Genomic DNA, 144,179 nt, shown 5'->3' with positions numbered 1-144,179 from the left:
GGAGCTGGAGGAAAATAAGACAATAAGCTTGAACTGATATGGTAATATTAGTATTAAGTAGTATTGTAAAATAAAGCACTATTCGCATACAAATAAAAAAAAAGTAGTGGTTGTATTGCTATGAAGCACAAATATTTACTGCCAGCAGGGAAAATATAAGTAGTTCTTGAAGCTGTGAAATAATTGTCTGTTACATCTATAAACACGCTTCCCCAAAAGGGAATTTTACAAATGTCCACCCCAAAGCCAAACTATGCATATTATTCTAATATGCCCTTTTGTTCTGTGTTTTTTGGTTCTTTCTTTTGCCTTTTTTTTAATTTATTTTAATAATTTGCTACCTGATCACTTTTCTTCCCATTTGTGCTTTGCCATCAGAGTCTTTTCTTTTCCCTCCATTACTCCTTGCAAGACTGTCTTGTTTCCTTCATTTCCTTCAGTTTTGCCTTCATGTTCTTCCACGACATCACTTTCAGACATGGAAGACTTGGCTCTTCAATTTCTCCTCAAACACTGCAGGAAACTTAAAAACACTGTCACTAAGCTACGATCATCATACTGCCACATCATAGAAAGCAGGAATGATTTGGAGGTTAAAACACTCGGAGAGATGCTTTTGATCTACCAATTCAGACATGACCCAAGGAATTGGACAGCTTATGTCCACCTGGCCCCACCTCCCACACTCCCCAGTGGTGATGATTCTCTCATATTTCTTTTCAGGACTGTTCAGACAGTTCAGAACAGATTTTCAGTGTCTAATTTTCAAGTGCCTGTTTCCTTGAATAGCAGGTAGGCTGCTTGTCAAGGAGTGCATCGAGGCTGGACTAGATGACCTTTTAAGGCCTCTTCCAATGCAAACTATTTCATAATACTATGATTCTAAGTGAGGCACTGTTAACGAGAGTCAATTAGTCTATGTACTGGTTGAACTCAATGTACCACAGTATGTCACAGCCAGCAGAAATTGCCAAGATTATAAGTAACAGTTAATATTTGCTACCTTTAGATATTTGAACTCCAGATTGCAGTAAGGTACTTTTCTCCATCTAACATTTTGTACATAGCTAACAGTGGTATTCAATACGTATTTTATCTTATCTCTAAGTAATACATACCTAAGGGTATACATTTTTCTTTCAAGATATTTGCTTTAAATACAACTTGAAGTGATGATACCAATACTGGTATTGATTTCCCAGAAAGGTACCACAATCTGTCATTTTTCAGGTCAACCAAAGAGGCAGCATGTGCAATTCAGCATCCTAGGTTTTCACCAAAGGATGCAGCAGAAAGCCTCCTCTGGTTTTCATGGGCACACACATGCACAGATGCACGACCATGTATAGAGATGCACACATTCACATCCAGAATTATCTGGATTCATTCCCTTAACTGGCCTCATAACTTACCCATATTGCAGTGCCACGCAATATACATCATAAGTCTGTTTATGGGTCCACTCATTTTTTTTTAGAGCACTTACATGGAAGGCACAGATTCTAGAGCAAGTCCTTCTTCAACTTAAATTCATCGCCCTCTAGTTTAAGAATCTTTAAGTGGACTTTGTTTTCTTCTGGTTAAAAATTAAGGGGAAGATGCTGTAATTACTTGCTCATGAGACCAGGTATTAATTAGTCACATTTGTTATGAAAATACAGGAAACAGGTTTAACACTCACACAAGGTGAGTTGATATTTATGTAGTAAATTGCAGATCCGTGTGATAAATTACATTTATCATGCACCTTTGACTGCCTCACCTGTGTTCTGCCTGCTAATCTGTCTCTCTCAGGATTCATTCCTGCACTCTTAACGTCTGGACAGTTCTCAAGTGTCTGCTATTTTTTAGCACCCTGCCACACACACACAAAAAAAGAAAAACCAAACCAAAACAAAAAAAAATAGGAAAGTTTTTTTGTTCACCACAAAAATGCACAAATTCCTCTCCAAATTACACTTCAATAAGGAGGATGATGGGCAATACTCAGTTCTGAAGCAAAGAGATATTTGAGGTTCTCCTTATGCTCAAGAATTCAGGAGCATGTTACTATCAAGGGAAAAGAACTGGTAAGTTTTCTCCATCTGAACTAGCAAATGTTTCCAACTTGGATATGCTGGTATATACTAGACCTCAACACAGTGATTTATAGACAAGTTGCTTAAGATCATTTAGAGGTTCAGTACTGTATCAGTAATCACTCTGAGGCTTATGTAGTTGTCTCATAACAGCAAGTTAATTTAGCTTTAATACAGAAGGAAGTGCAATAACAGTATCAATTAAAATAATCATAAAACCTCATGAACCATTTCTGAAATACATTTTATGTTAAATTTGTAACATAGTTTAACTGCATATGTGTTACGAAGTTTTTATTGGAACTCATTTGGGATGATCTCTATGATAAACTCTGGGAATACACCACAACTCATACATACCATACCATACCGAAATCCAGACTCATGCCACTTGGCTGAAAATGTTGCTTTTATTTAGAGGTGGGGAAAAGTGCATCTATTTTCATCAGCTAAGAATCTACCTCCAAAATATTTAAAACATATCCCCTTTTTTTTTACTTTGCTTTTTTTCCTTCTATTTTATTTTCTAAAAATATTTTAATGTGTATATAGTTGAGAAAGAGATGAAAGGGACACACTAATGAAAGCATTCAGAGTTTGTACTATCTATCTATTGAAATGCAAACTTCCAAAAGGGACTTTGATGAATGGACTGCCAACTGGTTCTATTCTCATATGTTTTAGTAAAATCACAGTTTAACAGAGTTTGTATACTTCATAAAAATTAATTTGGTGATGAATCTTTAATTTCAGTCTTTTACAAATGTATACCTATTTGCTTACCTGTGCACAGACATGGACAGACACAAACACAAATACAGACATCCAGTGTAGAAAAACTGAAACTTAATGATTTAAAACTGGTATTGTTACAACCAACTATACACAGAGTTCTCCAACTGGGAAAATTGGAGAACCGTTTGAGCTGCCTATATTATAGCACATATTTGTTGAGATTTAAATTACCTAGTTCTGTAGATTAGGGTTTAAATTGTAATTAAAATTAATTAATCTTAAATTAATTAAAAATCAAATGAAAATTATTCAATTCACAGTTTTAGCAAGTGTAATCATATGACAAAACTATTCCCAAGAAATATTTTGCTGCAGAGAATGCTCAGTTCACTATGAGCGTTCAGATATTTGTATTGGCTGGATAAGTGTATCAAGTAATATTATGTTGGTTTTGGACTGCATGATTTATTCTTTATTTTTAGCTAATCAGACTACATAAAGTAACTGTAAGATGTAGAAACCAGAACAAAATCCAACACCAGCTTCAAAAAGATACTTGATTATTAAGCAATTTTGCTTATCTTGAGTTTTTCATACTAGTCTTTCTCATTTGGTGAATATTTGCAGAAAGCAAACTTGAGCATTATATCAACATGCTTGAAGTAAATTTATTTACAAATCTGAATGAAGATATGTAGTGTTTGCCTAGAGCTAAAAGTAATAGAGTTACGAACACATCATAAATACCATGCAAAGCTTTGAATTCCGTTGCTGAGACACATTATCAAAGGTCATGCTATCAAGCAATACATAAAACACAACTGTAGGATCATCTCTTATCTAAAAGTTCAGAACAGTGTTAGAAATTACAAATTTTGAAGTGATTCCAACACAAGCATAACCATGCTTTAGAGATTATTTGAGTGCCATCAAATACAATGCTGAAGCAAAATTATTTTTCTGCATTTCTTATATACTTATATAAAGTTTTCATGGTTGCGACAAAATTCATGTTGCAAAATGTGATATGACCTTTATACACACTTCTAAAGGTGGATATACTATATAGTTATACACATGCATGGCAATCTTTCTTCAAACCATTCTTAGTTAACAAGAATTTTGTCACATACATATACTGCACACACATAAACCAATACACTTATGCCCTCAGGAAAGAGGAACATATTTATTTGTTTTCTTTTTAAGGAGCTTTCACATTCTGGAGTTTTTTATGGGCCATTCTAGTATTTTATTTTGAAATAAAGCAAATAGGAAAATACTGCGGGAAACAATAATCATCATTTTAAGACTTTTTTAAGGCTTGACCAGCACATAACAATTGAGAACAAAGGGAAAAACTGCTAGTCTCTCTCAAATATTATCTGAATAAGTGGTTATCACTCTGTTTTAACCATGGAACGTCAGATGCTTCCACATATGTTGGTTAAAATTTTCAAGACCAGAGTGGCCAGACACACATCCATGAGGGTGTTTCGTGTCAGGAAAAACTTAGAAAATATTGCTGGTTTTTTTCTGAGCAAGGCCCTTTAGCCCTCTGTGAGTAGCAGACCTGCAAGAAAGGGAAACTGCTAGACTGTTCTCTAACTGAAGTAAAGGTTCGATTTAGTTGTTTTTTCATTGCCAAGAGAGACCAAAGTATATCAGTTTTCATGTTTTGTAGGAAATGAAAAAGAATAGAACTAGATTACTTTTTTTTTTTTTTTCAGGTCTGGGGTCAACCTCAAACAGCTCTGGGCTCAATCTCCCTGCCTGCCTCACGCTCTCTGAGTAGTGGGAGTTTTCCCCCCATGTATGTAAGGCTGGCTGCCGATGGTACCTCTTTGCATAGCCTTCTTAAAGGTTGAGGAGGTGATATATCAAATTGGCAGGCTTTTGTAGTGCTGGCAAACCACAGCCATAAGGCAGACAAAAAATCTCCAACTGGTGTGTGTAGTGTTAATATCAGGAGTAATTTGTTTTCAGCATTTTTTGCATTGATAAGAGTCAAGAGAAAAAAAGAGGTATGTTTAGCTGTGTGGAAGATAACAAACATGCAGTGCCACATTCCCTCTGTGTGCTCTTTGTTATCAGCAGGACTAGAGGCATTATGTACTGTACAATGAAAGATAACCATAGAGTGAGAGATAGCTGGCTTTGTAGCTCTATTGATTAAATAGGACAGCAGGCTAATCAGTAAAAATGTTACAGGGATGGGAGTCAAGCCACTTGGAAAATGTGAAAGATTAAGGCTACGCTTGAAATGTTAATTTTTTAATAAAATTGTAAGGCAGAAAACTGTTTCCTTATTTATTTATTAAAAGGGGAAAAAAAAAAGAACCAAAAAAACCAACCAAAAAAAAAAAAAACCTACACACAAGGAGGTATCACTCTACTACCAATCTCCAAAGGTAATAGCACTACATTTATCTGAGACAGTTACAAGACAAGACACAATACAGGTTTGAACCCTTCCTAAATAAAATTCACAGGTTTAGAGTTTTGCTATGAACCATGACTGACATGGGGATAACTCATCAAGCAAATGGGTATACCAACTACCTCGAGACTTTGAGAGGGGTTTTTGCATATAGGAATAATTCAAGACTACAGAAACCAGTCATATCAAAAAAAAAACCAAACAAAAAACCCTCTACTAACAACAAAAAGCTTGAAGCAAAGAAAACAACAACAAAAAAAAAAAACCTAAACAAACAAGGAAAAAACCCCAACTCTAAAACATCATTAAGGCTTTTGCGGTTTTTCCAGACTTTTGTTTATTGCTTTGCTCAGCTCCAAGCATTTAGACTAATATTTTTCACAGCATATATCTGTGTCAAGATGAATTTGCTTGCAGGTAACACATTTATATAATTTGTCTTCCAAGCTCTTGCTCAGGCTGGGGCTACAAAGGGACACATCCAGATCGGAATAGGATGAATGTGCTAGGTGTATGGCCGCAGCACATAGCTGCAGAAATTCAGGACAACTCTGCAGGAGCAGCCTAGAATTATGAGGATAGAGAGGTACTGTAAAGTCATTATTTTCCCTTCTGACTTTTGGCTTTGAGGTCTGTGCTGCATCTCCTAAAGGCACAACACAGACTCTCACCTGACGTGCTTAGCATTGGAGTGGAGGATTTCGCTGAAAAAAACTCTTTCCGTGCTACTAATATCGCTGTTCTAATTTTATAAAATCGTCCATGTTCCTTTGGGGCTTCAGTCATAATCCTCTTTGGTGGGGTGTAATCTATTGTATCACTGATCCATCTCTCCCTGCTAGGAGCTTCCCCTGCTACCTGCTGTCTTGCAAGGTAGCAATTTACTGTCGACAATGATACAGCCAGTAGTTGGATATGATGACTCGATATAGCAATTTCAGCTCCTTCTTGCCAATATATGTTGCCAAGGATTCATATGAACGTCTCTCTAGACTTCATATTTGCCCCAAAAATATTGGGAAGGGAAAGGAGAGGGAAAAGGTCACAGAAGGCACAGCACTTGCATTTCTGCATTGGTGAACGTGTTAGTCCCAGCTCTCTGGGATGACACATTTTAGATGCTTATTGTAAGTTAAATACATTGCTTTACCCTGTCTTTATCCATTCCTATACAGAACGATGCCATTTAGAAGCAACTGATACAGCAATTTATACTACGCTTTTGGCAAATTGAACTAATAAACAGTAACAGCTTAACACAGTTTTAACAAATCTGCTCATTCCTCCACAGGCTCACTCCTCCACTCCTGCCTTTGCCAGGCTCCTGGAGCCTACAGCAGCCCCTTGGCAATACACAGCATTTAGACTTCGAGCTGCCCTTGGTCTTAGAGGAACAAAAATACTCCCAGGCAGATTCTGGGTTTAACCTGAACTGGGAAGTGAGTCATGATAAAGTAAAGGTCACACAGACGGATCTGTAGTTGATCCTGCAGCCACTTAAATCAGTGCCTAAACCTTGTTCCTTTAAAAGGAAGCAGGAAGCTTTATTATGCAGTTGCGTGTATAGCGAGAGTGCATTTTATGTTTCTTTACATAGAAGCAGCCCCAAGATCTTTGTCCAAAACACCTCTAATTTGTCAGAGCCAGTAATATTGGGAAGGTTTTAGATGACCCCTGGATCTTTCAGTAAATTATTTTATTACACATTTGCTTGATTTTCATGCATTTTAAAGTGAAAACATAAAATCCAGGGTTTTTTCTCCAGTCCCTATTCATTTACTATTTTATTTAATAGATTAATAATTTAATCTAATTAATAGATTAGCCACTTCATCTTCTTTTTCAGAACTCACTGATTCAAAGGTAATTTTTAAGTAATACAGATATGTATTAAAGAAATCAGTTATACCAGTTGATTCATTGAGATTCTAGTAATGCCTGTATTTAAATTACTGGGTGTTCAAACAGATTCGGTTCCATGAGTATAACATATTATTCCAGTATGCCTTAGTCCCGTTGACCAATCAGTGCCCACTCAATCTGTTCCCATAAACACAGGGCCTGTGGTGAAAGAAGCTTCACTTGTAGTAAGTAGTCAAAGCTGCTAATCATTTTAGTTTAAATGAATACCTTCAACAAAAAACATCTTTACTCAAAGAGTCGGCGGTTTTCTTTACCATGTGCCCGTGTATTGGTTTTCTCATTATGCATAACATCAGAATATCCTAAGGATGACAGACAGCATTATACAATACTTTTCTCATATTAGTATCCCGTGTTTTGCTACGTACAGATGTGTTACAGGTAGCTATTCAAAGCCCTTCTAGAGTATAAAATTAATAAAACAACCTTACAAAAAAGCCTTCTGTGCAGTTCATTTCATATTACTCCCTTTTCATCCCTAACGTCCTGAACACTTGCTTCAGGCATAGGTATTTTCACTCATGGATCTACAAGGTTTTGCACCTATCACTGAGACCGAAAGTCCCACTGTCAGCCAGAAAGCAAGTGACCAACCCGATATCAATTGGCCCATACTCAAATTTAATTAAACTTCTGCCTGCAACTCTAGAGGAAACCAATTTCCCTCATTATTGCTTATGTGGATAATATGTGAAATTAATTCTCCTTCACTAAGTTATCACTGCATTGAGCAGACAAACACAGATATAATGTTATTAAAAGTAATGAAATAGGTTCATCAGCAGTTAACGTTAATGTTTTGTGTCATTGGAATCTTGCGTGCAGTTTAGGACAGAATTATTCAGCTTTGCAGCTACAAGATGCAGAAGGCCAATAGCTCAAGGGTTTGCAAAGGTTTTGGCATAAGGCACTAGTTACACATGGCTTTCTGTAAATGAAAAAGGGAGGCGAAAAAATGGATTCACCTTGCTTTCCCTCTCGTCTTCCACAGAACAGCAAAGAGAGGGACAGAGAAGGAAATAGGGCTTCCTCTCTGCAGGAGATGACGGACTCCTGCAGTAGCCCTGCAGGCCAGTAATACTGTACTGACATTGCCTTTGCTAGTAAGCAGTCACAGGTTTTCACTGAGACTGAAAAGTTTTAAGAGCAAGGTTTGTTAGTAGTGATTTGTCTGAACCTTTCTTTAACAACCGCAACTGTTTTAACAAAGCATGTGCTACCTGCAAGAGTATTTGTCTAATAACCAGCAGTAACAAGTACTATCAAGTAGCTATGCTGTGGTGAATTAGGTATTTATGACTCTAATAAAGCAATGTACTGAAGAGAAGAAGCCTGGTACAACAGCAGGCGTCTTGAGAAGCGGGGACACAGGATGTGATATAGAGGGGTAGGCAGGGGACGGTAAGAGATGAGAAACTGGCTAGTACTGGAGATCCCAAGAAAGTAAATACCTCCCATCAGACTATTAAAGAAATGCAGATATGGAGCTGAACAACATGAGTTTTAGGAGTATCAAAGAACAGGATTTTAACACCCACAGAATACACCATAAGTTCAGATGCACTACCCAGCTACAGATCTAGACAAAGCAAGATATAAAACAGCACATTAGAAAATATATAAAACAGGCTCTAACTAAGCAAAAAAAAAAAAAAAAAAAGAAAGAAAGGAAGGAAAGGAAAGGAAGGAAGGAGCAAAAGCCTTTAATATCAAGACGGTGGTCATCCCAGAACAGGATTCGAGATGCTATTGGCTTGCACCCTGATGTACAAACCCCAGGGTGGTCAGCAAAAGAACTGCAGAAGGTAGCAAATAGCACTGGGAAAGAGGAAAGAGCACGTGTTGTCACAAGACAAGGACTACCCGACAGCACCTGACAGAATGTCTGGATTGTATTTGAACGAATTAAACTCTAATGATTTTGACACGGGGAGTGTAAAAATGAAGGATCACAGGTAATTATCAGAGCTGAACTGTTAAAATCTAATGCTAAATTTAAATCCTTGTAACATGTTTGGTTGGGGTAGAGGCTAAAATATTACAGCAAACAAGATAAGGACCACTAATTTAGTCTTAGAGAGAAAGTCAAAGAGTTCGGCCTGCAGCTACATGATCAACAAAGCTATTCGCAGCTTATGCTATCTACTCTAGAAAGCAGTAAACATTTAGGAGTAGTGCCATGGAGGGAACATATCCTCAAATGCCCAATGCTACGCAGAAACATGACCCCAAGGTGGCTCCCAGGAAGCTTGTGAAGCCAGGCCACCAGTCACGGCCGGGAAAGTCAGCAGATGCAGAGAGTGGCAGGCGTGCTCCAGACCACGCTGCGGGCTGAGACTGGACCAGACCGGCAGGAACTTCAGGTGTGCGAGCGTGTCTGCAGAGTGTGCGTACGGTAACATAGAGATCTTAGGGCAGAATCCAGTAGCCACCTGCTATGCCCATCCCACTCGGTAAATAAATTTTGGATTTTATAAAGTCAGCGAGCGGCGTGGTTCAAGCTTTAAGGCTGATAAGGGAACTTCGCAGTCTGACCATTCACGAAACTCTCTGACACTCACACCCACAAGGCCAAAGACTTGAACTGCTGGAACTGAAGCCGCTCGCAGCGGGCAGCTCCCCTGACCCACGGGTGTCCCACTCGACTCCCCGCACACCCCACACTCACACGCAGCCAGAACAGGTTTCCTTACCGGTTCGACCGCAGGTTCCCCGTAGCAGAGTCGCATACGTCTAGTTCCATAAACCAATTTATTCACGGCGCAGGGACATAAAAACAGGTCGAGCTGAGGATTCCGAAGAGGCCCGTAACAAAGGAACCCCTGGGCTTTTATCCGCTCCCAGTCCAAGGGCGCGCCAGTCCCGGTGTTCCGCCCTTGGTCGGAAGCTCTCCTCCCCTGCCAACAAGGTCGGAACTCCTCCGCCCTGGCTGTGTGTCCCAATGTCCATCCGCCCAGCTGGCGCCACTGGTCTCCATGCCTTTTTTTATTCAAAAAGTTGGCAGTTCAGGGCTCCTGCTGTGTCTCTCAGTGTCCATTCACCTGGCTGGCAATGCCCGCCTTCGTGCCCTTTGTTAACCAAAGGCTTGGCAGTTCACAGCCTCTTCTCTCGGGCTCCCACTCAGAACTCAATCTGCATCTCAATCTGCAGCTTGCAAACCGAGCTACCTGCACCGAATGTATTCCTCAACAAGGCCACCTTCCTTTCTCGATGGCACTGTGTATAGCAATTTTAGCTCTTACTATTGAGGCTTTCCCTGTGCAGTAGTATTTTTTTTATTTTATTTTTCTTTGTTTTTCTGCAATAATCAGATCTGAACTAATAATAATTCTTTGATTGCTATGATAAAATTTTATTCTTCCTAATCATAAATTCAGAATTTACATATGAGATGTGTTTTCATTTGGACCATAATAAAATCTTGAGTACAAAACACTACTCCTGTCTGAGCTTTGATTCTACACACTGACCCAACAGCCACAGGAAAAGATACCAGATTTATGTAAGGTAAAAAACTAAAGAACTTAGCAGCATGTGATTGAATGGAAAAAAATGGCTCAAAGCTGCCCTGTTATTCATCATTTCTTTTTAATGTTTTAGTTACTGTATTTCCTCTTAATAAGACCTCAGGTAAAGGAAGAAAAAGCCCACAAATTCCAATGCAGATTATTTTAATGAGATAAATTTGAAGGACAGCATTTCAAAGAAAGTAACAATTCTGCTGAGATGTGAGAAAGATTTTTTAATCTCACAGGATGAGTTTTTTTCTGATGCAAATAACGCGATAGTCCTTTTTTCTGTCCATGCAATTATATGGTCAGCTGGTGAAGTGTGCTAATACTCTCAGGCCTCTGTTGTGTGCAACTGGCAGATAAATAAATTTATCTGCAAAGACCCTTGTGTAGTGACAGCAAGAGAACTCAACAGTCAAACTTAGAAGCCTAAAAGGTCAGCATGTAAATTCATACTCAGTCCCTCAGCCTTCTTACTTTGATATTTTAACCTGAAGAGTCAAAGGTCATTATAACAGCCTAGACTGGAAGGTTTGAATCCACTTCCAACTGAGGTGCTCCTTTTTGTCTGTAAGGATGTCAGACAGCATCAACTAAGAGGTGCAGAGCACCAAAACTTTGATTTTGATTCATGTACTGAATGGAAATATAGATAGATTTCCCAATGATCTTACTGACTCTAAGATATTAAAATTGTTCTAGACAAAATCTATGGTAATATGAACATGGACATCTCTTCTTAAGATATCTGTAGACAGTATATACATCCATATACCATAATGCATATAAGGTTTCTGATGGATTGTTGGGTTTATTTGCTTTGTTTTGTTTTGTTTTGTTTTGTTTTTTAAACTGGCTATAATAGTAATAATGACTTCAGTGCTGGGCATTTCCTGAGGACTAATGACCGGCTTGGATTAATGACCTGAAATGTAGCCACAGGCCATCAGCTCATCCCAGCCAGCCATTAATCCTGTGGAACTACCAGTACCTTTACTGTTATTGCTTAATTTAGTCTCCCTAATTTTAGTGTAGCTCTAAAAACTCTGCTGCAGCCACTGAGCACCTCTGTATTTTATTACTGCTGCATTTCTACTGCTGAGCATGGGTTGTTTTCCTAGCTGCTGATCAACTCAAAACACTGAATAGACTTTATTAAAAGTTGGTTATCAAGCTGCTGAGCATCTCCAGACATCTAAATATTTTATGTGTGTTTGCTTTGAGTGGCCCTGAGCAATTAATACATTGTTTCATTAGGAGGGTTTTTACTAACAGCTAAGTGAACACTTAATACATTTCACAAGAAGTTTGTATTCCAGCCATTGAGCAGCTTTAAACACTAAATTGGTGTCATACTTTAAAAGAAAAAATCACTCAGTGTATACATTTCTCACAAGTAATTTCCTGTCTCTATCCTTCTAAACATTACTCTCTTATTTTACGAGGGGTCTTTTTCAGCTGATGCATTTCTATTTAGCTTGCTGGACCTCCAGTACTTTTCGTTCAAAAGCTTGGAGCTTCACTTGACTTTTCTTCCTTTCCATCATGTAATACAAAGAAAAGAAAAGAAGACCCGTGGGAGGCAACATGGACCCCAGATTCCTTTTGGCAGCAAATTAAAGGATTAGAAAATATTTGTGTTATTCTGACCAATAATTCAGACTTTAAACTTAAAAATAATCTGTGGTGAATCCCTGCATATACAACCACCGGCAGCATGACAATCAAAATGACAGTGATGTAGTAGGTGCTCTTAATCATAGTTACAGATCTCCAGTCGAGTGCTGTCAACACCAAAATTGGCCAACATCTGCTCCTCGGGCATTTCAGCAGACAGATCTTCACACTGCTCTGTTGAGTTTGTGTGCCATGGGTTTGGTAGTGGGGGGGCTGCAGGGGTGGCTTCAGTGAGGAGCTGCTAGAAGCTTCACCCACGTCCAAAAGAACCAATACCAGCTGGCTCCAAGATGGACTTGCCACTGGCCAAGGCTGAGCCCATCAACAGCGGTGGTAGCATCTCTGGGATAACAGCAATAAGAAGGGAGGAGTTATTGCACAACAGTCAGAGGAGAGAATGATAATATGTGAGAGAAATAACTCTGCAGACACCAAGGTCAGTGGAGAAAGAAGGGGAGAAGGTGCTCCAGGTGCTGGAGCTGAGATTCCCCTGCAAGCCCTGATGAAGACTGTGGTGAGCAGGTTCTCCCCCTGCAGCCCATGGAGATCCACGGTGGGGCAGAGATCCACCTGCAGCCCATGGAGGAGCCCACACTGTAGCAGGTGGATGGCCAAAGGAGGCTGTGACTCTCTGAGAAGCCTGCACTGGAGCAGACTCCTGTCAGGACCTGCAGAACCATGGAAAGAGGAGCCCACTCCTGTCAGCAAGTTTGCTGACAGGACTTGTGACCCCAGGGAGGACCCATAATGGAGCAGCCTGTTCCTGAACGATTGCATTTTGTGGGAAGGACTCACGTTGGAGAACTTGAAAGAGGACTGTCTCCTGTGGAAGGGACCCCACACTGGAGCAGGGAAAGGTGTGAGGAAACCTCCCCCTTCAGAGGAGGGAATGGCAGAGACAAAGTGTGGTGAACTGACTGTAACTCCCATTCCCATTCCCTGTACCCCTCCCCATTTTGCTGGGGGGGAGGAGGTGGAGCAATCAGGAGTGAAGCTGAGCCTGGGAAGAAGACAAAGGTGGGAGAAGGTGTTTTTAAGATTTGGGTTTATTCCCCTTTACTCTACTCTGATTTAAATGGTAATAAAGTAAATTAATTTTGCCCAAGTCACGTCTGTTTTCCCCATTACAGTAACTGCTGAGTGATCTCTCCCTGTCCTTATCTTGACCCACGAGCCTTTTGTTGTGTTTTCTCTCCCGTGTCCAGGTGAGGAAAGGAGTGATAGAGAAGCATTGGTAGACATCTTTTCAGGAAAAAATTACCAAGGAAATTTAAAAAAAAATATTAAGGGGCAGATAATCCTATTAAAAGGAGATTTCCATCTTTCTAAAATAATTTGAAAAACTTGTCCTAAGGCATTGTAGGCATGGATTCAGAAGACTGGAGCATTGATATAACAAAATAAACACCTCTTTTGCAATTATTAGCTAATAAGTAATATTTTTACAACTCTGCCTGATTGCACACTCCATCTTCTAACATATCATGGAAACTCTCTAACCATATCAGTTGGATTAACTGAATTCAAAATAAATGTTATACTAGTACCTTAGAAATTATTGGTCCAAGTTGATGACCATTGTGTAGAAGTGTATCCAATACAAATTTAGACACACTTTGCCAGGATGGACCAGCTGTGTTTTGATTTGTTAAAGTCTCCGCAGGCATTCCTGATATTCAGCAATTCTGTGTTGGTTCTACAGGAAGAGTGGCAAGGCAATTTTTACATTCAAATGGCATTCAGTGCACTGTACTTCAAAACTTGGCAATAAGATATTTGCCTTATAATGTTTGGATTGCTAGTTATACGCCAGCTTAGCTGCAGTATCTGTCTTTGTACTGATACACCTGGGCATGAGTTAAGGAATGAGCTAATATGTGGGGAATAAGTGGAGATTGTGGTATATGAGTGGAGACTATGACTTAGGTAATTCCAGTGCTTTCAGTGCTGTGCATAAAAAAATTGACTTCGGATTCTCTAGTTTGGCATACTGGTAACTCAGACTGATATAATCTGTGTATCTCAGTTTGTATATGGGGGGGGGGGCATGCGTACAATAACAAGCATTAATATTTACTTACTTCCAATCGCTATTACTTTTCTGAAGTTCTGTCAAAATTACCTGGTTCCCTGGAATCAGCTCTGGGACCACAGACTGTTACCTTTCGACCAAATCTATTTTGGGCTGTTCCTCATGGGAGGTTTGTGTCTGGTTCTTTTCCTTCCAGGCACTGAAAACCCATATATTTAAAAGCTTGATCATTATTATTTTTCTTTGGCATGCATATTTTATTTTGCATACACATGTGGTTTTCATGCAGTTAATATTTTAGGTATAGAAAGCCTAAAATAAACACAACAAAAATCAAAATCCAAGTTAAGACCTTTAAAAATAAAAGGTATAATGAAAAGATAAACTGACCCTCAGTTCTGTAAATACAGAAGCATAAGTGTGTTGACTTTGGGTTGGGTTCAGTTCAGAAAGGATGAATGCAATATTTATTTCAGCATGAACTGCAAGCATTGGAGTTACTGCCAGTTATGAGTAAAGTCAGTCCTATGATAATCAAAATCAGAATGGAAGAATATCCTGTCGTAAGAGCAATACATTATTCTTCTATTAAAAAGAAAAATACATTATTCTTGTATTGAAAAGGAAATCTGCCTCTTTTATCTTACTATGATTAATGCTTCTAATTTTTATGTATTTAACTCTTCCAATGTTATAATTCTTGGGCTTTTACAACAAAGACATACCTGTTGTAACAAAATAATAAAAAAAGAATGTATAATTTTACATTCAAAAAGAGCATTGCACTGTTTAAGTTATTTTTTCAGCAGTATCTGATAAACTATCTTTTACTAATACAGTCTTGTGTGTTGGTTTTTAGCAGAAGTTTCTATATTTAGTTCTGAAGTAGGTCAAAAGTCCCTTTGGATGTGTGCATCCTAACAAATCAACAATAAAATTCCCACTGTGTTGCAGTTTCTGGGGAAAGCTATACATTTTACAAGTTCCATGTGTCTGATGGCATTATGTGTACTTAAGAGTATGACAATTGCACTGATAAAATATATAAATAGATCAGATTTGGCTATCTCCTCTAGTAATTAAATTTCATAGGACTGCACTGAATAAAGAACATATACCTCATTTGGCACAACCCAGACAATCAAAGACAAGCTTCTCATCAAAAATCCTTGTTTTAAAAGCAGTCCCAGGCTAAAAACTATTCACCATCAGTACACTGACATCTCTGTATCATTTGTAATATTTGTTATTTAATAAACACTGGGTGGGAGGGTTGTGAGCTTTTAAGAAAAAGGTCATGATCAGAAAGTTCAGATTTGAGTTCCATTTTCTACCTGGATAGTAAATACAGCAAAGATTTTCCCACTGATCTTCAACAAGTTGCTCTACTGCAAACAGTTCTGTTGTATCTAATTTACATGGCCCAAAAGGATATGAAATAGAATGTTTGTGAATATCACCTGAAGTTAAAGATTTCAAACAACCTTTTCTTTCCATATAATATTGTTCTTTCTACAAAGAGATGTTTAACAGACAATATCTCAGTCTTTTCACTTTCTCCCTTCATCAGTATGTTTCTCAAAGCTTTTGTCAGCCTTGCATTTTTTTCTTTTCCATTGTATTTTATAGTTCTCATTTACTTTAGTTCTTTTCTCTTGCTATCTTAAAATTTTTCCATCTAAAAAATCAAATTACACAGTGTCTGCTTCTTAAGACTTTCTAAGATAACAGTGATCTCAGTCAGCCATTCGTTTCTTAAAATCCTAGCTGAACCTTTTGCAAATATATTGCCTCTGGAACACATTTTCCTGTTGGGTTCTGCATAGGCTACTCTTTGTTCAAATTGGACACACGCAAGTCTTGTCTTAGATCACAATTGGAGATTATTCCAGTACTGTCTTCATGTTTTCCCAATACTAAATATAACACTATTACTCCGCAGTTTAATGTGACTGTTGACATCTGTGTTGGAAATATCCCAGAGCAGAAGATAGTTGGAAAGAAGACAACCTTGCAACCAGAAGAAGCACAAGCTCACATAGAAGACACAAGTGATCTCATGTTTTACAAGGTGGTACCAACTCTTAGTTTCGGCTGTGTTGTTTGTAGTACTCAATGGCATGAGTCAGTATAAAATCAATTGAATAGAGACATTCTGTTAGAATTACTTCTCTTAGAGAGAAGAAAATGTTTGATGGCTTTGTAATACCTCTCTGTCAGGCACATCCCAGGGTATTGAAGGTACTCCTAAGACACTGAGGTACCTCCTGTGCTCTATTTAACCTTGGTGTACTAGAGGTGATTGACTGGTTTCATGCCTCCTGTTTCAGAATTGTTGCCATGGTTAGATGCAATCAATCTTTTTTTACTCTTTCAATAGTTCAAGCAAGGCTTGGGAAATACTGGGGTGAAAATTCAGACTTGTTAATGCAAAATGTTTCCCAGGAAACCATGACTCCTTTTCATCTCCTTATCTGGAAAATTCTTTATTCCTTCGGGTACCGGTGTGGCACGTAGTGACTAGTGTGTAGCCTAAAATTCCCAGTTTTGTCAAGGAGGGTGTTACACTTGAGGAGTACCTTGGAAATGGAAGCCGTAATGAGGCAAAATATGCTGAGTCAGAGTGTGGCTTTGAAAACTGTTAAAGTACCATTATTAGTCCCTGAGCCCAGGAAGCTCTCATAAACGTGCAAGCAATCAAGAGTACAACCTGGTAAGCTCTTAGGTGTTAGCAACTGTGCTGTTTGTAATTTGACCATCACTGTCTAAAATCCACCCTGCCACAGTAAAAATTCCTGATCCGAATTCAGAAGTGAAGAAATCCACCAAGTTTTCTTCCTTTGTGGAAACAGTGGGTGAGCATTGCATTCCTTTTAATTCAATGACCCTAAGGTCACCAGTTCATGTACAAAGTAGAAAGACTGTCTGATGATTTAATTTGAGCTTGCCTGCCAGACTGCTCAGGCTAGGTCTCCTAAACAAGGAATCGTACATAGGTCACCCTTCTCCTACCACTTCCAAGGTTTTCAACCATGTTGCAGGCTGAACTCAGTACATTTGTAAACAGTTCCCTCTTCATTTTTATTACATAATTTTTAATTAACAGGTTAAATGCCAGAACACTGCATCACTAGTTATCATCAAATTCTTTTAAATTGAAGAACAGTTATTTTTTCCCTGCTGAAATGTTCTCATTATAAAAACAAGCAAGATGAGAATCCATGAATTTTTTCCCAGAAATCACTTAGGTTGTGATAAGTCCTGTAATTTCCAATACTCTGTGGTTTCCCCACAACCTCTTTTTCTTTTCCACACCTCTACTTAGCAAGTCCTCTCTCTCTCTGGGGATTTAGAAGCATCCCTTGTAACAGACTTCATAAAACTTTCCATGAGGATCACAAGCTAGAGAAGGAATTTGGAGAAAGCATCAGGAATATGGTTGGTATATAGAGGACTAGAATTTTTATGCCTGTTCTTTATAGCAGTTTTTCTAATTTAAATCCAGTTTATTTTTATGGGCATGAGTCCTAGCTGGTAATTAACCAGCATTCAGTCCATAGTAAACACAAAATAACAAGGTCTGGGGTCATGAAATGTAATATCAAAATGTGTAGAATATTAATAATGTTTTATGGAACTCCCTCTCATGATCCTTGTCCCAAGCCACTGGAGAAAACACACTAGAGTAGCATTTTGACATCAAGAGTTAACAGCTGGCCTTTTCTCAGAGAAGCTTTTGGGCTGGTTGTTCTGTGACTGATTTTTCTTTCTCCTCTGTCCCATTCCTTTGTGAGATGAAGGAGAAAGCTGTTTTTAATAATTAAAAATCCAGGCTTAATTTTTTTTTTCTTTAGGAAAGTAAAGGATTGACCATTGAGCACAGCAGTTTATTTACTTCAGTCCTTCCTCTATTGATGCACCTCTTGCTTCCTGACTCATGCCAGAGACTATGGTGCAGAGGGCACCACCAAAACCTCGAATTTCTGCACTCTGATCTACAGAATAGAAAATTCTATCTATAGAATAGAAAATTACTATAATCTGAGATGGGGCTCTAAGTTGCACATCTGGTTTGACTTGCATTTGGAAGAAACAACAGTTCAGCAAAAAAAGAATTAAAGCTCTTATAATTAAACACATCTGTGAAGAGATGTATTGAATAATATGAAAGTGTCAATAATATTGGGCTAAGAGGACTCTCAGGAAATGAGGCAGCTAGTCAAGACAGCCTTGAAGTCTGAAGAAGAAAAATCTGTATGTACGGAACAAAGATTTCTTATATACACTTTAATTGAATCACAGGAGTGAATGTATGTGCCAAATAAAGTGAGAAACCCAGCCTTTGAAGAGTCAATGTAAAGATGCACAAACAATAGCCATCAAAACAAAACAAAATAAAATGTTTCATAAATTGAATACAAAAAGTATGAAGACCAAGAAATTATGTAAGAAAGTGTTGTGCTTAGCTTGTATGCAAATTTCTGCATAAGAAACTTGCATGAGATCCCTTGGAATGTTATTGAGTGGCAGTTAATATAAAAGTGCCAACTTTACCTTTCCTGTAATCACCTTAAGCTTTCTTGTCCTAGGTAATACATTGAGATTCTGCTATAAAGTCAAAACAGAGGTGCCAAAATTCTGTTATGATGGTAGGCCAGGGATACAGGGGAAGATATTAGAATGCATTTACAGAAGTTACTTCTCTTAAAACCGAAAAATGAAGTTTCAGATACTGAACGTGAAAATAACTAAAGGCAAACATCCTATGAAGAGGTACTGAAAAGGTTATGGCCTTTACATCATTACAAACATGTTCTGGCACAAATCCTTTCAAAATATATGTGAGAGAGCAGCTGAAGAAAATGAAACAAACAAGAAGGAGCAAATGTGCAAAGGGCTTTTACCATTGTAATCCCTTGATATTAAGAATTAAAGATCCTTCTATGCAGTTTTCTGGAGAACAATGTGTTTATTCTTTCTGTCCCTCTGTATCAAATGGAAACTTTTAAATTCTGTCTGAAGCTTTTAGCATTTAGGTTTATGTAACCAACCAAAATAACTGACTGAATCACACTTTGTACTGTATTTTCTCATTATGCTTTACCAATACCTCTTTAACAGAATCCCATGAACTTTTTTTGTTTGTTTTATTTTAAATAGCAAGATCCTGGATTAAGTACATCTGCACGTTGACAGAACGATCCAAAACAGAGTATCCATGAAAGTCTGCAAAGTCACAGTTATAGGGTGGTAACCAGATTATGTTTGTATTTGTGGCTTCTCTTTGGTCTCTAATTGGACTCGGATTTGGCTCTCGCTGCTCTCTTTCTCATGAGAATTTAGACATCACAGTTTGATTTGTTCACTATTTGAGTAAAAGAAGGCAGAGTATGGCTGGGAATGATGTTGCAGCAGTGTTGACTGGGATCTCTCAATGCTTTAATGTGATGCCCAGAAGAACTTGCTTCTGGGAACATCAGGCAGAGAAATAAAAACATGAGTGATTAAAGCACATTTCCTCTTTGGAAAGTTACTGTATAAACATGGAAGTGCTTTATCCAACAGATGTGTAAACTTTGTGTCTTTTGAGTCATCATATCTGCTTATCTGAAGAATATGATTTATTATATTTTATTCCCATGAAACATCACAATCTGGGGTATATATACAAAGTTAGAAATAAGTTAATCCTGACTTGCATATGATTAGAATTATTTTTAACTGAGGAATAATTCTGAAATATTCAGTACATACACATATTATATCCTAAGCATGTAAGCAGTCCCAGGGAAATCATTGTATAAGTATACATTAAGCAGTGACTAGGGAAACATTCGAGTATCATAAAAGAGGTCTCTGTTGAAGTAGATAAAGTAATAGCTTTGAATGCAGAACTTTTATTCTTATTGATGTTAGTATTTAAAATAAAAGTCTAACATGAGAAACATTTATACTGAAAGTAGAAAAGGAGACAACTTCTTAAGAAAATAAAATTAATAAATCTGAATAGAAAGAAATAGGAAGACGATAAGTATTGAAATTTGCAATACAATTTTTTAGACTACAAGTACATTTGGAGGTGACCAGATTTCCATCAAGGCTATCCTTCTGTTCACTAACATCAACATTTTTGACCTTCTCACTATTACATGTATTGATGGACCAAGTATTTTACATCCTCCTCACAAAGTACCAAAATTAGAAATGGAGGAGATTGAAAATGGCTAACACACCAAATTGAAAACATTGAATAGGTCAAAGTCATAGACTTTACTACAATCCTTTCTGGAATATATGCAGAGGCAATACAGTCTGTGTTTTATTTTCATGCTAATCATTGTAAAAGTTCTGTAAAATGTCAGTCTATGAACACATTCCTGTGGGGAATTTCGGCTGGACCGAGCCCCTGAGGTGGAGCAAGAGGGCGGCTGAGAATGGAGGCCCTGGTCCTGACAATGTACTGATGCATCCTGAGAGCAGAGGAGCAACAGGAGAGAGCTGTCCCGTGGGAACGGGGAACACTGTCTCATGAGAATGAGGACTTGTTTTGAACAGAGTGACTGAGAAAAATATAAACATCAAAGGAAAACAGGGACAGGTAGAAAGTAGAACTGAGAAGGTCCAACTAAAATCCACTTATTAGCTGTAAGAATTGTAGTTTGTGTGTTTAAATTGACCTATCTGTGTAATATACGTGTACCAAAAGAGCTGTATTTAAGAGGCTGTAAATTGCAGCTCGTGGCTGCTGCTGCTTCCTTATTCTTTTCAATAAACTTTCTTGCTGAATATTACATGTCGTAGTACGTCCCAACAACGACACATTCCCACAGCAAAATCATTTTATGAAGAAAGGAATGAAATAAAAATGCAATCCATACTTACAGAATTTACAGTACACTTAAAATTGAGTAATTTTTTTGTCTATCTGTACACAAAATGACAGGAATGAGCTATATGAACCAAAATAGAATGAAATTTCCCTGTGCAATACCTTCCAAAGAACTGTCAAAGCCTTCGGACAGAAGCCCCTAATTGGGAATACTGAACCCTTGGCTACTCATCCTAATTAAAATTTAATTAGGTAAGTGTAATTAGGTATTAATACCATTCAAAACACTTAGCCTGTTTTCCACAATTGAATCCACAGTTGAGCTCACTATGGCATAAAATTCTGAACTCAGATCTCCTGACACTAATTGCCTCTTCACCCCAATTTAATCTGACATGTAGGCAGAAGCTTAGAGCTACAAGGAATGTTTATGGTGTGAACTATGAAAGAGATCTGGGAAGTAGATCCGTGACCAGTGTGGTAGATATGCAACAAAGGCAATGTAAATACTGGCTGCTACAAGTAGTATATACTTCGTAGAAACAAATCTGGTAATTTCAAGGAGAGATGTAATAACCCATTTAGCCCTTGAGTCTTCCTCTCACATAGTTTTAGTCATCTGAAAGACAGATACATTTTTTAAGGTGGTTTTTTACTTCCCCTGTAGTCAACAAAAAGGGGGAAGAGATTAAACATTCATCTCACACTAGAATAAAATTTAAAACAAATGGAAGGAACTGTTTTCTGTGATTGCTTCTTCCTCACCCTGGACTACCAAGAAGAGTTGGTGAAATGAATTTTGACTCGATGCTGAGCTTCTAAGATCAGTATAGTGAGATGAAACCTACCTCTGATGCAGAAAATGTCTTCGGCTACTACCTCACCATGAGCTTTTCATGTCTAAGGCAATAATTAGAAAATGCTGAACAACCTAAATCAAGCATCATGTGATGTCTGTCATCTCATTAGAGCTTCATATTCCTTCAAGAGACCCTAGAAATCCCATTCCACAACTGCAGAACTACTCCACCCTTCACAGGCCAGTCACATTACTGTCTTGCCTCAGGTGCAGTGTGATATACCTGTAGCAAACCACAGGGCTAAACGAGCACATCAATGTCTGCTTGCAAACATCAGCAGGAAAAATGTTCAAGCCCCTTGGGCTGGCCCAAGCCCACGGCACACCAGGTAAGCAGCTCCAGCTAACCACAAACTGGTGCAGACAGAAGCAACTGCCATGAGCCCAAAAATTCCTTCGGAGCAACCTGCTGCCTTTCCTGTTTTCTTAGTCTGTACAACTGTGAATGTTATGAATGCCTAGAGAATAGCACCTTAGTTATAAACAGCCATTCCAGCTTAATATATGCAAAACTAAGGTGCTAGTGCCATTCAGGCAGGCTACAAAAATTTGCTTGGACAAATGAACTCATCTCCCAGCCAGAACAAATGAAGTCTCTTTTATATTGTGTCATCAGGCTTCTGTGAAGCCTTCAGAGCCTGCTGAATTTATTAGTAGGTGCCAGTTATTAATGTGTGGTTGGCAATGCGGGATCATGGTTTCCTTTTCCTGACTGCAAGTGCTTTTTGCTACCGCTTTATCATCTCACACACTTCAGCCTGCTTCTGTGGACCATTCAGAGGTTTGGCTCTTATTACCAACATTTAAAAGGGATCAGCACCTGCCTACCACAATTGCATCATGATCAGCAATAATAAATTGATTTCTTATGGAAAATGCATATTTAAAAAAAAACAACAAAAAAACAAAAACAAAAAAAAAAAAAAAAACAAAAAAAAAAAAAAACAAAAAAAAAAAAACAAACAAAAAAAAACAGGACAATTCATGCTTGTCTCAGAAAAATCATCTTGCTCAAGATGTTGTAAAATTTCAGTCAATTACAAAATGACCTATTAGAGGAGAGCTGGCAAATGCAAACATGGTTTTGCTTGTGTTTCTGCTTTCATATGAATAATGCACAAAGGTCAAGAGCTACAACTGAAAATGGTTGGGTACCAAGAAAAGATATGGTTTCATAATAACTTTTGAAGAATCAAACAATAAATACATGTATCTTTGTACTTTTTGCCTTCTCCGGGAAGTTGAACAATATATTCACCTTAGCCGACCTCAGTTTTTATCATTCCTGGAGAATACAATCGTATGCAAAAGTGCATTGATATCAAGCATGCTGCTCACTAATTAAATTTAGAAATCATTAGAAATACTTGACATTAAAAGATTTAAATTCATTTTTTGAATCCTAATGAGAGTATTTTTTAATCAGTATTGTGTGTACCTCTCTTGAGGATCTACTCAGGATAGAGAGCATTAAAAAAATAATTGGCTTTAAACCCTGGTAGATTAATGTTTTGTCATGATTTGCACTGTTTTATATTCAGGTCTAAAGTTGTTTTCCCCTCTCTGAATCATGTATTGATGATTCAAATGTAAGGTTCTAACTGTTATAATAATGAGAGTAATTTAAGTAAATCACTTTAATGCCTTTTTTTTTTAAATAACCACTTTATCTCATGCCTAAACACTATTTTAGTTAAAATGACAACATTTTCAAGAAAAACAATATCCTAAAACATATTCTGAAAGAATAGACAAACATGTTCTTCTATGGCCAATGGAAAAGTGGATAAAAATTATGAAAGTCTTTTACACTTTGTAGTGTGGTATTTTAATATTTTCTCTGAATGCAAATCTTTATGTTTTTAAATATCTCAGAAAATCATCACCAAGCAAATTTTAAATTGCCATCAATTTAGCTTTCATTTAAGTAAGAAGTAAATTTAAAAAAAATTATAAAAAATCTTTTGCTAGTTAAAAAAAAAAAAGCCAATTTTCCATCAGTCATACCTAAGAGCCTCTTAGGTCTCCCTCTTTGAAGAAACACATTAAAAAGGGTCAGAGGTTTCACAAATAAATTGGTTGGCAAGCAATATCAGTGGTGCCCTAGACTGACCTGGTATATAATTGTTTGCATATCACTGCAGTAAAAGCAACAACGTGTTTAATCTCTGTGTATTTATTTTGATCTATATATAGACCTTAAAGGTCAATGTGATTTACTCACATTCACTGTTGGTTATTAAAAATGCTGAATAAAGTGATGGAAAGGTGTTAGAAGGCATTTGCAATTAGGAAAGAAAATGACAGTCTGTGTGGAACTGCTTACTCACAATTTTATCACAAGCGTGTTTGTTTTTTTTTCTACTCTATTTTCACAAAGCTTTATAACTCACAGCTTGAGAGGAACATATCAAAGGATTTTTTGCCTTCAATAAATGGGTGGCAGGGCTAATCTTTCCTCCCTGGATCTTACATGATCATGGCTATTGCAAAATTATGGGAATAGAGAACACAAGGAATAAAATATTTTACACTGTCCTGGGCATTTAAATGACATTGTTAAAATTACTAGACTCTTCCCAAAATTGAGGAGGAATATCAGAGTACTCCCTAAACATGAGCCCACTGAAGTCAGTAGAAAAATTTCTTACTCACTTCAAGAGATTTTGATTTTCTTTGTACAGTGAAATTTTTTCTGAGTCTTACAAAACCTAATATTCAATCAGAGAGAAATTGCTCAGCTGTCATATTTAAAGTTGATTTTACTTTACTATTCTGTCTTAGTTATTTTACTCTCTTAGGAATTTCTGAGTGAAATTAGAATAAGAGAAGAAATGAGGAACAGAAAAGTCAGAGCAGAAAGCATGAACAAAACAAGAACATGAAAACAGAAAAAAAAACCCACAGAAAGGAGCCAAAGATAAAGACCAAAGGAGCAAATGAATGTAGGAGTGAAAAAGTCAATAACTATCTGATCCCAGGTTTAGGGGTGAAAACTGGAATCTTTATTGAACACATGAAATGCAATTTAAGGATCTTGGGGGCAGGACATGTTAATGAGGAGGACGGGTTATATTAACCAGGGGAGAGATTATGTTAACTAGGGGATTACACAAGTTTCTGCTACAGTTACACAGGTGATTAACACAAGTGATTAACAAGTGATTAACCAGGATTACGTAGGGGGGAAGAGAACAAAGGGGTTTCAACGTGGTCTGATAACACCATCACAAAGTCTTTCCTGCTGCAGAAGACAGGCCAATCAACATGGTTGAATATCAATAGGTCTTGTCTGGTCCTCAGATGATGGAATTTCTCTCAGCCTCTGTTGTCCACGGCCTGCTACATAATCCCATAAACTCCTTTTCTGCTGATATCCGAATTTCGGATTGCTACATAGGAGGAAGACAAATCTTCAATTCAATCTATCATGTAAGTGAGTCTGTAGCTTTAAACACATGATTAGAGGTACAGAAATCAAAGTATTGTTCAAACCTTTGAACTAGCTACACCCTAACTAATGCATGTTGCTGAACCAGTTCCTCTGAGAGCAACAGGTAAAGGGAAGGACCAACCTGGAAAAACATTTTTCCAGATCAGAAGCTTTGACCAAGTCCAATTGCAGCACCCTATTTGCAGATAAAATTAAATGGAAAAGGTTGCAGCTTTATGAAATTGTTTAATGCCTGATTACAACAAAACAGTGCTTAGAGAATGTGGCGAACATTTCTTTTTCTAAATCCAGAAGCTTCCAAAGAGCAATGGCAATAGTCATTATTTTTAGAGATTAGACCGAATCATTCATATTTGTGTAAGTAATACGTAAGTGGTCAAAAAAAATTTATCCAAATTGTGACAGAACTGAGAACTCTATGAAAACATCATTTTGCTGAGCTTTTTAAAATTTTCTGCCAAGACTACCTAATCAAAGTCTTTCACTTGGAGCTTTGTGATTCAGCATCAAAACCAGTTGATTTACTGAACCAGGTCAGAATGCTTCTGGATGGAAAATTTGGATATGAGATCCCTGTTTTGCAGTTGCTCCACAAACATAACATTTTGCACCCAGAAACTCAGTGTCATACCTCTCAGCACTGATAGGAAGACCTGGAACAACACCCTTATCCCTAGGCTTACATTTTATTTACAGCTAAGCATAGTCAAGGTAGGAGTTATTCTTTATCATTTCCTTGCTAATCTCCTGCATACAAATCCTCTGGTAAACTCCTCAGAAAGTTCCTACTGTCTACCTCCTCAGTATAGCCCCTGGATAGCAAAACACTTAAGTTCAGCTTTAAGCAATACCAGGAGGGCTAAAGTATATGCTAAGATGCTTTGGAGAATCAGGACTTGAAACTGGAGTTTTTCATGCGGTCAAGAGATTTTCTGCCCTTCATCCACATTGTTGAATGCCCAGTTCTGTAAAACAGCTAAGCTGATTTCACCACACAGTCAAGTTGTAATTTTTCTGTTTGATACCTTACAGGGGGAATTCATCTAGCAAGTGTACTTGATCATCTCTCCTGATATACCTCTTATTTGCTAAATACCATGAACTGCCACACAGCCACTCTAAGAAGTTGTATCTCTGCAGGGTGCAACAACATTGTAAAATGCTAGTTGCTGTTTTTCATTTGTTCCTCTAAGGGACAAGCCCCTTTTGGCCACTAGTAAAGCTTTTGAAATTACTTGTTTTGCAGCAGCCCATTTAAACCATGTACCCAGGCCACAGACTTACTACATTCAGATGCAGCCCTCCTAGCTAGAACATAAGCCTCGCAGGGAGCTAGCCAGAAAATTCCTTGCTACCATCAAAGTAAGCAATTCCTGCCTTTCATCATCATTTCCCCGTAGGGAGAAACAGGCGAGACAATTCCAATTCGATGAATGGTTAGGTACCACAGGTCTAATGGCCAGGAGCACACACAGGAGTTATTTAGCTGCAGTCACAGACCTGAAGCAGAGACCAGGCGAGGAATGCAGCAGAAGCACTGCCCTTTGCATGTCACATTTCTGTACTCTGATGCTTCTTTCAGGCCACGTTGTCAAATACACTTAAATGTTAGCAAGTGGATCTTTATATACAAGGAGGATAACTGCTGATTTATCTATGAGCCTCTTGAAAATATTTATTTATTAGCAGGACAATAACTACCTGAGAGCAATTATTCATGAAAATGCATATATGATTTTGACTAAAAAATGTGTTTGCTACATCCACTTTATTTCCTTACTTACCATGCCAACAGGAAATAAATGGACCCAATTAATAATACAAAACTGGAAGTTACACCAAGTCAGTTTTAACCAATTAATATTCATCTTTTTACTTCAGGCATCTTGTAGCAGTTTGAACCCAAACTTTTTTCGGAAAACAAAAAGGACAAATATTTAAAAGCATCTTTTACTAAGACATTCCTTATCCTAAGAAAATACACCTAATATATTTTTAAAAACACACTTTTTCATTTTAAGGGAACTATATAATCCAATTTATGTTCTTATAGCAAAGCTTAATTTGATTGTTTAGATGTGTCTGTGTAACTACATGTTTTCTTTGCTTTGATTTCAGAGTTCTCCCTTTTTGAAATATTAGGTATATAATTACTAAGTGGACATTCCTGTTTACAGAAAAATGCCACTAAACTTCTCCTGTCCATCTTTAAAGTTTTGGCAAAAGTTGATACAACTGTGGTATAAGGTGATTAATGTAAGGCAAATAAAGGAGTATTTAATCAAACCACATAAGAAAGCAAAAGTAAAAAATAATGCAGAAACTGACAAGAAAAGTCTAAACTCCTTTTGCTTTGGCATCAGTGAAAACAGACCACAGAAAAAGGCTAAAAAGTTCATGAACATGCTCCAATTAATCTGTATGCATACTGCAATGCTCTTCAGTTAGGTTCATTTAAATCTGAAATTCCCTTCCCTGTTGATGTCAGCTAGTTAGCCAAGATGGTGCATTACTGTTATGATCACTGCAGCGCATATAATTTAGATTTATCTCTTTAGGGACTCAGCTCCACCCCCTGCTAGCTAATATGCTCACCATGTTTAATGATGCAAAAAATTTCCCTGAGTACAGGTTATTTATCTTTATCAGGGGCTGCCTTTGGCTGGCTGTCAGTTATCAGCCAGAATATTTGTTCCTAAATGGTTTGTACTCATCCATATTCCAGGGCAATTCTGAGGCCCATATTTTCACTGATGTTTGCAATAAAAGTGTTTCAGTTCTTCAGATACACCTTAGTAATACTGATTTATGAGTCTGGACTGGCTATATTTCTGATGCAGTGATATCAACCCTGAAATATCTATAACTGTCATGGAAATGAAATATCTATCCAAAATCTCAGAAACAAAACCCACTTGTAGGGGTCTTGAAGAAATATGAGGAATGAAGATATTTCTTTGAATACATTTTGAGAGGAATGAGTCAGAGGTGTGGTTTTTTAAACTGAAGATCCGTAGGAAAAAAAATAAAATTAAGAACAGACCAATGAAAAGTAGACAGATGAAAGTGGAAAGAAAAGGACCAGTGAGAAGGAGACAAATCTGGACAGAGAGGTAGGGAGGCAATAAAAAAAAAAAAAAGAAAGAAAGAAGAAAGGAAGGAACTTTGACTGCATCAGATGAATGAACACTTTCAGCCTTTGAGATTGAAAATGATAGTTGTAAAAGCAGAAAACTAAAGTTTTTCACTAGAAAGTTCTTGCCTGCACAGCAACATGAACTAGCACCCAGCCTAAAAGTGAGAGGCAGATGTCCCTAGTGGAGAAAGAGTTCAAAACACAGAATGTAGTTTGCAGCACAGACATAAGCATTATGCTACAGATCAAAGAGGAGACCGGAGAGTCTGGCAAGTAAGAAAGACTAAAGATATGAAGTAAGTAAATTTCAATTTTTTATAGTTTTGACTAACACGACAATAAGGGCAGCAACTGCATGTCAGATTTGATGTATGAAGTATAATAGGCTGGATTTGCTTTTCATGGCATGCAAACATCTGTGGCACAGAGATTCCCAAGCTCGCAGCAACCAAGCCTGTTCCAAAACTGGAAGCAAGAAAGCCAGACACACTCTCCCCAGGGTGGCACGCTGAGATAACACAGTTTCACTGCTTCCCAGACCTGAGCTAATGCCTGAGCTATGCTGGAGAGCCACACCAGTTTGTTCAGTGCAAGTTCAGGTGCCGCTAACAAAAGACATACTTCAGAGAGTAAGAAAAGTTGATTCCCCAGTTTAGATCCCTCACCTGTGTCTATAAGGATACAGTAACACCCAGCACTGTTATTCTCATCTTATTATCTATGCATCCACTTGGTAGATAGAGTTATAGAATCATAAAATCATAGAATGGTTTGGATTGGAAGGGACCTTTAAGATCATCTAATTCCAACCCCACTGCCAACCCCTCCAAACTTCCACATAGACCAGGTTGCTCAAAGCGAGTCACACATTTAGAGTTGTCATCCATAAATCAAAAAAATTTGGTGTTGAAGCTGGCACACAAAAGGTTGCCTTGGACTCAGGAATATGTATAAGTGTTGACTGAACAATTTTTTTCTGAAGCATCCATCTAGCAGACAGTTGTTCTCTAGGGCCAGCACATGCATGCTACATCATGCACACAAAGGATTTTTAACCACCCTACAGTCGTTATACTTTGTCTAGGCTTAGTCACATGATGGCCACTCTTCTGGCTGCAGTTCCATCAGCAAAGAAAGCTGTTGTTCAGGAACTCATGGAATATAGCCATTACAGAAGTTACAGCCATTTCAGATTTGCTGGTTGACTTGCTCATGTATTTGTCTCTCTTCCCTCTTATTCTTCACAGTTCTGTGTGGCTCAGTGGCTCAGGCCTATGTTAAGGTACGGATCTGTGTTCAAAACCTTTTCTTTGCCATGCTGAAGTAGGAGGTGCCTGCTTTTTGAGAAGACTATTAACAATAATTCATCTTCACTTAATATACTGCAGTGTTAAACAGGTATGAATGCTGTAAATAAAGTGGATAACCAGAGAGGTTCAACAGAAGAATAAACCCCTTTATTGATTTCTTAAGAGATAAAATGCCTGTCCTATTTTAAGAATACATCAGGTTTGGATAAATTTCCAGAATCTTTATGGTGAAAATGAAAATGTATTTTGTATACATGTAAAAACATTGCAATGGACTTTCTTTGTTTTAAACTACTTGCAACATTGAAGCTGTTGCAGGTTAAATTATAACCATGAAAGAAAAAAAAATACCCCAAACTTGTGTAAGATATAATTAATTTCCTTCAAAAGCCACTTAAGTGTTTTCAGCCTACATCACGTACAAATGTTAGAATCACAACCAGAAAACAGGGTGTAGAATGGAAATACAGCACGCATACTTGAATTCCACTTTTGTTGGTTTAAGATGATATATTTGTTTGATTTCTACCATGACATGCTCTTCCTGTTCTGAAGTTTTCCAGAAGTCTGGATTAATGACAAAATGATCTTCCACAATGATAATAACATATGCTGGCATAGACAGAATGGTGTTACCGTGCCACTGAGATCCTCTGAGAGTGAAAAATAAAGGCACAGCAAAAAAGAACTTCATTTGTGTGTTATTTCCAGTAATACTGATGTAAATATGCAGGGACTTAACTAACTGACCATTTAATGTTAATAGGATGACATTTAATATTCATGTGCTATGATAAGTATTTGAAATACTCTATGTTGCTAGATAAATTCCCTATTAGACTTATCCTTGATAGTGTGCATATTGTTTCTGAATGCACTTTCTGAATTATTTAGAAAAGACATGTTTTTCTACTGAAACATAAAATGAAAATGAACTGCAGATTTTCTACAAGTTCTTATTACCATTAGGTCTAGACCACATTATGACCAAATTATGGTGAAAACCCTTGAATAAAGTAATTTCATAGGAAGCTGTTAACCTCTTAAAGCACCAAGAAATACAGATCAGACTGAAATGAGTTTTAGTTGTATGCTTCTTGATTCAACTATTTAGATAATGTACTTTCATTTAGATCAGCAGCTAAACGTGTGAAGGATAATAGCCTTTCTTGTACAGGTACAATGAGACAGTGCAGTGGTACAGAATAGCAGCAAAGAAGAAGGGAAAAAAGCTGTTCTGATGCCTGAAGTTCTCTTGTGACAGGCACTTTTTGGAAAGAATGTGACTATGGAAGCAACAAGCATTTATGTCAGACACTTTCATACAGCTGGAAAACATGAATCTGCCACCTGATGAAAACTGATTATGGGCCATCAAGCTCAGAAGTGGAAATTCTACTGCTATTGACAGAAAAAAACCACAGTATAGAGGGAGGTATTTATGCATGTGCTCTTTTCTTAAGCAGAAAATAAGCAAATTTCCAAGTTCAAGTTTCTTCCCTCCTCCATCCTATTGTACATAAAATCAGTTCAGAAACTTTAAAGGGAAGACGACACAATGTAATCTTACTTTTCACTCTAAAGTTCTAATATATTTCTAGTATAGCCAAGAGAGACTGTTTTCAGAAAAATTTGGTTCAAACTGGCAACTTATTTTCAGGTGGCAAAATATCTGCTTTAAATACATTAATGTATATAATGATACTGATAATATGATTTTATTTTCTTTGTGTATTTACTTTACAGCTTAAGCACTCATTTTTATACTGCCTTAACTCACTTTGGTTGTATTGCAGTTGACCTCAAAACAAGGTAGAAATACTTCAGGATTTCTTGAGTTTTATCTTTTGTATTGAAATTTGTAGACATGGCATACTACTCCAGAAATATAATTAATCTTAGCCCTGGGACAAATCAAAAAAAAATCCTGGCAAATTTAAAGGGAATTTAAACCTGTGTTTAAATAACTTCATACAGAAGAAAATTGATGAATGGAAGTCCTTAACCTGTGGTGATTTTATCAACTCTCTTACTACGTGACTGTTAGTAGAGCCAGCAAAAATGCAGCATTTCTAATTTTACAAAGGTATTTTGCTATTTCAAAATTTTTTTCACAGAAAGTAAAATGAAAATGGTTATTTTTAGAATTAAATACCAGGCGGACTGCAGTCATTTATTTTCCTTAAAAGGATTTATTATTTTGTTCTGTTACTCATTTTTTTCATCCTATACCAACGGCACTAAATCATTATATATCATTCAAGGCAGGGCACAATGTGATGGACAATGTATTAACTGTGTACCCCTCCTGATTGGCTAGGTTACATGAGATATGTGTGCAAATTTAGTATTCCACATAATGGTCTAAACGTGAGTTATTCACATAAATATTTTCCTTTCTGTAAAGAAAAAGAGCAGTTAACAATGCACAATTGATTTAACCTAATTTATATGCTTATTTACTTAGCAATGTCATAGGTCAAACCCTAGGAATGTCTGTTTCTTTCCACTAACAAGCATGAGCAGCTTTGTACTGCTCTTGGTTTTGTGTCATAGGACACTTCCAATAATTTCTACCTTGAATTTATTTTTTTATTCTGTATTATTAAAGTATTTGCAAAATCATTACAAGAATAGCAACTATGCAAAAATTTCATGTAGCATACCTTTTATTTAGTTATTTGTTTTTCAACAGAAAAATCTAGTGCTCAGCACCTGGAGCAAAAAGAGGAAGAATGGCTTTTGTATACTAAATAAAGGTCTGGCTACTTTCAGTAGCCTGGGAAAATTATTCGAAGGATATTGAGAACACCAATTTTTTTTCATTATTTGTTGCTGTTGCCATCATTATTATAGGAAACCAAGATGAGACCTGAACCCTGCTTGGACTCAGCACTGCAGAATAAAGGGCAGACCAAAAGACAGAGCTGGTAGTGCTGCTGAATAGAGCAGATAGGAAACCCAAATGTTTCAGTCTCTAAGACAGAAGGTACATCTTTTTCTCTTGCATAAAGGATTTGAATGAACTTTTATCTACTGTATTTCATATGTACTTTAGCTGTTGGGGAGGGCTATTATTCTTTTTCTTTCAATGTAGGCATGACCAGAAAAGATAAAAAGGGAAGACACAGGAAAACTCTCTAGTGAATTGGAAAGATATATTGCAAGCTACTATTAACACCGTGCTTTTCTTTTAGGAAGAAAACATTGAGAGAAAAGTCTTTATGAGATTTTTTTGCAAAATACTCTAGCAAGCTATGAGATACAAAATACCATAACAATGTATTAGAGGTGACAATACTGTACAGGAAATTGTCTTGATAGTTTATGTAAAATTGAAACCTCATGCTCTTAGGGATAGAAAACTGATGACAGAATTATTTCTGTGTAGTGATAAATAGAAATATAAGTAAGCCTACCTGGCTGGCATTCCAAGACTGGGAATAGGAAATAAAGGAGGATCTTCACTTACTATATCTGAAATTTTGAAACCACAAACAGGCTATCTATCTATCTTTCTATCTATCTATCTATCTATCTATCTATCTATCTTTCTATCTATCTATCTATCTATCTATCTATCTATCTATCTATCTATCTATCTGTCTATGTCCGAAGATTCATTGCAGGACATGACAAAATAGAGCAGGTGAAAGTGGGTTTTTCTTCTTTTGTTTTACCTTGACTTTTAGCAATTAGGTAATATATTTGCAGAACTATTGTATACAAACTTATACTAAACAATAACTATATAATGGATGGAAAGTGTGCATTTTCATAAAGTGCCCTATTTTTCTAGGATTGCTTGTGTGGATTTCTATATTTGTAATATCCACTGTACTTTACAAACCATAATTTTGGTCTGATTATTTCAGAGGAGTTTCTTTGTCTGAGTTTCTTGCTGCTTTTTACCCACTCCTGCAAAATATTAATTATTCTTAGTTTCCACTGACTTGAGAAACACTAAGAAATTCCCTGTCTTACGGGGGGGGTTTGGTTTCTTTGGTGTCTTCTATTTTGAAAGAATATATTATTTCAGTGCTTTGCAGGATGAAGGATCAAAACCTAAAGCATCTCAGATTCCATACCCAGGGACACATCCATCCAAAAGTGAGATTCATCTCATCGAAAATCTCAATAATTTTTTTGTATTCTGAAATAAAATAAAGAATAAAAACTTATTCACACTCCAGTGGCATACTCGAAGGCAACAAATGGTCTAAACAAGTTTAAGCGTATATGAAAAACCAGTGTCTGATACACATGAACTTTAAATTTCCGTGAGACACTATGGCAGCTCAGCTAGGTAAAGGCTGTTGCTTCCAATCGAAAAAACCTGGACTTTTAATTTTCTTTGAGGAAGATTTCAGTGCAACAATTCTTCTGTTAATTTTTTTAATATAAGTTTTTATTTTCAAATACCACTGATGCTTTAAGAATGGAATCATCCATAAAAGCTATAATCCATACTGGATAGAGACTACAATAATGAGAAAGGAAGTAGAAAGACACACCAAGGGAACAGACACTTCGGGATTTTTCAATATAAAACATAATTCTATTCAAATTCTGTTGAGATAACTGAGAATCTTTCCCATACCCTCAGAGATCTTTGGTTCACACTATATTGATGCTCGCTGTATCATAGTAATCTCTTTTGTTTCCTATTCATTTAGAAGACTTTGTATTACATTAATCCTTCACATACTGCAGATTTTGAGGTCTTCCCTAACTCTAAAATCTGACTTGAAGTATGAGGCTGGATGGCAATAAAGGTGTACTTCTTCTGGATATAAGCAGGAATTTAAGTTCTGCTGGAGTTTTTATCAGGCGTAACTCCAGCCCCTATAACCCTTACACCACTAAAATGCTTCTATGCATGCATAAATAAAAGTTATGCTAAGAAATGCAAGTGTCAGAGATTTATTCATGTTTTGCGTCCCCAAAGTCATACACAAACACTTAACTGTGAATTATGGGTCTTCGCTATACACCAAATAGAAATCTGCCACCAGAGAAGAACAGCAATGACTGATTCCAGGTAAGTGTTTGTCTAAAAGGAAGCAAGACCTATTTGGTACAAATCACTCTGTTTTCCCCTTGTGCTTCTCTCTGTAGCCAAACTACAAAGAAAAAACAGTTTGTAAGTGGCAGCAGAATAAACTCACTGCCTATTTGGCCATACTAGATCCAGGAAGGGAAGGTGTCTTGGGTGTCAGCAGTGGCAGCAGCAGCAGACTTCCCTGGCCTCTGAGCATTGTTTTTGAGACACCACTGTGAAAACCTGGGACTGCTACTGCTTTCTGAAAGGCAAAGAAATGAGGTCTTCTATCCCAGATCTCCAGGTTTGCAAGGCCCTTCTCTTCCTATGCTTCCCACACTGGGAAAAACGTTTCTCTGAGAAGGTCTAGTCTGCTATTTTTAGCAACAATATTTGGATTTTATTTGCACCACTGTGAAACTTTGAAGAAGCTCTGCTGAAGCATATGGTTAGATCTTCCCTCTTCTTCTATGAGCATTAACCATTGCCTGGAAATATCCCTCCAGAAGCCTTGTTAAATGTCTGGCTCCAGGGATGTCGTGGCACTATTAGGTTCCCAGTCACATAACACTTTTTGAAGCATTTATCAGAGATTTAAGGTGCTTCATCACTAAATTTAATTCTCCTAATTCTCTACATTTTATTCTGATCAGTCAAGTGTTTGGAGCAACAGGAGATAGCACATTTTTATTTTAACCTTACGTCTTTTTCTTATACCACAGGAAGCTGACGTTACCTGTAATGTGAAGCTTAGTCCTGCTTAGCCATAACTCTCAAAGAAACTAGTTGGAAATTTAGACTGTTTAAGTCGAAAGGAAGGAAGTATGTTCAGAAGGAAATACATACACACCGTGTGTAATTGGGCCTACTTTCTGAAGTAATACTCCCTGGTGCCTATTACTTTCACTCAAGGGTGTCTTAATAAGTGGCACTGTAACTTATTTTGGTGTTTATTTCAGTAGAATTTTAAAACATTTATCATGCTCGAATTCTTAGAGCAGCACACTCTGTTTGGTATCATTAGATCTCATTAGCAATCAACATTTAAAAACATTTTCTCAGGGTTTTTCCTTAATACCCATACCTATAGTTTTCCCATAGTTAAGCAGGTCTATTAGTTTCACATCGTGAGTGGGATGGAATTTTAAATAACATTTATCTCTTTCAGAAATAAATAGGAGTCTGAAATGAAAAAGTGCTCAGTTAACTTGCTGTTGCTGTAATGGTGAGGAAAAGGATGAGATGACAATAATGCAAAATATACCATGGTGCAGTGCTGAGAAAGAAGGTTTTCAATCAATACAATCCTCGGCAAAGAATGATCATTTCTGTAACAGGCTTTGAAGCCCTGTCTCTGCTGAACAGATCTAACCTTTCAAGAAAGTTTTGCAGAAGGTTGGTTTCAGTCACTGAACTCAAAACTGGATGTAACATGCTAAAACTGGAACGTGAAGATGGTTGAAATGTTTGGGAATGCCAAGTTGTGCCCAGGGAGAGGGATACTTGGAGGCAATGTGTTTTGTTCAGCCCAGTTGCTGTAATTTCTCAGCACGAAGGATGTTCAGCACCAACAGAAACATTAGGGTTTTATATTTAAAAGACTATATTTCTTCATATAGTTGGGTTGGTGGAGGTGGGCAGAGTTGTGGTTTCCAGATTCGTTTCCATTTGGTTGAGAAATCAGCAGCACGGATCAGCCCTTCACAAGGATCTGTTTCGTTTACAGAAAGTCAAGCAAACTTAGCTTAATAAAAGCCATCAACAGCAGGCATTTTCCTTCTTCAAGAATTCCCAGTTCTCAAGCCCAACAAACTCTGTGTCCAGGAAGTCCTGCTCTTGCTCTGCCTCAAAGTCACATTTCAACTCCTTCTGTAAGTTTTCAGCATACAGAGCACACATTTCGAAACCAATAAAACAGCCCCATCTTGTGTAACCAGGGAAATCCATTAGTTAACAGCATCTATGTCTGAACTCCTTAGACACAATAAATAGACACAAAGCAATAAATGTAGCAATAACCAAAATCAATGCTAACAAAAAAATGTTGTTGTATGATTATCTAACAGTACAATGAAACTTGGGGGACTATAGATACTGCAGTTTTTTACACACAAGAAAATTAAAACACAGACCCATACTTCATCTTAGTGCAGAAAATGCTCAAATTCTTTAAGTCATTTAAACTCTTTGATTAAGCACACTCTGATTTATACCAGATTTAAGCTTTATTCACCACTAGGGAACGTCTTACAAAGAAAGAGAGAGGTTTTACCCTTGCATATCCTACAAAGAAAGATGGAGGGTTTACCCTTCTGCCACTTTGGCACTATCCTTTTGATAAGCCTTCTTATCTGACATCAGCATCAGGGCTGCATTCATTACTGTCTCTGCACTAAGCTGTGGAAGGGGAACATCTGATTGCAGATCAATCAAAGTATTTACTTTTTTTCTGTAGTGCAAATAGCAACAAAAGTAGTTTCTAGAACTACACAGCTAGGGTGTGCCTGGCTGGAAGGGACATGGAGGTCTGATGATGGCACCAGAAAATAAAAATAATCCTTCAAGTTCTGTCTAAAATGTTTACTGTTTCTCAAGTTAGAATTGCAATATTTGCTGCTTTCCTTAGCAGGTCCCTGTTCCCAGTCAGCACCTGCCATTTACTGGTTGGACCATGGTGTTTTCTCCTTAAACTGTTGCCATTAACAAGCCAACTTTGTTTCTTTCCTGAATTTCATCCTTTTTCCTTGTCATTTTCTCTCTCTCGCTAGCAACTTGGATCCTGGGACTGCTGTGATTGTCCTCATAAGCATCTAGCTGCAGGAGAAGCATGCGTACACTTGTACGGAGCAGAGGAAACACCTGGTGGAAGCATCAGACTAACCATCTTCCAAACTGGAGAACTCAAGGCTTCCCTCACTGATGAAACCAGTGGTGCCTTTTCCGTTGACCTTCCTCACATTGTGGAGAGCTCTGGTCGCTCTCCAGGCAGCAGAACAAGTCTGTAACAGGGGACGGCAGATGGGAGGCAGGCATTTTCACTTCTATCCAGCATACCGTGAGAATCCTGGCTTTCCTCTTCTGAAAAGTCTTGTCATCTCTCAAAATGCAGCTGGAATTCCTCACATCAGAAACAAGTCTGGACTGCTGATAGCTGAAAATTGCGAAGCAGTGGGATGATTTTGTGTAGGGTAAGCCCACACATTCGCTGTGCCAGCTACCCCTCTGCCCAGCATTAACTCCAGGTCTGATAAGACTTGGAAAGAAGTGGTGCACATATCAGTAAACCTGCATCAGGCTCAGCTTGTGTTAAAGAAAGGGCTGTGATGGAAACTCTGACAACTTTAATCAATCTACTGCTTCTCCAGACTTGTTCCTACACATGCCTCCAGCCCTCCTGCTTCCTCTGTGGCTGTGCCAAGCCTCAGATTTCACAGCACCAGTCTGTAAAGACCATGCTGTTCGTCATCTATCATGAACTCATGAGCAGGGTGTCCTAACTTCTTTACTGTACAGCTTTGAAATGGATCCTGTAGAGAATAATGACTCTCCATCTATTTCTGATCTGATCTAAAACACATTTCCTCCTTTTCTGTACTTCTACTTTCTATCCCTGCTTTCCATCTTATTTTTAAACTTTGCCATGGAGCTCCATATGGTGTATTAGATTTACACAAAGAAGGCAATACATTTTGTTGTACTGTTCCCCATCCCACCACATCGAACTGCTACGAGAAGAGGGGAGAGTATTATAGAGAAGGGAAAACACAGCAAAATCTTCTGCTAACCATAACTCCCATTCTCTACAAATCTGGAAGAGGGGAAGTCATAGTCATCTGCCATATTGGTTAAAAATGATCTGTAGGACAGAAATCCCAAAACCAAGTTAGGCTGCATATAGTGGACCAAATTAATCTCTCCTATAACTTATCTTAATTCACTTTGGAAGAGCTTGGTCCAACATTATCTGATTTCAAAGATATTTCTACAAGGATGAGCTACAGCTTGGTGACATTTATTATGGAACTCCCTAGAATGAGAACAAAGAAGACTCTCAGCTTTCCAAATGTGTATCATAGAAGCAATTGTAACACTAGCAATATGGATAGGAGGAATAAGCTTATATAATTAAATAAATATGAAATCTTTCAATTAATGTTAAAGTCTTAGAAGTGAGATTTCCTGAACAGTTGGCAAGAACTGGAATATTTTTAAGATAATAACAATCAATTCTTATTGTACAATAAAAATAGTTATAAGAGAAAAATCACTCAAAACTGAAATGTAAGAGGACAAAAGGTCATAAATTGCAATAGAAACCCCTAGGGAATCTGAAAATGTATAGGGGTTGGGGGTTTTAAAAAATTGTCTAGCTATTGAAGAAAAATATTGTATTAACAAATGGACAAATGAGAGTAGAGCTATCCCTCAGAGTCGCTTCATCAACCACAATCATATGAAGAATCCAATGTACCTTTTTGAAAAGTAGTTGAAATACTGAATCTGCTAAAGCAGAGAACAAGCCTTTGTTAGCTACTTTTGAAGGTCATCAGTAGCTTTTAGTGTATAGGACATTTTTACAACAATTAGATCAAAACTCAGATTGAAAATGTTGGTGGATTTCATAAGTTAGAATAACTTCAATGGTTGACTCCTCCAGGGCACTGCATGGGAACAAGGGTTTTATTCTAAAAAAATCTCGCTTCCACTTGGAGCACCACTGGAGACACACATTAATTTTACGTGATAACAAATGATTGTTTGTTCATTTTAAATGTAAAAGACGTTTGAAGAAAGATAGTTTCATACTGGTCACCTTGGGTGTTGAAAATCTAAAAACCCCTATCGCTTGTGCAGCTCCTGAGCAGTCATGTGGATCCCAATAATCAAACCAGATGCACACACAATGTCTTTGGCATGACTGTACTTTTACCATCTGTTAAGTTTGCACACTAAGGAGATATAAACCCAGCATTAAGAGGTCATAACTTCAAACTGAGGTGAGCTTCAACAAGCAGGCCTTCAAATCAATGCTAGCATGCTCTATCTCTGAAAAAAACCTCATTTCATAACACTCACAAGATCCATTAAATGGCATGGTAAATATAAATGTTGTGGATATCAAAAACCTCAGCTCCTTCAGACCACAGCAGTATGCAGAAGGTAAAATGTAAAGATTTTAGGAACAAGAAAAATTCAGTTTTCCCAACGGGCCTGCCAGATTTTATTCCTCTTAATATCATGTGAGCAGGAAGGAAAGTAATTATTTTTCCACATGACACTAATTCCTTTTGCAATTGACAGGCTGAACAAAGGCTGCATGTGTTTCATTTGGCCAAAAGGCTAGTTTGTGTTCGAGAGCATAATGGATGATTCATTACTTTTAAAAACAATCCTGCAAAAAACCAAAGAAAAATGTCATACCGGTGAGGTGCTAATACAAATATTGTTTCATGCACAAACAGTACCTGAAACATTGTTTTCTGTTACATTAGCAGAGACATTTAATGAGACTATTCAAAGGAAGCCAATTTCCTCTCTTCACTTGTAATTATAAACTGAAAATGTTCATGTTACCACCTTGTAATTGTCCCCTCCCACACCATGTTTCCAGTACTTCTGTTAGCTTCTGGTACCTGTACTGGTGCATGTAATGTAGGCATTACATGTAAACATGCCAAGGTAGTGGAAACAACTGAAGGTCCCTGTTAAAACCAGTACAAACTCATGTTACAAAGGCAGTGTAGCAGTGTTGGTTCTGGCAATGGCAGTGGCTTTGTGAAGCTACAAAGAGCTCCTGAGAGCAGAAACCCTTCTCATCCATTTCTGCCGACATGGATTACCTTTCACTCATGAAACTTTTGTCCTTCAAGATGAGCCACTAGTTAGAGGATGAATCAAAAGTTGGAAATTAAAATACATGCTGCAGATAGTGGATAACAACTTAAAACTCATTAAGCAGGTTTCTCACAGCCAATGGACTAAGTTTGTTCAAAGCCAGGTAGACCAAAACAAATTTCAAATGTAGAAATTATAAATATTGGAATTGCATGTGCTACTGCAGAAAACTAAAAACGGTAGAATTCACCCATGGGTACGAGAGGTTTTTCTCTATTTTCTCACTTTACCTTGGAAACAGGGTTAAATCTGCATCATCATCATCACATTACAACAAAAGACATACTTAGAAAGGGAATTAGATGACAGAGGATTTGAGTTAGTAAAAGCTGTGATAAAAGAAGAAAGCATAGAGATAGCATATATAAAGCATATAGGCAGGACTGAAAACCTTAAGTGGTGAAGTTAATGACTTAGTTATTTAAGGGATTAAAGATGGGAAGGATGGAGTAAGATTAAGAAAATAAATAAACACAACAGGCTTCCAAATGGGGTGGCAGTAAAAGATGTATTCAACTGCAAAACAGTTTCTCAAATGAAATTATAAAAGGTACATTACACCCAGTGTTCAACCATCATGCTAGAAAAGCACTAGCTAATACAAAAAGAAAGATTAATTTTCATTCGTAAGGAAAAGGGTGTGGTTTCCTAAGTGCAGTATTAGGGAACATTTCCTATATTCATTAAACTTCTAATTTTGAAAACTGAGATACTCCATTTTATAAGTACGAAGTTCAGCACTCTTAACCTTGGTGAAAAACAGTTTCATTGCACAGACCTTGCATAATTTTTATTATTCATTGCTGTATTTTCATCCAAGGAAGTAACACACATCCAGAGATACAGCATATATTATCACATACTGTAACACAAGGCAGAGAAAAAAATTTTTTTTTTCCTATTTCTTTTTATTTCTTTTCCTATTTATAGAACACTGCACCAGAGACAACGTGTATAGAGGTTTCTCTGCTTCCTGTCACTAACACTGAAAAGAAATATGATAGAGCATATTGGAGTAAACTCCCTTATACTTGTCAGGCAAATTTTCTGAGTTGCTCTTGCCATCATTGTTTATAGCAGAGACAGTTAATCTGTTATTATTTCTGCCCTTAGTAACCAAAGTCTCTTTCTGCCTGAGGATGTATCCAACAGTCAATTTCTTTGGATCATATTATCTTTTACCTGATGCATGCAATTATTCATGGTGATAAGTAACACAGGCTACACTCTAATTTTAAGGCATGCTCCTTACTGACTTAAGGACCCTGTTCCAGTCTCCATTCTAGCAGATAGCTTTCTTTCAACTTTACTCTGCCTAAAAAACATTGCAATTTTTCCAGAAACAAAGGAATTTTTAGAAAGAACCAATAAAGCTAACCCCAGCTTTTCCTCAGAAATAACCCTTTTTCATTAATATTTTTTAAAGACTGGGAATTTTCACTAAATTTTATTTTGAGATTTTCAGAATCATGAAGATATCTTTTCTTGGTCAAAATGTCTTTTAGGAGATAACTGCATTAACAGATAAATATGTTTCTAAATGAGAAAAATCACACAAAAGCTCTTGAACTGAGTTAAATGAAACATTTTGACAGACCCAATCTGATATTTCTCCCAGCTGGATTTTCAGTTCACTCTTACAAAATATCAGTTTTTCAGCTCCAAATGAGACAGTGCCAATATTAAAAATCTTTCTAGTCCTTCTCTAACTCAAGCTGTCAAGCTGGTATTTTTGAATAAGTCAGTAGGTCTCCAGTCTCTCAGAATTTATTTCGAGAATATTGCCCCAAATATTTTTTTAACAACTGTCAAGTCTTTTGCATTGACAGGCTGCAACCTGTTCATGAACTTGGTGTGTTATGCACATCTCCTAGAGTACATATCAATGGTCCAGAAGCACTGTAACCACCTTAGCACAGTGTCACATCTCTGTCACACCCACTCTCTTCTGGATTTATTAGCTGAAGAAGCTCCATATCATATGTACCCTGCCTGTGATTTCAGAGCAGATATGGCCAGAAACAATGAGAGTTTGCCTTCGTATTTTCCTCTTGTGCTGTTTCTACCCCTTGGCTGCAATACATGGCATTAGCTGAGCACCTCATAGCTTCCACTCGTTGCCTTTCGCAAGCCTGCTCTATCAAACATCTCATCTCAAGCATGGTTCTGAAAAAAAGTCCATTTTCCTAATAAGGTTGCTCAGTAGCCCCTTGTACATCTGGGGCTTTTTGAGCTAACAACGCCCCTCTCTGTCTTGAGGAATTGAGTAGCAAGACAAATTTGCAGTATAATGTTGTGCGAATTACAATTTGGTTCAATAGCACATTTCTTCTCATGTCTTTCTCCTAAAATATAGAGTGATTTTGATTCCTATCCAGGATATTTTAAAACATTGAAAATAGGGTCTATAGAAAGTCCATTCCCTTTCCTTTTTACCCCCTAAAATGGGCACTTGCAGTTCCAACCTCATCAGGTCACACTTTGTCTGTTACCTAAGAAGGCTTTCAGATAATCCTGGCATAGGCTGCAGCTTCTTTTGAAGGGAAAATCAATGGGTTGCTTTATTTTTTTAAGTGTTCTAATTCTACTGTTCACAGCGTAAAGAGTGTCTGTAGGTAAAGAAAAAACCCTTCCTCTCCCCCTTGCCTCCGCCAACCTGCTACTTTCTCCCTTTTGAATGCTTTCAGCCTGAGCTGTGGGGACTTCAAAGACTTTAAAGGCAGCAGATACTGCTGCTGGGGCTGACACTGAAAATGCTGGATTCAGCAGAGAATGCAAATGTTATTGATTGTGCAATATCTTCATTTGTTTCAAAAGAATGGTGGCTTCATTCATTTCAAATTAATTAAAAGGAATATCCAAAGTGAGCAAACAGAGAAAAACAGAGGAGGGAAAAATCACAGAAGGAAGAAGGAATTAGTGTGCAGCAAATAAGTTGAATTTTCTGCTGTATTCAGCACACACGAAGACAGGACATTAGTTATGGCTCTCTCCATGGTTTCCTCAAGCTGAGAGAGCAGAGCAGCATCAGCCAGCAACTATTTCTTAGGTGCCTCTGCCAGCCTGCATCATATTCAAGCTGGCTCCTAAACCTTGGTCCTGTTGCTGCCACAGATTGTGGGGCAAGGGCAGAGAAGCCAATACAGTGTCCCAGAGGGCACTGGAGGGTCACATGCTGAGAGATTAGAGGCAGAGCCATCACATGCACAGGGATCTCTACTGTACCACTGGCAAGGGACTAGAGGATTGTGAGAGGTGAGCTGCTGAGAAGAAAGTCATAGGCAAGCTCAGGGATAAACTAGGGAAAGAACCCATTTAATTTTTGTTTTGGATTTGTAACGGACCCTGGGAGAAAATCCTGTGAAATAAGTTAGGCAGCTCTTTGCTTCTCATGTGTCAGCTGAATTGTCCCTTTCCAACTGCTTTCTTGCCATCTGTAGTGATCTCAGCATCAAGTCCACTGCTGTCTCATCTTACGTCTGCTGCAGAGGTCAGGAACTTGGTTAACCAAACATGTGATTTCTACTATTCATTAGGATTTAATGGTGGAATTATCAAAATAATCCTAAAATACTAATGTTTTATTTATACAGATACCTGAAAGTCTAGCAGAACCTCTTGAAAAATTCATTGGGTTTGGATACCATGTGAATTTTATTTCAGGTGTTATGCTGTTAAGCACAGCATCAGAGCTTTTTAACTGGTACATATCAGCTGTAATGGGCAGGCAATGCAATTAATGCATAGGGACTCCACGTTTTATTACAGAGGATTCTGGGTTTTCAATTTTGGGATTAAACAATTAAAAAAACACCTTGAAAGGGTTTGAGTAAGAGCCCTTCAAAATGAAAAATTATTTTCTTAACTGGTTCTGGATGAACTACTCTGGTAAAAAGAGTATTGTTTAATTTTCATTTTGAATTAGAGACCTGGAAATCTGAGTAATACAGAGGCTAATTCTAAGCTGAGCTGTGCTTCTGCTCCTCTGATGGCCATAAAAATGTATTAAAAGAGGAATTATTTTGTACACTGTGCTGTACTTCAACGTTTAATTCTCAGCAGGCTATAAAATCACTTCCAGGGTAATGAAATTACAAAAGAATCTTAATTTCATTTTCAATCCCTTATCATTACAAACTACTAAGAGAAGATAGTCAGAAGATGACTAGTGATATTTCTACTCTGCATTGTCTGACTGGCAAGAATTTTTTGAGAGAAATACATGCAAAAGACTTTTGCAGGTAGTTTGAATAAGGCATAGTGCAGAAGATCCTGAAATATGCAGGTAGGTACATCAGTTCATGGATTATGAAAACACTTCTGTTAGAAAGGGTTCCAAGTGCAGTAGGGAAAATAATAGTAAATAGGCAAACCAAACAATAACCAAGCAAAACAACAATAATTAATATCATCACAGTAAGGATTAAAGGATAGGCTTATTGTAACAAAAAGACAAAACAAAATCATATACTGCGAGTGTCAGAGCAATAAAAAATTAACTATACTTTGGTACTGTTTAAAAGAAAAACCAAAAAAAAAGCTTCCAGCAATAAAGCTTTTCCCTGCAATTTGCAATATATTCAAGGGTGATTTCTTTTCTTTTTTTTTTCTCCTGGGCCAAAGTCCACAGTTGTTCAATCCAAATTTTCATTAGAACTAGAGTCTTTTCGGGCTTAGCTTTCTTTTTGAAAGTTAGGTAGAGGCAGAAACAGAGGCAGACCCTTTAGGACTGAAGCAAAATTTACTGGACTGTTACAAAGCAGATCTTAATATAGTTCTTCTTTCATGAACACAACATGCAGGGCTGCATCTACAAATGATTTTGAGTTTCTGGACATTTAAAATTCTGGTTTGAGCTAAATTTAAAGACTAAGATATCTGACACTCTGTAAAGCCCCAATAAATGAAGGAAATCTCCTCAAAGATCAAGGAATGGAAATTTGAAGAAATAATCTCTCCAAGAGTAGATTTCTATAGGAGAAACAATGACAGTAAGTACTTAAATTGTGTTCAAGTGCTAAAGTCTAGACACATGCACACACACACACACACACAAACAAACTCAAAAAATTCCCTGGACCTTTGTCTAAGCAGTTTTCCACACACTAGTCGGCACACACAGTTAGATTGAGCAAGTTCAATGAAAAGCATAACAGGGCAGGTGAGTTCAATTATCAGAGAAAGGCCTTCGATTAGCAAATTTCATGTAAGCAAGATTTAGGACTGTTCTACACCCTCGGTAAGGCAGGCTCTTCCACTTGCAGGAGTGGGCAGGGTAAGGTGAGTGGGAGCAGAGCAGAACATCCTGCCTCCTATAGCACCCTTCAGTCCTGGCCAAGCAATATCTGAACTTCTGTGAAGAGCACCACATCTGGATGACCATCACATTGACCTCTGATTTTCATCTTCTATGAATGATTATCTCTCTGATTTAAAGCAGTTCATGACCTGCTTCCTAAATTGTGATGTAACATCTGAGAAGGAGCACAATCAGAGGTTTTGACATCTTCTCGTCACTGGACCATGCCCACATAAATCAACCTATTTATGCATTACAGTTCTCCAATCACTCAGCAATGAAACTGTGGGATTCCTAAGTTTTGGTCCCCATTCCAGTGGCAGTTTGTGCATTTTATTCAATGCCTTGTAAGAAGAAAATCTATAAAGACAGTGGCTATGTGAGAATAGAGGAAACGAGAAATGAAACAATGTACTCAAGTCTGTAGAGCTGGACATAGTCCCAGCTTGCAGCTGAACTTTGCCACCACCCTGGTCAATACTTCAGGTTCTGCCTGCTTTAGAAAATAGAGAAACTAAACCAGAGAAGGGAGACAAGGGAAAATATAATGGAAATGTGTCTTGGTTGTTTGTTTTGGAAATACAGCTACACTACTCGGTTTTGCAGTGATTTATATACCTTCTTAGCAGATGTCTGCTCTAAGCTCTCATACCTATTACCAAATAACCTGTGAAGATAAGCCACGAGTTCTCTTCCAACTGGGGACGTGAGTCATATTTCATTTCATGTGTAATACTACTACATTCTGTGTTTAACAGGTTTTTCTCCTTATTTTATTTAGTTTAGTACAACTTGTTAGCCTAACATAGTTAAATTTATGAGTCACGTTTATTTATGCCCCTCAAACAGCTCCATTGTGATGTATGTGATGAATACTGAAAGGGAAGTGATTCCAGAAGCTGCTCAGGCATCTGTCTATCTGTGCCAAATTCCACATTATATTTATCTTTCAGCTATCACCCAAACACAGGCTCAGTTCATACTAAACACACTTTCTGTTTCCACAATATTTGCTTTTAATTTCATCCATAAAATACAAATTACCTTTACCTTTCTGTCACCTCTCTTTACCAGCTCCACTTCCTTTTTCTTTCTTTGCTTTATTCATCTTAATGTTGACAATCTTTATAAAATCTAAACTGAGGAATCTACCTTTTCCCCCCACACTTAGAATGGCACTGATTAAATTAAATGCCAAGTGATTCCATTGTGTCTTATGGGAGGGAGTCCCATTATTGGTTGCAGAAAGCAATGGCAAGGTGAATAAGAAGTGGAAGTGATTTTACAAAAAATAGACCAATGATGAATAAAATCTTTTATAACATCCGCAACTAACTTGTGCAGTTTGACTCTTCCACTTCTGTTCAAAACTGAGGATATTAACAATATCATTCATTGTGCCTTAAATATATAACCCCAGTGTCATTTTCTTACCCAAAAAAAGCCAGGTTCTTCAGAGAGATTTACTTGGTTTAATTTCAAAGCCACCAGATTTACCAAGGTTCTTTAAATGATATACATGGGTTTCCCTAGGAAGAGAAAACCCTCTGGGAGATCTAAAAACTATCAAATAAAACTGAAGGTCGTTCACAGGTTCATAGTTTACAACTAACTTGCCTTAGTCCAGAAAAACTTTTTAAGTAATCAGGCATAGGATAGGTGTGGTGATTTAACACACATGGATTTGAAGGGTGAATTATTGATAAGGGTGAACTATGGATAGGGAATTGTCTGGGTGAATGTAGCCAAAGAGTTGTGGTTGCTGGCTCTACGGGCAGGTGGAGGCCAGTGACAACTGGTGTTGCTCAGGGACATCTTGGGACTGGTGTTCTTCAATATCTTTATGGATGTCATCTTTATCAATGACATAAACAGTGAGATCAAAAGCACCCTCAGCAAGTTTGCAGATGACACAAAGCTGAGTGGTGAAGTTGACACAACACAAGGAAGGAATGCCATCCAGGGGGACACGTACAAATTTGAGAAGAAATGAGTCTAAGTTCCCCCGCTGGACTGGGGCAATCCCAGACACGAGTACAGACTGGGAGAACTCGTTGAGTGCAGCCTCCAATAGGACTCAGGGGTGCTAGTGGACAAAAAGCTGGACATTAGCAACATGCAATCGGCTCCCAGAAAGCCAATCACATCCTGGGCTGCACGACAAGAAATGTGACCAGCAGGTTGAGGGATGTGATTCTCCCCCTCTGCTCTCTCAAGATCCCACCTTGAATACTTCATCTGTCTGTGGGATCCCAATATAAGAAGATCATGGACTTGTTGGAATGAGTCCAGAGGAGGGCCATGAAGATGGTCAGAGGGCTGGAGTCTTTCTCCCCTGAAAACAGGCTAATTGGAATTGTTCAGCCTGGAGAAGAAATGGCCCCAGGGGAGACTGTATAGCAGCCTTCCAGTACCTATAGGGGGCTTAATAAAAGAGGGAGAGTGATTTTTCACATGGGCAGATAGTAATAGAACAAGAGGGAACAGTTTTAAACTATAAGAGGAGAGATTTAGATTGGATGTCATGAAGAAATATCTTACTCAGGGAGTAGTGAGGCTCTGGAACAGGTTGCCCAGTGAAGTTGTGGATGCATCATCCCTGGGAGGGTTCAAGACCAGGTTGGATGCATCCCTGAGCAACTTGGTCTAGTGGAAGATGTCCTTGCCCATAGCAGAGGGGTTGGAACTAGATTATCTTTAAGGTCTTTTTCAACCCAAGCCATTCTATGATTCCCGGATTAAACAAATAAAGTTTTTTTGGCATTGATTCTTTGGCAATGTCAAGCACTGGTACATATTTCTATCAAAGAACTCTTCATCTTCACATCAGTTCCACTTTAAATGAGCATCTGGCCTGGCTGTCAAAGATGCAGGGATTCAATAGGAAATGCATCATAACCAATGGACCAGTTGACTGAAAGACAAACAAAAAAAAGGGGGGAAAAAAAAGAGCTGTTGTGATTTAGGTATTAGAAATAGGATTTCAGGAGTTTTTGCTAGAAGCTGTGCTGAAAGCTAAGTGCCCAGCAATCTGCTTTGGTACAAGGATTTTTATCCCCATTTCCATAGGGTTGGCACATATAACTTAGTTCCCAAACCTGTACTTAGATGGGACTTTAATGACCCACTTTTAAGCCAGATTTTAAAGACTTATAATATGAATGTTCTTGTCATTTTTTTCTTGTTTTGCTAGGGAGTGAAGAGCTGTCATTTCCACAGTTACGAACATGTAAATCATCACTCCTTTAAAAATATGCTCTTTGCATTTCAGATCTAAAGTTTCATGTTTTCTGTGTCTCAGGTAGACATTAGGAGCAGTAAATACTCAATTCGTATTTTTACACTCTTGTTGAAACTCATAAATTTTAAGTTGGAAAGCCACCATCAAAAGATTATTGTGTTTTACTTGCATCAGAACATCACCACAGAAACCTCTCAGAAATTACTGTTTAAACTGTGACACATTTCAGAGGGACATTCAGTCCTAAAATAAAGCATCCGCGTAGTGGAGAATTAGCCACATTCCTAGGTAAGTTACGTCTATGTTTAACTACCATTAGTGTTAAAAATTAGTTCTGTGCTTCAAATCTGGATTTGTTTTGCCTCAGCTTCCAACTGCTGAATATTATTACAGGGTTTTCTTCTGATAGATAAAGAACTGGCTGTGTGAAATCTGTTTCTCAGGTAAGCACTCACAGACCATGATCAACCATCCCTTAGCCTCCTCTTCAGCAAAAAAAGTAGACAAATCTTCAGTTCCTCAATATGAAATATGTTTTCTAAAACACAAAGTCTTGCATTTAACTGTTTTGAATGCTTCTCATTATTCAGAATGCTTTTAAACTGCAGCACAAGAAAGCTCTCCTGTGTGAAATTATCAGTTGTGATGACTATAACTATTTTAAATGTAATTATTATTAGGGCCTTTACAACCTTTTATGTGTGCCTTGTTAAGAAACATCTGAAGTTCAACAGAATCAGACAGAGAAGTTATAATGCTGTGAGACGCCAGTTTGAAGCTAACCACAGAATATTAATCTCAGCAAGAGGCCAGTTGTTTTATGTTATTTCTATATTTCCTGCTTGATAGCTAAGCAAATGGGAGACAAATGTATCTGGAGGACGTAAATAACTGTGCTGCTAGATATTCTTCCTGGTCCTGAACTTCTGACAATCCACATTTAGGCACAGACAACCAAATATGTAAGACTAGCAGGAGTAAGAGATCACCTGCTTCGCATATAAAATCCAAGGGCAAGCTGCTCAAACAGCATATAAGAAAAGGTAATACTTATCTTTGATCCATACAGCCCTCTCCTCTCATTGCTGCTGCTTCTGCTAGGAAAGTGAGACAGAAGGAGTTTTTACCTTCTCTCTTCACTCACCTAGTATTCTACTCCCAGCTCTTAATTTTAATTAGGTTATTTTACCAACATACAGTATTGCCTCCATGTCTGGGAAGCTTTGAACCAGTGCTAATAGAATAAAATAATTTCTGAAAGAGCTGATTAGCATCTTTACTGTTTTCATCTATTTTTTACTTTGTTAAAAATAGTTTGCAAAGAAAAATAGAAAAATTTCTCTATTTTGAAATTAAAATAAAACAGAGGGTGTGGCATATTTTTTCTTTGCTTTCTTTTACCTTTCTGACAGAAACTTTGTTCTGTCTTTACAGTGACAAAATGAAAATTTAGGTCATACTAAGTGGGTCCTTATCTAAATGGAAATGACAAAATCTCTGTAAGACAAAGACAAAAACACGTTAGGCAAAAAGTACCTCCTTCTCAAGCAAAAATGCATGTGTTAAGGTGTCAAAACCACATGCAAACTTTACTACTGCTGTGGTATTGATCTTTCCAAATGTCTCTGGCCTGTGCCAGTTATTCCCATTACTGCTAAACTTGGCTCTACCCTCTTGAATTCGCTCATTCCCCACCTTTATTTGCACTTGTCAATGAGGGAAATGGCAGCAGACAGAAGGGAAATGTTTGTGTCATTTATAGCAGCGTTGTGCTCAGGCTCATTTGTATTCTTACTTGGGTACTTAACGGGCACTTGAACTTGAGAGGTGCCATGGTGCTCTCAGTGAGAGTCCTCATATGAGAACCCTGTGGTGATACCCTACATCCAACTCATTCTGTTCCTCTGTTTCTCTGTGGATGAATCTGCAGCAGCATCAAAACGAAAGACTCAAAGTCAATTGCTGAAGTCATGCAATACCATGAAAGGTTTTTCACTTTTGTCACTGGACACAGCAATAAATACACATTTAAGCAGAATTTTTAGTGACTCACATCCAGCTCCACTACCCAGATCAGTGCATTAATTTCAGAAAGGCTAGAAAACATCTTAAAGGGAAAACAAAGGGAAGGTACTAAGTGCTAAATGTTCAGCACAGTACATGGTAATTAACTTAGCCATGCAGTTCCCATTACTGTTAATAGGAATCAGATGGCTAGATCCCTGTGCTAAAAATGTTTTAAATAGATATCTGCATTCGTGCCAAGCACGAAGAATCAAGGTAGCGGAAACTATCCATGAGGAAGATACAAACACTGAAGACACTGAAGGCATCTAGAAAGGTTACAGAAGGATTTATGAAACTGGGGCAGAACTGTGCTATGAGATCATTTACTGGAAGCAATTTTCTTACAAATTGGATAAGGTTTTAGAGAACAGTGTGCACTGGCTGAGAACAGAAGTCTTCAAAGGCAGGGGAGCAGCTGTGCTTTTGCAGAAGACACGAGGAGAATAGGGGCAGGCAATAACAGGACCACACAGAAGTACATAACCTTGACTTGCTGCCTAGGAAATTCCCCAAACACTTAGTGATGGGACAGAAAATGGCATGGCTCTAGCTGCTAAATTTATAACTGATTTGCAGACCTGACTTACTGGTCTAATCTCCTTCAGAAGGCAAGGATAATAGAAGAGCTACTCCTTATAGAAGCATGTTGCAAATATATATTGCAACATATACATTTCTTATTAAACTTTCAGAATACAGAAGTGACATTCAAAGCAAACATCTGAAATTGACAGAATTTTCAAAATTCAAACCAATGTTTTGTTAGACATACTCCTTATACATAAATATAAATATAAAGATGGTAAAGAGATGCATATATTAACATCCATTAGGGGTCATCTCTGCTGAAACAAGGGATAGAAAATCTACAACCTGAAGTTATATTAATGTTGTTGATTAGTCACTATGTACAATTGTTAGTAATACTATGTTGTATTAATTCTGACATAATTATTAAGCCCAGACTATCAAAGGTGTTTACTTTACTAGATGGCATCAAACAGTGAAACAAGGATCAGAGTCTGAAGAATAGGGACTACTCAGTTGCCATGACAAACAAAGTGAGAAATCAGTGCCAAAGTCTGGACATTTATTGACTCAGATACACAAAGGGAAAAGAATCAAAACAAAATAAAGAGTCTTCTGAAACTGAAATAGAGTTTCTGCACGAAGGAAAAAGAATAATCAAACTGTATCAAAACCCTTTTTTCAGAGACAGGATTTTGGATACACTCTCTGATTCTGTCTATAATCTTTATTCCTCAGGATGAAAGAGTTAGTTCTGTTGTTCAGGTATGAGCTGTGAATGATAGTTTCTTTTCCTGTCTTTGAAAAAACAGGCAGACATGGTTACAAAAGGGAAAAAAGATACATAAAGGTGAAGGAAATATGGCTTTTATTGATGTTCTCAGGCTTCATGGCACCTGTCAAGTTACAAACTGGGCTGCCAAAGACAGTTGTGATGCTCTTACCCTGAACTTTATCTTGCTGTTGTCATCCGAGTAGGCTGACCAGGGTACTGTCCTTGCTCATCCAGACTACTCCAGGCCACTTTGTATTGCCTTTGGGATGCTGTGAAAGGGTAGAAGGGGTATTGGCCCACTTAGTCATCTCAGTGCAAGCATGGGACAAACCTTATTCTAGTGCTGTGGCATATTCAGCACCCACTCTGCCACCCCTGTGTGCATGGGCTCGTGCTCAGCCAGAGCTCCAGTGATGAGGCCAAGCCTTGCCTGAACACCAGTCCTGCTTTTATACCAGATTGCTGACAAATGGCAAGACACAGTACAAGTCCATATTCCTTTTCCCCCAAAATGAGGTAAGCACCTCTGTACTGCTTTTTAGGGACAGTCCCAGGCTTGTGTTATCCCTTCGACTATGTTCAGAAATCGTGGGTGAGAGCACTAGTTGGCCCTGGCCAGAGACACCCCTGCCATGCCACTGCTGCTGATGTGCTGATGTGCCAGCAATACCCTGGCTGTACTTAACCCTGTTCAACGTACTAGCACAGACAAAGAGACTGATTCAGAGATCTGATCTGGAAAGTTACAGGCTAGATGCCACATGCTAGCTACAAACCAGAGGCTGAGAGTCACAGGGCTGTGAGGCATTCACTCTTCAAGACTCTGTCTGTAAGCCCTTGAATTACTTTCGTCACCAATGCCAGAGGATTTGAACAAAGAATCAATGATTTTGTAACAACTCTGAACTCAACATTGTACTAAGATGTCTGTATAGTGTAGAGCACCTCTGAAGTCAGATATTCAAATATCCTTATCATCAAGATCTATAAAGGAGTTCAAGATGGTGAAACTGAGCCATACTTTTTTGGTGAAACTGTTTGGCCTATTCTTTCCAAGACATCATGATTGTGTTCCCCATGAGCACACATTCAACACCAGGTCAGAGCATTTCCTTCTTTACCCTCTTTTCTGGGTCCAGTAATCCTACATTAATTTCACCACTATGCTTTGGACTTCAGTGGAACATGCCCTCTACAGCAGCCTGGTCTCTGCTCTGAAGACGAGGATAGTGCAGGATATGCAGTTTTAAACCCAAAACTCTTGAACTCAGATGTTACACTTGCTAGGCAGGTGCTGTAATCAGAGGATGTTGTGTAACAGATGCATGGCTCTTCCTGTATCTGGATCTCTTAAGAGAGGAAAGGAGTTAGAGAACCACCTCCACAGGGGTGAGTTAGTACCACAGAGCAGAAGGATGCTTTTGTGTTACCTAAATGTTCAGTTCTGGGATGTGGGTAATTTTATGAAAAAAGTGGTATTTAAGATACCTTTCTCCTTTCTGAACATTTTCTTCTGACTAGCTTTGCCTTCCTCCCAGTCACTGTGTCCACTTTCTCCATTCATTGCACAGGGCCATGGGTGCTTACTTGGGCTCTGTGTACTCCACTCCTAAAACTGCAAGACTTGTTCTTTGTGCATTTGGGTCTGACTGTCCTTGTTTCCAGTTACCTCTCAACTGAACAGCAAAAGCCATTTAACAGACCAGTGAGCTTGGTCCTTTCAAGTCAGTCGGAAATGAGTTGCCCTCAGAAACTGTTCTTCCCTTTTGTCCTCTCATCGGGATTTTGCAGTTATCCTTTTTCAGTCCTAACTGTGGCTATTTAGAACTTGAGTCTTTGTACTGATATGTCACTGCCACAGAAGTGGGCAGATTTGATTATCTTTCTGATCCTTGTGAGTAATCTCATTTCAAACTTTGACCTCCCACAGGCACCTGCTCCTTTTGACATCAAAGCCAGCTCTTTATCACGGAAGTAGCTTAGCCTTATGGCAAAATTATCGATTGCAGATGACTTATATGCTTTCCCTGCTGTGCTTTATCAAAAGCTGATCCGCTCTTTTATTGCTTCTCTTGAGAATTAGGTTGAATTTGTTGCTGTCTCAAGCAGCTGGCTCTATGCTGGCTTGTAACTCCTCAAGAATTGCCTCCATCTCTTCTTTGTGTACCCTCCACTTCCTTTCCTTACACTCTGCACCACAGTTGCTCAGTGCCTCAAAGACAGGTTGATGCCTTGCCCAGGATCTCTGTGTTTTCATCCAAACTTTGTGGTAGGGTGCAATTTCTGTCCATTGTAAATCCTTGTCTATACACAGCAGACCTGCTTTCTGGAAAACAGCCCTCCTGTGGGAGGACAGGCAAGACCTCCCTCTAAACCTGGGCACACCACTGGTTTTACTTCCTTCCTTCCTCATTCTCTTTCATTTCTGTTGGAGGCATCACAGGGCAGGATGTATCTCATCACCTGTATGAGCTCTCACTTGTGACATAGAGATCCATTTCTGTATCCAGTGGCTAGTGTGATTATGTTTGCATTGCCATATACCCAAATATCGGGTTTAGGAAGGGCAAGTCCTGTCTGACCAACCTGATCTCCTTTTATGATCAAATGACCCTCCTGTGGATGAGGGGAAGGCTGTGGATGTGTCTACCTGGACTTCAGCAAAGCCTTTGACACCATCTCTCATAATATACTCCTGAAAAAGCTGGCAGCCCACGGCTTGGACAGGGGCACCCTGTGCTGGAGGGCTGGGCCCAGAGAGTGGTGGTGAATGGTGCTGCATCCAGTTGGCAGCCAGTCACTAGTGGTGTCCCCCAGGGATCAGTGTTGGGCCCAGTCCTGTTTAGTATCTTTATTGATGATTTAGATGAGGGGATTGAGTCCACCATCAGCAAATTTGTAGATGACACTAAATTGGGGGGGAGTGTTGATCTGCTGGAAGGCAGGAGGGCTCTGCAGAGGTACCTGGACAAATTGGAGAGTTGGGCTGATTCCTACAAGATGAGGTTCAACAAGGCCAAGTGCCGGGTCCTGCACTTTGGCCACAACAAGCCCCTGCAGCGCTACAGGCTGGGCACAGAGTGACTGGAGAGCAGCCAGGCAGAAAAGGACCTGGAAGTCTGGATTGACAGGAAGCTGAACATGAGCCAGCAGTGTGCCAGGTGGCCGAGAAGGCCAATGGCATCCTGGCCTGGATCAGGAACAGTGTGGCCAGCAGGCCCAGGCAAGTGATTCTTTCCCTTTACTCAGCGCTGGTGAGGCCACACCTGGAGTACTGTGTCCAGTTCTGGGCCCCTCAGTTCAGGAAGGATATTGAGGTGCTGGAGCAGGTCCAGAGAAGAGCAACAAGGCTGGTGAAGGGACTCCAACACGAGTCCTTTGAGGAGAGGCTGAGGGAGCTGGGGTTGTTCAGCCTGGAGAAGAGGAGGCTCAGGGGAGACCTCATCACTCTCTACAACTCCCTGAAAGGAGGTTGTAGCCAGGTGGGGGTTGGTCTCTTCTCCCAGGCAGCTATCAGTAAGACAAGAGGACACTATCTTAAGCTCTGCCAGAGGAGGTTTAGGTTAGATATTAGGAAGAAATTCTTTACAGAGAGGGTAATGAGGCATTGGAATGGGCTGCCCAGGGAAGTGGTGGATTCTCCGTCCCTGGAGGTTTTTAAGATGAGGCTGGATGTGGCACTTAGTGCCATGGTCTGGTAACCGTTGTGGTAGTGAATCAAGGGTTGGACTTGATGATCTCAGGAGGTCTCTTCCAACCTGGCTGATTCTATGATTCTATGATTTTATGATCTCTTAGCAGGCTCGCAAAGATCTTAAATGATAATTTATCACAATTGACAAGTTCCCATTTTTCAGACAATATGTCTAATTCATCTGGCTGAGATCAATTCCCTTTCCTAGTAGAATTTCCTTCTATTTTGACCAGAATCCAATCATTCTTTTTTGGGGCCAATGATGCATTGAATGAATGTATCTGTTTACCAATACCAACCTCTTCTATCAAATAAAATTAGTTTTGCTACCTTCATGTACACAACAATTTTCTTAGACTTTTCCTAAAAGGGTAATGACAAGTTTGATACTGTAAGCCAAAAATTAAATAACTATCTTATGTTCTAGCCTCAAGATCTTATTTTAAGTAGTCTATTCTTCTAGTTTTAAGCAATTGCTCCTGACAGCCTTTCCCCTTCAGTGCTTTATTCCATTCAATTTCACTTACAACATTCTCCCTGCTTCCAAGGTATTAGGGACTAAGTGATCATTGAACACAGACTCTTCAAATCAGGGTTGAGCTGCAGAGCAAAACACAAAGAAAAGAAGTCTAGCAACATTTTATGCCCCTTTACATAAAAGGGCTCAAAGTGGTGTTTCCCCAGAATTAACTCAAATCCATGCCTCAATTAGGATTTTTCTCCAGTTGTAAGATTGGCATGGCCTTGTAGAGCTGGATGATGACATTACACAGAATGAAATGTGAGCTGTGGGAACATGAAGCCTCAGTCTGTACATCTGGCAAATCAGAACTCCACAGGAAGATCTGCCTGCCTAGCAAGTGTCACCTGCTGAGAGAGATACTGCAAGCCATGGCCCCAGACTCCCCTATGTCTGTCTATGATGGCTTAATTTAGTGCCTTCATTATCATCTGCATTTATTATCAGAATGCAGAGATATATTTGTTACTGTTTTTACTTCTTTTTCTTCTTTTTGTAAAAATGCTTATGATACAATGTTACAACAACTGAGAATGCTGAAGTTTTAGGACTAAAAAAGAATAGAATCTAGTTAAGCAATAGGTTTCAAAGGCCTTTTTGAAACAAACCACAATTCTAATACTCAAATCCACATAATCAAAATCAAATAGCATGCTAACAGTAAACAGAAACTTTCTTCCTACCTTAAATCTCATAAAACGCATGTAAAGATGCCAGCATAAAACTACAAAATATCTCATTATTAGAAGAAATAGCAGACATGTTGAAGGACTTTTTGTCTGAGTGATATCTATGAGAAATGAAGACATTAAAAAATGTTTACATTTACGTGTATTTATTTATAGAAATAAGAAGAAAAGGATAAACACACATATGTGCACATTACTGTGAATCTTTCTTCCCTGCTCTTAATGTGCATCTTGTCTTCACTGAACAGAAGTTCCATCAGAGTAGAGACCCTATCTACATACAAACACAGCACTCTGCACAGTGGTGGTCTTAGGTCTCTGATACATGACAAATGTAAACTGGGCATCACTGATAGGAAAGATTGTTTCCAAAACTTGAAAGATTTAAAAAATTTCTACTTTTAAGCTGGATATTCAGAATAGATTTTGAACCTAGATTATACATTAAATTATTTGTGATGATATTCCACATTTTCTTTTTTTCACTTTAAAATCTATGGGTTTTCTTATCTTTTACATTATTACTAGTATAAATAATCTGGGCACAAAACACAATCCCCCCATTAGGACCAGTTTTCAAGGTTTATACTATTTAACATGACAGACAAAATTTATGAGAATTACAGTTCTGGTTTAAATCCAAAATTGATTTATAAGAGGTAAAAGTTAGGCTCTTTATACATAATTGCACCTCAGAAATAAAACAAAGCATAATAAGGTGATAAGGTGTAAATTACACTAAAATATATGTTCACCTTTCAGGTTCTTTGCATCTTCAATCAAAGCCCATTGAAAACAAATGAAATTTTACTGAATTTGGTGGCATTTGGATTCAACATCAACAAAAAATATTTTCTTCATTGTTTTAATGGAATAAATTAATCATTTAGGAAAAATAAGGGACCCTAAATTTTTAGGAATTATCCTACTACATACACAATGTTAAGTGTGACAAAAAGGTGAAGTGACAGATTTTTTCTCTTCCTCTCTCCAGATAAGGAGTTAAGGCATTTAAGGACTTCAGTTACGCCCTTGATGGCTTTGGGTGCAGATATATCCATTTGTATGTTTCCCATTTCCCTCTGGAATTTTTGCCTCTGGTCAAGTACACTGAAAATTATCAGCTCTCACTTCAGTTTCCTTCATGACATAAAAATCCAGGCACAATCTGCCAAAGTCTAAAATTCCTGTCTTTGGTGGTGTTTATTAAAAAGTCCTTAGCAGTCTCAGCATACATCAGTAGCAACCATTACCAGCACTGCTGTTCATGTGATCCAGGCATGGAAAGGTGATGCCATCACAGCCAGAACAGTGGCCTGTTCAACATATGCTGAGAGCACAGTTGTGATTACATAACCATACTTTGTTGTTGACCGCGCTGGTTCACAAAACCCAGGAGTCACGGCCAGTTTTAGCTGAAAGCTTCACTTTTCCAGGCTGAAAGCAACGTTTAAAGCTCTCCATAAAGTGCTGGCCTAGCTTGTTCAAAATCACCATTTGGAGACAAGAAAATGCAAGTGTCCTGGCTGTAGGACACCTTCCAGGATCACAAAATGATCACAAACTGCTTGCCTGCCAAGAGCACCAGGAGCAGCAGCAGTAGGAAAACACATGGCAATTATTTGGTTGCAAACAAAGGGTAGATGGTCAAGCAGAGTATAGAACATGTCCTCTCACGGTATACATGAGGCAGACCCAGGTGTTTGCTAGAGGCCCAAATGGTTATTACAGAGCTTCCATGGGATGGCACACTCTTGCCATTACAGTTCCCATCTCTTGATAAAGAAACTACCGAATACTCTGGCAACACTGGAAGATAAGCAGCAGGAAAGAAGGAGTGCAAAAGACAGTAGGAACAAAGAGCTGGAAAATGTTTACAGATGAAACTCTCAAGATGAAGCATCTCTCAGTTCACAGTCTTGCAGAGTGCCATTTGACATCTGCTGTCACCAAGCCTTTGGTCCCTCAGCAAAAGATTGCTGATCCCTGCCTTTGGGCACTACTTCATGGTGCAGTGAATCACAGTGCATGCTGCAGAGGCACTGAAGTTAAGAGTGCTCAGAAACCTAAGAAAGCAGGACAGTTCAAGTCACAGAGTTATCAGATTTGGCCTACCTATGCTTTTGAGCTCTGTGATGTGTGATCAACACTATTGAATAAATGTAGCTGTGTCCTATGCAATTTGTAAACACTGTTGCAAAAAAAATTATAAAGCACATTTTTATATTTTATGTAGTTCCAGTCAGATAGCAACTAATCGCCATTACTCTTCTCAGTGGAAAAAGAGATTTCAATATAATGTTACAGAAAAATTAGAGCATATGAGTAATGGGTACATTTATGTGTTATGTTTGATATATAGATGTTTGATGTTATAGATACATATATATAAAAAATTTAATTGCCATGAAAGCTGGGTCTAACGCTTTTAACCTACTCTTTCTGCCTTTTCTCGTGAGAGAATTTCCCCTTTTGGAGATGGAACAATAATTATCCTTAGGGAATGCACTCTTTTTTGAACATAAGTTCAAAATACTCTCTATTTTAAACACTCTCAGAGCCCTGATTCATTCTGGCATTTTCAACATATCTTTGAAAACTAATGAATGCTTGAATAAAATAAAAGTCTTATACTAGCATTTATTTAATTTAAGTGCCTTGGGAGTGGAAATTAGTGACTTCCATTTTATCACTCAAGCTTCTCCTTAATTCAATTGTCATGTTTGTCAGCATCATTGAGCCTCCTTATATTGGCATGAGATGCTGGCTTTTTAGAAAATTATTCTGTAATAAAATAGAGTTGCTAAGGTTTTTGTACCTATGTCAAATTAATTCTGCCCCTTCCTATCCTTGTACTGAAAACACAGGGTTATCCCAACCTAGCCATTTTGTCTGAAGGGCAGTACAGCCCTCTGGGGTGCAATGTCTCCCACAGGTGTTTTCCTTGCTTTTTTTCCAAGATATATCATCACAGATGCCTCCTCTTCTGTGGAACCTGCACTGCTACTAGAGATAACCCAGAAGATTCACTTGAACAACTTGATTTAAATGTCTGCTTTTATAATACCAGATTGACAAATATTTTTAGAGAAGTGTGTGTGTGTGCACATGCATGTATATTTCTTTCTTCTTTTGGGTGATTACTTTGCAGTAAAGCAAGTGATCTAGTTCACCAGATCCTGTGTTTGGTTCTCGGGCTGAACATTCTCCGACAGAGCCAAATCAAATGTTTCATGGAGACCAAATGCCCACAAAGTTAACTAAGGAGGATTTAAGAATGCTTTTCAGGAGAGTTATCAGCTAACCTTCCTTAGCTGGCCTCCTTAGAAGTCCCTAACCCAATCTTGTCCCCATGATAGGGGCGCTTCAGTCTTTTTATTTCATTGACAGAAATAAAACTCCCTAATCCTCCAATGATTCCAGGATCACAGGAACCACAGGTCCTCCATTCCCTCTACTTTGACAATAAATTTTTTATAAGGAACTTTAATTTTCAAAACACAATCAGCAAACAGACCAAATCATTCTTTTAGATATCAGCTGGGAAAGTGCACATGGATTCCTACGATGTACACACAGGGGCATGTCTACTGCAGCACTCCAAATGTGTGGCATATTTTTTTCCAATGTTACCACTTTATTCTTAGTCTGCAGGACTAGGAAAAGAATTGAAGAGAAGCATTAGTGTGGTATATGTGGCAATCAGCATCCACATTCCTATAATAAAATCTGAGTCTTTAAGAAATAGGCTATTAAGTTTCATCTTTCAGCAATATTTTGTCTCATTATTTATTATTATAGGCTGAATTTCCTTTAGGTGCCTAAAAGATTTTGCTGCCAAAATGTCAATGACATTAAGCAAAATGTTTGCACTTAATGCTAGTGATTTCTCTTAAAAATATTGGTCTTCATGCATAATAAATAAGACACTATTAACTATTGCTGCCTAACATCATTAATGTTTGATTTCCCAGAGGAGCATGATGACAGAACTGACTCTCATTTTAGGGTGACTTTCAGAAAGGGGAAACAAGGCTAGTGACCTTACCCAAGTGTGTGACTTTAAATACTTAAGAAGCAAGGTAGATAAAAGTTTGTTAAATGAAAAATGGATGGTCTTTTTCCTCACAGACTGGAACGCGTTCCCCTTGATGAGAAAGGAAATTGTGATGGGAATCTGGGACATCCTAAAATCTTAATGTGGGAATAGGGCTTCTGAGTAGCAGCTCATAGCAAGCCAGAGCTGAGCAACAGCTCACTGTTTATTGAAACATTAGTGGATTATTGAATTCTAGGAACAGAAATAACTTATTTTTTGGACATAATTTATTTATTTTCAGACAGCCACTGACCCTGAATTTCCACCTGTATGAATTTTGGATTTGCTCACTGCGTGAGACAGCACTGCAGTCTTCTATTTCCTTAATTTGACGATTTGGGTTCAGTGATTTCAGTTGTGTGTTTCTTTGCTTATTTGCTTTGATTTGCTTCAAAGTATGATTCCCTTTGTGGTCCCTTGGCTCCTTTCAGCTGAACAGCCCTGGTCTCTCACTGTAAACTAGGTACAGATACAGTGTCACTTCTCAAAGCAAGCACACCTACAGATACCACATTTGCCTCTTCCAGAATGAAACTGCAAAAGGTAAAATTAAGATTTTATTTACATTTCTGAAATTTTTTTCTCAAAGTGTAATGGAATTTCGGATTCAGAAGGTTTAGCTTTTTTTTTTTTTTTTAAATAAAATCTGCTGTACTGGAACCACTTTCCCATCTTCTCCTATTCCTACAGGTATGCAGTCTTTCAGAATTTTTCTCTACATAGAGTGAGAGGGTTCATTAGTTAACTGAGTCCTGCCTCTTAGTTTGAGGAAACAAAAAGAAAAAAATTTTTTCCAATAGCCAAGCACTTTTGGACAGGAAACAGGTCAAAAGGAATATTCAAAGTATTTCATACTAACTCAAAAAATAAAAGCAATATAAACCAAGGTGTTTTCTGATTTAACTTAGAAAACACGAACTGGAGATATTTTTGAGTAAATAAGTGAAAAATCGAATCCAACATCTGCAGTCTATCCATCTGTTATCCTGTCTCCAGCTGTAGCCACTTCTGATGTTTCTGAATGACAAGAAATAAAGGTAAATTAAGACATGAGCTCTGAGAATACATCTGCCAAGTGCACAAAGGAAATCTTTTCTCTTCACTGATCCCCTGAAGTCTTGATAAGCTTTGGTTACAGTGGTTGTCTTAACAGAGTTCCAGGTGTTATGGGCACTCTCAGGGTTGTGCATAATTTGTTAGCCTTTCCCTTGTCCACAAAAAGAGGACATGAATAAGAGATTCATGCATGTATAAGCTTGAGGACGGTTTGAATGATAATACACAATCCAGTTTTGTGGGTACAAAGCTGAATGGTTTATTCAACACAACTCATGGCATATATAGGGTTTTGGCAAAGGAGGGTAAGAAATCCATTCATAGTTAGGGTTAAAGGTCCAGGAAGATATTTTTCTCTAAACAGATAAACAGATATTTCTTTATCACAATTACAGCAGGAGATGGGGTAAACAAGGTGGTAAAAGGATTTTCATGGAAACTGTAAGTCTAGTTAATTAAAAGATAGCGTAAGAATATCTGGTGGTATATGTAAACAAGCTTTCCTTCTCTGTGTTTAAATTCCATGGTTTCTGGCTAAGATAATTTCTTAACTCTGCAGTGTCATCTACCCCAACATAAGCATTTAGGTCTGAAAGCACCAACGCAACTATTCCACCTAGATCCCTGGACCTACTGGACACAGAATTTGGCCCAGAGAGTGGATTAAATTATATCTTATAGAAGGATATATTTATTTATATCTTTAAAGATATAAATCCATATTGAGTTATCCCTACCCTGTCCTCCCTCCAGCTCTTTTAGGAGACTGTTACTTAGTTCAATTATCCTCTCTGCTACAAAGCTATGACTTACTTCAAGGCCTAATTTGTCTAAGTCTTTGCAATAGATCTTGTCAGGTCTTTGTCAACAAGCTCGGAAACATCCTGCTATTGGATCTCTTTTCCACATGTAAGTACATAATGATCAATCCCCCTCTCTGTCTTCTCTCAGATAAGCTGAAGAGATTGAATTCTGTAAGCCTCCCATAGTACAACTTGTTTTCCAGCTGCTGAATCAAACCTCCCAAACCTTTCATCTCTGGCACTGGTATTAGGCTGCACCACTACCTTGGAATGTGTGAGAGCTCTTCAAAGGATTTGAGACTGACCATCTGATACCCACACTGAAGCATTGTCTGAGGGGATTTTGATATTTCTTTTTTGATTCAGATCTGGCCTTTAAGAATCTCATGGCTATAGCTGCTTTAGGACTCATAATGGCTTTGCCGTAAGAGAGCAGGAGAGCAGCTCATTGCTATGGAAGGCAGATGTGCCTCCAGGTTTCTTTCTGCTATGCAGAACGTGTTCCTGGCACCATTTTTTTTTTCTTCCTCTACCCTAGCGAATGAAGTTGTAAGGATCATCATCACATGCATGTAAGGATCACCAAAGCTCTGCTTACACCTCATACAATCCATCATATGGATGAATAAGGGAATGCAGCAGCCCCAAGAAATTACTCTCTTCTATAGGTTACAAGATCTAATCTAAAAAAAAATCTACCACAAGGGAGAAGAACACAAATGCAGAAAGGTGTGTGCACATTTCATTGTTCATTTGACATTGCTAATACAAACAAGTGTGATATAGATGAACAATTTTCAAAACACTTTCATACTAAATGAGGGTCTAACGCGTTTGCAGTGACATTTCAAATCATTCCCTTTTGGAGGGTGTGCCCCACAAATGTGGACTGTCATTCTATGTCTCTTTTGAGTCCTATTCAGCTCTTCATTCTATTAAAATCACTAGCTACTTTTTTGCTATCCTCTGACACCAGTTCTAAATGAGATGGGGTGCTTATTAAATTCGTTTTACAGGACCTTCTAGTGAATTATAACCTAATTTACAAGTAAATAATACTATAATTTAGGAAATAGTTGATCATATATCCCCCCAGTGTTTTACAGACTTTTCAAAGAATGAGTAGGCTTGAGGCAGAACAGAAATGATTGAAAGCAATGAAATGCATTATGTGCAAGTTCCTGTACATTTACAAGTTTGCTAATTAATAAAATGAAAACTATAAAAATAATTAATATAAACTAAAAATAAAATCATCTGTGATTTTCTCACATCCTCATTGTAGATCTTAAACACTGTCACATGGATCAGAGTTTCTCAAACGGGCTAGGATCACAGACATTTTAGGCAAGGAGATAAAATAGAGCATCTTTACACAGTCCCTTGCTTGACAGGATTTTAATATATTTCTCACACACACAGATTCACAGTAGCAGCTCAGTGCCATGTTTATTTCCTCACCTTACAGATGGAGTATGTTTTTCTCACCTTTGCACATGATGCAGCACATCCCAAGAGAGAGTTAAACCTCTTTTTCCTGGCTCCCATGTTCATCTATCAGCACCTGGCTCCATTGTTGTCTAACGTCACCCCTGAGAAGGTGGTCTGAATATCAATTTGTAATAAGCAGCAAGAATTTGTTGCTGTCAAGGTGTCAAAATGCAAAATTAGTGCCTGGTTTTCCCAGACACCTCTGAAGCTTAGGTAACCTACCCAACCATCCTCAGCCACAAGAAAAGAATAGCACGTCACCAGCTCTGCTTCCTGTGTTTGATATCTCTCCCTTCAGCTCTCTCAATGCAATCCTTTAAGGTGCTTATTCTACTTGTTGAAGCACATTACTGAATCTGTAGTATCCAAACAGTATAATAAGTGTCAAAACACAGTACTGATAAGGCAAATGATTTTTCTAATCAAACTGACACCAAAAGCCATTTTGGCACAAAGGAATGGATAAACAGAAAGAAGGAAATCAATTTTCCCTTTTGTCCAGCAGAAACTCACAATTTTCAAAGTTCTATCCATTGCTGTCTCATGAGTAGAGGTCTCCACACCTGAGCAGTATGAGATTGAACCGGAGCAGAGCAGGGCAGAGATGAGGGTTTGTCTCAGGACTAGGTGCAAGACAATCGTATATCCCAAAACAAGCCAAGAACAGGAGAATTCATGAGGGTAGCAATGCATAGGATCCTGCAGTATTTGGCCCTGAGTCTTCTTGGACTCTTGTCACTGGCCATAGCTTTGCAGAGTACCCATTCATCTTCCAGAAAACAGCTGGAGGTCTGACCTCCCACTCTCCTTTTCAGGAACAAAGGCAAATTTATATCCCAAATTCACAGATGATCTCTGCAAGCTCTAGTGTAGGAGTTCTGATTCATCAGCTTCCAAAGTCTCCCACATACAGTCCTATCTACTGCTTCAAGTGCTTTATCTTAATTCATATTCTGTCAATTCTTAATACTATAAATGCAACAATAATAAACCCTGGATATGTTTGGTCTCTATAAAGATTGCAGTTACCTGGCAAACATAATGCTAAAGTTAGCTTTTTACAGCCTCAGGCAGTAACAGCTGCATAACAATTTGCCTTCTAGATCTCTGTCCTCATTTCTTATAACCTTCAGGTGTTCAAAGAGGTGCCTCATACTGAGCTATTAATTCCATATTTAGGCACCTTGACTTTAAAAGTACTGAGTACCTCTTGGCTCTGATGAATGTCAAATAACATACAGATTTAGAAGATCGCACGAATTCCAAATTTTTTTCAAGTCTATGGGTCTGTCCTTGAAAGGAAAGGCAACATCTTACATATGTTTATGCGTACGTTCACATCGGATTCAATAATAACACTAATCTTACCCTTATAATAATATCAGTAATAACATTAAAGGGAGTGGGTGGTATGATACTTAAAAAAAAAAATAAAAAATAAACAAATCAGGAAGAGAATGGCCTAATCAGCTTTTCGAAAGTTACCAGTGTTAAGATTTCACGAGAAATACAAAATTTCCTATTGAAAGAAAACCAGGGTCATTAACAACTGAGCTGCAATACAAACATGCAGACAGACAGGTGTGTGTTTATGCACTTTATCTTTTACATTTCAAGATTTGTCAGAGATCAATCCCACTTATGTTTACATATTTAACAGTTACTTTTCCCTTAATGTTTTCAGACTCTGATTTGAAATTGTAAACCACAATTTTTCTGTTGCTTAATGCTCTTATTCCTTTGTTGCACACAAGAAAGCTGAGTCTTCTCAATAAACTGCAGGGTACTGATGTTGTGGCTTTACAATAACCATTGATCAGACAGGTTGCACTTTCACATAACTGATGCAGAGGGGAAACCGTTATGTGGATGGTTAGTACCTGAATATGAGGGTGTGGACAAAGATTTGAAAATATTTGGGAGCTAATAAAACTCTTATGGAGCTAATAAAACTCTTATGTAGCTAGGGGGAAATTCTCAAGAGTTGCAACAGAGGGAAGGAAAATAAATTGCCTGCAGTCACCCAGAGAGCTGCTACTAGGAACAACAGATGAGAAGAAAAAGTTGAGTAAGCGACTGAGATAATTTCAGGGAAAAAGTCTTTTTTTTTTTTCCCCACTGGAAATGTCTTTTAATTGCCCTCGTGTTTGAATCCTCACAAAGAAGGGAATTAAGATATTCAGGGTAATGGAAGAAAGATGGGAAGAGAAGAAGGAAAGAAGGACTGAAGAAGGATGAGAGAGAGGAAATGTAAGAAAATACTATGTATCTGAGAGGGATTGATGTGATGACCAGGTAGGTCTTTTCCAACTTCTGTTTCAGTAGCGCAGAGTCCAGTGTGGTCCAGATGGAAGATATATCAAGGACTTTGTAGTGCTGGGCTCTGAGACTTGTCTTTTTCTTATTTTTTTCAGAAAATATTTGGGGTTTTGCTCATTTTTCTTTCATTATGGAGGGTTCTTTTCCCCACTCTTTGGACCTGCTCTAAAATAAATACCTCCTAGGATAAAATCATAGAATCCATTTAATATTAGGTACTACTAGTTCAAAAGTCACAGTCTTTTGCGAGTGAGGAGTAAAATCCAAGTGTTTAATTAATATCAGGCTAAAATTCTGATTAAGTGACGTGCAATTCACCCCTCTGCCCTCATATTCATTTTCCAAGGATAATTATTAAATAAACATTCTTTTTCAACTGATTCTCTCTTGATCCAGATATGATGTAGGGCTTTAGTAACTTTATACTTAAAATGAACTCAAAAAGGAAACAAAATAAAGAACAGTTATTTTAATAACATACATTATACAGGCAACATTTCATAGAATTAAAGCTTGTAATTTTTGGAAAAGGGTGAGCTTGAAATATATTGCTTAAGCAAAAAGGAGGCTTCAGTCTTACGGAAACGGTCCACCAGGAATAGCGTGCAGGAGTGGACTCTGCTGAACCTAAGTATATGGCCAAGTCCCAGAGACTGAGGATTAGCTTAAAGTATTTCAGCAAATTCAAAGATCTTCACAGAGTATCAAGTCCCACAGAGCAATGATAGATTTGATAGAACAAGAAGCAGAAACTAAAAAGGCATTGCTCAGATGGGGAATTCATTTCTTCCATCTTGTACTCGTATTTTATCAAAAAGAAATGCTGAAGGCTTTCTGAACAGAAAATGTGCAATTTCTTTAACAAACATACATCTATGCTTTGTTTTCTTATTGTTGTTGACAGAACGCCTCATTATGCCCTTAAAGAATCATTTTATATTTATTTGTACTGTCTATACCGATTTGGAGACTTGTTTTATGAATTGCCAGAGAGTGATGTCTTTTTTTAATAAAAGTTTATCACTCTTTGATTGATTTCCCTGGTATTCATTTTGTGTGCCTGTGTTATAGATACTTACTTTTGTTCTAAAGCCCAAATTACTCTAACTAATGTACCAGAGGAGTGCTGTAACTGTTAGAAATTGAGAATGCAAAATGTTTCACAGCTTTATTTTTCAATACAGATGTTTCCATGGAAAAGTCATTGAAGGCTAGCTGGCCAGGGTTCTTATTTATTAATTCATGGAAGTTTGCAAGAATAAGTCATGAGAGTGAAACAGCACAAATGTGAGATAGAGATGAACCACCTGATCACATTACCACAAATTAACAAATTACTGTACATCTTCTGTACTGTGGCAGGGATGTTAAATGTATCCATATGCAAGAATTTACTAGCAACAAAAAAATATGTATTTAAAATGTTGTCTTAGCATGTAGTGAAAGACACACTAAATCAAATATATTCACATTTTCCACAAGCTGAAAGCAAAAGTAGGTACAGTTCCTGTGTCTCTGCTGATGTTTGGTAACTTGCTAAACACCAATAATCTGAACAGGATTCAGAAATACATGCCAGAATGCCTTGCTCACTGTGAAACTCATTGTGTTATTTGCCATTATTTGCAATTGTTCTGAATAAAATTAAAATTGCCTGTACTTCATCACTTGGTAAGTCAATTTTTTTCTCCCAACAGAGTACCTGTCTTTAACTCAAGTAATGTTCTCTAAGAGTGTCAATGTCTTTTTAGTGGGGCAGAATGGGATGAAATGTTTCAGTGAAACCTGAGGTGTTTGCTATTCCCTCAGTGCTAGTACTGCTTCTCATATAGCCTGTGGGGACAGTTAGATTAGACAGACACAATGAGCATACTCCGTAGAGACTTTTAGGGGAGAATCATTAAAACAGTTTTGTCTTGCCTTTTATTGCTTCATATGCTCTATGTGCAACCTATTTCAATAATGACTATGACAACTGATTATTTTACAGCTAGATATTCATGCTCACTGATGGACATAACTGAGCTGGCAGGCTTCATCTTGTAGAGAAAAAAAATTGGAAACACTTGCTCAACAACCTTTGGTGAAGGGTGGTGAACCAGTGTGACTTCAGCTGTTGAAAGGACAAAGCTGCCTGGCTCTGCTAGCAAGAGATAGGAATTAAGCCATGAAACTAATGAACAGTAGAGGAGATGGAAAGCAAGGGTATCCTGTCCTTCACCTGTTGAGATCATCTTGGATTTTAATTCTCTGTCCTGCCTCCTGTGCAGTCAATAGTGGCCATTACATAAGGTTAAAACAGATTTATGTACAGATGTGCTGTCCTAAAAAAAACCCAGTGGGACACCCTGCTGCCAGTAGGAATATCAAAAGTGTACTGGGCAGTCTAGATTTGATTTTGAAGTCAGCTTTTCTTTGAGCAGCATTCAGATCATGTCACCTCCCGAGGTCCCTTCCAATATAAACTGCGCTACCACTCTGAATCTGTTCCAGTCATCGCACTCCAGCATTTGGGACCAAGAAATGGAAATGGTACTTCTGTGACCTTTGCTGGCCATACTACCATACAAGCACTCCAGCACCAGGAGCACGGGTTGAAAGCTGGGACACCTTTCGATTAGAGCTGACGTGGGTCTGGTCTCTCTTAGAGTGAAGAAATCAGGAAGAGTGTTCCTGATAGATGTGAGATTGCCATACAACAGAAAACACATCAGATCAGCCAGTTCAATATGTTTTCACATAGCTTTGTTTCTTTTTCCTTTTGCTTTGCTTTCCATTTGCTTCTGTTACTCTAATATCTTCTTGCCCCTTCTTGAGGGAGATAATGTTCAATTTTATAGCATGCTGTAGGTAGCACATGCATGTGCTATCGTGTGCAGGAACTCCTCTGCTTTCTGAAGCTTTCCAGACATTCCAGAGCCCTTTTTTAATCTACCAGCCAGCATTTGATACAGAATTTTCTGGAAATTATTTTGCTGCCAAAAGTGTACAAGGGAGGTGGGAGACAATCTGTCGGCTTCTGCTAGAGCAAACACAAAGAACCATTCTCTCATCTAGTAAAACAATAAGATTGGTCCTTTTATCATAATTTTTTTTTTACTCCTTCACTGCTTTGTAAACACTGCTTGTATGACTTTGCCTCTTATCATCTGCAAACTGAATCTGCTTTTGTTGAAGCAGTGTCAATCACAAGGGTTTTTCTGCTCATATACTTAGTGATATGACTGATTGAAAAAGAAGACAGGCTTTCATTTGGGTCTGCAATATGTGACAAAGTCACTGTTGGAAACATAAGAGAGGAAAGAAAACAAAGGGAACAATTTGGTAAAGTATAACCCAAAATTCACTTGTTCTGTCAAGGAGATTAAGATTAAACTGAAGGAGGTCAAAGTTATTAACATTCAGACTACAGGGTATATAACAAGCTAGCATCTAGTTAGATATTGGCTTTCTAATTGGAGGGGAGCTTGTTTCTAACTTTTTATGTAAACACTAGTATTAGCAAAAGCCTGGGTGGTCTCAGCATTGTAACCCAGTGGACATATTTGATCCACATCTCCCTGAAAAAAGTGTCCTCAATGACCAAGTTTGCATTTCAATTGTAAATATGTCCCTTGCTGCCAACTGTGACAGCATTTGTAGAGGGAAAACTTCTGGAGTTGCTTTAAATTTGTTTTCCCAAATGCCAAATTCTCCTTCACACCATACGCTTTGTGACAATCTTTTTATGTTCAGCTCTTTGGACCAGGCAAGAAGATTACTGCAGCCACCAGGAAGGAGCACAGACACGACTTGTTTGTTAATTAACTGCCATAGCAAGAGTGACTCTTTTGCAAGTCAGATGCTTATTTATGGAACAACCTTTGCATTTTCAAGTTGCATTATTCTCTGATTTTACACGCTCTCTACAGCTGCTTGTTCTAAATGTAATGGTGAGTGAAACAGGATGGGTTACCAAGGGAAAATATATTAGACAGCAGCCAGCAGGATTAGCCTTTGGAAGGTGACTTGGTTAAACCTTTAGTAGCACTGGTACTGTAGTACTGAAGACTGACTCTAATCCACTTTACCATCTGGCAATCTGTTGATGAAAGCAACACGAAGGCAAAAAAGCTGAGATAGGCACTAGGTCCTTTTTAAAATGTCGACTGGGGTGGAACTCTTAAATATATTCTACTTCTTATCCATTACTTTTCCTTGGTAAGGACTATTTGGGAAGCCAGTTCTCTCCTTCTAAATTCCATTAAGTCATTAAAATAAAGCCAAAGAAATTGGACAAAACTAGGAAACAGTCTCAAAGACATAAGTAATTCTTAATCTGTAGATTGGTGTGTTACAAAAGCAGTATAAAATGATGTTTTTTGTGTGTGTTATGTAACACAAAAACTGCAAGTAATTACCAGGAAAAGAGAAAAACTATCTCCTTAAGTAAGTATCCATAAAACAAGAACAAAAATAAACCATGCAAAGTCAGCACTTCAATTTGAATAGCGTGGTTTGGAGTTATCATGCCACCAAATTAATAGATTCTTGGAATATGCCATAAATTATGAGTTCCTTAAAAATGCTGCATCCAACACTTTTGGAATGCTATATTGCATTATTTTATCCTTATAGATGAGAATAAAGTATCATAGAAGCACACTTTAGAAATCAGCAGTAGTTTAGATAAAAGTGATCATGATTTGCTTCTGTTTGTTATATATAATCAGAATTAAGTCCAGACCAGTAATATGTATACGTGATGAATCGTAAGAGCCAATTTCACAAAGCTGAAAACAATTATGAGTTAAATCAGTTGGGAGAAAGAAATTAGACAGGAAATGTGGATAATAACTGGAAACTGTTTAAAAACATTTTGCAAGAGGTTTTAAAAAAAAAGAATGAAAAGTGGGCTAGCCTAAATGTTGAATTGCATAAAAGTGAAAGCAGCTATGTAAATCAAAATAATTACACTAGAAAAAAAGGGATTTATCAGAATTCATAAGAATTAGACAGAAGATAAGAACTACAGAAAATTGATAAGGATGGAAACAAGAAGTAAGGTTTTTCATCAGAGTTAAGGATAACAAGAAAAATTTTTGGTCTCGACTACACAGACATATAGCCGTGTTAATAATGTATGCAAAAATTTGTATGCTCTGTAAATCTGATATCTGCTTAAAGGAAAAACAGACAAAATCAGTTCTGTCATAAGAAGGCAATGCAATGTTGTTCATTCCAGTAAATCAGTAGAATGTTAAATAGCTATTTAAATCAGCAGACCTGCATAATTTCCAAAGAAGAGGTTTAAAAAAGCTGACTGAAGAAAATTCAAAATCATGAATATTGCTTTTTGGTAAGTCTGAGAACACTGGAGGAGTTCCAAGAAGGACAGGGAAAAAAAAAAGAAAAAAAGAAGAAAAAAAGCCACCATCACACCATTTTTTTTTTAAAGTTATATGTGTAACCCAGGTGACTGCAGACCTCTCAGCCTGAGCTGAAAGGATAAAATAATGTAAAAGCTAATAGAGGACTAGAGATGTGGATGCAATTAACCCTAAGCAAAATGGTTTAACAGGACCAAGAAGTTCTTGTGAGCCTGCCTGAAAAACTCAGCATTTTTACTGGCCTTAGGAAGCAAAGGAAGGCAAATGTTGCCAGCCATATGTAAGATAAGATGGGCCAGCAAACCAAAGTCTTTCCAAGTCTGTAAAGAACCTGTGAACAAAAGTAACAAAACAGCACTGGCATCAGAAAATTCAGTGTTTGTCAAAGCCTATACAGATGTGAATAACCCTCTGTGCGGAATAAAGCATCTTTGAAAAGTGGATCTTATATCTTTTGTATCCATACTTTTTAAGTCCCCCAAAGTTGACAGTGTGTCTTTTTGTACGCCTGTTTCTTAATTTCAAATGTCCTTTTTTCCAAGCTGATATTCAAGCAAGATTTACCTGGTACAGCAGCAAGGGAGGAAGTCTTCAGTGAACCTCATGCTCTGTTTACTGAGGAACATTCAGTGCAAAGATGTTTTCTGTATTAATACAATTCTGAAATGGTAAACTAGCTCCTAACCAGGTAACACAGCTAAAAATTTGCTAACTAGTTAGGGTTAACTATGTGTAACATCTCCATTGATTTATGACTGTCAGGTTCACAGGTTACTTAGATTGTTCAATTTAGCACTTTTCCCCAGCTTTCAATTGTACATTTTGAACCAGGTGTTCAATGGATTGATCGATATGAAGTACAATAGGTCTCTGCACCGCTCCATAAACAAAGTTGATTTTTATAGCCTTGGTGTGATTTAAACCTTTAACACTTTAAACCATTCTCCAGCAGTCTTGCCATGTAAGCATATGCTTCTCTTCACTTTCCTTAATTCACTTCAGATTGTGGCTTAGCAACAGGCAGGGCAATGAAAGCTGCTGTGTGTGTGGAGGGCCTGATCCTGCAAATGTGTGTGCACGGCACTGCATGCAGGTAAATATCTCCTTTGATCCCAGTGAGGCTATTCACATATATAACCCTGTTAAGGTGAATTAGTTGTAAGGTAAGGACTAACATTTGAATATTGAGCTTTGTGGTTAGGGAGAGCTTTCCTAGCACTCAGAGGACATAGAGAAAGCAAATCTCATTTGCTCAATGTGACTTATGTGACTTACACGATTTTCCCCTATGTCGAGTTCCCTCCTCCCCATAAAAACAGACTCGTATGCCCACCTTTGCAGCCTGCTCCCCATCTCATGACCATACATATCAGATGCAGTTTTGTAAGGGGTCATGTTTGCCTGCCAGCTGAATTTGATGCTTGGTTCAGGGAGAAGATGAACATCAGGAGAGGAGTGAAACACAGATGCAACCCTGAAGAGTCCTCAGTCTGTAGACCCCTTACTGGATGCCAAACTCTCATTCTGCACAATGGCGTTTGAGTGAACCCACCAGACACACCATCCACCATTGCAATATTTGGTCCAGTGTTCACTCATACATTAGCAAAAGTGATTGTTTCAAAGATTTGGACAATGAACACCTCAAATCAGATTTTGGGAAGGACCTGCTGTTTGGAGTGCAGAGGGCAGAGCAAGGAAGGTTCTTCAGTTCTGAAACCAGGGTTATTCTTATGAAGGAGCTGACAAGGAAAGTGGTGCTCTTACTGTCTTTCCTCAGCACCATGTCAGTAACCTGCCATTCACACACACACGCACACATCACATTATTTCTGAATAAGTGCTGCTTGTCTGGCTGACCTTCCCTGGAGATTCCTGTACATTAGAGAGAATCTGTCTGACTAAATATCCCTCAGGCATGTGAAAAGCCAGTAGGGATAACTGATGAAGTCAATACATGGAAGAATTTACTGTCTTGCTGGGAGGTTATGAGCAGATCCTCCTTAAACACTTAAATAAATACAAATGTTTTCCACTCGATGTTGGTATAAAAAAAATAATAAAAATAACCAATCCTGCTTTCTTCAAAAAAGTGAGAAGGTTTGGGAAGGTTTGGCAAGGGAAGGTTTGGAAAGGTTTGGGGAGATGTGGGAAGGAAAGGGTAGGTTTGGGAAGGTTTGGGAAGGGAAAGTTTGGGAAGGAAAGGTTTAGGAAGGTTAGGAAAGGGAAGGTTAGGGGAGGGAGGAAGGGGAGGGGGGAGGGAAGGGGAGGGTAGGGGAGGGCAGGGCAGGGCAGGGCAGGGCAGGGCAGGGCAGGGCAGGGAAGGGAAGGGAAGGGCAGGGCAGGGCAGGGCAGGGAAGGGCAGGGAAGGGCAGGGCAGGGAAGGGCAGGGAAGGGAAGGGCAGGGCAGGGCAGGGCAGGGCAGGGCAGGGCAGGGCAGGGCAGGGAAGGGAAGGGAAGGGAAGGGAAGGGAAGGGAAGGGAAGGGAAGGGAAGGGAAGGGAAGGGAAGGGAAGGGAAGGGAAGGGAAGGGAAGGGAAGGGAAGGGAAGGGAAGGGAAGGGAAGGGAAGGGAAGGGAAGGGAAGGGAAGGGAAGGCTCTTTGAGCTATCACCACAATCCAGCTTTCATCTTACAGACTAAAAACGCGTAGAAAATGTGAAGCAGTTGCAAAAGTCTTAAAGAGCAAGTTAAATCATAACCACAGGCTGGGATCTTTTAATATCTGTTGAGCTGCGTGTCACAGACTACACATATTTATGCATTTAACGAATCTTTAAATAGTATATATAAATGCAAGTCACTGAGCAGTGACAGGAGAATCAGGCAAGTACTTTTACTCATAAAAATATCCTCCTTCTGTGTTGCTATTTCACCTTGAAAAAGTGCCATGTTCAGCATCCCAGACCCTGGGCCCTGAGCACCTTCCTTTGGCATCGATCCCATGGGTCAGCCTCTTTGAGCAAAGTAGAAGTGTTTGAGAAGAGGTCAAGTTTGTCTCTGGCCTCAGAAGGTGTATTTTGAAGTGGCTTTCTTATGTTCTTCCGCCATCAAAACCTGTGAAAAGTAAATGAATCATGTTTGGATTACTGCAAGAAGCTGGGGATTATGCAAACTATTTCCTGATACATAAGAGAAATGCCTATTTTCATAAATAATGTATTTATCTAAAACTGTAGCCAAATAGAAGGCCCCGTTCCTTAGCAGTCAGACACAGAAACTGCTATAATTTAGCAAACTGCAAATGAAAAAGAAACTTCTCTTATGAAGCTACCCTCATAAAACAGATCTTGTTATGAGAAGTTAATGTAACACAGAAATGGCACTAATAGCAGAACTGTGTGTGTCTGGAATGAGATTTTACCTTAAATGTTATTCAGTAAATGAAAAGAATCATTAAAATATATTACAAACTATTACTAGAACAATCCCTCCAAGTAATTTTTTTTTATTGCCATCTTCTTTTACAAACTCATTGCAAATTTTGAGGGAAAGAGGCCAGACAATCAAGAAACAGCTTAGCTCATAAGGAATGAAAATATTTTTGCTGACGACTTCAAGGCCATTACAACTGCCACCAATGACCAAGGAGAGATCCAGCATAGTCCCTCAGGCACTGTAAAAGAGAACAGCTGAGTCACAATGAATCTTCTCATGGTAACAGCAATGTTTGCTTTATCAGAAAAGGAGAGAGAGTGTCTGATGATGATTCAGCTATTTTATCGTTGCCAGTCTTCTTATCTTGCTTGGAGCAAGTGAGAGTGCTTCTTCTAAAGCTACATTTACACAGATGCAGTGTTCGTATAGTGTTTAGCACAATGGATTGCTCTTCAGTTCCTGGAGATCAAAGACACTACAGTTCTGCTACTGATTATGATGACTATGGATATGTTGCTTTTCACTCAGGAAAAGGTTGCTAAATTGTTACTAAGAGAAGTAACAGGTGGGAAAAGAGACAGAAATTTCATGGAATCATGGAATCATTGAATATCCTGAATTGGAAGGGCCCCACTAGGAGCACCAAAGTCCAACTCCTGGTCCTGCACACAATAGCCCCAAGAATCACACCATGTGTCCAAGAGCATTGTCCAAATGGTTCTTGAACTCTGTCAGGCTTGGTGCTGTGACCACTTCCCTGGGGAGCCCGTTCCAGTGCCCAACCATCCTCTGGGTGAAGAACCTTTTTCTAATATCCAACCAAAACCTGGAAAATGCTTCATGCCATTCTCTCTGGTCCTCTCATTGTCCATCAGAGAGCAGATCATTGCCTGTCCCACTACCTCCCCTTGTGAGGAAGTTGTAGACACCTATGAGGTCTCCACCTTCTCCACTTTGAATATCCCTCTTACAGAAAGTTGTCTGCAGGCTGTCCAGTCATATTTCTGCTAACCAACTTGTAGACAAAGGTGGTGTATAATTATAGTCCCTAGCATTTTGGTTATTTTTAGCACAGAATTTACCTATGTTGCATTGCTTAGAATGCTGCAGTGTTTTAATTTTAAATTAACTTTCAAAATAAAAATTGCTGTATTAAAGTGTTGCAAGTAATTTTTTTTATATCAGTGTACAGACAGCCACAGATGAAGATTATTTATAACTAATTTACACCATTTGAAAATACTATTCTTGACAAAAATTATAATAAATTATAATATTTACTAATTTAAAAATTCACAGATTAGGCACTTTGAAGACTTCTGTACCAAGCAACTTCAGACCCTCAGCTTCTTATGGTTGTTCATGAAGTTCATGAAGTTCATTTTATATTGTTTGGCCATATCCCTAAAAAAACCCCAAATCATTAAACAAATGTTAGGCCAACTGGTGTCCAGACACCAATTGTGAAGTTCTGCAGAAATGCCCTTTTTGAAACTCTTCATTATTAAGCCCACCACTGTCCCGCAGTATCTCAAATCTATTGACGTCTGTTATAAATTTCCCTTTTCTGCACTCTAATAAAAGACTCAGCACTGCAGTTCAAGGACCTGAATTCCATAGCCAGGTAGCTTAATTTGCCAATCCACTTCATCCGTAAAACATAGTCTACACACATGGAACATATTATAGGGAATCCAAAGGTGTATAAAAAAGAACAGTTGAGAGAACAAGGAACATAGGATGCAGCCATATCCTGCAAATATCTTTCTTCTAGGAGATCTTTTTCTAAAGAAGTACCAAATCTTAAAATTAACCCACCTCTGTACTAAATGGGCTCAGGCGGACACAAAATGACCATGATCCTTGTGGGTCCCTTCCAGTTGAACATATTCTGTGATTCTGTGATAAGTAAGGCCAGGCTTGTTGAAACTCAGTGTAACAGAAAAGCCTGAGCTCCAGAAAAAAAACAATGGCTTGTTACATGAAATGAAACATTAACATTGAGACATAGATAAAACAGCCTGGGATGAAAACCTGCTTTAAGTTCATGGCAGCTTCAGACAGAAAACGCACAGATAACTGAAGGGGATATTTTAATTACTCACCGGAAAGCTGAAAGTTCAAAGCAACTCACTTTATAATGGTATTTTCTGGATAACAAAAATATTCCCAATTCAAGGAACAGCTGAAAAAAATATCAACACAATTTTAGTTAGAAAAATCGCCAGCAACTCAGAATTAAGATTAAGAAATATGAAGCAGTAGAGAAATATGAATTACATATAACTATAAACAGCATTGAAATGGTGCAAGAAAAGAAGATATTCCTAAGAAGACTACATCTGCCAGTAAACTATTCCAGGTCATCTGCAGAGCACTGGTGATACACAAGAGCCAAAAACATTCTGAATCCAGGTCAGCCCTTTATTAAGAGAAGGACCTTTGAGAACTGTAGAGCAAATTAATTGATTTGGTTTCAGGCAAGGATACCTCAGTCCTTGTTTCCCACATTGCCTCCTGCAATGGAAATGTTACCTTGTAATGTACATAGTGCAGAGAGCTTGAGGATGGGAATGAATATCAAGCCAACGTTTCTCTCAGTCTTCTAAAGTCTCTTAGTCTTCTAAATGTGAGCAGGCGCATGCACTGATCAAGCCTCTCTCTTTCCACAGAAGGCTTCTTAGAGAAATATATGGTAGTAGGATTCATGCTATGTTTCTTAGGGAATAGGGAACAGAGGGAAAAATTTTAATTCCCAGGGCCTATAGCTGCTAGGGGATTCCCTCATACCACTTACGTCTTTGAAGTAAAAAGAAAGTTTCTCAAACCACAGAAAGAAAATTTTACTCCCTACAAACTGTTCTATTTATTTTAAAAAAACTCTTTCAGCTGAGAAAATGTTTCTCTGCAGCAGATATGAGAGCTGCTCCAGATCCATGGAGCAATCCCATGGTGTGCACTGTGGTTGTCCTGCCAATTTCCTTTTGAGCTAAACCACAAAATGATGGATTGCCAACCACAAGAGAGTGTATTATTCTGATGTTCAGCACTTATGTGTGGAGAATATTAACTGACCCTTTTTATTGATTAATTGCACCTTTTAATGCCATTAGGGAAAGGGTTAGGTTATAGTATCCTGCTGAACGGGACAGGCAAGTAGCACAAAGGGCTTATAAATCACCCAGCTCACAGGGGCTTCAGCAGTCGTGCAAATGTACAGATGTGGACAAAATAGAAGTTAATTGCATTGTTAGTCACATGAACAGAAGCACATAGTGTTTCTTTGAAGAAAACAAACTAACTTGAATCATGGTAAATACAGCTATTTTTAATGATGTTGATTGCAGTTGACTGCTGGATTGACATACAGTTGACTGCTGGATTGAAGCATCTCACTTTAACTCAGGAAAGCCTACAGGACTTGGCAAGATAGCCCAAGGATGACCAGCACAAAAATGTCAGATATGTGTCTGTCCCGAGGCAATGTGGTGATGTCTAAGGACATAGCAGTTCACTCAGAAGAGCCTCCTGCCAGGCAAGGCTGCTTGATTATTACACTGTGAGCAACTGTAAATGCAAGTATTGAGGGTGCAACCAGGAGTGGACTAAATACAAGTCAACAGGAACCAAAGTCCTGTTTTCCTTTTTAAAGCCATGGATTCTTCTTCCATTTTCTCCTCTTCCCTTTAATTTCCAGTGGATCACTAAGAGAGCAAATGAAGTTTATATTTAAACTGTGATTTAAGCCATAGCAGAAGAAAAAGTGACCAAAGTAATGCTGGGGGCCTGTTGGCTAACAGACATTTCTCTACTATTGATTCATCTTAAAAGAGTAAAAAATGTTTATATTTATTTTAGGAAACCATCAAAGGGGCATCCTTCCAATCCTGACCATAGCTTTTAGGTACTTGCAGTGATTACTTCAATAGCAGCTCTTTTTTGATCTGGTTGAGCCAATAACTCTGAACTTCCTCCATGAAATAGGAATCTAGCTTCTCTGGTTTTTCCTCTTCTATCCCATCCTGTCAGAGAGCAGAAGACACTTGCATTCCTGAACCTAAACTTCTTGCGAAGATGCATTTATTTGCAAGTTTCAGGTCCCAGTGTGGGAAGAGGAAGGGGAATTTAATCGTATTATAAGTATCCCTGCAGGAGGAGGAGTGCTTACATAGCATTAAGATATAATTTGTTCTCTATATTTTGACCACCATCTTCTCAATTCACCTGCTCCAGCCCCTCAGAAAGTGGCTAGCCCAGCTGAAGGGCGGTGGTTGCAGGTTGCATCAATCCAAGAATGTGAACTTGAAGAATTCCCTTTCTGGGAAGATGCCTTGAGGTACTACCTAAATTTGCAGCAAAATCTCACCCTGCACATGGCCTCCTCACTGACTTGCCTCATTCCCTGACTTAAACAACTGTCAGTTTCCACCAAAACCAGTGTAAACCCCAGCTTGTGGCATAGTGTCCTCCAGCTTCAGGTGGGAAAAGTGCTGACACAGATCCCTTGGGCGTGCGGTCCTGCACACTTGCCCTTCACCCACCACTGTTGCCCCAAACCCACAGGGTGACAGACAAACAGCCCCCTCGCACCCTGCACAGAGCAGTGAAGGCTGGGGCAGAGAGTTGATCCTCTTGGGGAGAATCTAGGCAAACATTTCATGAAAGGAAACATGCACCATTTAACCTAATGGCTATCTTCATGCACAGACCACATTTATCATTACAAAAGCCTAGCACAGGGACATCCCTTGCAGAGGTCAATAAAGCTAAGATGATTCCAGCAGAGGCAAGAAACTAGAATGCTTTATTGGACTGACAAGTTCATATTTAAAGGGTTTAGGGTCCACGTATTCAACAGGGGGTTGTAACTATTACAATTTATTACAAACTGGCGGTTTCAGGGGATGACATAAGGGAAAAACCCAGGTTTACAAATTTGGGGTCTTACAATTACATCAGAGGGAAAATCTCATCTTATCTTAGGGGGATTACATGGGGGAAAGAGGTATTCAGGTTTGCAGAATGCACAGGATCCAGGGAACACAAAGGGAGAGAGAAAACACAATAAGTCTTCTGCACTGGCTTGATGAAATCAGGGCATGGTTTCTGCAGCTTGGGCAGGACATTCCAAACCAATAACATCAATGGATCCTTGTCTGGACTCTAGATGGAGATTTTCCCCCAGTCTCTGTCAGCCCAAGGCTTTTGTTTAAACTTAGCAGTTTTCTTTTTCTCATATCCAAATTTTGGAATCCAACAGTCCTCAGGCTTGGAGGGATCATCTGGGCTTGTGAGACAGGGACTGCAGGCACAAGAGAGATGCTGAGAGGTGATAGCATCTTGGTTCTTTATCTTATATGCTGCCCCACTGCATAGGAAAATTAACCTGTACAAAAAAAAAAAAATGAAAAAGGAGAAGTGCAGATTACCTTTTCCCTTCACAAACAAGGAGAGGGAGACAAGACAAACTATGCTGCTTTCAGGTCCAATTCTTTCCATGTATACTTCCTGGGGCAATGCAGTTATGTGCCTACCCAATAGCTCAGTCTAGCTCTAGGTAAGCAGTCATTAGTTTTCTTAGGAAATGCTCTAGCAGTAAGATACAAAAAGTGGGTAAAATTTTTCAGTCCTTAGTGCTGAAAGATATCTATAGAGAGATGTATAGATACATACTTATAAATAGAGGTAGAGGGGTACACACACATATGGAGCTTAACAAAAATCAATAGATGTGATGCTACTTTATGTAGGGGTGGAACAGAAAGAAAGAAGGGGGGGATATATGAATTTAATAAGCTCAGACATAATTGCCATGAGTAAATGTTAATGCATTGGAATGAAACTTTTTTTTACTTTATGCATATTAATAGGCTCCCTCTTCGTGAAAGAATGACATCAGACATTGATAAATTTGACAGAAGTGAAAGGAAAAAATGGTCACACTATTAGGAACATTCCTGAGGTGGTGTTGAATGGTGTCTTTGATACATCAGCCTTCAGACTCTGAGCACATTCGCATTAAATCGTGTGTACACCCAGAATTCAAATGAACTGCTTCTTTAGATGCTGGCTTTTAGCAGCAGTCCCACCAGACGGGCTGGAATCAAACCTACAGTTTCAGAATGTGGTATAGGATTATTTTCTCAGTACAGTTTGTGCCTGCTGATCTCTCAGAAGATTAGAGAAAGAGGCAGCATATAGCAGATCGTTAAAGATCTACACAAGGATGAAGAGTTAAAAAAAAATTCTTCAATGAGCACACTGCTCCAAGTACAGACATTCTCCTATGCCAAGAGATCGGTACAAGGCTGTGTGTATAATATTGCTGAAAGCAGAAAGATGACAAATTGCTTGGAACGGATTCACTGAAAAGCAAGCGAGAGCTAACCATTGATCTTTGAATACCTTAGCAATGTCTGAACACTGGTGCATTGTCACAACATGTATGCTCTTTATAACCCTTCAAGAAACCACTGTGAAAGCAGTGCTATACACCTGCAATATATGTGTTTGTCTGGAAACATCAGACCAGTACAGTAACTGTCTAAGAATCTTCCAGTAAAGCCAGCACACACAGGTGCATCACATGGCTTGGGATACACAGTGAGCCTAGAAATACATAAAAAGCTGAAGTCATACATCTTTTTCTCATTAGCCCATTGCTTTTAAGAACTAGACACTGGGAGGCTGGAATTTAAAGATGTGAGTTAATACTACTGACATACATTTCCGAGCAGCTTCAAACCAAAAAAATCCACAAAAAACCAAAATCCAACCAACCGAAAAACAAAAAAACACCACACGTGAAAGGAAAATATTTAGGATGTGGAAAAAGAGGCAGCCTTAGAAAATGAATGCATAAAGAGAAGAAACAGAGATGAGTGAATGTGTGTTAGGTTATATATATTTGTCTATTAGAAAATTATGTTTTGAAACCTGGTTTTATAGAAATTTGAGCGATTCAGTGAGATTTCTGTAATAATGTCTGATTTTAACAAACAATAAGAAAGGCAAAATTCTTTTTTAAAAAAGTAAAATATTGAATAACCACTTTCTCCTCCTTTGCCTCATTAGCAAGTACTGTCTTTGGAGACATACAGATACAGAAATAAGATATAAATACCCACCTTTCTGTTCATCACATAAAACAATCACCACTGGGTTTTTAACTAATTTTTTTTCTGATTTCATACAACAGTTAAAAATATTTGGGTTTTGTTTTGATTTTTTTCTTTTAAAAATATCAAAGTCTCCTTTTGGTAAGCAAATATAGGACATTATCTATATTTTTACATAATTTTTTTCTGATGTCAACCATAAGGCTGCTGGAAAATTAATTAGCATGTGTAGCCAAGACGAAGAGTGCTAGTAACAAACATTAGCTCTTCTATGTAAAAAAAAACAAGTCCGTTTCAGTCTATTCAAGACAAACTGTTTTCACTAGGTCTCCTTTATATTTGCATCTCTCAATGCCTACTATCACAGCATGCCTAGTAGTTAAAGATAATTAAAGTGATAATACACCTGTTAACTGTGGAGATATTGTGCCTACCACCTTCTATTGCTTAGAATAACTAAAATAAACTGGCAGAAGGGCTGAGCATGCAGTCTGCAGGTTCCTGTGGCTAAGGGAAGCCTCACACCCTCAATAGAGTCCTATTTTACAGAGCAGAGGCCACAGTCTAACAGACCAACTATTTTACTGATCATTCTCTTCTTCTTCATAATCAGGTGGACCAATTTCACTAGTTTTCACCCATCTGAAGCAGCTCTCTTTTTATTATTGTTTCTCTTTAGGGACAATACTCCAACTGCTTACTTTTCCTCTTACCAGCTAAGTGTTAAGTGTTTAACACGTCTTTTACCTTCTCTTAAAGCAGCCCAGTGTCTGCAAGCCTATTCAAGATGGCACCTCAGTTTTCCCTCACCCCATGTTTTCAGCATCAGCAGCATCAGCATTTTAAGCAAGCAGCACTGTCTAAAGAGCTGATTGCTTCCACATGACAGAAACGCTCAAATACTGTACTGCTATCCAGCACAATATATTCAAAAATCACAGGCAAGCAGAAAGAATTTATTTAATATGTCCTCTTTCTACAAAACCATATGCTTACTGTAAGGACAGAGGTGTTGTATTTAAATGGCAATGACCACTTTTATTTTAAGCTGGCAATAACCTGCAACAACAAATATATCCAAGCGTTTTATTCATCCATGGATACTCATTTTCCTCCTCCTGCAGATACCCTTTCTTTCTATGTGTCCAGTGGCTAGAAGCCAAGAAACTCATTTTATGCTTGATAATTCATTGCTAATCAGTGCTAATCTGTTCGGGAAAACATCTATAGCTCAAGCACAAAGAGAATCAGATCAGTTCAGCTGCACCGTTGGTGACTGTTTATCATTGAGTGCAACTCCTTGAACTCTTTCATGGGACCCACATAGAGATTCATTCACTTGTGCGAGTGGTTTCACACCAAGAACCAACAAGATATTGGTGCTTTTTGAGACCTGGACACTTAAAATAAAAATAAGAAATGAATGCTGGTGCTATGTGCACCAATTTCACTATTCACATCTCTGAGAGCAGTAGTCACTACTAATACAGATTTACCACTTCAAGGCTTGTGGGAGGCTGTTTTGGTCCTACTGAAACCTACTCAACTAAAAAAAAAATAATCAAGAGAGCTTTGTAAGGGAGGTACAAATCATGCCAAGTTTACTTTGAATTTATGGCACTTAAATTTCCATTGGGCAGATATCCATCACCCCAACATTTTATATGGGCAATGATTAGGAGCAAAATTTGTATAGTGCAGTCCATGAACACAACCGTGTAAATTGCAGTTTCCTCACGAAAACAACTGTATACTGGGGAGGGAATAGAGGTAAATATGCCATACTTAGTGAAATCTAACAACACCTGGCTTTCAAACCCTGAGCAGGCACTCAGACAACAAATATTGAATACTTCGTGCAAAATAAGGTTTATGCTATTGCTGCAAAATTCCTTTTCTGATATTTGCCTATGGGCTTTGAGCCATATGTTTCTGCGTAATACAGCAAAGGCACAATTAAACTCCTCTGTAAGACCATGCTGTGCCAATGCCAGCACTCTCCCAAGCAGGGGCACTGCAGCGAGGGGAGCCAAGGCACACACAGGCACACACAGGCTGTGTCTCACCCTGAATCTGAGGGCTCAGTTTTGAGTCGAGGCTCCTAAGGCATGTCTCAGCTCAGCTTGATGGATCCATAGGGTGGTTATTCAAATGTGATGTTGTCCTAGTCTCATCTGGAATGCCTGCATGACAGCATTTCCCACTTACCTCTTTTTTTATTCATTAAAAATAAGACAGGATGAGCCTCTGAGAAACCTGTCTGTAAAATAAAGGTCTGCATTAAAATCAGGTATGAAAAACTGTCTTCCTGACAAGCAGTCGCTGTTTGGAGGTGCATCTATCTCTCAGGGAATCAGTTACATGCCAGAAAGAGAGAAACAATCCCATACAAACAGCAACATTAGGGGAATCTTAAGGCTGAAATTTAAGCACTGAAAAGACAGAGTGCACCTCAGGAAAAGCTAGATTAGCTACCTTATCACTGCCTGCAAGCATACATACAATATTACAGCCCTTAATTAAGCAGACATGTTTTCTCTCTGACAGAAGGTGTCAGATGGTCTTCTAGATTTTCTGTGTTCAGCATATATAAACAATTTGTCTCTTTACCATGCGTCCATCATTTAATTAGCATAAAAGCCCCCTAGCCCTCTGTTCACTTGGTCATCTTTATAATACATACTCTTATTTCAAAGGTACTTATTTTAATAATTTCATTAGTACAGATGTACAATGCATTCCACTAGACATTTTTCTATTTAGAGACAGATGTACTTCTTAGCAATAATTTATTACTTATTACCTTGCAAGCTGTTTTTAAGACAAATAAGCTCACAATTCCATTACCAGTATCTTTTAATGATGTTTCTGTTTCAGATTGCTTTATCATTGGAGTCTAATCCAAATTTCACTGAACTTTCCCATTAATTTCAATGAAAGGCTCTGTTCTTCATTTTCCAAGCAGCTCAAAGTACATCTCAGGAAAATCTGTATACTATTTATCCAACAAGACATTTTAAAATAAAAAGCAAAAAATTTCTTTAACATCTAATTGCCTCTCCAATGAGCAAAACATCTTGCAGAGGTTTGTCACTAGTTAGATGAAAGCATGTTCTAGAACACAGTAAGTGAAAGAAACCTTGATATTGAAGGATAAATGGGAGCAGAGTGTTTTCAGAATTACTTTAGAAGACAGTACGAATGAGTTTCATGTGTAGACTTGCAAAATCATTCCTGTTGGCCAAATTTGAAAACTTACCCAAAATGGTAATGTAAAGACTGAGAAGAGATAATATTACAAGAAAGGGTTAGAAACATAAGGTGGTCTCTGGATCTTTGGGCTGTCCGCTACCTGTTCCATGCTCCTAAATACAACCGTGAATCTCGGAGGATTTTCTGCTGGGGGACACAGTCTGCAAAGAAGAGACATAACTCTGAAAAGTAGAGTCTCTGTAGAGTGAATCCTCCTTTATTCCACTCTCAAGGGATCCCACCTGGGTTATTACAGACAGCTCTGGGGCACCCAACCTAAGAAGGACATGGACGTGTTGGACAGGTCCAGAGGAGGGCCACTAAGATGATCAGAGAGATGGAGCATCTCTCCTATGAAGCCAAAGAGAAAGTTGAAGCTTTTCAGCCTGAGGCATGAAGCAGGAACCCCAACATCCCCCTGTTCCATGCTCTTCTTTAATGGTTATGAGATTTCACTGCCTATATCATGATCTACTCTCGAAAAAAATTCTAAAAATTGTAAAGGATACCCGAGAACTTTGCTGTGTTAAAAATTCACCTGTATCTTATCTCTTGATTTTCTCCTCTCATTTTACTCCAAACTTAAAATTTTTGGTGGTTTTTGCTGTTGAGCAAGTACATTACATGGTTTCAATGATGTTTTGGAAAGAGCAAATCAAAGATTAAAAAAATTAAGTACTTTAAACACTAATTTAATAAGTATGTTGTATTAGGTTAGGAATATTGAGTACTAGTCGTTGTACTTAAATTCATACTAAGAGAAAGGAAAAGTTACCCTGAGGGCACCACATGAGAGGGGATATCCATGCTTATTAAAATAGAAAAATATTAATTATCTATAATTAATATTTTTTTCTAAAGGGTAGGATTGTGATTGACCCTCTGAAAATTAGACATTGAGAAGGCTTGTTACACAACTGATTTTCTTTTCTTGCACTACAAACTTGTTCCTTGTAGTTTCGTCTCTAATGATTTATTCAGCCGTTTGTTAAAAAAAAACCCACTTGTTATTCTTTCCTGAACTTTCACAAAAGAATGAAGAGATTTAAGCAACAGAAAAAAATGAGACACTGTATTTCTGTCTTATCAATATCAGAAACTCATCCTAATAAGGATTACTCCTACACTGAAACCACAGCTCTTCCTGTTTCCATAAAACTATTCACAAGTTGCATATATTTCCATATTTGATCTGCATTAATATTAAAATCTTCTTGAAGTTTCTGGAAAGATTTACATGTTTTATCATCAGATAAATCCTTTATTATCTTGTACCAAAAGTTCATTCTTCTTTAAATGCAATAAATACTTAATTTGAACAAACAAACCAAAAGCAATTAAGGAAAAGGGATGCCCTATGAAAAAAAAAAAAAGAAACATGGAGATTAAATTCACAACCGCATTTGTTGTCTGCATAAGAATTTCCAGAGTCAATACCAAATAGCAAAAAAGTATCTAATACCAAATCTCATATGTAGAAATCAGAACCATGCAGTGCTATATTGGATGGATGAGTAGCAGAAGAGACAGGATATGGCCATGGTTGCTGGAGACAGAATGCAAGAGGCAGGTGGACAGCATGACAGGACTGAATAGATTGCAAACTCTCCAGTAACACTGGTAATAGGAAGTGGATTTTGTTTCCCAGGAGCTATAAGGTGTTGAAAGGTCTTATTTATTTATGGTCAATCCTCTAGAGTTCTAAATCTCACAAGAAGTTGCTCAGCAGATCAGGGATTCCTCAAGAACATCACCTCGTGGTGCTTCAGTACTTCTCATCATACCTACTGCCCAAGTATGGCTGTATGGAGTGAGACATTAATAAGAGAACAGAGGGGAAGAGGAGAATAATAAGAAGCTCTTCTCACAGACATTGTGCAAACAAACTAAAGAAAAGAGTGAAACAGATTTAAAGGGAAATAAGTTTGAAAGTGTTTGGACTTGTGTCTGAGGTAAATTTCATTGTCTTTAAAAGTAGCCTAGATTTAAACTACTATATCACTCAGAATATACACCACATGCTGCTGGTCTCACTCCTGATCCTCACAGGCAGCTTACTCCTACAGTAAAAAAAAATTTCATCTTTATCTTATTTGGCTATCTCTCTTTTTGTGTCTGCTGTGGCTTGCGATCTCCATCTCTTGCCATCTGTCAGTGAGACAGGCCAGGGAGATGCAGAACCACTGGTACTTATAGCACTTGAAACTCATGGATAAATCATTAGAGAACATGCTATAGGGAACAACTTCACAATGACAAGGAAATAAAATCAATTTTATAATAAGTCTTCTCAAATTATTATTTCCATAGGGTCAATCCTCAGTCATTCCCATAGAAAACTCTACCCAAGAGGGAGGGAAAGAGAAAAATTGTCTGAGGTTTCCCTCTGAGAACATTTGACTTCTTCCTCAGGGGTAAGGGAATTTGCTCTCCATGCTCCATGGAGCAATGGTGGGGGAATTAGTCTCCAACTCCATTAAATTTTCCTATAGCCACAGGGGACTATGCAATCTCTAGCTCTTTTCTAAATGATAGTTTACTCAAAAGGCCTCCTGATACATTTGAAATATAGGACAGATGTTGCCACATTAGCCATAGACCCACACAGAGAACCCAGAGACAGAGGAGAGAGGTAACACCACAGATTCCACAAATGTTCTTACTATATAATCTATATAGAAAAAAGGAGTTTCTCAGATTAAGATGATATAAAAAAATAGTTTTCTGTTAGCACTATAACTTCAGAGGGGATTTGAAAGCTTCTTGTTCTCCAGCACTAAAAACTAGCAGTAAAATGTCACACAGTACAACACTGAGTTTTAATACAGATCTTTTTCTCACATAACAAGCCACCAAGCAACTCTGTTTCTAGGATTGCTATCTACAGAACACATAATCTTTATCCTGTCACAAGTCTTTCCTGCTGCTGAAGTTTGTTTCATATGATATCCCCCTCCTGCTATTTCCACTTCAGAAAAAGCTCTCTTGCCTCCTCCCACTCCACTTAAGTGCTTGTGTGTGACTGCAGCTAAAAGTAAGGGGTAGTCACTGTTGTTGTCATATTTGTGGAAACACTGTGCAGATGACTCACCATGCTGACAACTTGAAAACTCTTGCTCTTTTGATCTGGTACTTGCATTTCCTCCTCCTCTGCCACTTCCCAAAAGTCAAAGTAAGTGGACATGTCCATGTGTCACTCTGTGTGTGTGACAGTAGTTATCAGGATTTTCTCCATGTCCAAATAATTTTGACTGAAGTCACTCGGTTTTGCTTTGAAGATCCCAGGATTAACTTTTCCTTTCATACCTGCATAGAAGGCAACGTTCCATATCAGTATCATTCATCAAGTCAGTGATTTCATGAAGGTAAAATGGTGGGCATGAATCTTATTACCACAGTGGTTCCCTTGAGCTTCTGTGGTGAAATAAAAGGGCATCAAACCATTTATGAATAATTGCTGTGGTCTTTGAGGTCCCTCTGTTCTACTCATATAAATGGAGCATCAGCAGAAATTATCATCAGGTAAGTTAACTCTAAGGGTCAGATCCTCAGCAGATATGAATCGCTATCACTCTAGTAAAAAAAAAAAGTCCCCATTAATAAAACTTTGAGGTTTGGCTTTAGGAAGCATTTATCTTACCGCGTTCATCTGAATTTTTGAGGAACACGTGCTTAAAAATTAAATTGCATCTGAGAGTCAGGAACAAGGATCATCTTTACATGGACAATTAGATATGACAAAACTATAGCAAACAAAAATTCAGGGCTCATGAATACTCAAATAATTTACCTTAAAGAACATGCAAAAGGGTGTTTCACTGGAATAGGATGTTGTCTGGCAATAACATCAAAGCTAACACAATATCATGGCTGTTACCATTCAGAAAAACTCTATCTACAGTTAAAAAGATAAACGGGACACATGAGAAAGGTAATCCAAAACCTAAAATTAAATACTTTGCAGTCTCCAGTTAAATTTAATGAGTAGCAAAACAACCTAAGAAAATAAGGCATTCATTTCATGACTATTGTATAGACAGCTATCGGTGCTTGTTAAGATTATAAGATCACACATCAGATGCTCACATCTCCCCAGTTTTCAACTCTTCCAAGAGTTATAGCTCTGGCACTTCTCTGTAGTACAAAAATACAGCACAGCTTCTCACAATTTCCTGAGACACTGCACCTGCAATATATTCATGCTAATTACTCCAAACTCATGCATACAGATGACAAAAGAACCTGAACGGCAATTCAGCTTTTTCCTGCAAAGGAAACATAATTGTTTTATAATATGCTGTAAGTTTTAAACCTGCAGGTTAAGTATTCATTTAATTATTTAGGAAGAGGTTGCACTTCTACTCCTCTCTCTGTACAAGAGGCAGCCTGCCTCTTCACCACGCCAGGAGAAGGGAGGGGGAGGAGCTCAGATTTGGGATTTTTCTTCCTCTCTTTGCATTTCACACTTTCCCTTTATTACAAATGCAGTATTGCTTCTACTGCCTCTGCTCGTCCACTTACCACCGATATTTTCAGAAACAAACTATTTGAGCCAAATACATTGATGAGCAAATAGAGAAAGAGGAGAGGAAATAGGGACTCCTGTGTTTCCTACACAGGCAACTGGATTCAACACAGCTATTACAAATCGCATATGTCAGATCTTGTACTAATTAAGGGATTTTATTTCAGACCCTATCAGCAGAATGGCAAGAAAAAGAATGGTTGTGCAACAGAGTCAAAAGTATTTTCAGTTTCTGATGAGAAAACTGACTTTAACAGCAGACCTGGTAAGATACATCAGTAGCTACCAAATATCTCCTTTGGCTCAAAGCATTGAAGCCTGTGTTTTTTAAAATGGACAAATCAATGAAAAGGCTTATCTCTGGGTTTGTGTGCATGTCTGATCCAGTAGTTTTAATACACCGTCGTAGCACACAGAGTCATTAAATTTGTCTAAAGGTACTACATTAAAAAATCATCAAATGCTATGAACCATGGTTTAAATTTTCAAAAGACTTCGCATAATTCAAGGGTCCACTTCCCATTTGCACTTCCTAGGTAGTAATGAGACTTTACAGAATTAAGCAGTGCAACACCTTGCTCATAGTGCTGATCCTACCTCACACAAATTTTCCACAAATAGGCACCTAAGTGTCAGGGTCAAGAGAAAGCTGCTGAGCAGAACACACACCAAACTAGCAAGAGATAAATTTCAGCCTAAAGGGACAGTGTTTATACATGTCCAGAGAGACATAGTCTCTGTACAGAGCCATTAAGTTCCTAAACAATCTCAGCCACTCATATGATACAAAATATCGAATTTACATTTTTAAGAGTAATAGTGGCAGGCCAAGAGAAGTGAGAGCTTTGGAGTTGTCACCCTGTGAGGGTGTGGGGGACAGGGTCCAACTGCTCCTCCTGCTCAAACCATAGCCTGAGCTTGAGTTCAAACCAGCACCCCAAGACAGAATCTCAACATCCAGCTTTCCATAAATTGGGAAAATGATCTCAGTCATCAGCACAAGATTTGCTTCTTCTTGTAGAAATAATTTGATATGCAGAGAACTGAGGTCAGAGAGAGTGTCTTTAACCCCAGCAATTAGGAAACATATCCAAGATGGGGGTTCAATTCCACACATGATAAATATCACTGCTCCAGAGCAGGGATCTGAACCTGGGTCTTCTACTTTGTCTCACATCTACCGTTTACTTTAAGCATATTTTGATTATGCTGGTAACATCAGGTCTATGGCAAACACAGTCCTGTTTTGAAGGCTTCAAGGTTTTAGGCTATAGAAATCCTTGAGGTGGATCTCAATATTTAGGTGAGTTTGGACAGCAAAATCTTGAGCATATGCAAAACTTAACATGCTAAACTAATAGTCAGGAGGTAAGTGACAGCTAAGGAGTAATTATGCCAATGGTACATGAATGCTGGGACAAGGTGATGCCTATATTGTGCAGCAGATTAGGGTGACAGAAAAGCTCTGAGCTGACTTTCACAGTACATCCGCAGAGTTCAGCACAGCACCATGCAGAGACAGTCACACGGGTCTCAAAGGCAGCCTAGCCTTTTTGGTATGGCAGAACATGCATTATTAAATTCAATCCCTGTTTCTCAGCAGAGCTAATTAGTTCAGGTGCAGCTCAACGCTGCTATAATTATACTCCATCTGCTTCCAGAGCTAGCTAGTTTGGGTGCTGAGAGCTAGGAAATTTCTCTGCAGTAACCCCTCATGGGAGGGGGCACAATACTATTATGTCCTTAGGCATGAAAAGAGATGGATTGACGCTTTGGTCTCTTTGATGATGCGAGCCTTAGCAGCCTAAATCCTGTGGAGTTAAATCCTCTCAAGGGACAGATTTTTTTAAGATGTTTAAATAGCTAAAGCCCCAGGTATGGCCCCAGTGAGGCTTTTGAAAAATGCCTCATAAGCACTAAGTGTTGGGTGGTAAATGGCTCTGTGCAGCAGTGCAGCAGTGAGATCCCCATGTCAGACATCTGACTGAGGTAGTCTGTTGCAGGCAGCAGCCCACAGGGCCCTGGTTCTTACCAAAACTTTGATGTGGTCAGATTGCCTTTGCTGGCTTGCAATCCAGCATGTAAGTGCTAAAACTCATTTGGCTACACAGAAAATATCAAGCCTGTCTGCTTCTCAAGAAAGAGACAGTGACAACTCAGATGAATGCTAATTTAGCATTCAGTATTCACTCACTTTAAAATGAAGCCTTGATCCAAAGACTACTGCAGTGAATGGAGTACCTCTCCTCCATGTCAATTCATATTGGATCAGGTCCTGAATTTGTGGCATGGAGCAATTAGTATGAAATAGATTAGGCAACAGCTTCCTTTATTCAGTTGTACAAGTTTTTTCAAGACAAACTGGTTGCCCACATTTGTTTTGCACAGGCAGCTAAATCATCAATACCAACAAGACTGGCATTAATCAACAGAATTAATTCCTTGCTCTCAGAGCTATTTTGCTTCATATCCCTTTACAGAGGCTGTCAGGGACTATCTGTAGCTTCCAGTACAATACAGCAGTGCCACAGTGCATTTTTCCAGACACTGGAGTCATCCACATTTGTCCTGCAAGCTTTTCAGCAGCACACTCAAAGGAGAACATTTTCAGTGACCACATGAACACCACAACAAGTTCTCACTCCATCTGCTTTGTTTAACCACACATCACCTCACTTTGGTAGCATTTATATGTACTTGTCGGTGAGTAAGTGCATATGTGTCCAGAGACAGTGTGCTCAGCTTCCATGTGCACTGTGCAGGTGTGAATGACACCTGCATTTAACAGGATGGAGTCTGTGTGAGCATCTGTGTCACTGTCATTAATACTTTGACTCCCCGCACTGCTGCCAATGCCAGCTCTTTCAGTACTGCTACGCCTCTGCTTGCTTTCTGCTTTCTAGGGGCACTGACTAAGGCTACTGAGACTGTTAGATATTGACTGAAACTCAATCAGTTGCTACTTATTTAACCAATATGCAGACATTACTTTGTGAAATGATTTTGGAAAGTGACAAAGGCAGCTGCCCCTCATCACCCACTCTTCAGAGAAGAGCTCTGCATTTCTGCTTTGGCTCAGCCATGGCTGTCTCACTGCCAAGCTACTCTTTCAGGGTGCAGACAGCCTCTGATGCCTCTTCAGACAGGAAATAATTACTTGTTATGTAAAGGTTGCTGCCTACTACTCGTGTATATTCAGCGTATTCAGTCTCACTAACCTGTCACACTGCACTGCAGCTTTGCATCATGTGAGCAGTATACCATGAGAGATGGCACCCAAAATGCCTATCTGAGACCAGCCGTGTGCCCCAGCTCACCAGCCATCCCCACTATTACCCTTCATCATCCCACAGCCCCCGGCTTGGATATCCTGAGGAGCTTCGGCTCTCTTAGGTACGCCCCATCAATGGCAGCAGGCTGCCACACGGCAAATCAAAGGCAGTAATTAGTGACTGAGAGGTGGTGAGGAGCTGGTATAAGGGATTTTTTCCCATTTCTGTGCAAGGCTAGAAGTTTAACTCAAAGAATCCCCTGCAGTGGTTTAGGTTGTTAGTGCCTGACTTTGTACTGAAGAGAGGGTGGACTCACAGGCAGTCACAGCAGAGAGGTATTTTGAGAAGCTACCTCCACACAGTTATCTCATCTAGTCTGAGAAGAGTGTGTGAGTGACTAAAGCCTGTGCAGTGTACATTCAAGCAGGTAAGTTAAAACCACTGGCAATTAAAAATAACCTCCCTGGTTTTGCAGTGGGACAGTGGATGAGATGCCACACCAATGAAGGGGCTCAGCGGTGAACCAGAAGCTTACAGCTGAAAGTCAGGACGTGACTATGGAATGAGCTGAATACAAAGGGATCAGGGAGCTCTCAGGCCTGAAGCTCAGCATTTAGGTGTGGGCCAAAATAACTCTTTTAGACATGACCATAGGTCATTCAGGAAGTTTCATGAGCCTCACAGACTTCAGCTCGCCTAAATGACTGAAGGGCCAAAGGCAAATGCAGCGGACGCAAAAAAAGTTCTCCAGAACTCATAATTAATTTTTTCTTTGCTTTTTTCTCTCGGTTCTTCCTTTTCTTTATAATTTTGTGACCTTCTCTCTGTGCAAAGAGAAGGTCGCCATTCCAGTGTCTGCTCTCGCTCTAAATTTCAAATTTTCACTCCATTTTTGTTTTCCATTTCTCATTAACACATTACAGATGACTTATTTTATTAATTGCCATCTATTTTTCTAGTTAATTTAATTTTCTGGGAAATAAATAATTTCCTGACCTGTTCCAGTCTTGTTCTAATGCTTAGCCAAATATCTTAAGGCAGTGAAGGAAAAAACAAACAGCTGAACATCTGCTGAAAAGGTTGCAAGGGTGAATAATCTCTAATAGCTTCTAATGAGCTTCCAGAAATATACTGCATAAGGAGAAATGTACAGGTACGAGTTCTTAAACCCTTACTTACAAGACAATCCTGCTCAGTTACTCCATTCTGTTACAGACAGGAGGAAATTCAGATGCAGAATATGTTATCAGATACTTTTATAATGCATCCTACAATGACATATCTCTCTTCAAGCAACCATTAACTGGGCTCAACACACACCCTGCTTTTATGCTTTACTGGTGCAGTTTACATCAGGAAGACTGCAAGGAGTCCCTTATTATAATTGAAATTCTCCATCATTTTGGTGCACTGCTTGTCTGTCTCATAGCTCCACAGAGGCAAACTGAGCAAGCAAACACAGGAGAATCCAAAAGTTCCCTTGGTGATGCAGCTCAGCCCTGCCCCTGGAAGTGAGGATTAGGACGGCAGGCTCAGAGGTCAAGGAGGGCATCTGGTAGCTGTACCTGTGTGAAAAGAAGCATTGTTACTATTCCCCAACTCATTGGCCAAAGCACTAACAGGACAATTGCTGAAGAGTAATCTCTTCCCTTTTCCTTGGACTTCCATTTCTCCTCTTTGAGGTTGCCCTCAGTTCAGTCACATATATCTACCTGCCATGCTCAGGCAGAGCATATAAGTAAATGCAATACAAGGAAAGTCAATAAAGTTTCACTCACTTACAATAGAAGTGAATTTAGCCACCAATCGATAATGAACAGCAAAATGTTCCCTTCATGTCTGTTCTTGCAGTTGTCCTTCATCTGAAGAGTTCAACCCCACTTAGAGAATCAATGTATCAATAGAAAGTAAACTGTGTTTTCAATAAAACTGAATATGTGAGCAGATTCAGCATTGCATGATTATTAATTTCCAAAGTTAGCCACAAGCTTTTAAGAGTTTCCATTAAATCTCCAAATGAAATTGGAGCACTTGGAAAATTATCAAAAAATTCTGTATTAAAATACTCTCCTCCATCCCTCTACATGCACAGAAGCAACTTGCATATTCCTAGGGCAAGCAAGGATACACTGTTGACTGAAAGCAATGATAATTCACTGCCTCTTATTTCTGGTATAGCCCTGATCTTATTCTGCCACCTTGTGTGATCGACATATAATACAGCATAGTCTCATTTTCAGGTCCATATTTCTTATTCCACTCCATTAGGTCTCGCATCTTGTTTAGTGCTCCTCAAAGCTGGGAGTTTGTTAAACTCTGTGCGGACAACAACTCATCTCTGATATTCCAATCCTGTATGGATTATCAGGATGAACCAAATTTAATATTTTGTTCATACTGCACCTCCCCAAAAGCCACTTAGTTTTATTAGAGTGGTGAACACTTCTTACTAACTATATAAAAGAATGCACATTTCTGTTAGCTCATTGTTAGATTGTGGTTCTGTTGAATTTCATTAAAATTATTTGCTAAATAATGTCTGGGAATCATTTTAGCCCATATTATCCATTCAAAGCAATCTGTTGAGGAAAAAAAAAAAATCAGTTTTCCAAAAAAAGGCTTGAGCTGTGTGTGTGACTAGCCACTCCTTCTCTTATGGCCTATTTCACCATTATAGAAATAGTTTCTTTACATTTACCCTGACTGGAAAACTGTGAATGTTAAAAAAAGCATTTGCCTTTCAATGTAAAATGTCTGTTGAAAACAAATACAAAGGTAGTCTTTCAGAAAGTTTCTCCACTGTTTTGTCAATGTTTCTAATTTCTGCCGCTGTATTCAGTCATGACAATATGAAAAATTAAAATATGTAAAATTAAAAAAGAAAAAGCCTTTAATGAAAACCCCAGTTAGAGCCTGTTGGATAAAAATGTTTGATGTTTTTATTAGCTGGATAAATTAGCTATCTTGTTCTGGAAACAGGCAAAGCATTCCTCAAATTCATCTACAAAAACTGTCTGAAGTTCTAGGTCAGACTATCATGACAGGCTCTGCAAGGGATTCTCATGCTTAGAAATGACTGCCAGTACAATGCAAAAATCAATAAAGCTACATGAAGCTGTTACCTATGGATGTCATCTCCCTTCGGATTACCAGCAAATGTCCATGTACATCAAAGGTACTGAAACACTTAAATGTGACACCAGCCCTGTCCAGTAAGGCTGCCAGTATAGAGAGGAACTTCACCTTGTTCACAGGAAGGTTCTCAGCACATCCAGGTTTTAAATACCTATGAGCTTGCCTCCACTGTTAAGCAGAGGTGACAGAAGGTAGGAAGCAGATTATCAAAAGCTCCTTCTAAATCCTGCAAATGCAGATGTTGACATCTTTTATTGCCTTATGCTCTATAGATACAGAACTACATTTTTTATCTAAGTGAACTACGACTCAGACTTAATTAACCAGAACTGTGGTGCCTACAAGATCGATGCTAAAAGTGTAGTGAATGCAGTCAGAGCAAAATTCATTCCTGTAGTCTAGTTTTAATGTCTTTTACACAGGGAAATAATTATAGCTAAAAGCTGATGTTTTCACTTCATACTTGTGGAATACAATTCATCTTAGAGTATCTCATCATGTCCTTAAATTGTGGCTGTGGTCAGAAAACTGTTTATATTAAGATCATACCATTTTATTCACCATATATTCTGCAAGTAATCAAATCACAGGGCTGATCTCCAGCCCTTTCGTGAGGAGAAATAATTGAGGCAGAAAGATTCACAACGATTTTCATAAGAACCAAGCAAAATATGTCTACAAGATACGATTCAAAAAAATATGCAATTTGCGTGTCAGAGACAACTTTAAAAAATTTGGAATTTGGCAAATAATTTCAGGCCACACAAACACATCTCTCCACAATTAATAATGAAAGTAATTTCAGAAAAAAACTGTTTCTTCAATTACCCTGTACAAATTTTTGACCTTTCTTTCAGAAGTTTTTTATAAAAGGATTAATAAATATATATATTTAAGAACAAAACTGAAAATTTTGCCTCCAACCATATGTTTCTTGTTGACCTAGAGAGGAAAATCATATTAAAATATTTTTTCCAATCACATACTCATTAAAAAATACAACCTTCAAAACATGTTACGCACAGTTTTAATTTCAAAAGGCTTTGTCTCAAGTTTCAAAAGCACAGAGCAACCCTACAATGTGCATAATTAGCCTAGTATAAGGAAGCACACAGTAAAGGGACCTGGAAAGTTTGACTCCCTTTACAGGCCCTTGCAGAGCCCTTGGCAAGTCATTTCATTCCCTTATATCTCTATTTCCCTATCTATTAAGTCAGGGCAATAATACCTACCTTCCCTGAAGAAGTGACAGTAATTAAGTCAATGGTTAGCATAGCACTTTCAAGATGCAAATCTCTGCATTAAAGTTCTAAGTACTATTATTATTATCATCATTATCACTGATTATCATTAAGCTAAAGCTACTGTTTAATTCTATATGTTCTCATTCTGAGAGATACATTCGACTACCATTGTCAGCTAATTATACCATCTACTCTTAAGTACAGGAGTACAAAAGCATACCTTCTGCTGCATTTGCAGTCTGTTCCCTCTTTCAAATACTCTTTGTGTGAAAGAAAATATATTCTTAACTAATGCCTTAAGGAAGTTTACATGGTATTGCCAAATTAGCTCATTGCAATTAGTATCTCAGGTTTCTCTGCAATCCCAGGAAAATAGCAGTAGCCACAAATGCAGCTAATGATGACTTTGTAAAACAGAACTGGAAGTTAATAGTGAAAAGGCTGTCAAAGAGCAAAAGGCTGCTTTTCAAATGACCTTTAAATCCGCTGCGGCTCCTGCAGAGGATAAGAGGTAACATGAGTGACAAAAAAGGCTTTTCCAGCTCACCAGATTTCGCCAGGTCAAAGAAGGAAGCATTTGTATTGAATAAATAAATAGATAATTCATCTCCCAGCTGTTTTGGCATCTTTCCCGATATGAGCACAGGTAGGAAGCAGGTCTATGAAGCTGGATGAATTTCAGAGACCTGTAAAACAGTCAGAGAGCCAGAGAACTGAGCCCAAGTCGCTTGTTATGCAGAAGAGAAAGGAACAGAAATTTGCCCACAGGGCTTCAGATGCAATGTGTATCTGCAAACGCTATTAAAATGCCAATGTCAATTTAAAACTAAAAATCAGCCTCACTCAGTTTCTTCTGGTTTTGCTCACAAGAACGTGCAGCTGGGTGATGCTACCCTGCCACCCTCCCTGCTGACTGTTGCAGTCAGCTGCAAAGCTCAATTTGTATGATCTTCCAGATATCTGGGCACAGATATGGCTAACACTTGTACCTCAAACCCTATCTTCAACAAAAATAGATACACACACATAGACACACAGTAAAGAGGTGGTGTGTCACATCTTGGCATGAAGCCATGGAGAAAGCCGCTCTTCTCCTTGTGATTTTTTGTGCTATGACAACACATTAGTCTAAATAAATACATAATTTTTAATGGATATTGAAATTTTACAGCCTTGAAAGAACCTCTTTGACACGAGACATTTTGTAACAACACAATATTTTGAATCTCCATAATCTTTCTGTCTAAGGTTAACAACCCAAAAAGTTTCTGAAGTCAAATAATTAAAAATGCATGAAAATACTGAGAGACAAAGTAAATGTTACTTTTTATAGGGAAGGAAACTGAAACCTAGATACTAAAATCTGCATCCAATCTTACACAGTTGGATGAGACACATAACGGCTCATATTCTCAGTGTTCACGTACTACAGATCCACCAACCATTTGAGGAACACTGTGGCTCCAGCCTCCTCTGTGTGCCAGGGAATCTCTGTGCTGCAGGGGAGGCTTTCTGCTGTTCCCCTGGTCTCACCCATGCCAGAGGGAAGTCAAATGTGACTGCAATGCTCATCAGGATCCCAAATGCAAGGCAGGCACTTCCAAGTTAATAATTAAGCACAGTCTGAGCCTCTGCCCTCTGTAACATGGGGACTGGAGGGAAGGCTTTCCTCTCTCAAAGACACTTTTCTGTCCTTTAACGTGACACAATACTCACCACCCCCTCACCGCAGCTTTCCTTATGGGAGGATGCTCAAAAGATAGTTGCTCAACCCTCATGAGCAAAAGAGGTTAATGAAGATTTTTCAATGGAAAAGAAGAGGTAAATTACTTCTCTAATGTAAAGAAGGGGCTGAGAAATGAATGAATAGTATTAAATTACATTAATACCTAAGATAATGGGAGAAAAGTCATAAACCACACACATACATAGACAGTTGTCCATCTGCTCTTTGCCTTTCTTCGGGTCTTGTAGAAAGCTATACTGAGGTGGGATGGAACTGGCAGTTATCATAAATAACTTTTTACAATTACAATAAGAAAAAGAAAAAAAATAGACTGCAAGAAGGGAATTCTTCATATAAATGGCACCTGCATGGTCATCCAGTGCTATTAGTCACTATAACTCAAGAGGAGTTGGTAAGCCAGTGTGACTCCTTGCTAAACTTCTATGCAAGGTATTTCTTCTTCTTGTCAAAACAGATTTCCAGAAACAGCCTAATTTTCCCTATAGAAGAAATCCAAGAAACAACTTAGAAACATTATTTCTGTCAGGGGGCTATCAAATGCCTTTGCTTCTTTGTCTGGTATTCTTAAAGTATGTTTAAGCATTATGCATAACCTTACAAGACATAAAAAGTCAGGTAGGATCAGTCTGTGCAATAATATCTCAGATGGTTCCCATTCTTTAAAACTGAGACAACTTAATTCTGCCAGTTAGAAAATTGTACAATGCAATCAACATACTGACAAGCTGCAAAATATAATTTATTATACATGTCTTATCACATAATAGCATAAAAATATTTATCACTGTATGTAAAAATGACATTCACTTCCCAGACAAAACATGACTATAATTCCTTATTTTATTTCTTCCTAGGTTCTCTTTTAATTACCATTTCAATAGGCTCAGAAATGGCTGGAATTCCAAATCTAACCTCTGCCAAATCTTCAGAACCCTTGGACATTTGTATCTCTCTCATTCTGTTACTCAAAGCTTCAAACTGATAGTTCTGGAAATTAAATTGACCAATTTATTCATCACTGTAGCAGGGCTTAAACCTCAGCAACATGATTGCCATCATGTCATTGCTGTCAATGACCTGAGTCTTGAGTTTCAGAGATTGCCCCAGTAACACTCGATAATAAGTGGCAAAACATTATCGCTTCTTTTGGTACTCATTATAAAAACATTAATTGGGGTGAAAGGTAATCCACTTCATATGCTAAATCATGGATCTTCTCTAAGGGTGGACAAGGGGCATTGCAAGAATAAATATGTCACTGTGATTTGTTGCCACAAAATTTCCTTAAAGTTTGCATGAATGGACTACCAGAGGGCGTCACAACAAGGAAAAACATTCTTTTGATTTAAATTATCCAGGTCTAGTCTGAAAGGTCACCATCAAAATGAGAACACAACAGAGAAAAGGGATGAGCTCCAAAGTAATGTCAGTACAATTTATGCAACCCATTTTTTCCACTATCCTGTTTTGAATAGTTTCATTTTATTTATTTTAGGGAATCACTCCATGGGTCACACACAGAAAATTCACAGTACCTTTACCACTCCTTTCCTATTGTCTCTTCCTTTCAAGTACTGTTTCATTGGGAGGGGGGGAAGAAAAAAAACCACAACCAATTTTTTGCAGTTTGACTCCTGTGGCAGAAAAGCATTAAACTCACAGCCAGGCAGCTGTTTTCCCCCTTCTCAAGTGCTGTCACTCTACCTCTTTAAGCTCTGTTTTATCAGTTGCATAGAAATTTTTTTGTTCATTTCAAAGAGCACATTAAATTCTCATTAACAGAGAGGGGAATTAGGCATGTACAGTTAGAAAATGAATAAAAAAAAATTCTGCACTAAGTAAAGAAACAGGATTCCCCTGACAAACGTGTATTCACAAAGAAATATCACTGCAGGTAACAAATAAACTCCCTTGACTAAGTTAGATATCCTTTCCAAAGTTTTCTCAGAGCGAGAGCTCTCTTGGAGATATTTCAGCAGGAAAAAATGGGTTCTGCTCAGCCTGGGTTTATATCAAAATTTTGGACTTTCATGTTCATGGAACAATAATGTTTGAAAAAACCAAAAATTAAAATTAAATCCCCGGCCTTGTAAGGAGGCATCTCAGGGGCCAGCTACTGGCAGGGCTGGAGAGAATGCTGCTGCCAAATGGAAAATGTGAGCTGGCAAGTGGACCTGAAATCTTATATTTTGAACTTGGCACATCTGAAAAGTCTTGGCAGTTGGTTACAGGCCCTGGAATGCAAAGCTTGAGAACAAGTTTTTCCCCATAAGAGCATAGAAAGCACCTTTAGTATGTATAAAGCAAACTTCCATCTACCCTTCTTATAAACAGCCCTGGTGTGTTTTGCACAGTGTGAAGTAGCATTTAGACATGCATTGATTTTGCCTAGATATCCTATCTTCATTTGTCTTGCTTTGCCTCATATGGGCCCCAATGACTTTTTGACCCTCCAATAAATTTTAGCATCATTCAGAAGGTCAAACAGTCAGAAAAGTAAAAACAGATTAAAAAAAGAAAGAGCTGCAGTGGATGGAGAGTTATAATCATAAGCTTTATTAGATATTTCAGATGCTGCAGACTTTAATGGCAGCAAGCTTTTAAAAGTTCAGCCTCTGCTTTACTGTTATAAGGGGATACTGTTATTTTTGCCATCTGATTTTTAATATCACTAAGTTACCAAAGAGTTACCAAAGTCTTTCTGAAAGTTATATGAACTATTTAAATAATTTTAAATTAATTTAAAAATACTGTTTTTAAAATTGAAAATATTATAAAACTAGTTTCATAGTATTTCCCTGCGCTCTTGATGACAAAAAAGAGTCACAATATTACTTGCCTCTCTCTGGTCATCTTAGCCAGAATCCTCTCTGCATTTTCTGGTTTTCTCTTTTTTCTTTTTTTTTTTTTTTCCTCTTTTACGGGGCAGAGAGGGAACAGACAGTACTGGCAAATCACAGCTTTGAAATTAAATAAAGACGTGGTCGCAGTCTATTTAATATCAACATATTCTCACTATTAATATTGTTACTATCATCTTTACCAGCTTTATGACTGAAGCCTAAGCATCTAAGAGACACAACTGCTTTCATAAGTCACATTCCTCCTGTAATATACTCACATGCGGTGAGCAAGTAATTTATCCTGTTAATATCTTGTTCAGCTATTGAGAAGCTTGAGTTTGAAACTGCTGAAAAGAAGCCCAAGACATAAGGTGCAAAGGAATTTTAAAAATTGTTCCATAGCCAAGCCAACCCACCTTGGACCCTGCATGTGCAGAAAGTCTCCAGCTCATGAATCATCTCTATGCTATGTTGTGGTCCACCGTGCAAGCTGTAGAGAAACACATGCCAAAATCTGATCACCAAAGCCTCAGACAGCTTAGTCGGTATAAATTATCTCTTAGGATAAATTATTCGGTCTTGATTTGCAAATTTGACACTCTCTCCATTTGTAACTTGTTTCCTTCATCCTTTGCATGTGTTAGCATAGTACTGGAATACATTTAAAATCACAAGAGATCCATTCCCATTAGTCTGGAAGGTTATTTCATGTAAGTATTTCCTTATTTCTAAATATTCTTTTGCACAGTTTTTTTTCCCCTTGTATATCCTGAAAAAGGAAGAAAAAATGGCATAGACACTGTATAGGGTTTCAGCATTTCTTTCTGTTTTACTCTTATCTTTACAAGACCACAATATTACCATTTATTCTTTTTCTCGTTCACTTGAAACTACATTTTTTAACACTTCTCTTTGGATTTACTAGATAAAACATACACGCCTTCCAATTAAAACTGTTTATTGACAATGTATTTTTGAGGTGAAAACATGAGATATATAGCTTTTAATAAGAGAAAAAATAAATTTCATTTCATACTCCTAGTTCAGCAAACCAGAGAAGGTCTGTTCTGATGCATGGTTGAAGTGTACTGACAAAACTGTGCTGAGAGAGATAGCTGGGATAGATCCTCGAAGTCTGCTGCAGTGCAGAGAGGAGGACACAACAAGCTTCTCACTCGAGTCTCCCAGGGATTCACAGGTGATTTAAGATTCAAATCCTTTTCTCCATCTTTCTCCTGAGGATTTGCTTTCATGACAGAAATCTCCTGCTGGTGCAGAACTGCACTGGAACTCACACCATACCCCTCCTGGCTACTGGGCTGGTGGGGGGATGCTCTCCAAGATGACAAACTGATGTCTCCAAGGAGGATTTCACTCACTGGCTCACAGGCACTAATCTAAAGGAGTGCCTAGCTACAGTATGATATATCAAAGCAAAGACTATTGAGAAAATAAGAGGCTTTTAAAAGAAGACATATTCCAGAAATTATCTATATTACAACTTGCTCCAAGTACCATTAGACTTGACATATGATTAACCAGGCTGCAGGCAAATGGCAGAGTTGGCCAGAGCCATTGGACTTTGGAATTTCTTGAAGTTCTGAGTGCATTTCCATGAGAAAAAAGAAAACACACAACTGTTTTATTTTCATTTATTTATCAAGCAATACCTTGCCACCACAATACCAAAAGGAATTATAATTGCAAGACTAATGAATGTCAAGGATAAACGGCCTCTCTATTTGCTCTTAGCCAAATGGTTCCTAAAAAAGGTATGCCCTCCCGAGCTTCCCTGAAAGCAACATCACAACAAGAGAGACAGCAAAGTGAGCATAAAAAATAAATGTACAGGTCAGTGTTAAATTACCCAGTTAGTCAGACAGGTTGGAGACAATATGACTTGGGAAAAAAACACAAGTACTGCAAGACAACTTACTGATACAAAAATAGATAAAGGTACCAGTAGAAGATAACCTGGCATTATCACATTCTATTCTTTAAAATATCTGAAGGCCCTTAAATATCTAAAACACCCTGAAGCCAGCATTTGGAAATGGAAAAGTCTGACAAAGAATTGAGTTGCTCCGTGTTCCCGCATATATAGGATCTTGTACATGACCAACATGAAAGTCATATGTCGCAACAGACCTTTGTTGGTGCCTGTGCCCTCCAGTACAAACATGTCCATGCACAAAGGCAGTTGCATTTGACAGACTTGCATGCAGAACTTCAGATGCAGAAGCCATAAAACTTTGTAAACCACTTCACAAGTTCACACAGCAGAAGCTATTTGGTGGATTTGGCCATTGTTTAATCTTCTCTGAAAACAGATGGGAACATGATGTCTTCTCACAAGTTTCATTCCCACATTACTGCCACAGATGGTGCTCTCACATCTTTGAAGAATAGGTTTTCTTTCTTACATAAGCAATAAGAGGATACAAAATGTTTCACATTACTGCTGATATAACTGATCTCAAGCAGTTACTGCTGAGACATTGCTGAGACATATAATTTTTTGCTCTCTGCCCCTCCCAGAACATTCTGGTTCTCCATTTAATACTCTTCCAGTCAAAACCAACAACAGGCAGGGACACACACTGATATATCAAGTCAGCTATTTATCTATATTTTCTTTTCAAGAAGTTCATATGCCCTTACTGAGTGATCCTATGAATGTCATTGTATTAATGTAGTTCATTGAAAATGAAGAAGGAATCTTTTTTTTTTTCAGATAATTTAGTAAAATATTTCTCTGTTCCCTGTGGGAGTTTTTTGTCTTTTCTTTTTTCCCCCCACTAAGCACAAGTAACTGGATAATCATATTTCAGCCTCCTGAGGGCTCATTTCCCAAATGGATGTAAATAATGAATCAAGCACCAATGGTAGACAACTTGGTTCTCAAAATAGGCCTCTACATTTCAGCATCCAGAATGTCATACAGTGTTTGCACTGTTGTTGCTGTACCTTTGCACCTCTTAAACAATGACTTCATTGTTATTTTTTGCTCATAAATATTATAGGAAAAATCAGCTCCTCTTAGCACAAAAAAGAATTTGAAAACCATCAAAGAGGAAAAACTCCTTCCTCCTCATCATTTACATCCACCATCAATTAATTTGCTAAGGAAGCATACTCATAAGTAAGCTCTAAAAATTAAACTATCATATTATCACAATAAATAAATCAAAAATTCATGCAATCAGTCAGTTGTGACTCTTGATCACCATCTGGAAAACTTGAAGTCCAGCCCAAACAAAGACCTCCAGCCTCTAAGTGAAGTGCAGCCTGTTAGTTATCATCTATGCTTTCCACATCCAGCTGCTGCGGAAGCATGTTGACTGTATTTTTAACACACAGCACTTTTCCTCAGTCTCCTCACAGCCCTACCATGGGCCCCAGAGGGTGCTTGCATGCCACTAGTATGGTATTGTTTTGGTGTTTACTTCTTCAGGTCGAAGTGATCAGAGGGCTGCATTATGGTTTGCCAGAAGAGAGGTTTTATAGTGTGGTGCATACACTACACATGTCAAAGTGTGTAATGAAGGAGAACAGAGGCATCTGAGCACAATAGACCTTCTGGTCTATGGTACTGGAAGTCTGCACAGAGCAGAGAAATCCAAAGGTTTTTTAGTCTTACCCATGTTGCCCACAAGGCAAAATATTCTTAAACCCCCAGGTGAATATGGCCACAAACAATTGGTTTGCTTCAGAGAGTACTCTGAGTGGAAATGTCTGTGAACTACCAGGAAAGCCAGGCCCTGGAGCATCCTGGGGAGTTATTTTTAGTCTTCTGGGAACTTTGAAATCAAGTGAGGGAGAAGATATTTTAGAAGATTATACTTACTTTGACTTTGTAACTCATGAGAGTTTCATTACTGGAAAAAATTATGTTATAATCCACAATAAAGATGCTTATAATTACCTGGGTGCATCACCTTTTATAAGTTCTATTGTAAAGAGAATAAGTAAAAGAAATAAAATAATCTCAAACTGCATAAACTTCTATTGCTTGAGATATTAGACATTTAATTACATAATTTTAGCTGGTTTCTTCAAGTCTTTCCTTTCTTGCCTTTCCTAATTCACAAAGAGGGATATTTTGATTGAATTTCTTTGTAGATATGGTTCTTTGTTGGTTTTCATGGCTGATGCCAACTTTCCTTAGGCTCTGATCAAATTCCTACTGAAATTAAAGACCCTCAGTAACATCAGTAGGGTGAATTGAGATCATATAAGTGTTGAGCCTAAAATTTAACTCCAGAGTAAAGAAGTAACTCCACTCTGCATATACCTGTGAAGACAGAATTTTCTCCAAATCTCTGAAAACCAAAGATGTATGTCAGATACTCAAATAATATAATTGAAATGATACAGTAAGCAAATACGTATTTGTAAAAATTGATTCTACTGTTGCTAAATAGATAGAAAATTCAATAGATACACTGAATTCCCGTGGCTTAAAGGATGTTTTGTACTTCAGATCAAAGATCAATAGAAAAATCTGATTGTATTGTAGCCAAGATTAAAAGAAGCATATCCACTTCAACAGGTCCCCTCCCTACCCTCATCTGTACAGAAATCTTAATGGGTTTTGTACATAAAGTTTAGCAGGAAAGTCTGAAAACTTCTTCAATTCACACCTGTGCTGGCATGAAGGTCTGAGGTGACCGGAGGAACAGATAAATCTTTAGAGGCAGAAAGCTCTCCAGCAGCCGAGTACTATCTTAAGCTAAAGGGCAGTCTTGAGAAAGACTCATTACAGAATTATGTCCTTTACATTGACAGAGACTTGAGATATGTGCAAGAAGTTGGAAAAGAAAGGATTTCTAGCCAAATTAAACATGCTATTCCATGTTCTAACTGTTTGAGCATAAAAGAAGAAGAAAAAGGGTTTGTCTAGATCTTAGAAATTTTAACACATGGAATCAGAGAAAGCATTCCTCATTTCTAGAGCTTCAGACATTTGTTGCTGACCCATTATTAAAATTAAATTTAACATTATGAATAAAAAAAGAGACAGATTTTGGAGAATCAAGTTAGAGGGTGAATCATTTTAGCTGTTCACTTTTAATTTACCTTGAGACAGACAGAAGTTTCTTCACTTGAATTTTCAGAATTAGATCAGTTAGTGAAACATAAAACAGAATGTGAAATGTAAAATAATAATAGAATGTCACAAAGTTAGCAGACAAAGCATATCCAGGTAAAGTAAGAATACATGGAGACCTCTTGTTCTATGAATCAAGGAATCAAGCCAAAAGATCTCATATATATATTAATATATGTAAGTGTATCCCAAGTGCACGTTCTTTGTTCATTCCACTGCCACAGGAGAGTGTAACTTGGCTGACAGCAGGCACACATGACAGGGCATTGCAATAAGTTAAAACACTGTTGTGTAATAACCTGTCCATATTCAGCATATGTACTCCCAACAACTCAGTCATCATGCTAAAAAATGTAATCTGTTTAGAATAAGACAGAGGCACTTTATTCAAATTCATCGCTGCCTCTATGAGAAATGCAGCATGCCTAAACTTGCACCTGCAAATTTACTCTGATTTGCCAGAATAATTTTATCAGTACATACATCAATACATTGGCACATATTTGGGAATGCTCTGCTGAAGAGAAACCTTGGGGCTTGCCTCTCGAGAAGACAAACAGGAGAGAAGGAACCACAGGACTGATAAAGAGCAGTATGTTAAATTCAGTGAGGGGAAACTCCAGCACTATCACCAGGTAGAGAATCAATTTTATGAGAGAAACAATTTTGTGAGTGAATACTTCTTTTGTTTTGGATCTCTTTCTGGACATAATAGCTGTCTAGCATCACGCCAAAATCAGGTTATATCAGTCTTTATTTGAGAAAGGTGCTTAAGTGGGCTTAACATTAAGAGTAAGTTTAAGCACTGTCCTTAATCAGGGTGAAAAATACAACTATCTTCTTTCGTGCATCTTTAACAGTTTTTCACTATTCTCTTCTGTTGTTGTTATTATTACTGTTATTATTACTCTTATTATTATTTTCATTATAATTGTGCAGCGCTGTATTACCCACTGACAGCTGTGTTCCAGTGACACAAACTTTACTTAGAAAATGCCATATGCCTGTTGTATTCAAAATATTTCAGGCTTAAAACATATTTAACAAACTCCAAGCAGGGATTCAACCCTTACTAGTACACTAGTTGGCTGAATTCACAGAAGACAAAAATAATCCAGCCAGATTCCAGTGCCTCCAGAGTCTTCAGTGTTTGAGCTAAACAGTTTGATTTGGAGAAATAAACAGCGGAGGAGAGAGAGAGAGAACTGGAAACTTTTCTCAGTCAGACAAATTTCCCATTATTCTAGACACCTCTAATAAAAGACTATTGCTGTATTAAATAGATTACAATCCATCTATGACATCTTTCCACATGTCATTGTCACAGTACTTAAAGCAAGAAAGTTCTGTTATCTCCATTTCATAGATGAAATGAGAAACACAGAGGGTCTAAGTGACCTCAAGTTACACTGAAAATCTGTGCTATGTCTAGGAACTGAATCTCTTCAGTCCCAGTCCAACCTTGTAGCCACGAGATGCTCTTTTGGTAGAAAGGTTATCAAATACAGTACCTACTGACCATGTCTACATTAGCAAATGGAATGAGGCATAGACTACTCCTTGGCTTCAAGGCCAGCTGACACAGCGTGGTTCTGATCTGCACAGCCAAGTCCTCATACCCAAAATAGGGAACTCATGTTCAAGCTGTTTGTCAAGAGCGCTAACTCCCAATCTGTGTACACTCCAGAGCTGCTTGGGAGAATACTCCTTAGCACTGGCCAAAATTCCAACAAAACCTGTGCTAACAATGTTAACAGCATACATGACTGCAAACCAGAGTCTAAGGCTATTCCCTGACTTTCTCAGGTCTGCCGTTTCAGACCGTTTTCCAGATATCAATTGTCTGAAAGCTTTGTCTGTTGAGAACATGTAGCATTTGAAAAGGCCCTGCCAATAGAGCTGAATGCAAGTATTTCTTTCGCTTTCCAAAGACTGTGAATTATCAGCATTACCATAGTCTGCACCAAACCTTTACCCAGTTGTAATGCTGAAAAAATGAGATGCATCTTGGAGTTTCATGTCCAAGTGCAACTTCAGAAGTAAGATATTGCACTAAAACTCTATTCTGCCTGCAGCTAGAAAGTTTGAAGCCACAAAAATCAATGTCCTATTGTGCAGTGATTTCTTTTTGCATGTTTCTTTGTGCACTGGAGGGAGAATATTCATTTGCTCTCCTGTTTGAAATGCGTTATTTAGTTATTATTCACTTACTAGCCCAAGACAAAGATAAGGTATGACATTAGTGTTCTAAAGTGCTATTGATTACCAGTACAAAATGAAAATATATAATTGATAAAAACATCAGGATCCCCTATAGGGACTTACAGTGCAAAAGCTTAAAAGGAAATGCTGATCTCTTGTAACAAATTGATCTACATGCAGCCAAGCTGAGCTGAGTCTCTAAGCAAGCTGGGAGAGACAAGACAGAGCAGCTTGTTTGTTTTTCATCTGTAGTAAGAATACAACGGTTGTAATTTGCAAAGAGCAAGTGCCACATTTGTGTGAAGTTTTCTGTTTGTTCTTCAGTTCATTGCTAGTGATACAGCTCTCTGTTTTGCAAATAAACTGTCTCAGCTCAGTTCCTCACTCCAAGGACTGCCAGGCCGTAGCAAGCCTGGAAGCTGTATTCCAGTCGTGCTGGAAGAAAGTGCCATGTTTTGCTGCTGGGTATGCCCTATTACCACATGGCAAGTAGTGTCAGTAAACCTCACAGGGAGAGATGCATGTTTATCAGTTCACCTAGAAGGATGCCTTGCTACAAATGGCGTTTCTGCAAGGAAGAGCGCTGGGGGAAAAAGTCAGAAAATACCTTCCTCTCTTGTAAGGAGATAGACAACTGGTAGCCGGCAGGTGGTGCTGCTCATTGCCATGGGGACATCCACAGTCAAATTGTGACCCGCCTTTCCCCAGAAGTCCACAGTATGCCTGAGGGGCAAAACACTCAAAACACTCAAGGCTAGACTGAATCATTGCTCCCTTTACTATTGAGTGTCTCCCAAATGAGTAGCCCCCCCTTTACTCTGCTGTGATTGTGATACCAGCTGGCTTGCGTAGGAAAAATAGGGATGCTTTTATGACCTCTCAGGCTTTTACCCACAACAAAGAGCCACAGATGAACAGGGACTTCTTTCTCTTATCAACAAGAAGTAACTGGGCAAAGGGAAGGGAAGGATAACAGGCATCATGTCAAAGTAGTAGTTTACTCCCTTCCTAGAACAAAGATGGCATGTGACAGAAGGTTGTTACAGATGATTCTTTGGTCCATTGCTATGATGAACCTCAATATTCTTTTAATACTAAATATTCAGCCACTGAAGGAGTCCATTCTCTTCAAAGAGAATCCCTTCCTTCTCATTCCAGGGAAAGAAGATAAAATATAAATGCAAAAATGTGTTTTCATCACTTTCCCTTAATCTTTCTCAGCTAAAAGCACACCTAGCATCTGTCATTGAATCGATAAAACACAACAAAGTGCACAAAAGAATATATTTGTCTATATTTGTTTCCCTTTAGAAAGTAACAACATAAGAATATCTGTGTCAGGCAAGACAAACTGTCCATCTGTCTTAGAACACTCTCTGATGTGGTCAGTACCAAATGTGTCAAAAATATATGAGGATAAACAGGAGGCAACAGTTCCCCACGGTCTCCTGCAGCCTGAGCCTACAGAATTTTTTGAACTTGAGGTCATTTCTTTGTGTTCCATAATCCAGAATGGATGTTTCATCCAGAAATTTTTCTATTACGTCTTTTACAACCATCTAACTTTTGTCACCCCTAATCCCCTTGGAAAAAGGGTCCCACAGTTTAATTGTATGTTAGGTAAAAAACTAAGTCTACTGCAATTATATAGTGAGAAACTCTCAGTAATTGCTGCCTATTCACAACTGCATTGATTGCCATCACATCCCTGTTCAGTTCCCTCCAGTTCAGGTTGAAGAATGTTAGTCTATTCAAACCTCTCCATGTATAGAAACTATTACATACCTTTGATCATTTCCATAGCCCTTCTTTGGGTTTGCTTTAGGCTTTTTGAGATGAGTTGATCAGAACTAAATATTAAATGAGAAAGGAACTCAACATGAATTCACACAGAAGCATAATCATATGAGATACTCTGATGCTTCCAACAGCTGGACAACCAGCATTCCAAGACCTATTTATGCTCCCAGCACGACTCCAAGATAATGGAGCAACATCACCCCCGATTCTGCAACGGAAAAATGAAAGCCCGGGGAAACAAATGTACGGATCAATAACTTACTATTCATTTCATCAGCAGTATAGTTGTTTAAACAGAGGCAGTTATGTGCCTAAACACATTTGTAAATTTAAACCTGAGGGACAAATTTACTTGAGGTCACAGAGGAAGCCTGTATTGGATAAGGGAACTGAAAGCAGGTGTCCCAGATCTCACATTAGCACCATAATCACTCACCTTCTTTCATCCTGTGTGCCCATTACTGATGTTTAACATGCCTCATGCACTATATTTATCTGTCATGTCTGGAATTCTAATGTATTCCTAGGTAGAAAATAACAAAACCTTCACTCTTTTAAAAGGTGAAGGCTATGTAATGAAGAGTGCCTAAACATTCCTAAAATGAAATTTGGGTTTGGATAATGTGTAGATTATCAGCTGCCTGCATATTCATTTCAGTGCATTCCTCATTCCATTCGAGAAAGGGGAAAAAAGACATAATGTTTATTAACTTTAACACTGTTGCTCTTGCCAACTGAAAGCACTTAAATTCTCTTGCTACAGCTGCCCCTGCTGCAGACTTCTGAAAGAAAGAAAACTGAAATAAAAGAGCAAAGAGCATAATGGCTACCAAGTTGCTAGTTTAAAGTTTAATTCTGTATTTAAAAGTTGTAAGGTTTGAAAATGGGCCATTAAATTATACCACAGGCATCTACTTGAGTAGAGTTCAGCTCGCACAGTCTCCCTTCTATTGACAACAATGATCCAGAGTCAGATTTTTTCAATCAGGTTTGGAATTCACTGTTCAATTTATCAGGTTTGCTTCTGGCCTGAAAGAGGGCATATAAATTAAAAGCATACCCCAATAAGACACAAGCTTTGATGTCTAATAGGGTTCTGTGAATTCATTATTTTAATATTTTAGATTTATAATCAGAAGGCTAATAATTTTGCTCCAGTCTGCATAATATGTTTTTCATGGTTCCTTTCCCAGCTCACTCTGAGAAATGTTTTCTTCAGATTACATTCATTAATACTGGGGATGTTTTGCAAGCCCTAGGGTACTAAGATCAGGGATGATTTGAAACATCAGCTTCACCAGGTATTAAAAATACAGTTCAAAAGAAGTTGAAGGAGCTTTGCATCAGTTGAAATATTTATTTTTAATAATGTATCAGCATACGTCTACTAAAAAAATTACCTTGAAGGGTGGTATAGTATCTAGCAATGCACAAGCGATAAAAAAGGCTGAAGAAAAGCGAAAGAACTAGTTTAGGAAAAACTGCTAAGGATGAGACTTGACACAGGATGTTCAAAGGTTCTCTTTCTTGAAGGAAGTTGCCATCACAATTTACAAGTTGTTCACCCTCTACTCTCTGCTTGTACACCAGAACACTGAAGCTCCACAACATTCCCTCTCAAGCAAAACAATGAAAAACACCCTGATTTCTCTAACTCTAAAAAGCTAGTCCTCCTTATGACCAGCCAGTCTATAGGTAGGAGAAGTAAACCAGTATGGTCTGTCTGCTTTTCCACTCCCTTGATGTCAAACAGTCAGAAAAATGTCTTGGTTGGCTAGTTAATACTAGTTCACATTTGCTTTGCATTGCTAAAGCAATACAGATCAGTGGGACAGCATCAGTATTTGCAATTCAAAAGAATCATCAGATATACCAGAGTCACCACCTGTGCCCAATAAAGTATGGAAATTTCACATTAGTTCTTTCATGTTAAATCCATCACATTTAGCTGTGGCTAGGTCAGCAGTCAGTCATCTTTTCAATTGCTTTGTAGTATTTTGGAATGAATGTGATGCCTTAGACAAAAGGTTGAGAATCAATTCTCAATTCAAACTTTATTGGAGTATTTCCTTCACAAATACTTTTTTTGCTTCACTTTTTCTTTTAGAGAAGATCCATCATGCAGAATTTTTGCCTCTGGTATTTTCACTACATGGTAGCTGATCAGTGACTGAAAGTAACTCCATATATATGAAGTTATACAGCTTCCTAATTCCCACTTGTTTATATTACTATGAGCAAATACACACCTCCTTTTCTCCAAAATATGTTTAGACTTGCACTGCACCATTTAGAATGATCCTTTATTAGAGAAGCAAAATGTTTATATGAACTATGTTTTTATACAGGTGAAATGTTTTTATATACTATGTTTATTGTTCCTTCCGGCATCTGTCATATAGGGGGAACAGAAAGAGTAAAACATGTCTGAGACCAAATCATTGATGAATTTAGAAAGTTAAAGCCTTCCAAGAAGATCTTTCACTGCAGCACCTATCATATTACAGCATCAGTTTCCAATGGGCTCATGTTTGTGATACTTCAGGATCAAGAGATCCCAACATGTAATTGATGTTTTTCATTTGAAATTGTTCCCATTTTCCTAGGTCCTGGCTTATGTACTCATATTGGGTCATTTTATGAATTTGCATTTTCCTTTGAACAAGGTCAATTAGGTGAAAAAGTTGCAACTGAAGACATAGAATTATAGAATGGTTTGGATTGGAAGAGACTTTTAAAGATCACCCAGTCCAAACTACCTTACATGGGCAAGGACATCTTTCAGCAGTTCAGGTTGCTCAAATCCTTGTCCAACTTGACCCTGAACACTTTCAGGAGTGGGACATCCACAGCTACTCTGGTAAACCTGTTCCACTGAACCACACTCACTGTAAAATTTTCTTCCTTATGTCCAATTTAGATCTACCTTCTTTCAGTTTAAAACCATTACCTCTTGTCATGTCACTACAGGCCCCCGTAAAAAGTTTCTCTCTCTGCTTTTTATAAGCTCCATTAAGTATTGAAAGGTCTCCCCCTTAAGGTCTCCCCAGAGCCTTCTCTTCTCCATGCTTGACAACCCCAACTGTTTCAGCCTGTCTTCAAACCAGAGGTTCCAACCTTCTGATCATTTTCATAGCCCTTGTCTGGATCTACTTTAATAGGTCCATGTCTTTCTTTATATACATCTTTTTAGATATTTTAAAGCAAATAACCGGTTCTGGAAGGACTGAAAATCAGCACCTTTCTTGCTGCAATTATTAAAAGCAGTAAGAGTAATAGTATTAGAATGGCTTAAAGCCTCATCTGCAGCCTAGGACCCTATTTTGGTGTAGCAATATACCAATAAATACTGCTCCAAGAAGTGTTAGTACACTACTTGGTTCTGATTAACTAATGTTAATTGATTTTGAATTTTTAACAAAGAACACATTTACAGAGAAAGTAGTTAATGCCATAGGTACTTAGAGGATGCCATAAAGGCATCCACATTCTTTTTTTTAGGCAGCTTATGTTTAATTTTTGGATATTATTCCCTGAAGGCTGGCTTCAAGGGCTAAACAGGAAGGAAGAGCAATGATAAGGGTATAACATAGGGTTTTTCTTAAAAAAATTAACTAAATTAACTAGACAGTTGGCCAAAATGACACTCAAAGAAGCATACTAAAGAAAGGTAATACCATTATAAGAAATTAACTATTTTTATTGGCATCAACACAAGTCAGAATCTGAGAGGTCTTAAGAAGCACTTTTTGAATGGCTTTGAACAATATATACAATATTATACCCAGGGTCAGGTTATGCTCACAAAAAGTTCTAAAGAAATTCAGTTGCGAAACCACAGAATAAATTACAAAAGTGTATGCCCTTCTGCTGACTGCAAGTTCTATTACTTTCCAACAGAGTGAGAAAAGACAAATATCAGACCAAGCTTTGTAAGGGGCCACAGAGGCAATTTTGGAAATTACAGACTAATGAGTCTGATTAACATGCCAGAAAATTCATTTGCCTGCTAATTAGCATAAAATATAATAGAAACTAGAACAGGTGGGCATATGAATAACTGTAACATACTGGGGCAGAATCAATATAATTTTTAAAATTCAAGAAACAGAGATTTAAAGGACACAGTGAGAAAAGTGTTTCAGTAGGTACAATGATTCAAAATAAAAACAAACCCTAACACAGGGATTAAATAAGGTCCTTCAACAACAATTCTGAAGAGAAATTAAGGTGGAACAAGATAAGAGAGAAGGCCTTTCAGGGATTAATAATAGTTTGGAAGACAGAAAACTACAGGTTAGAATGAGCAATTCCTTCTCAGAAGGTGGGGAATTTGCCAGCTCATGTACCTTAAAAATCAATGCTGGGACAAACATTGTTCAGTAAACTAATGAGTAAAAGTAAAAGAATCACAGTCTCACCAAATCTGACATTGGCTTTCTTAGCTCTCCATGGTTAATTCAAGAAAAACAAACTTTGGACAGGAAGTAGAGAGTCTTGAAGCAGTTGGCAAGCAGCTTAAAAGGGATGAAAACGGAGGAGCTAGGGGAAAGAGGTAAAGTGAGAGATAAGAGTGAACAGGACTGGAAGTGCTACCAGTCCACCCCCTGCCTCAAGAATGGGTCATTTCTACTATATTAGATCATCCTTGGTAGATGTGATGGGAAAGCCTCCATCAATACAACTTCTATGGCATTAGGAAAGCACACTGTTTGAGTGACTCAGACTCCCTTCTGTTAGGAACTTAAACCTAATCTATAACCTTTCTTGCTGCAGTTCATGCCTATGGACCACATCATAAATGCAGAGAACAGATTACTCCCTCACAGAAGGCTTTCATATCTTACAAGTCCATTGTCATAATCCTATATCATGCAATGAGATACTCTAAACCAGTTCATACTCATAGTTCTCCGGTGTGCCCTTACCAAGGCCAAGCAGAGCAAAAAGATTATGCCAGATGACTTGTAAACTTCTTCTTGCTTAAACTTCTTACTATGAAGTTTGTCCTTGTGTAACAGCAAGACATTGTTGACTCATGTTCAGGTTGTTATCACTATACTTACAGACTCTTTCCTAAAGGACTGTTGCTTAATCAGTTGTTTCCCATCCCGTATTTGTGTAGCTGATTATCAATGCCTAACTGAATATCCCTATTGATTTCATCATTTCACTGAGATAATTTTGAATTCCAACTTTGTCCTCCAGAGAATTTGCAGTGCCTCCCAGCTTCATAATAACGCCGAGTTCAGAACATTCGTAAAGTTCAAAATTCTGACTAGGACTGTGTTTCTATTTAGACAATAACCGCAAAGAGTTACTGTCTAGATCTGGCTATCAATCAGCTACACTACCTCCTTTTGAACTTTCACAAAGACCATGTTTCTCTAAAGAAGATATGCATTTCCTGCTTCTATCGTATCCATGTGGATTGTTATCTTATCACACAAAGACATTGAATTTCTTTGATTTTCTGTTTTTCCTCCCAAGTCCTTTTCGGTGCTAAACATCTTTTTATCTTCAAGGTGAATTCAGCGCAAGTTTTTCCATAAGTTGTTCTAGAATCTTTCTGGATCTTAAATGAAGGTCCCTTTTTAAATTTCCATTTTAAAAATATAATTTTCCAGTGATTCTTTGCTGTGATAACCAGTGCTATGGTTATCCTCCATATATTAAACATAAGCACTGATATTTTCAAGTTCTTTAAATATCTCAGGATGATGTTGGTCTGTCCCATTCACCTGAAGACATCTAACATTTCTAAGAACTAATTTTCTTTTCAATTGTAGTCTTGAATTCTACTTCCTTTTTTAGTTGGTATTACTTGTGTTAAAAGGTCCTCCAGATAGTCTTTTCTCCAAAGACTGATGCAAAAAGGACATCACATCCCCCTAAGTCTTCTTGCCCTCTTCTTGTAGCAGTTTTTCTGCACAGGAGAAAAAGAAACTTATTTCATTGGTATTTCTCTTACAAATTGCATATACACAGAATGATTTCCTATTACTCCTAATGTCTTTTGTCAGGTGCATCTTACTCTCAGCCATGGCTTCTTCTGTCTTGTGCTCTGTTACAGTCATCCTTCAACCTTCAATATAACTTGCAAATTTTGTCTGTGTATGCCCATATTAGAGGTCAAGAGTGACCCCACCATTTAACAAAGGTGGCTTCTGATACACTTCCTATTATGCTTTGTCATGGCTACTTTTTCTGTCCATGTTACTGTCTTCAAACATATTTCTCTGCATTTAAGTTTATTTTTAAAAAAAAAGAAAAAAATCTGTTTTCTTTCTCATGTCCTTCCTTCCCTTCCTACGTAGATGCTACCGTTTCTGTGGTGGTTTTTGTTCAAGCCACACTCCGTTTTCCCATTCTAGAGTATTTTTGCGCTGTTTCAAATGGTAATTTTGTAACTGTTAATTAATTCTTTCATTGTGTTTCCCATTTTTAGAATCAGAAGTTTGTCATTTCCATTCATCACAAACTTTTGATTGTAACTGTTTGAAATTAAAGTGAGAGCCAACTCACGTGACACATGGGTAAATTTAATGAGATAGTAAGTATGATTTCCAGGGAAGTCATGACCCAGAAATGCATTGGAGTGCTCCAAAAGAGTTAAAAAAGCATATGGAAAAGTGTGTCCCAGAGAATGCCTTCTCCCCTGCCTCTTTACAAGGTTCACCACATGTGACTCTCAAACAGTTCCCTTGGGATACAAATGAAGGTCCTCTCAAGGATATCAAGAATTAATTACTAGCTAAGAGCTATAAAATTAATAATATGAATAAATGGTCAATTTTCACATTTTAGGAAGGTAACTAATGATGGTCTTCCGTGATAAAGATAATGCTCCTCAACACATTCATGAATGGGGCATTTAACTTTTCTGGCTATTCAAAATTATTCACTTCACTTGTAAACTGACTATGGAGAGCTGCAGGACATACCCTGTTTCTAAGTGAAGTGGCAATAACACACCAAATTAAATTCACTGCCAATAAATAAAAAGCAAAGAACAGGAGAGGGAAATAACCACACAATGAAGACACAACAATGTGTTCCAAATTAACTATTACCACTTGAAAAGAGATCTTGCACTCATCTCAAAAAAACATCATCTTCATGCTCAGCAACAGATTAAAAAATAAAACAGACCACTGGGGATCAATAAGGAAGGAAAAATGAATAAAAAAGACAGCATCAAATAACTCAGTTACACAGCGTGCACTTCGCTGTACCTCATCCTGCCGAAAATTAAGGATAACAATTTTGTTTAGATGTCTTATAACTCACTAACTAGGGATACCATAATTATCAAGAAGAAGATTTGAAGCATCTGAAAATTAAGAACTGTTTACATAGGTTCTATAAATTAGTTGTGGAACAAACTCCACAATTCGTAGAAGAAATCTCCATCAAAATGATCAGATGCAAAAATACATAGCAACCTTTAACTCAAGGAATCTTTAAAGTCCCAAGTGCCACCTGAAGGGAATTCATACACCACTTGTCTAAGATTCTTTCCCTCAACATCTCCCATTCACCACTATTAAGACAGAATAATAGGTAGATGTTAGTCTGATGCAGTACAACTGCCTTTAAATAACTGGAAATTTATGCTATTAACCAGGAAAATATGCTATTGACAGGGAAAAGAAGGAAGAAGAAGGAAGAAGAAGGAAAAAGAAGGAAAAAGAAGGAAAAAGAAGGAAAAAGAAGGAAAAACAAGGAAAAACAAGGAAAAACAAGGAAAAACAAGGAAAAACAAGGAAAAACAAGGAAAAAGAAAAAATATAAAGAAAACACAAAGAGGGGATGTGTATGAAATCAGTAATTTGGGCATGAAGAAAACGGTGGAAATGTAAGACTGTGAAAGCCAAGATTTGGACTAGTGTCACAAAAAGTGAAAATATCAGAAGTAAAGGCTGTCTCATGAACAGTTATCCTCATCTGATGGAGGCAAAAAAATTAAGCTGGTGGGATAAGAATGGCAGGAGCAGGAGATAGAGCCCGTGAGGTGAGGACAGAAGGAAGACGGGGAAGGAGGGGGGATACAAAAAATGGGGCGAGAGTCACAGTTGAGTGGCAGGGGAGCCATTACAGCTAGTACTGTATACACATAATAAGATACATCTATTGCTTGCTTACTAGGTTTATACAGATCTTACAGAAACATGAGGCTCCCAGTGGCAGAAAAAGTGCTACATTGCCATCTAGAGAAGAAAAAAGGAAAATAGAGAAAAATCTTAGGTGAACACGGCTGCTTTGGAACGTTAAAAAAAATAGTTAAAATGGAGAAGGGTTCAGAACCTCTTCAACCAGGAAATCCTCAAGAGCAGTAAGGATGCTCTTTGTCAAACCCTCACATGAAGGGAAATCCCTAGACAAGGCCAGAGCTTTGGCATCATGTGGCCTGCAGATGAGCCTCAAACTCATAGGTTAGAGAGAAAAAGAGCTACAGGAAGAAAATACTTGATCTGACAACACAAATCTCATTAGTGGCCTTTCTAAAAGGGTGAGGTGCATCACAGAATGTCCCAAGAAACTTTGCAAAGAATTCATCCAGTGAAGTTTTTGTTGTTTGTTTTTTAAACTAACGAAAATAAATCAATGTTTTGTTCTTACAAAATAGAATAAAAGTTTATTCAATTTCTAAATCATTTTCATGCCCCAATATAACTATACGCATTCTCTCTGCAGTAATATAAATTCAAGTCTGTAAGTGCTCATTATTAGTAAAAAACAAAGATAAGTATAATTTTCTCTCTAAAACAGTTATAAGACAAAAATTTAAAGAAATTGATAAGGAAAACATTTCAAGGTATTCTTCACAAACTCAACAGTTTTACAAATTAAATTAACTTCCCAACTTGCAAATTTCAATGCATGTATAAAATCCAAACTAGATCAGCGTGTGAACCCTCAAACAAATTGTCCCGATTCACACGGCTACTGGCTGAAGCCTTGTATCTGTGGCAGAAATGCAACTTTTGGAACGAAATTTATTACTCAGCTTATCCATTTAGTAGATCCTAAAATCAGCAAAGCACACATTTAGTGGTAAGCTTGTAAGTAGCACTGTGGCAGAAGGGAGAGGAAGGCAGGGAAGTGGTGCTGCCCCTCTAGAGCCCTTTCCTTGCACTGTCCCTGCCACACACAGCAAAAGAGTGCACCACTTCCACCGCGCCACAACTCACAGCAATACCCTTAGGTTTTTATAAAGCATCAATATCCATGACAGTCCATACAACAGTCAATTTATGGTTCAACAGGGCACCCAGTAACTTGTGTTATGTCTTCTCTGCACAACCTCCACAAATCTGGTAGTCACAACAGTTAGAACTGTTTGCTTAGGACTGAGCAAGAGCAAAATTGAATTACCTCTTGTTATTAGAGAAATTTGTCCCAGAGGAAGGTGTTGAAACCACTGAAGCAAGAAAGTGAGAGAGCGTTTTATGGCTCACTGCGTTACGAATGGGCTACGAATACACAGACAAAGTACTCTCCAAAGCTACCAGACTCCAAGCTATGAGCTCCATGTTTGATTAAAAGATTATAAATGATCAGACACATACTCCTGTTCTGTTCTCTAACAGTTTATGACTCCTTTCCATTTTATAGTACTCGGTGGCAAAGCTTGCCTAGTGCAGGCATGCACTGAGGTTTTGAATGTTTACTTTAGTTGATTCAAGCTGACATGTTTGAAAATTATTATATCCATTTGTTCTGCAAGATGTTTTGTCTCCCTTGCTTATACTTCTTAATTTCTCACTTCTCCTATTATTTGCCTTATGACTAAATGCTTTAATTTATTCACCATGCAATGCTTTAACACACACTTTCTGTCATTCATTACACATTGTCTCCATTGTCTCCTGGTATCTCTAGGGTGTAGTAAGAAGAATCAAATATATAAAAAGTTACACTATATATTACCTCATATGTCTGCCTTAGACTTTAGCTATTGAACTAATACACTTTAATAGAGCAGACTTTTCCCTACTGAAATTATTCAATCATGAAACTTTAATAGTAGGTGTGAGTCCACATAGCATCAAAGTACAAAATCAGGAATGTTAGCAGATGCAGAAAAATGTAATCAAGACACATTTTAGGACCTCAATAAATCTGAGGAGAAAATTATCAAGATAAGCAAGATAATCCCTTCCTTCTTTTTATATCCTTCTTCTGCCTTCATTTTCTATCCTCTGTTTTCCTCCTCTAAATTTGTTTTTTGTTCACACTTTCATATGCAATTGTTTTTTTAAGCACTATCCCCACACAAATATACCTCAATTTTAAGAGAGAAATTAAGCACAAGTCAATACATTACTTTATAATTAAGAGTTCACATTGATATGCACTCACTTCTGGGCACATAAGAAGAACAACATATATTACATGCATGAGAAAAGACAGTGAAAATCTTTCTTCCTAAAAATTCTCAGTCTCTTGTGAGGATCTCAGTGGATTTTGACTCCTTTTTAATCCATTTCAATTACTCTGAAGCAACATTCCCTACAGTTACTTAATCTGTATAAATATTCAGATGTTGTCTTAACAACCATCTCTAGTGGCTTTTGCTATCATGACTAGAAGATTCAAATCATGGCTTTCCGCTCCAAAACCAATGCCTCTGTATATTCGCCTTTAAAAAGAAAGCCCATTAATGGTATGAAATAAAAAGAACACAGAAAAATCTTCCTAAACTCTAAGTGATGCTGTATGTAATAAGGTACTATATGTAGTAAGCAACAGGTAAAAGTTGACAGGTCTAAACTCTGATAGCAGATTGCAATTTTTTCTGTGACAAGCGGTGTTAAAGTTACTTCTTCAGATAATTGCATCAGTCTTTTGCATTAAGAGGCATTCTCTAGTCCATGAGAAACACCACAGGTCTCCCTCCTCAGCCACCTCTTACAACTGGACAATAATATCAGAGAGCAAATGTTTTGAGAAGGATCTGGAAAGCAATGAAAGGCTAATTAAACCAACTTACAGTCAAAAGCAAAGATTAAAATCCAAGCTTCTTTGTATCCTTAAGGACAAATTAGGCATAGAGGCATCAAACTAGAATCTACACAGACACATTGCAGTCAGAAAAAAATTAAAGAAGTACATATGGAAAAAAAATCAAATTAAAGGTCTTCTGATGTTGGAAAAATGCACACAACAGACATAGCACCTTGCTGACTTATTCCAGAGTATCACTGTTACAAACCACTAAAATTTTTTTGGAAACAGCCAAAAGTCTGACATCTAAGAGTAGTTCTCCTTGATCTCATTCCCTAGCTCTGGCACTAGAGAACTGCATTAGAAAAAGAGCTTACCTCCTTCAAAATGTAAATGTGTTTTTCTGCCTAAGAGACCACCTAGTTATTGTAATGATTACTTCTGGCTAACCTGCAAGTAGTAAGCTTCTGGAAGCTAATTAAAAAGCATCTCATAGCCACAGCTGTCATAATGAGGCACACCTACTACCTCTTTCTTATTACCTCAGATAGTACTCAGCTTCAGAAATAATTCTTTCATAAAGCATAACAAAACCACTTCAGTCTATATTCATATCACTAAATCTATACAAATGCACTCTAAAACCTTAGTAGTGCTCATTACAGTCATTTCATCAGCCTGAGCATTTTTTACATAGAGCTCTGAATTTGTATCTCCTTTCCACAATAATTCTTCTGCACTTTCAGTAACTGCATTCTGTAGAATTTGTTTGGGTTTTTTCCATTTTTCAAAAAATGGAATATGGCTCGTTGGAAACTAAAATTGCCAGGTTAAGTACCACCTTGTATTATTATGGTTTGCATTCATGTAATGGGAATGAGATTTATGTCCCTAACCTTGAAATATTCTGAACCAATTATTTACTTAATATTTATGTTAAATTATCTATGATTGCAGCACTGACTATGAAAGCAACCAGAAAAAATTCTGCAGGTGGCCTGTAATTTTGAAGTTAGCTGTACTAAGCTCATGCAGTGGTCTTACAGAATATTAATGTAGTGTTATAAACTACAGTACCCTCAGGGTGTTCACCTGCCATGGAATTTAATTTACTTCATATCTCATCTAATAGACTGAATCACATCTATTAGGTAAATATAATGTGAATACATTTCCTGGTTTCTCTAAGGGGTTTATTGGTAAAACCTGGAGAGTCATTCCCATAGAATCTTCTACTGCTATAATTAGCTTGAAATTGAGCTATTGTGTCCTTTTCTGTGTTAAGCAATACAGAATATACACTCTAGATACAAAATAGCACCATGCCCAAAGTCAATGCAGCAGCTGCATCGCTCATGTAACATGTTTGTGGGTTTCTTTACTGCAAGGAGGAAAAACTAGAGCAAGCTCTGGGGATTTGAGCTAGAGGCCATGTCTCTGCTGTGCCAAGTGCTGCGCCAGTCAGGAGGAGCTCTTCCCAGGGACAGCGGTACACTCTGCCCTTGATAGCTTAAGTGGTACATTCTTCTGTTTATGTAGATAGACCTTAGTTTTGTAGGATTGTGTGAAAGGTTAGTTTGCCTGAAAAAAAATCTGGTATTGTCTGCAGCCAGCATGTTGGCACAGCTTCAACAGTGAGAAAGGGTTCAAATATGCTTTGTCCCTTTGCACTTCTTGCAGTGTCTGATGCCCAGCTGTGGCAGAGCTGTGCAAGCAGCATTTGTTCCCAGTGTATCCAAAGCATCCTGAAACAGCAGTTTACTGGCAGCTTACAGTAAGGGTATTTTCTAGGGAAAAGTTCAAGGGGCTTGGGGTGTGGAGAGGAACACACTTTCTGATTAATTTTTCTCATATTAGACTGTCCTGGTAAGAGGAAGGCCATAGCAATTTTTGCTCCCTAAGTTCTTCTGCATATGACCTACTGCTGCATAGTACTGCACATATTTGGATTATTCTTCTCAATCTGTGTTCACAGCAGTTGTGATTGCTTAATACTAGGACCACTCTTACAGTTCATTCCCTCATACTACTCTGTCCATCAAGATGCACATACTCACACTTTTTCAAAAATCATAAGAGAATATAGCTTTATAGATATCCCAGAATAAGCCTATTTATCCTTGGCCTGCATTTTTGTGGTTAAGGTTTTTTTCAGTATAACTCCCAGGGATAGGTCCTTCAGAAAAGCTAGTAGGGTCGGGGAATTTAGGCATCTGACATGGTAAGTGTTCTCATTCTGTGTATACCATTTATGAATTCAACTTATTTGTTATGTCAGACAGAGAAAAAAGAGATGCAGGATGCATAAAAGCAGAAAAATGCATTACCAAAACAGCTTCAGAGAGGGACAATGAAAAAAAGATGGAACCCATGGGCAACTTAAAAAATAAAAAGTGTTATAGTTCACTGAATCAAATATGACATTATAGTGCAGAGGAAATTGAATTCATCCGTACTCGATAAGGGTGGCTTCATTATTCACTTGTGTCTTTGCTTAGTTGTGACACTCATGACTGATGAGACCATCCCCATCTCATGAAGATAAATTCAATATCCGTAGTATCATTCTAATATATTCTCTATATATAGAGAATACGTATAATGGATGGTGGTGGGATAGTATTTTTATCTTCACAGGCTCATGAAAAGAAGGGGCACAATTTCCTGGAGCTGACACTTTGAGCTAGTTTATATGGACCCCTTTTCTCAACTTCTGTGTTGAGGGTGGAAGAGTTGGTATGGGGACATGGGAGAGAGGATGCACAGAGGTTGACTTCGCTGATTTATCATCTAAGATCTGAATCCAGAATTGGATCGAATTAGAGCAGAGATTTGGCCATTGTATCCTAATCTTGATTAGACATTTGTCTATGTAAGAGCACATCACTATCACAATATAGTCAATAGGAGGAAGCACCACTGAAATGGGCTGACATTAATCTAGTATTGCTCAGTGCCGTAACTTTCCTCCTTTTTCTCCATTCAAGTACAGTTTTCCAAACCAGTGAAGTATTTCTCCTTGATGAGGTCTCTGACACACACCTCTTTCAGTAGCATCATATATTCACACACACCTCTAGCAGACCAGTTTAAAAATGTGGAAATCTTGGAAGCTGTTCAGCAGAAATGATCCCAGAAGAAAGGCGATTAATAAGTAAAGCATATAGGAGGAGGTCAAAGGCAGCTATCATAAATTTAATTTACTACACATCTGTAATTTATCACAACTCCATACAGAATGTTCACATGCCTCTTCACGAGAAAGATTTTTCCTGTTAGATCTGGGGGGAAGAGTGAAAGCGCAAGCCAGCACAGGTTTCTGAAGTGCCCTCTCTGTGCATGCTGCTGCCAAAGCAAACACACATCTAGACATATACACCAGTACAAAGCCCTGGTACAGCTGGCCACTCCAAAACACAGGACTATTTGTTAGGAAACTTCCAGATAGGGACAGAGGTCCGTTAATTCAATATTCATACTCTCGCAACAAGACAAGTGAGAGATTTTACTAGCAGGTAAAAGAAACATTGAAGAAGAAAAGTCTGGAATAAGCTGCACATACAGAATTTTCTTTCAAATCCCATCATTTGGCAGCTGGCATGCATCCACTGCATAATGATTTATGTAACTTCTCGTGTGCAACTTTTGCATTGTACCTGGGCAACACCAGTATTGCTCAGTTTGTCAGTGTCCTCATCACAGCCACTTTGAGAGTTTCATAACACAACCACTAAAATCTGCTTCAGGCTGAAACTTGGCATACAAATGCATGAAGAAGACAAAGTAAGAAATAGGTACTTTAATTTATAGAAAATTATTACATGCTGCCTCTCTTCTAGAGTATGGAATATGAAAACTTGCTTATTAATGCAATTTTCTTCTTTGCTCTAAAACTGTAATTATATAAAGCAGGTATTTTCTGTCATCGTCTACATAACAGAACACTAATTTGTTAAGCATGCAGCAGCATTCCTCCACCAGATGATCAGTAGCAAAGAGGTGCTATACAAATAAATTCAGTTGTATAACCAACTGAAATGCAAATATGAAACTAAAGTGCTCAATAGATAACAAGGGAAATTGACAAAGCAAACCAACAAAAAATAAATCCTTTGCTTTTTTCTTTTTTTTATTTCACAGTTTGTCAAAAGTGTAGTAAGAGTCTAGGCATTTGCTTTTATGTACAAAGAGCCTCTTACTGACCCTCTTTGCTACCTTTAATTGCTGTATGTCTTGATTCACTGAAATAAATCTGTATATTATTCTCAGATTCCAGGAGGAACATAGAAAAGCTATTCTTATAACTACAACTTAAAGAGCTAGGTTCTTTTGTAATTCAGTGGAGCCAGGCTAATTTACACCAGTTAAAGAACTGCCCCAGTTACTCACTGCGACATTTTTACTTGACTTAAATTCTATACTGAAGAAAAAAATACATATCTAAAACTTTATTAAATTGACATAAGGTCTAAAATATTATTAGGTAAACTCATTTCAAATGGAAGTACTACTTTTCAAGTGATCGGACTGTCCATCTAGTTCACTCCTCATATAGCCTCTATTCAGATATGTTTAATATTAATGTTACACTTCTTATTAAAGATTTTCAAGATACCATGGAATTTTGAAATCTTATACACAAAAATGTTTTACAGCATATTATAAAAAAAAAATAGAAGCAAATTGCTTTTTTGTTTCTCCACACACAGTGCGTTGCAGACTTTTCCTACAGTACAGAACAGACTTTCTCCTGCAGTTAAGACAAATGCTTCAACTAAAACCAGATAAATTCTGATCATAAATGAGAAAGATGTGGTTAATACACTATAAGCCAGAGAAAAATATGTTGTCTCATTAGTGGCATTTTGATCAGATTCTTCTGTATTTTCTCACCAAAAATGTGTCCACTCAACAGCAGAAGAAACATTCCATTTGCCTCCCCACAGCATGCAATTCAAACTCAACAGCACTCCACACACGTTCATTCCCTGAGTGCTCCACTGGTAACACAATTGCAGTAATTACAGCATGAGCATGTCCTATGAAACGGATACTAGTTCATTAATTAGAAGAGGAACGTAATTGATTATTTCAACAGCAAGGCTAAACACAAAGGTAATCCCACAGAGAGATCCATAGGGGGAGATCTGCCCAAAATGTGCCCTTGACTTCATTGCTTCTCCCAGGGGGTGGCTTTAACGGAACACAGCCTAACGAGGTAATAATTACAGATCACATAAGTGATAGTTAAGTCATTCATGACCTGTTGTCCTTAGCAAATTTTTCCAGAACTGATGTGTATTTCAGAGGATGTATTTGCCATTTACAGTCATCAGTCAGACACTTTGACAGACAATTGACCATGGGGGGTCCTTGGCTATCTCTTCTGATGATGTTCAGGTCAGATAATGCTCAGATTCAATCTCACCTTTACTGTTGATATGTCACAATGGCTTGATAAGTGTGTGTTATCATTTCTCCCCTGGTGTGGCAACAGAAATCTTTTGAACAAAAGAAGACTGAGCAGCAAGAGTGAGACACCCATGTTCGTGCCATCTTCCTTATCACTGTCACTGAGTACATGGCTTACCAAGAAGGCTTTGTTGCAGACAAAAATCCCCTCACACAGCTTTTTAACACAGACATGCAAATAAAGCCCCCATGCTTTGTCATTCACACCTTACACACATATTCTCAAATGCCATACTGCATTAGCTGACAAACCCCTAATTACGATCACCAAAGGCCTAATTACAGCAATAATTTAAACCAATTCATTCATGTTTTAAAAATGCAGCACTTTTTGTGGAAACACCAAGCCAGCAGTGCCAAACTGGAGCAACAAGAGTCCTTCTTTCACCTCATCACAGGCTGATGTAAGGGTTATTGCTTCTGGCTTGATTCAAACATTGTACTCAGTCCAGATAGTGGCTGATCACATATAGGTGTACCAGAGGAGGAGGAAGACCAAGAAGCTTTTCCTTACCTCGTTGCATTCCTAGTCATCACTTATCCTTGGCAGTCATCAGCTCTTGGTAGCCCTCTTTGCTCTCTGAGCACAGAAACAGGTCCAGTCTTCTGCCGGCAGCAAAGGCACCAACACCACTGTGGGGGGCAAGGGCAATGAGAGTCTCTTGCCACCTTTCGCCTGCTAAAAAGCAGCCAGCTGTCACATGGGAAATAGTATATACCACATCTCTTCAATTTAGGGTGCTCTCTTTTGTGATTATTGCATAGTGAATCAGCCAGAGTTCATCCAGAAGCTTACCGAGAGGGCTGGGGCTGAAGCTACCAGGTAAACTCTGGGCTGATGTGAGTCAGTATGAGGGCACTGATCTCCATAAACATATGCTGAGAACATGTACTGAGGATACTCTATAAGCTTGCCTGAAATGATTAAATCAATCCAGATTCTTTGATACAGACGCTGTAGTCAATAACAATATTAGTCTCAATAAAACAATATTGAGAGAAGTGCTTTTTAGTTTCTTTATTTGATTAAAGTTGTGGGAAACAATTAAGACAGTTTTATTACAAGCAGGGGTTATCTCGTGCCGGGGCACCTGGGGGCCATTTTGTTTGAAGGACTGGGGAGCCATTTTGTGGTCAGGGAATGGCGGACTGCTCGTGGTTCTACTTGAATTTGCTTATTGCTTCTGCTTGAAGTTGTTTATTGCTGCTGCCTACCTGCTGCTACATACAGTTCTGCTTAGGGTTGCCTATTGCTGCTCATTGTTGCCTACTGTTGCTTATAGTTCTGCCTGCTTACTGCAACTTATTTTTACTTACAGTTCTGCTTGCTTACTGTTACAGTGCGAAGGCGAGCGGGGAAGAATGTAAGGTGGTGAGACCAGCCTGGGCTCACTGCCAGGGAACCATGCAGCCGAGGGCAGGAAAACAACCTGGTAGGTGGATGAGGACAACCAATGGACTGCACCAGAAGACAAAAATCGCCTCTTAAGGGAGAAAAGAGCGAGGCCTGCCATGGGAGAAGCGAGGGAGTGGTTATGCTAATCAAAGGGTCTTAAAAGGGCTCGTCCCTCCCATTCGGGGTGTGCTCGAACCTGGTCACAAGTTCGGTGCACCCAGCACGCTGTTAATAAAGTTCTTTGTTTCACTTTATTTGGCCGTCTCCAAAATTTTAATCGGAGATATTTCTCACAAAGTGATTCTGGCTCAATGTCTCCTGCATATCGTCCCATGATGTAAGTGAATAAGGAGATTGAAACAGAAAGCTGCTTCTAAGTAAGGGAATACTTCACTGGGGCTTTTGTTCTCATTTAGTACAGTTTAACAATTCCTTCCATTCACTGAACATGGATGCCTGAGAAACCTGAAATACCCATTTTGTCTGGCATGGCAGTACTCCATAGCCCATCATGTTTGGAAGCACATTTGTAATGGATAAGAATCCAAAATGGTAAAAGTAAACACTTAGGTCAAGTTCTTCTCTTCCTCAGACACACACATTAACTCCAGAATATCTGTAAGTGCCAGTGGAAAAAAAATCTTAGGTCTGTTTTTATTGTGTCAAGAAGTCAAAGAAAAACACTTGACAGCTTGAGTGCTGCTCGCTGCTAAACTCTAACTGTTACTGTTGGGTTTTTTTCTTTCCTATATAACGTGCTTTTTTGAGGACAACTTATGATAGCAGTGGGAAAAAAAAAAGCAGAACTTTTTCAGTTTTAAACATCACCCTATTGAATTAGATTAATATTAAATTTTTAGCAAATACACTGACAGCACAGATGAGTATTAAGATTTGAAAATTAAACAATATGAATTAAATTCCTGCTGCAAGTGAAGCCAGTAAGAGTAGGGTCAGGCCAAATACACCTAAGGGAAGAAGTGATCTGATCTACTGATCAAATGGATGCAGATGTTTAAGGATATGGTCTTCATTAAGCTGCTCTGTTATTCCGCAATGAAATCTAACTTATAAAGCAGATGAGGCTGAAGAGATAATTCTTCTCCTTTAAAGAAAGCTGTCACAAAGATAAACAACAGCTTGCAATTACTATTTCCTTCTTTAACTACTATTTCTAAATGTCTAGTTTCCAGAGTCTTGCAAATCCACTCAGCAAAGCTGGCTACAGCATTTGTTATATGCTATGGATGATAGGTATAATCCTATAATTTCCAATGCAATAATGACAGGTTTAATTTTTCATTTCTTCCCTCTGTGAGATGTTGTCTGGTTTTGAATTCTTATTTTTGTCTGCATGAGTACACAAACCTGATCTGCATCATTGTGAAGTCAATACCTGCTCCGACTTCTTTTTCATTGTTACAAGCAAAGCCTGAGCTGTAATTCAAAGACATAAGAAAAAGTCTGTCCCATCAGGAGTCTCTCTCTTCTTTAGTTTAAATCTCCTCTGATTTGAGGACTCATTGAAGGAGCTGTTAAGAGCTATATCAGTTCATAAAAGGCTACCTTCCTTTCTTCTTCATGACTTCCTGTGAAAGGTTAACAATAATTTTAAACTCTGTAAACCAGCACATTTACAAACTTGCTTCAATAACATGCATTATTTCCAAGAGACAGAGAATCTGAAACTAATTTACAGGGGACTTAACACAGAAAGAAGACAGAGTAGTTCCTCCCCACTACTGGGGCTGCTGGGACATGAGAGCTGGATGATTTCCACCACCAAGGGAGAAGAGGGGGAGGCAAGGTAAAGGGCCAGGAAAACAGTCTTTGCTCTTCTCACGTAGAGAAGATAGTATGGAGGGTTGCTATTCTCGTGTCACTATGGAGCCTTTCCGCCTTCTAGCTATGCAGAAAGAGATCTTTTTTCTTTCCCCTCACTACTTTCTTAGTTAGAGTGTGGAGGTAGGGTTATGTAGAGCTGAGAACAGTAATAGTTTATTGTTCAAGTATCTGCTGTCCAGAACAAGCTGAAAACCTCAGAAGTTAAATACAAAACACATTTACCCATCTTTCTTTTTATTGTGCTGAGAAATGCTTGTAGTCTTTTATAAAACAGAGTAAAATGTAATAGATTATCTTTAATGCTTGGATTCTTTTTGAGCATATCAGCCAACTTAGAGCTGTGCATGTTTGCACATGCTTATGTATGAATACTGCTGCAAAACTGTCCATTATAACTGTGGAAAGAACAGACCAAACCAATTTTTTTTTATCAGAAATAGTTGTTCATGCAGGAAGGTTCTTGAAATATATTTTTTGAATAGTAATATCTTATTTCCGTGTATAATTTTGATTTCTTTGGTTCAAAAAAAAACAGAAACGAAAGCAAAGAGAATTAAAAAAAACAAAACCAAAACTAAAAAAAAAAAACAAACAAAAAAAACACACAAAAAATCCAAAACCAAAAAACAAACAAACAAACAAACAAACAACAACAACAAAAAAAACCAAAACAAAACAAAAAAAAAACACAACTCCCCCCCCCCCCAAAAAACCAATCAACCAAAAAAAACTCCAAAAGACATTTAGCCAAAGGCTGAAGATTTTTCAAGGAAATACGAACATATGTCTTTTAACTGAAGCAAAACATCTCAACAGTCCTATAAGCAAATGCTTCACTTTGGTTCACTGTTTAATATGATCCTTGTAAGCTGTCAGAACACTTCACAAGAACTGTATTTTAGGAGCTAAATATCCCTGTTTTCTCAAAGCAACATGCTTCCTCTGAACTGCTTTCCAACAACATTTCCATTTTGTACTGCAAGAATTCCCTGAAGTAATCTGTGCCGCAGAACCAACAGGGAAAGCTGACCCATTGAGGTGAATGAGGTATGAGTTATTTGCACTTCAAATGATGGGAAAATCGTAGTTGTGCCCTAGAAAGACACAGTTTAGAAAAAAAAATAAAATTTAAAACTACAGTTTTTAACTTCAAATTGTCCCAAGATAAAAACCTCTTGGTTTGTTTAAATAAATTGAGACATTGCAAATCACATTGGAGCAACTTGAAATAAATATTTTGCTTTCTGTTTTCAATCAAGAATTTTCATGTTTTTAAAAGAAAAAATAGAGTTTTCCAAGAGTAGAGGCACATTTTGATAAAGTCTACTATTTCTATCATGGGCCAGAATTTGTACCCATTTACTCGGGTACAAATTGAGATTAAACATAGCATACAACTATGAAACCAAATTCTGGGCTGTTGAAGTGACACTTTATACTCAGATCATAAAAAGTCCATTCTCAAATTTAGTGTTGTAGCCTAAACTGCCACTGGCATGTCACATAAGGTCCCTGGGATGTTCTAGCCCTCCTCCAGCTCAGTGCAGGGCAATGCAGAAAAGACCTTTCACTTCAAATTCTTTACTACACCCTTGCTTATATAATGTCTCCAGGGTTCTAAGTTTATCCAGGAAAGGATTTTCAAGGAAGAAACGTTGATATGTAGTTGAGAAAATCCAAACACCCCTTTAGGTATGTATGTATGCCAACTGCAATAATAAAAACAAAGACGACTTCTACTTAACCATTTCCCAGATCTACATAAGCTTTGTCTGCATAGTTTTATGTACCCATTTCTCCAAGGTAGTAAATATATTTTATGCCATTTTATATGTGAGATTTCATCTGATTTGTTAAAGCCACAAAAGCCACAAAGCAAATTTTTGGATTCCTGTTTTCCTTTTCATCATAGGTCAAATGGCTCTCCAAATCCCATAGCTCTTTCTGAGGTAGTTTTGGTATGCTTGGACAAAACCAAGCACAAGTAAAGTAAAACAGTTTTCCTGAGCAGTAATAGATACTTGCTTATTCTGGAACAGCTCCATTCATTATTAAAACCATACTACTATCATAACTAGGGGTTAAAAAAAAAAAAAGACACAGACCCATGGTTGTAATTATGTTTATCTTTATGTAATATCTTGTTATCAGTACAACTGCTCCCTGCCATTTACTTGCTTGGTCCCTGAAAATTTACTGACAAGCACTAGTGAGGAATGTATGCACTGACAGACAAAGTTACTCAACCCTGCTCCAGCACCCGCACCCTCTTTGAAGTCTTTCATTATTTCTGTAACATTTTGTTTGCTATTCGGATTACGCGATTTATTTGTTCAGATTGGGAAGTCTCTTCTTGATGAGCTGCTGTGTTCAGTAAACAGCTCCCGACAACAAACAAGGATTTAAATAATCACTGTGTAATCAGTAGGCACCAGCACATCGGATCTCACTTCTTCAAATCCAGGTAGCTGCCTGTCAAATCACACCATTTATCACACTAAGAGTTAGCTGCTTAGTTGCACCAGAATCATATCACTCACTTTTTAAGGAGTTTCAGAGAATTCACTAGAAAAGAATTATGGGCTTTCTGGTTTTGCAAGGATTCTGCTGCAACATGGTCGTCTTGAACTTAGCATCAAATCCTAAGCAGCACCAGGACTAACGAGGCCAGAGTACCGAGCAGTACTTACTGGCTATCCCCAGCCCATTATGTGCTTGGAGGAAATATTAGACCAATCAAGTAACAGTCCAACAAAATTGAGCCCAAATAGAACTCCTTTATGACAGCTGCAGTTAGTATCATTTGGCTTTGGCAGGTACATGCTTACTTGATACAAATACATCTGCATCTAAAATTGTTGATCTTAATCAAATTTTGACAGGAGCAGTAACTGCTTCAAAACTAGGCAAAACAATCATATTGTGCTGGTAATTCAGAAATCTAAAATAATCTCCTTTTATACTATGAAAAGAGCTTCCAATTTTATTTGTATAGGCTCACTTATTTTCTACCAGCTAATGTATTATCTTTAACACTTATGGGTTTGAACACCTAAAGCACAACCAAGCATTAGCATTTGAGTTTAGGCAAACACTAATTAATTTTAAAAACATAACAATATCAACATGAGTCTGTAAGTTGTGTTATAACTTACACAACTTACACAGTGGTTGCCACTGTGTCTTCTGTCTGCAGACACCCAGAAGCTCTCAAGGAGCTCAAACAATAACAAAAGCAACCCCTGAACTACAAGGTGTTATATACATAGCTCAGCAAGTGAATCCAAACAGCAGATGGGACACAGGCTATTTGCCGAGTTCTTTAATATGAAAGGATTCTTAGTGCTAAATCTATAAAGAGGAGGTGAGGAGTAGGTATAAGGAAAACATGTTAGATGAGATAAAGAAAAGCTTGACTATCGACAAAGAAAAAATGGGCACTTAAAGAGATCAATCTAGAGTATAGAAAGAGATTTTTAAATTACTTATCTGATTAGTGGGAACTCATCTGTCAAGTAAAAACAAATTCACATAAATATTCCATAAATTAAATATTCTCTTGTCATTGAAGCTGTTTTCGATTGTTGGTGAAGTTTGGTTTTTTTCATCAGAAGGAGACAGATTACTACATTGATTTCAGCCTCCAGAATGCATTCTGTAGTTATGTAGTTTTAATTGTCTGGCATTTTTATTTGTATGAATTTCAAAGGTATTGACATGAGTTAGAAAGAAAATCCAATCTCAAATCTGAAAAAGAATCAGCTACAATCCTGTTCAGCAGTGTAGTAAAATGCAAGCTGAAGCATGTGCTTAAATCTATACATACACGGTAAAGTCTGCGACCTACATTTCATCTTACCTCTAACAGGATTTTAACAAGTGTAAAGCAGTTTGTGGACCTACACCTCTGTCCTTTTAGCTGTTGAAGGTGTGCACTGTGCCTTACCCATGCAGGCAAGAAGAAAGGGTCAGGGATTTCAGCTTATTAACATTTCAAGAATTTGTTGCTCAAGAATTTGTTTTCTCTGACAACCAAATGTTACGCAGAGTACTTTTGCCAGCTGCAATCTGATTAGGTATCACCTTTTCTATAACACTGCCAGGCCAGTCAAACTGTGGTATACAGAGAGTTTAACCTTTTGCAGATTTCATAATAAACAACTCCAAGTTTCAGGAGAAAATCTCTGACAGAGAAAGCTTGACTACAGCTTGTAAATCAAACCGCTCAGATAAGATGTGAGAGCCAGACCTCTCAGAGTTGATCATGCTGACAGTTGAGCTTATCTTACTGTATAAATCACTTTCTTACCAAGCATCTGCAAAATCAGGATTTGTAAGCCAAAGGGAATAAAAATAGGCATAGTTTAATTTTGGATTTATTGGTATGATTTGTTAATCTGTTGTAAGACTTACAGATCTGATTTAAGATTTGTTAATCCTGTTTAGGATATGGAAATTTTTTTTCTCTGACTTACCATGTACTGAAATACTTCAGTAAAAACCAAACTAAAAATTAGTGGTTTAAAAGATGGTATATAAATCAAGGGTTTGCGGTTAAGATTTGCTGTCAGGTTCTATAAACTGCACAGTGCATTTATAACTCAGCTCTTACAAGGGCAGATTTATAAATCCAACTTGCAAATTGTCAGACAACTATAGGTTCAATTCTAATCTGAGAAACAACAGATGTCCTTCTCTGGGCTTGAAAACCCTGTCCTTTTCCTTTATCACCAGCCTCCCCTGCAGCCATCTCCCTTGTACAAAGGAGGAGAGAGGAGAGAGGGAAGAGACCTCTTGTATCACCATCACCCTGCAAACAAATAGCCAAGTAGGGAGAAAAGGATTTGGGAAAGGAAAAACAGGAGGTGAAGTGGGGGTTACTGTTCATGTGCTCTGTTGCATAGCTTTCTGGAGCAGCCTGAGTCAAAAGCTCCCTCCTGCGATTTTAGCTGGTACCTAGTGGGGATAAAGACAGCAGATAGTACTAACTAATTCCCAGTCTGCCAGGCCTCAGGCACAGTGAAAAATTAAACTTCATATACAAGACAGTGGAAAACTGGACCTAGCAGGAACAAACTAGAGCAAGTTGAGAAATTTTTCTCACCACTCTCAGAGATGCCTGCCTGTCTATCTCGGATTACAATGAAGGAATTCTGGGAGAAACCCTGGCCCTGTGATGGCAAATATCCCGTTGATTTCACAAGGATAGGATTTCACCCTATAAAAAGGGCATTGACCAGATTCACAGGAATGCTATGACTGCCCCACGTCAGCCTGGTCACAACAAGCAGCTGTAAACTCTCGTCTCTGCTGCAGCAGCCACGTTTCCCTGAGGAGGAGAACAGGGAGCCAGAAGCCCTGGCTGTGGTAGCATCCTGAGGCTCCAAGCCCCTGCCAGGAGCTATGCTGCAGCCCTGCTCACGAAGAAAGTACAAAAAGCAGTAAGCCTCAGTAACTACAAGAAAATTTACACACGCACTGGGATTTAGTAGGCTTCCTTTCAGGCAGTTTTACAGTAGCCATCAGGGTTTATCCTGAATCTGAGGGTCATAACAATGAAATAATAGCACTATTTAGTAGCACTATTTTTCTCCTAGAATGATTTGGTTTATACGGAGTGAAAACTGTGTTTGATAAGCAATGGCTACTTCTAGATCCCACACAGGTATTAATGCCTTTCACTTTTTGTGAGTATCAGGCTTCTTTGACTTGATAGCTTTTGAAAGTGATCTGAAATATTTTATTCCCTACTGTATTTGAAATTTGATTCTAAGGTTTCATCAGTGACCTCCTGTTCTCTATTATTGCAATGGTTTTTTCCCTTAACTTGCTCGTTGCCTTGGATTTCTTGTAAAATAAAATACATACAAAGATGCTAGCAAATATAATCTTTATAATTACTTCTTTCATTATTGCCAGCATTTTAAAGTCAAGGATCTGATCATTGCAAAACTCAGCAAATATTCATGTGTGTGTATACATATATATATGTACATGGAGCTAAATTTTCGGGTACTTTAAGTTAAACATGGAGGATAAACTGCATGTTCAACTGAATCTCAATGCTATTACAAGGGGAACTGAAGCAAGCAGTGTAGTTAGAAACAGGGAAATTTGCTTCCAAAGCTTTGCACGTAACTCAATATTCAATTCTACATGCAAAATATAATCAGAACTGGAGGACAGAGTTTGGGAAAAATGGTAAATATTCTATAAAATGCTAAGTCAGCCCTTTGCAGACTATATACTTTAAATGTATGAAAATCAATTATCTCAAAAACAGATGCCATATTTTTTTTCATTGTATATTCCAAAGTATATAGCCTCACTGTCCCTTGTGCATGTGTCTGACAGACACAGACACCTACAAAAGTTTGGCCTTTTCCCTTGTGCTTAGTCGAAATGGAAAATGGTAAGAAGAATATACTTGCAAGGATAAATAGTCTGCAGGAGGCCTCTGAAAGTCTGCTCTCATATCAGAGATGAGGAATTGTAGCTACAGTTGGAGAAACTCTATAAATAATTGCATTAACAATTAATTTAATAGAAAGAGTCTTTTCACATAATTATCTCACAGGTGATGGATGAAACATACCTTTCCCACAGTAGCTCAACTGATCTGTTGCAATGCTGAAACTCCCTGCTATTTTCCTCGTTCCTTCTCTCATCTTCTTTGGGGAACACAGGAACAGTACACTCACTTCAATAACACACAAATTTAGACTCAGTCCAGAGGCTATTTCTAGACTGAAGGCAAAAGGCATATCATGATGTCCCCTGCAGTCTCACTGTTCTAATCATCGACCTCAGGAGACTTGATAGAGCACAGATCACATCTACCTTCTTGGGTTTTCTTTAAATAGAGAGACAGAATGGACAGGGGTGTCCCTGGTAGTGTGAGGCACAACTGGACCTGGGAACTATGGAACTCTCTGGGACCCCATGTGATATAATGCCAGGGTAAGGAAGAATAACACAAGTAAACCACCGGAACTGGAGGTCTTCTCTAAGGATGTAAAGGATGTGTTGCCAAGATCTCTTGGCAAAATCAAGGAAAATAAATGGGGGTTTCTACAGCTGCAGTACAAAGAGTGTATTGCAAAATCATAAAATCTATAGCATGAGGAGAGGAGTAGGAAGCATATTATTGTGGCTGCAATTGTATGGGTTTATGGAGCAATGAATTTCAGCTCTCCAGAGGACCAAAGACCTAACAGTGAACATCTTTTATTTGAAGTTTAAGTTGAAAGATTTAAGTCTAAAGTTAAACTGAACATTTTCTAAAATTCTAAGTGTCAAAAGCACCATCTGATCTACTCTAGCATCAGTAGAGGGAAAGGTCAAGGGAGTAGAAATGATATAAGACAAAAGAAGAGGCAAGAGAGAGAAATCTCTTGGTTTGCCTGTGAAGCAAAGACCAGGCTACCAGCAGAGAAACAAACCACAAGCCTATGGCCTTCATTTTTCTACTCTAACAATACCAAGCCTAGCAAGGAAAACAACTCTGCAATGAACTGAATAACTTTTACACTTGTCCTACCTAAGCTTTTATGTGTTATCAGTCCATCCATTTCTCATTCCTGAAAACTGAAGCTACTATATTCACTACAATTATTAGCAAAAATTCAGGTCATCTAGGAACAGTAGATACACAGAACAATATACTTTTGCTATGGACAAATCCATACATCGATCCTTGTTTGAAGTCAATTGAATTCAAAATAAAAAAAAGAAGAAATACTGAGGGAAACTTGCAAAAATTCTTTTATATATATTCTTTAACTATCAGTGGCAGCAGTAAACATTTTTACTGAAGGTTTCAAAAGCTATGAAAAGAGGTAGAAGTTTTGATCAGTTTGTCATTTATTCTGTTAAAGTTTTTCCAAAGGTCAGTTTAACAGACACAATCAGATACTACAGCTCCACGGAAGCAGTGGAAACTAGCTTCAGTGTTTGTGTCACTGATGAAGTTCTGAGTATGCTGGTGAAATTACAATAAGCATATTTCACGTGTGCTGCTTGCCATCTTGAAAGCAAACTCTTCAGCTAGATCCTCTGATCTAGGATTTACAACCCTCTTCCCCGTAACTGCCTGGATAAATAAAAAGGGGTGTTCTGAAAGTGTCTGAAATTCAAGTAGGAACTGTAATTAAGGATTTGTCTTTCTTCTGGACAGCACTGGGCATTACAAGTTTAAAACACCTGAAGCCTTAACCTTTCCACACATAGGGCCTCACATGGGTTTTATAGTAAAGATGCTTCACTCTGTGTTCATCAACAGTTTGAGGCTGAGCAAGGTTTATGGCAAAAAGCTCACTGTCAGCCTGACAGCTGATATTCATTTTTCTTCTTGGGGCAACACTTAATTTGCAGCACAGGAACCCCACACAAGTAAAACACTACTGTGCAAACCCCAAAGTACCAGGGGAAAGGCTTTCTGTCCAGCCAGAATGGGACTGACCCCAGAATCACAAAGACTGACCTCAGAATCACAAACAAATTCTATCTGAAATGTGATTCTACCTGAATCACAAACACTAGTGTCATGAGACCATTGGTGCAAGAAAGGAAATCTTGGATTCTGGCATGGCTATTTATTCTGCATCATATTTTAAAACTAATGTCCTCTGTTAAACAAAAATGAGAGTGTGCTATCTAATTCAACCACTATCCATATCATCACAATGCTATTGCTCTTCTGTTACTGAATAATACCTTCAAAGCCTGGAGGGGAAGGCAGATATATCCCTACATTTAAATTATTTTGCATGGGACATCCCATGGAGTTAAATGCAGCTTTCCATTCCTCTTCCCAGGATATCAGACAAAAATGCTGAAACTCTTGCTCTTGATGAAGCGTGACCAAATTTCAATGGCTTCATAGGTTACTCTGTGAACTGAGCCAATCTAGTCCATATGGGACTGTTTTTGGTGTATTCCAGTCACAACTGCTGACTTACTTCTCAGCAAAAAAATAGATTGAACTTTAGCAAGCTTAAGGTTTAGTCTGAAAATTTTAGCATTTTACATTGTACTGAGGTGGGCTAAAAGCACAAAGTAGTTGTGGCAGAATAATTTCTCAGTTCATTGTAATTTAATTATGACTACTTGAGTCCCAATAACGGATGTGGACTTTTTCTTAAACTTAAAACTTAAAAGTTTGAAAATATTTCAAAAGTTCCACTTTATTAAAAATTGAGGGAAAATACTTTAACCATTACAGAGAGTGAAATGATAAATGGATCAATCTTTACTAGCAAACAGGAGTAATTAGGTCATACCTCATTTCTTTATTAGAGAAAGGCTTTGGTGTTTAATCATCATTATATAATCATTTAGTCTTCTCCAATTTCTGTCTTTATAGATATGGTAGACTTGGGCCCTGAATCTTCAAATGGTTCTGTGCAGGAGGAACCCCTTAATCAGCTATTTGAATCAACTGCAGGATTCTGGCTTTATACCATATTTTCATTTTACAGTCTGTGCTTGTATGATAACACAGATAAAACTTCCTGAAGGTTGCTAAGGGAAAAGTTAAAAAATGAAATATCTTTATATGAAGACACTGGTACAAAAATGAGAGTCTGAAATCTCTAGTAAGACACAAGACAAAGCACGGTCTATGGCATAATACCATCCTGGAGATTGTCCAATCCTCCTCTATTGTCTGAGGACGGATGTACAATCCACCAGATGTACCATGTGTTTGCTTTAGTACAGATCAGTATTGAGCTGTTCATTTTCTGAAATAAGCCTCTGAAATCCAAAAAGAATGGGAAACATAATGAATGAGTTCTAAGAGAAATAAACAATGTCAAATCCTCTGAGCCTATGGTTTTGCTCCATGACAGACATTTTCTTAAGTCCACTTCCTCTTAAAGGAACTAGGAATGTTCTTATTGGCTGTTAAAAAGTCAGTTAGCAGCCACTTATGAGGTTGGCAATGACAAAATCAGTAAGACTTACTCTAATGGGAATTTTTCTTTCCCAGGTCTTCAAAAAAATCATTTTGCCTTACAGCAATCACCACAGGGAGGAAAATGAGATGTAGCCTCTGTCGGTTTCCTTAGTGAGACAAGGTGACTTCACACTTCACCACCCGACAGCTAATAGCTCTCCATCAAACATGGCTCACCTTCTCTCTGGGGGTGTTGAATCCTGCTACTTTTAATAAAAAAAAAAGAAATGCAAGTGTTAAATGTCTCCAAAAACCCAAAGACGTTTTAACTGGAATAAAACCATCTTCATGGTGGGGAGTGGAAGAAGAATAACAACTTTTCCTTAGGCGTTTTAGTGCATATAAAACAAGTTTCCTTCCTAACCACAGACAGTAGGACATGAGGCCAACTCAAGGGTCTAATGACAGTCCAACACTCTATTTTAGAAGTGGAAATGCTTTACCAGTGTGTTTTACTTAACCTATAAGAGTCCCCACGTGAGGAATCAGAAAAACAGTCAAAAGAAACTCAGCAGGACTGCTTTAATAAAAACATGAACGTAACTTCCAAAACCTTTTCTTTCTTTCCCACACTTACCTCTTTTTGTTAAACCTGATGGAAAACACTTGATTGAGCCTCTAAGCCTCCTCCTGCTCACATGTCTAAAACCACAAAGCCTCACGAGCAGCCCTTCAAGTCCTGGAAGGCCTCAGAATCACCAGCATCAGCAGTGGTGCAAGCCTTACCTCAGGACTCTACACAGCTAAAACCACCTGCCTGGACCAACTTCTGAGCAAATGTCATCATCCCTAGGTCATTGCAACTTCTTTTTCATTTCTTCAGATGCTTAGCTATAGTTATCATATTTGTCCCCAGGTAAGACAGGGGACAGGAAACATGCTGTTGCCCAAAGGAGAGTTTCTCCTTCCTCTTCTCTGCAAGCACATTCCCTACATTCCCTCAGCACACACAGTCCTGTCTTCCTTGTCTTCTCAATTTCAGCAGCACTGGTGCCCTATGGCCTCCTTCCCCCTCCTTTTTTTTTCTTTCTTTCCTTTTTTTTTTCCTTTTTTTAAATTCTTTTGCCAAGTCAGTTTTGGCCATTCATTGTGCTGAAGTAAGTGAAAACTGATAGTGAGGATGGAGCAGAGAACACAAGAGCAAAACCACCCTCTTTGGCAGCTGGAAGCTGTTGGAGCAGCACAGTTATCTTGGCAAATAACATCCTTGCATGGCACAATCTTTCAATTTTGTTATTCCTCAGGTCCCATTCACAAGGTGTCAGATAACTATTTGGTAGTTAAAAATTAAAATAAAAAGGAGGTCCCATAAGCTCTGTAGAAAAGAAACACTAGAAAAGATTGACAATACTAAATAGGAAGTTGTCAGCAGCACTGAAAAGAATACCATAATATAATGAAAGAAGGTCCAAAGATCCTCCTTCTGCGGTATGATTTTCCGCAAAGTTCCTGGTTTTCTGTTTCCTTCACCACTGGCTGCATAGACACTAACCTTTTGAACTCATTCTGCTAGTTGAACAATAAAGAGAAAGGGAGGAGGCAAACAGAGCCATCACAAGAGAGCACAGACAGCACTTACCTCACACAACCGTATCATTATGCATGGGAGGATGGTTCTATGCCTACACTAGTGGGAAACAGAGGATGTGTCCTGTAATAACATTTCTGGCAGAAATTGTCCATACCAGTAGGATCTATTTCTCATGTACAGAATGAAAGCAAAAACTAAACAAAAAAAAAAATCCCACAGGACTCAAGAATTAGGTACTTCTATGACCCAACATATTCCATCTAAAGTACATGTTGGAAACTGCTCTTGTTCTAAAATTGTCTATTTTTCTCCATCAGAATAAAGAGAGATCAGCCTGGTTAGCTCAGATGTAGTGGTTTATATCACTAACATTTGAAGTGAAATAAACCTCCACCATGTGGCAGGTAAGGTGCAACAATTGTCTGTGACATTATCCCATGGCAAACATGGTGTGACTTAGTCAAGATTGGACGTCCATGTGCACCAGACATCTTCCCTCTCCACTTCTTAGCTCTAGATTTCCCTTTCTTAT

The 144,179-nt window shown here is 38.2% G+C and overlaps 2 long non-coding RNA genes across 2 annotated transcripts; both read right to left on the bottom strand.

The window, feature by feature from the left end:
* Positions 1-86,647: 86,647 nt before the first annotated feature.
* LOC127466676 (uncharacterized) lies at positions 86,648-138,833 on the bottom strand. Its single transcript, XR_007902815.1, has 4 exons — positions 138,754-138,833; positions 129,432-129,596; positions 89,709-89,923; positions 86,648-86,778 (listed from the first exon to the last, which is right to left on the bottom strand). It is a non-coding gene; the product is annotated as an uncharacterized LOC127466676 (long non-coding RNA).
* Positions 95,769-99,464, bottom strand: LOC127466678 (uncharacterized). The gene is made up of 3 exons (XR_007902817.1): positions 99,341-99,464; positions 98,111-98,224; positions 95,769-95,979 (listed from the first exon to the last, which is right to left on the bottom strand). It is a non-coding gene; the product is annotated as an uncharacterized LOC127466678 (long non-coding RNA).
* Positions 138,834-144,179: the final 5,346 nt, after the last annotated feature.

This window comes from Manacus candei, unplaced genomic scaffold (assembly GCF_025592945.1).
Source record: "Manacus candei isolate 608988 ecotype Guabito, Panama unplaced genomic scaffold, ASM2559294v1 h1tg000011l, whole genome shotgun sequence".
NCBI lineage: Eukaryota > Metazoa > Chordata > Aves > Passeriformes > Pipridae > Manacus > Manacus candei.
Note: the sequence above shows the minus strand (reverse complement) of the source record. Positions and strands in the feature narration are given on the sequence as shown.